Below are 144,179 nucleotides of genomic sequence, written 5' to 3'. Positions count from 1 at the left end.
CCTCCTTTCACCCTCCTGCATGTTCAGGCCCCGATCACACAAAATCTTTTTCACTCCATCTTTCCACCTCCAATTTGGTCTCCCACTTCTCCTCGTTCCCTCCACCTCCGACACATATATCCTCTTGGTCAATCTTTCCTCACTCATTTTCTCCATGTGCCCAAACCATTTCAAAACACCCTCTTCTGCTCTCTCAACCACGCTCTTTTCATTTCCACACATCTCTCATACCCTTACGTTACTTACTCGATCAAACCACCTCGCACCACACATTGTCCTCAAACATCTCATTTCCAGCACATCCATCCTCCTGAGCACAACTCTATCCATAGCCCACGCCTCGCAACCATACAACATTGTTGGAACCACTATTCCTTCAAACATACCCATTTTTGCTTTCCGAGATAATGTTCTCGACTTCCACACATTCTTCAAGGCTCCCAGGATTTTCGCCCCCTCCCCCACCCTATGATCCACTTCCGCTTCCATGGTTCCATCCGCTGCCAGATCCACTCCCAGATATCTAAAACACTTTACTTCATCCAGTTTTTCTCCATTCAAACTTACCTCCCAATTGACTTGACCCTCAACCCTACTGTACCTAATTACCTTGCTCTTATTCACATTTACTCTTAACTTTCTTCTTTCACACACTTTACCAAACTCAGTCACCAGCATCTGCAGTTTCTCACATTAATCAGCCACCAGCGCTGTATCATCAGCGAACAACAACTGACTCACTTCCCAAGCTCTCTTATCCCCAACAGACTTCATACTTGCCCCTCTTTCCAAAACTCTTGCATTCACCTCCCTAACAACCCCATCCATAAACAAATTAAACAACCATGGAGACATCACACACCCCTGCCGCAAACCTACATTCACTGAGAACCAATCACTTTCCTCTCTTCCTACACGTACACATGCCTTACATCCTCGATAAAAACTTTTCACTGCTTCTAACAACTTGCCTCCCACACCATATATTCTTAATACCTTCCACAGAGCATCTCTATCAACTCTATCATATGCCTTCTCCAGATCCATAAATGCTACATACAAATCCATTTGCTTTTCTAAGTATTTCTCATATATTCTTCAAAGCAAACACCTGATCCACACATCCTCTACCACTTCTGAAACCACACTGCTCTTCCCCAATCTGATGCTCTGTACATGCCTTCACCCTCTCAATCAATACCCTCCTATATAATTTACCAGGAATACTCAACAAACTTATACCTCTGTAATTTGAGCACTCACTCTTATCCCCTTTGCCTTTGTACAATGGCACTATGCATGCATTCCGCCAATCCTCAGGCACCTCACCATATATATATATATATATATATATATATATATATATATATATATATATATATATATATATATATATATATATATATATATGGTAAAGTGTGTGAAAGAAGAAAGTTAAGAGTAAATGTGAATAAGAGCAAGGTTATTAGGTGCGGTAGGGTTGAGGGTCAATTCAATTGGGAGGTGAGTCTGAATGGAGAAAAACTGGAGGAAGTGAAGTGTTTTAGATATCTGGGAGTGGATCTGGCAGCGGATGGAACCATGGAAGCGGAAGTGGATCATAGGGTGGGGGAGGGGGCGAGAATTCTGGGAGCCTTGAAGAATGTGTGGAAGTCGAGAACATTATCTCGGAAAGCAAAAATGGGTATGTTTGAAGGAATAGTGGTTCCAACAATGTTGTATGGTTGCGAGGCGTGGACTATGGATAGAGTTGTGCGCAGGAGGATGGATGTGCTGGAAATGAGATGTTTGAGGACAATGTGTGGTGTGAGGTGGTTTGATCGAGTAAGTAACGTAAGGGTAAGAGAGATGTGTGGAAATAAAAAGAGCGTGGTTGAGAGAGCAGAAGAGGGTGTTTTGAAATGGTTTGGTCACATGGAGAGAATGAGTGAGGAAAGATTGACCAGGAGGATATATGTGTCGGTGGTGGAGGGAACGAGGAGAAGAGGGAGACCAAATTGGAGGTGGAAAGATGGAGTGAAAAAGATTTTGTGTGATCGGGGCCTGAACATGCAGGAGGGTGAAAGGAGGGCAAAGAATAGAGTGAATTGGAGCGATGTGGTATACCGGGGTTGACGTGCTGTCAGTGGATTGAATCAAGGCATGTGTATGGGGGTGGGTTGTGCCATTTCTTTCGTCTGTTTCCTTGCGCTACCTCGCAAACGCGGGAGACAGCGACAAGAAAAAAAAAAAAAAAAAAAAAATATATATATATATATATATATATATATATATATATATATATATATGATATAACACGGCCATTTCGTGTATGCGTCATCTGCTGCCAAATGCATATGAAGCATGACAAATGATGGCGGTGTATACACAACAGTGCGACGTGTATCCAGTGGTTTGCCGAGTGTCGGAGTGTGACAGCGGCGCAGCGAGTTGACTCCATATTGTAGTGGTGCCGCATATTTGAAGAAAAGCGACGCGTCGGCTTGAGACAGAAGCCATTGTTGCTGTGGCACAAACGATAAGCCGCAGGAGAAGCGTGAGATGGTCTCTGGTGGAGGATGGGTCACACACCGTGCAGCAGCGCCTCATCTGGCGGGAACCGATAATGTACACACATCGCGTGTTGCATCATCGAGCACTGCGCGGAAGTAACGACAAAGCGCGACGGACGTTTGTAAGCTTCGTGCTCGAGCAAAGGGTGTTGGGCATTAATTCTTTTTTTTTTTTTTTTTTTTAAGGCGGCTGTTCACAGATAAGGCAACGTTCCACATCTGGTAGGATGAATGCCCATAACGCTATCATACAGAGAACTGAACACCCCCACGTCATCCACGAACTTGAAAGGGCTGGTTAGCGGCTGGGGTGGAGTGATCCACGCGCACGGCTGGTGTGGAGTGATCCACGCGCACGGCTGGTGTGGAGTGACCCACGCGCACGGCTGGTGTGGAGTGACCCACGTTAGGTATAATACCGTGACATTGTACAACAGTTCCTCATGACACAACTGTAACAGCAACACCCGAACATGGTCGTTTTCCAGCAAGATGCAGCACCGGCGGCACACTGGTCACTGGCAGTGTGTGCTCTCCTGACCGTCACGTTCAATATCTGGTGTGTCGGCGGTGCGCCTGGTGCTTGGGCCTACAAATTTACCGGACTCAACGCCGCCTGTTTGCTATGTCGGGGTTTGTGAAGAGCATTGTGCATGATCTGCGACCTAAAGACGTTGATGATCTGAAGAACATAATTCCCGCAGCTTTCACGCAAATCACGTCTGAGATGTTGAACAACACGCGGGAAGTATTGGCTGTTGATAATGCGCGTGACAAATACTCTGTTATACAATATAAATGGCTCCAATCCACAGCATGTTTCATATATCCATAGCCAAACGGATCGTCCTCTACTTGTATAGGATAATAGTGGTGTATGAATGAAATGAAATGTGGAGAGCTGTAGAAATCTAAAAAATTGTGTGAAAGTAAAGAACGTTCAAGAGATGAGGCCCCACAAGTGTAAAATTCCCTCCCCGTACAGTACAATTAGGTAATTACACACACACACACACACACACACACACACACCTTCCCACGTATTTCCTGCGTGTCGCAGAAGGCGACTAAAAGGGTTGGGAGCGGGATGCTGGGAATTCTCCCCTCCCATTTTTCACTTTTCCAAAAACAGGAACAGAGAAGGAGGCCAAGTGAAGATATTCCCTCTTAGGCTCGGTCCTCTGTGCTTAATGTTACCTCGCTAACGCGGGAAATAGCGAATATGTAAGAAATATATATTTTCTTTCTTTCAAACTATATATATATATATATATATATATATATATATATATATATATATATATATATATATATATATATATATCCCTAGGGATAGGGGAGAAAGAATACTTCCCACGTATTCCCTGCGTGTCGTAAAAGGCGACTAAAAGAGAAGGGAGCGGGGGGCTGGAAATCCTCCCCTCTCTTTTTTTTTTTTTAATTTTCCAGAAGGAACAGAGAAGGGGGCCAGGTGAGGATATTCCCTCAAAGGCCCAGTCCTCTGTTCTTAACGCTACCTCGCTAATGCGGGAAATGGCGAATAGTATAAATATATATATATATATATATATATATATATATATATATATATATATATATATATATATATATATATATATATATATATCCGCAGACACACAAACATCAATTTTGCCGTCACTGTTGAAGCATAAGTTGACATTATTTGTTGTGGCAGTGTGTGACAACGTGTGTGAGAATCTGGCCGAGTCTTGAGGCGCATCGTTCACCCTCCCAGTAGCATCCGCTGCAGTGTTGATGGTCCGGCAGGCGTCGCTCTCCGATTCTAGAGCTGTCTGGAGGCGCGTGTTTTCCTGGTACACGAAACCTCCTTCGTTCCTGTACTTGTAAACCTTCATTCTCTTCCAGATTTCTGTGTTTATCTGGCAGGCTTTGTGGTTATCGTTCATCATGGATATGTTTCGCCTGTAGGGCCTGCCACGTGCACGCACAGACCGTTCCCTTAGTTGTCTACGAGAAAGATCGTTTGAGGAGTCCAGCCCAGCACTGCAGAGCCTTCACAAGCAATACTGGATATCAGACAAGTCCTGACAGTTTTAAAGTTGGCAATCGTCCTGCCACTACAAGCTGTTTGATGTACCAGTGATATGCAGTATAGCTTTTACAGCTTGATAGATACGTTGTCGGTATGACGGCATGATATACCATGATCTGGCATCAATTCTCATACCACATTCCTGTGAAAGGTGATGAGTGACACTGCTGATGGTAAAATTGACTTTGGTAGTCCGTTGTTCAGTCTCATTGTCCAGCGGGCGGGCACTGGATCTTTCAAGATATCAAACTTTTTTGGCATCTGCACTGTTTCACTCATCTGGACGGGGTAAGCGTGCGTCTGTAGGAGTCAGTCAAAACAATGGCTGAGTTTTTATTGAGCTAATGAGTCCAAAACGATGCACAGTGGGTGCACAGCACTGTCTCCTGTCCCGCGAACCACCAGAACACACAGTCAGCCCTAATGAACTGTATGATGACCTTTGTCTGGGCTTAAGGACGCCACAGTTTGAACAGCTTCCCTGTCCATGCCCTACTGGCTACACAAGGTCGAGGAACACTTCTATCAGTACAAATGAGAACACAGTGGAGAGGAGTACTGAAGTCAATACACAACACTCGCGACTAGATAGAGGTTCGAGGTCCCTCCATGATTCTGGAAGCGCTTCTATATTGTCTACTTGAAAACCTTCGTTAGGAATACTAGATCCATCGGTCAACGCGTTATCCACGTTAGTTAAACGCTGTTGTGAGGTTGACGAAGACCATGGGTGGACCTTGGTTCTATCATCCTTATTTATCTTGTGGGATCCGTGCTGAGAGGACCCTAGTCTTCACTACCACGCCCAAGATCTCATTGCCTGAAGATCCAGCTTCTTTATCACCCTCTATGTGCTACTGTGTCAAACTGCTTCAGGCTCTCCAGGGCCACACTGTCCACCCATCTTATCTCTCTCGTCTAAAACAGTTCACTCCGCCACTGACATACAAGATTGTTATGGACAACCGCCGGTCCTTAACGCGTTGTTCTCATTTAGGCAATTTTTCCTTTGCATTTGATCGTCCATTTTGACTTTGGCTTATCTTTTCCAGTACTTTATAGATCACATATGTCAGAAATGCAGGTCTGTAGTTCAACGAAACTTCCCGATTTTTTATATATAGGTACGATATTTGCTTCTTCCACTCCTTTAGTCCTGCACCTTCTTCCATCGATTTCCAAATGCTATTTCAAGTGGCGTGTCATGTGTTTTAGCACACTCGTTCAGCACAAGTGGACAGACTCCATCCATCAAGACCATACTTATGTTGTTTATGATAACGTCAGCGTATTCTAAGACCTGAACCCACTTCAATCACGTTGGTGTTGAGGACACAGCGTCCATTGTATATAATCATTTTATACTAATCATGTGATTGTTCGACTATTCTCTCGTCTCTCACTACAACTAATCCATAATCTCTCAGTTTGATACGTTGTTATTTAAACGACAACTTACTGCTGATGAATTCATGGAATAGTCTTGGATTGACGCCACACCGTCCACGACGTTTTTCTTTTCAAAGTTTCTTTGTTTCCTTACCCTGTGTTTGTGTGTGATTACCTCTGTGTGCAGACAGGAGGAAGGTTTACTCGCATTTACTCTCAACCTTTCCTTTTTCTTTTCCTGTCACTTTAACTTTTTTGTTTTCTCTATCCTCTCGCTTGTTCTGGCTATTCCACTCGTGCACTATTCTCTATATTAGTATTTTCTCATACTTTTGTTTATCTTTTGCTCTGGTTCCAGTTCTGCTCTCTAGATGACCTAGCGATTCCCCCTCATCTCAGTCAACTCTTCCATATCGACGTCGTTAAATCTGTTAAGAATTTCAAAGTTACAATCATGTCTCTCTTCGTCTTTCTTTTGACTCTGGTAAGTTTATGACTGCTGACCTTCCCCTGGAGCTCATCCCTTTTATTTCAGCTGCACATTTTGTTTCCATTCTTTCCACCCTTTCCAGCATTTCTATATGGCCATATAAGTGTGATATATGATGTGATTCCACAAACATTTTTCTATTACGGCTCTCAGGTGGCGGCCATCTTACATCAACCATGGGGAAGATGCCTGTGATTGCTTCCCTACAGGAAGTGTGTCCCATCCTCGCCACTGTCTAGGCAGTTGATTTAACATTCGTCAGCCATACATCTGGTCAATGCTACTATTTCAAAGTCTCTATATAGGTTGACACCATCCTGGTCATAGCTTTTCTCATAATTTTAGCATTATCTATAAAGATATGTACGACTTGGATCCTTCCGAGGCGTTGAGCAGAATAATTAGTTATTTTCACCGTGAAGAAAAGTTCCTCTGATATATATCTTTTGTTCCCTTCCCCTCATAAACAAGACTCGGTACACGGGACGAGCCCTCCTCTTACGACGGTCAGACGCTTTCTAATATTCCAGAAACACAGTCTTCCCTTCCATGTTTGTGGTATCGCACGCTGATCACTGGATAATAAACCTCCTAAACTATAAAACGAGACGTCTCCCTCTAAAACACGCTGTATCTCTCTAATTCGTTGTTAGCCTACACACACAACACTCCCTCTCTCTAGATTTCTGAGGGCGTATCGAAAAGACTGAACTATCAAGTGATGAGTGTTTTGATCCTGAGAACTTTCACAAGAAATAGAAACCTGGTCACTATCCCTGGGGATAGGAGAGAAAGAATACTTCTCACGTAATCCCTGCGTGTCGTAGAAGGCGACTAAAAAGGAAGGGAGCGGGGGGGCTGGAAATCCTCCCCTCTTTTTTAATTTTCCAAAAGAAGGAACAAAGAAGGGGGCCAAGTTAGGATATTCCCTCAAAGGCTCAACCCTCTGTTCTTAATGCTACCTCACTAAAGCGGGAAATCGCGAATAGTATTATATATATATATATATATATATATATATATATATATATATATATATATATATATATATATATATATATATATATATATGAAAAGCAAAATTGAGTTTTGCCAAGTTGTATGGTCACCAACAAAACAATTAAAAAAATATTACAAAGAAATTAGAATCACTTCACAAACAAAATTGAGCGGATGATATATAGGGGCAACCACGAACGCCTGAATGAACTGCAACTGTATGGCGTAGAAAGCAGGGCAGGATGGATGTATGGTGACGCACACATGACTACAATGTGATGGTATGAAAGAAAATGTGTTAAACCTGAAAACTGGCTCTCGGCAGATGAACCAAGAATCGATGATGGGTGGGTGGCGGTGGACACTAGTCCTACATACACATCAAACCAGACGAGCGGTGAGAACTGACCAACCGATCGCTCTGATATTCAGGCTAAATCTCGTCGTAGGTACTTGTACAAAGGTACTCTCTCTCTCTCTCTCTCTCTCTCTCTCTCTCTCTCTCTCTCTCTCTCTTTATATATATATATATATATATATATATATATATATATATATATATATATATATATATAGATATGTGTGGTAATAAAAAAGAGTGGTTGAGAGAGCAGAAGTGGCTTTGTTGAAATAATTTGGACTCGTGAGGATGAGTAAGGAGGATTAACAAAGAGGATGTACGTGTCAAAGATGGAGGGAACGAGGAGAAGTGGGAGACCAAATTGGAGGGGGAAAGATGGAGTGAAAAAGATTTTGAGTTATCGGGGCCTGAACATGCAGGAGGGTGAAAGGCGTGAAAGGAATAGAGTGAATTGGAACGATGTGGTATACTGGGGTCGACATGGTGTCAATGGATTGAACCAGGGCATGTGAAGCGTTTGGGGTAAACCATGGAAAGTTCTGTGGGGCCTGGATGTGGAAAGGGAGCTGTGGTTTCGGTGCATTATTACATGACAGCTAGAGACTGAGTGTGAACGAATAGGGCCTTTGTTGTCTTTTCCTAGCACTACCTCACACACATGAGGGGGAAGGATGTTGTTATTCCATGTGTGGCGGGGTGGCGATGGGAATGAATAAAGGCAGACAGTATGAATTATGTACATGGGTATATATGTATATGTCTGTGTGTGTATATATACGTATACGTTGAGATGTATAGGTATGTATATGTGGTGTGTGTGGACGTGTATGTATATACATGTGTATGTGGGTGGGTTGGGCCATTCTTTCGTCTGTTTCCTTGCACTACCTCGCTGGCGCGGGAGACGGCGGCAGGGCAAAGTGAATAAATAGATAAATATATATAGGGGAGAAAGAATACTTCCCACGTATTCCCTGCATGTCGTAGAAGGCGACTAAAAGGGAAGGGAGCGGGGGGGCTGGAAATCCTCCCCTCTCATTTTTTTTTAAATTTTCCAAAAGAAGGAACAGAGAAGGGGGCCATATGAGGATATTTCCTCAAAGGCCCAGTCCTCTGTTCTTAACGCTACCTCGCTAATGCGGGAAATGGCGAATAGTATGAAAAAAAAAAAAAAAAAAAAATATATATATATATATATATATATATATATATATATAATCTTACTTATACGCCATTTCCCGAATTAGTGGGGTAACGGTAAGAACAGAGGACTGAGCCTTAGAGGGAATATCCTCGCTTGGCCACCTTCTCTGTTCCTTCTTTTGGAAAGGTAAAACTGGAGGGGAGGATTTCCATCCCCCTGCTCCCACCCTTTTGACATGTATATTTCCCCTGGGGATAGGGGAGAAGGAATACTGCCCACGTATTCCTCGCGTGTCGTAGAAAACGACTAAAGGGGGTGGGAGCAGGGGGCTGGATACCCTACCCTCCTTGTATTTCAATTTCTAAAAGGGAAAACAGGAGGAGGAGTATGGCGGAGAGTGCGCATCCTCCTTGAAGGCTCAGAATAGGGTGTCTAAATGTGTGTGGATATAACCAAGATAAGAAGAAAGGAGAGATAGGTAGTATGAAACCTGGATGTTATGGCTATGAGTGAAATGAAGTTCAAGGGTAAAGGGGAAGAATGGTTTGGAAAATTCTTGGGAGTAAAGTCAGGGGTTGGTGAGAGGACAAGAGCTAAGGAAGGAGTAGTACTACTCCTAAAGCAGGAGTTGTGGGAGTGTGTGATAAAGTGCAAGAAATCAAATTCTAGAATGATGTGGGTAAGACTGTAAGTGGATGGAGAGAGACGGGTGATTATTGATGCTTATGAAGCTGATCAAAAGAAAGATCATGAGAAGCAAGTGTTTTGGGAGCAGCTGAGTGAGTGTGTCAGTAGCTTTGGTGTACAAGACGGGGTTTTAGTGATGGGCGATTTAAATGCAGTGGGCAATGTGGCAATTGAGGGTATAATTGGTGTACATGTGGTATTCAGTGCTGTGAACGGAAATGGTGAACAGCTTGTAGATTTGTGCGCTGAAAAAAGACTGGAGATTGGGAATACCTGGATTAAAAACAGAGATATACATAAGGATACGTATGTGAATAGGAGAGATGCTCAAAGGGCATTATTGGATTACGTGTCAATTGATAGGCATGTAAAAAAGACTTTTGGATGTTAATGTGCTGAGAGAGGCAGCTGAGGGATGTCTGATTACGATCTTGTGGAGGTGGAGGTGAAAATTTGTAGTGGTTTTCAAAAAAGAAGAGAGAATGTTGGGGAGAAGAGAGAGGTGAGAGTAAGTGAGCTTGGAAAGGACACTTGTGTGAGGAAGTACCCGGAGAGATTGAGTGTAGAATGGCAAAAAGTAAGAGCAAATGACGTGAGGGGAGTGGGTGAGGAATGGGATGTATTTAGGGAAAAAGTGATGGCATATGCAAAAGATGCATTTGGCATGAGAAAGGTGGGAGGTGGGCAGATTAGAAAGGGTAGTGAGTGGTGAGATGAAGAAGTAAAGTTATTAGTGAAAGAGGAAAGAGAGGCGTTTGGAAGGTATTTACAAGGAAAGAGTGCAAATGACTGGGAGATGTATAAAAGAAAGTGGCAGAAGGCTAAGAGGAAGGTGCAAAGATTGAAAAAGAGGGCAAATGAGAGTTGGGGTGAGAGAGTATCATTAAACTTAGGGAAGAATAAAAAGATGTTTTGAAAGGAGGTAAATAAAATGTGTAAGACAAAAGAACAAATGGGAACGTCGGTGAAGGGGGCAAGGGGGGAGGTAATAACAGGTAGTGATGAAGTGAGAAGGAGATTGAATAAGTATTTTGAAGGTTTGTTCAATGTGTTTAATGACAGAGTGGCAGATGTAGGGTGTTTTGGTTGGAGTGGAGTGTGAAGCAAAAGGGGCAGGAGAATGGTTTGGTAAAGAGAGAAGAGGTAGTGAAAGCTTTGCAGAAGATCAAATCCAGCACGGCAGCATGTTTGGACGGTATTGTAGAAGAATTTATAAAGAAAGGGGGTGACTGTGTTGTTGATTGGTTGGTAAGGATATTCAGTGTATGTATGGTGAGGTGCCTGAGGATTGATGGAATGCTTGCATAGTGCCATTGTACAAAGGCAAAGGGGATGAAGGTGAGTGTTTGAACAACAGAGGCATAAATTTGTTGAGTATTCCTGGAAAATTATATAGGAGGGTATTGATTGAGAGAGTGAAGGCATGCACAGAGCATCAGATTGGGGAAGAGCAGTGTGGTTTCAGAAAAGGTGGAGGATGTGTGGTCAGGTATTTGCTTTGAAGAATGTGTGAGAAATACTTAGAAAAACTGATGGCTTTGTATGTAGCATTTATGGATCTGGAGAAAGCATATGATAGGGTCGATAGAGATGCTTTGTGGAAGGTATTAAAAGTATATGGTGTGGGAAGTAAACTGCTAGAAGTGGTGAAACATTTTTACCAAGAATGTAAGGCATGTGTACAAGTAGGAAGAGAGAGGAGTGATTGGTTCTAAGAGAAGGCTGGTTTGCGGCAGGGGTGTCTGATGTCTCCATGGTTGTTTAACTTGTTTATGGATGGGGTGGTTGGGGAAGTGAATGCAAGAGTTTAGGAGAGAGGGACAGGTATGCAGTCTGTTGGGGATGAGAGGGCCTGGGAAGAAAGTAAATTGTTGTTTGCTGATGATACAGCTCTGGTGGCTGATTCGAGTGAGAGACTGAGAAAATAATGACTGAGTTTGGAAAAGTGTGTGAAAGGAGGAAGTTGAGGGGTAAGGTTACTAGGTTCAGTAGGGTTGTGGGACAAGTTAATTGGGATGTAAGTTTAAATGGAGAAAAATTGGAGAAAGTGAAGTGTTTTAGATATCTGGGAGTGGACTTAGCAGCTCCCTTTCCACATCCAGGCCCCACTGAACTTTCCATGGTTTACCCCAGATGCTTCACATGCCCTGGTTCAATTAATTGACAGCACGTCGACCCTGGTATACCACATCGTTCCAATTCACTCTATTCCTTGCATGCCTTTCACCCTCCTGCATGTTCAGGCCCCGATCACTCAAAATCCTTTTCACTCCATCTTTCCACCTCCAATTTGGTCACCCACTTCTCGTTCCCTCCACCTCTGACACATATATCCTCTTGGTCAATCTTTCCTCTCTCATTCTCTCCATGTGACCAAGGGATTTCAAAACACCCTCTTCTGCTCTCTCAACCACACTCTTTTTATTACCACACATCTCTCATACCCTCTTATTACTTACTCGATGAAACCACCTCACACCACATATTGTCCTCAAACATCTCATTTCTAGCACATCCACCCTCCTCCGCACAACTCTATCTATAGCCCACGTCTCACAACCATATAACATTGTCAGAACCACTATTCCTTCAAACATACCCATTTTTGCTTTCTGAGATAATGTTCTCGCCTTCCACACATTTTTCAACGCTCCCAGAACTTTCATCCCCTCCCCCACCCTATGATCCACTTCTGCTTCCATGGTTCCATTCGCTGCCAAATCCGCTCCCAGATATCTAAAACACTTCACTTCCACTAGTTTTTCTCCATTCAAACGTACCTCCCAATTGACTTGTCCCTCAACCCTACTGTACCTACTAACCTTGCTCTTATTCACATTTACTCTCAACTTTCTTCTTTCACACACTTTACCAAACTCAGTCACCAGCTTCTGCAGTTTCTCACATGAATCAGCCGCCAGCGCTGTATCATCAGCAAACAACAACTGACTCACTTCCCAAGCTCTCATATCCACAACAGGCTGCATACTTGCCCCTCTTTCCAAAACTCTTGCATTCACCTCCCTAACAACCCCATCCATAAACAAATTAAACAACCGTGGAGACATCATGCACCCCTGCTGCAAACCGACATTCACTGAGAACCAATCACTCACCTGTCTTCCTACTCGTACAAATGCCTTACATCCTCGATAAAAACTTTTCACTACTTCTAACAACTTGCCTCCCACACCATATATTCTTAATACCTTCCACAGAGCATCTCTATCAACTCTATCATATGCCTTCTCCAGATTCATAAATGCTACATACAAATCCATTTATTTTCTAAGTATTTCTCACATACATTCTTCAGAGCAAACACCTGATCTACACATCCTCTATCACTTCTGAAACCACACTGCTCTTCCCCAATCTGATGCTCTGTATATGTATATACATGTGTATATGTTGATATGTGTGTATATGAGTGGATGGGCCATTCTTCGTCTGACTCCTGGCGCTACCTCGCTGACACAGGAAATGGCGATCAAGTATAATAAATGAGATATAAATGATAATAATACATTCCAGTCTGTTTTACATACATCACTTTAAAAGTTAACAAAGTACTAAAAAAATAAGTGACAAGGTATGTTTGCAAGACCCCAGGTGAATCTCGGACATAAATGGTTACACACAGTGATGTTGCTCTAATGGAAGCTAAACCCTGGAGACTGACAGGAGGATTATTGAACAGATCTCTTTTAGCTAAAAGTCAACTGCAGGCTTAACAATCCAACAGATATTCCATCATTACTCACCAAGGTCTCCGGGAAATAAGAATTTTACAGTGATAAGAGATGGGAAGACCTTCATGAATTGTTTGGAAAAGATGACAACAGAAGCCTACAATATTCTGAGATAAAATGTTCATTGATGCAAGCTTGACTGAAATTCCTGTCCTTAGTCAAATACATGGGACAGGCTTTACAAAAGTTTTAGTGGTCAGGACAGACACATTCATAATGATACCTTGAGGTACAATATATGGTGTACAGGTCATGTAGAGAACCTAAGAACAACACTACAAGAGATTGTACCATCATATCTGGACTAAATAAGTTAAAACTTACTCAAGTTGTAGATCCAGCTGGAGAATAAGCCTCCCCACCTTCACTTGACACTCTGCCAGTGGCCAGGTTTAGCACCCCTTTATTGGTGGTTTCAAGGGTGAAAACCTGTTGAATGGTGTCAGTCCCAGACTTTGATATTCTAAATCTTCTTTTCTGTGAGGTTGAGCAGCTGTCAGTAAATCTGACAAGAACAACTCAGCAAATAAGGAGGGTAAATAGGCAATGTATTCATCCTCGACTCTCCAGGGTTAACCTCAAAAAATGAAATGTCTTTGACATCAGATTGTTTTTTCAGCCTGATATGAAAAGGTTTTAATAACCCATTTAAATGACAAAATGGCCTATAAGATCAGACTAAACAAAAAATGCCCTGAACTGATGTTGTGGTTCATAAACATTGCAAGACTACCAACAGATGGTTATTCAGTCAGACAACAGATCATATGTCAAACATACAAAGTACAAAACTTGTATCTCCTAAGTTTTGTCTCTTGATTGGTTATTTGGGCTTTGTGCCTGTCAACTGCCATGGTCAGTAAAGCCACAAAGTCAAGTTTGTACGACCACTTGATAAAATTTCAACACCATCTTTAGGTGTTTAAGAGCATTTTAAGACCATATCATGAGACAGACTGCATAATTATGTCCTCTGATTCGGGACAAGCACCATACTATAAGCAAATGACTTCACCACAAAAAAAACTCTCTCTATCCCTTATCACCTTATCCATAAATGTATTGGGTATGACTGCCTAGTATTTGATTTGACTTTTAAGTCATTGTATCAAATGGTCAAACTTCATGCTTACAAGGTTATGCAAGAGGAGGAATTTCACAAGATGTAGATTAGATTAAGGTGTTGCACCAAGCACTATCACTACACAACCCCTTCACATTATATTCCTTGAGGCCAATCAAAATTTCACTCAGAATCTAGCAATATTGAGACTGCTGCTGTTTTTACTCACATTCCTTCTCTCTCTGTCTCATGTAATGCACAGAAACCACACACCCCATTCACAACTAAGCCCCTAAGTCCTTTCTGTGGCTTCCCTCAGCTGCTTCACATGCTCTGGTTCAGTCCACTGACAACATTTTGCCTCCTGTATGCCATTATCAATCCAATTCACTCTATGCCATGCATGCTCCCCTCACTCAAAGTCTTTTTCACTTCCTACTTCCATCTCCAATTTGGTCTCCCCCCTCTTGTCCCCTCTACTTCTGATACATATTCTCTTTGTCAACCTCTCCTCATTCATTTTCTCCATTTGGCCATACCATTTCAGGAAACCTTCAAATCTCTCAAACACACTAACATTATTACACACACCTCTCTTTTATCCTTTTATTACTTACTCAATCCAACCGCCTTGCACTGCATACTGTCCTAACATTTCATTTCTAACACATCCAACTTGCTCTGCACATCCTCATATATAGCTCGTGCTTCGCATCCATACATCATCACTGGGACTACTATACCTTCAAAGATAACCACCTCTCTTTCCACACATTTCTTAAAGGTACCGAACTTTCGCCCCTCATCCACCTCATGACTCACTTCCATTTTCATGATTCCATTTGCTGCCATGTCCACTCCAAAGTATCTGAAACACTTCACCTCCTTCAATTTTTCTCCATTCAAACTTACACCCCAACTAACTTGTCCCTCTTCCCTGAGAAAACTAAACCTTGCTTTTATTCACACTTTCCTTCAACTTCCCCCTTTCACATACTCTCCTGAAATCAGTCACCAACTTCTGCAGTTTTTCATTCTAATCTGCCACCAAGGCTGTGTAATGAGCAAGCAACTGACTCACTTTCAAGACCCCATCACCCCCTCCAGACAGCATACTAACCACTCTCTCCAGGATCCTTGTATCTACCTCTCTCTACCCCATTCACAAAAAAATTAAACAGCCATGGTGAGATGCAAAGGATTGATCTATCCTTGTATGGAGTACTGGTTTCACATCTGGGATGGTTCTAGCTCTGCATACTTATTTGACAAAGTTGAGTTGAAAGCAGGTCGACTTTTAACTCTCCCTAGCTAACTTCAAAACTTGACCCACCCACCTCAGGCTGCAATGTTGGTTCACTTTCCCTCTTCTTTAGGAATTACTTTGTTTTTGCTCCTGAGAACTGGCTACTTATGTGCTCATAGGACTATGTGGACCACAGAATACTCTGTAAGCTGCTGCATCAACTGTTACTGTGTGGCCATTGGCAACTCAAGGGTGGGCTGTTTTGTAACCTGTTTCTTTCCCTACACCTTAAAGCTTTGGAACTCTATCCTAGCATGTCTTTCCCAATAACTATGAACTGGCACATTATAAGAGGTTTTTCACTTCCTTCAAAATTCGTAAATACTTTCCCTTCTCTCCTCTTATCTTTCATTAACCTCTCTACAACTCAATTAAGGCTCAGCCTTGATCTGGAATTTTCTTTGTGACTGGAGCCTCCAACTGTGTGTGTGTGTGTGTGTGTGTGTGTGTTGGAGGGGGGGGGTTAAGCACTCACTCTTCTCTGTTCTTACTCATACATATGCCTTACATCCTTGATAATAATATCTCACTGCTTCAAATAGCTTTCCTCTTTCACCATGTTTTTGTATGACCTTCCACAAGGAATCTCTATCAATATTATTACATGCTTTCTCCTGATCTATAAATGCCACACACAAGTATGTCTCACACTCTTTTTTTTATATGAAACACCTGATCCACACATCCTCTACTGCTCCTGAGACCATTTGTTCCCCTCAATCTCATGCTCTCTCAATCACCACTCACCCATACAATTTACTGTGTACACTCAAGAAACTTATACCTTTGCACATCATCCATTCATACACTGAAAATCCTAAATTACCAATCAACAGCAAAGGCAACTCCTTTATTTAAAAACCAGTTGCAGTACAAAAGAAAACAAAGGAATTCAAACAACACCACTGAGTACCTTCAAGACTGTATGTGATTGTGGAAAAGATATGAAAATCATAAATCGGTGCGGTAACAGCAATAATACATACATATCAAAAGTGGAAAAATATTATAAACTTTTCATGTAGCTTGGGAGGCACAAATAATGTCAATCACAGATTTGAAGTGAAATATTTATCAAATCTGTTCTTAAACATCTATAGCACTACTTTCAACCACTTTAATTTGTAAATCACTCCATATATCAACAATCTTTCCTCACTCATTCTCTTAGAGGTGGAGGGAACAAGGAGAAGCGGAAGACCACAATGGAGGAGGAAGGATGGAGTGAAAAAGATTTTGAACAAATGGGGCCTGAACATGCAGGGGGGTGAAAGGCATGCAAGGAATAGATTGAACTGGAATGATGTGGTATACTGGGGTCCATATTTTGTCAATGGACTGAATCAGGCTCTGAGGTAAACCATGGAAACGTCTGTGGGGCCTGGATGTGGACAGGAAGCTGTGGTTTCAGTGCATTACAAATGACAGCTAGATACTGAGTGTGAATGAATATGGCTTTTTTTGTCTGTTAATGGCGCTACCTTGCTGGGGGGATGCTATTTTCTGTGTGGCGGGGTAGCAATTGGAATAGATGAAGGCCAGCAAGTAGGAATATGTATGTGTATATATATGTATATGTCTGTGTATGTATATGGGCGAGTGTGGGCGTCTATGTATATATATGTGTATATGAGTGGATGGTCCTTTCTTTGTCTGTTTCCTGGTGCTTCCACGCTGACACGGGGAACAGCGATTAAGTTAAATAAATAGATAATTATATTAGCAATCATTTTGAAGAAAAAGTATTTCACCTCATTCAAGATAAAAGGTTTGCCCATGATTATGTAACCATTAATATGAGTGACATTAGATGAATATATATACTTAATAAAATCATTAAATAGAGATTATTGAAGCCTTTGATAATTTTGAATCAGATCACCTTTTAATCTTCTTTTTTTCTAAATGAAATAGATCTGAGTTGTTTAGTTGGCTCTCATCTTAGTTGCTCTGTACTCTCTCCAATCTGTCAATGTATTTCCTCATATATGTTGACCAGGAGTTGTGGGAGTATGTGATAGAGTGTAAGAAAGTAAATTCTCGATTAATATGGGTAAAACTGAAAGTTGATGGAGAGAGGTGGGTGATTATTGGTGCATATGCACCTGGGCATGAGAAGAAAGATCATGAGAGGCAAGTGTTTTGGGAGCAGCTGAATGAGTGTGTTAGTGGTTTTGATGCACGAGACCGGGTTATAGTGATGGGTGATTTGAATGCAAAGGTGAGTAATGTGGCAGTTGAGGGAATAATTGGTATACATGGGGTGTTCAGTGTTGTAAATGGAAATGGTGAAGAGCTTGTAGATTTATGTGCTGAAAAAGGACTGATGATTGGGAATACCTGGTTTAAAAAGCGAGATATACATAAGTATACTTATGTAAGTAGGAGAGATGGCCAGAGAGCGTTATTGGATTACGTGTTAATTGACAGGCGTGCGAAAGAGAGACTTTTGGACGTTAATGTACTGAGAGGTGCAACTGGAGGGATGTCTGATCATTATCTTGTGGAGGCTAAGGTGAAGATTTGTATGGGTTTTCAGAAAAGAAGAGTGAATGTTGGGGTGAAGAGGGTGGTGAGAGTAAGTGAGCTTGGGAAGGAGACCTGTGTGAGGAAGTACCAGGAGAGACTGAGTACAGAATGGAAAAAGGTGAGAACAATGGAAGTAAGGGGAGTGGGGGAGGAATGGGATGTATTTAGGGAATCAGTGATGGATTGCGCAAAAGATGCTTGTGGCATGAGAAGAGTGGGAGGTGGGTTGATTAGAAAGGGTAGTGAGTGGCGGGATGAAGAAGTAAGAGTACTAGTGAAAGAGAAGAGAGAGGCATTTGGACGATTTTTGCAGGGAAAAAATGCAATTGAGTGGGAGATGTATAAAAGAAAGAGGCAGGAGGTCAAGAGAAAGGTGCAAGAGGTGAAAAAAAGGGCAAATGAGAGTTGGGGTGAGAGAGTATCATTAAATTTTAGGGAGAATAAAAAGATGTTCTCGAAGGAGGTAAATAAAGTGCGTAAGACAAGGGAGCAAATGGGAACTTCAGTGAAGGGCGCAAATGGGGAGGTGATAACAAGTAGTGGTGATGTGAGAAGGAGATGGAGTGAGTATTTTGAAGGTTTGTTGAATGTGTTTGATGATAGAGTGGCAGATATAGGGTGTTTTGGTCGAGGTGGTGTGCAGAGTGAGAGGGTTAGGGAAAATGATTTGGTAAACAGAGAAGAGGTAGTGAAAGCTTTGCGGAAGATGAAAGCCGGCAAGGCAGCAGGTTTGGATGGTATTGCAGTGGAATTTATTAAAAAAGGGGGTGACTGTATTGTTGACTGGTTGGTAAGGTTATTTAATGTATGTATGACTCATGGTGAGGTGCCTGAGGATTGGCGGAATGCGTGCATAGTGCCATTGTACAAAGGCAAAGGGGATAAGAGTGAGTGCTCAAATTACAGAGGTATAAGTTTGTTGAGTATTCCTGGTAAATCATATGGGAGGGTATTGATTGAGAGGGTGAAGGCATGTACAGAGCATCAGATTGGGGAAGAGCAGTGTGGTTTCAGAAGTGGTAGAGGATGTGTGGATCAGGTGTTTGCTTTGAAGAATGTATGTGAGAAATACTTAGAAAAGCAAATGGATTTGTATGTAGCATTTATGGATCTGGAGAAGGCATATGATAGAGTTGATAGAGATGCTCTGTGGAAGGTATTAAGAATATATGGTGTGGGAGGAAAGTTGTTAGAAGCAGTGAAAAGTTTTTATCGAGGATGTAAGGCATGTGTACGTGTAGGAAGAGAGGAAAGTGATTGGTTCTCAGTGAATGTAGGTTTGCGGCAGGGGTGTGTGATGTCTCCATGGTTGTTTAATTTGTTTCTGGATGGGGTTGTTAGGGAGGTGAATGCAAGAGTTTTGGAAAGAGGGGCAAGTATGAAGTCTGTTGGGGATGAGAGAGCTTGGGAAGTGAGTCAGTTGTTGTTCGCTGATGATACAGCGCTGGTGGCTGATTCATGTGAGAAACTGCAGAAGCTGGTGACTGAGTTTGGTAAAGTGTGTGGAAGAAGAAAGTTAAGAGTAAATGTGAATAAGAGCAAGGTTATTAGGTACAGTAGGGTTGAGGGTCAAGTCAATTGGGAGGTGAGTTTGAATGGAGAAAAACTGGAGGAAGTGAAGTGTTTTAGATATCTGGGAGTGGATCTGGCAGCGGATGGAACCATGGAAGCGGAAGTGGATCATAGGGTGGGGGAGGGGGCGAAAATTCTGGGGGCCTTGAAGAATGTGTGGAAGTCGAGAACATTATCTCGGAAAGCAAAAATGGGTATGTTTGAAGGAATAGTGGTTCCAACTATGTTGTATGGTTGCGAGGCGTGGGCTATGGATAGAGTTGTGCGCAGGAGGATGGATGTGCTGGAAATGAGATGTTTGAGGACAATGTGTGGTGTGAGGTGGTTTGATCAAGTGAGTAACGTAAGGGTAAGAGAGATGTGTGGAAATAAAAAGAGCGTGGTTGAGAGAGCAGAAGAGGGTGTTTTGAAGTGGTTTGGGCACATGGAGAGAATGAGTGAGGAAAGATTGACCAAGAGGATATATGTGTCGGAGGTGGAGGGAACGAGGAGAAGAGGGAGACCAAATTGGAGGTGGAAAGATGGAGTGAAAAAGATTTTGTGTGATCGGGGCCTGAACATGCAGGAGGGTGAAAGGAGGGCAAGGAATAGAGTGAATTGGAGCGATGTGGTATACCGGGGTTGACGTGCTGTCAGTGGAGTGAATCAAGGCATGTGAAGCGTCTGGGGTAAACCATGGAAAGCTGTGTAGGTATGTATATTTGCGTGTGTGGACGTATGTATGTACATGTGTATGGGGGGGGGGGCCATTTCTTTCGTCTGTTTCCTTGTGCTACCTCGCAAACGCGGGAGACAGCGACAAAGTATAATAAAAAATAAAAATAAAATAAAAATAATGTTGACCAAACCTGAGCACAATATTCAAGATGGGGATGCACGAATAACTTATAAAGAGTAAGTATAATTTTCCTGGACTTTAATTTGATAGATCTCTCTTTACCTATATTACTGGGGTTGACATACTGTCAATGGACTGAGCAAGAGCATGTTATGAAAGGTCTATAAGGCCTGTTTGTGGAAAAGGAGTTGTGGTTAAATGCATTACACATAACAGCTAGAGAATGGATGTGAGTGGATATGGTCTTTCTTCGTTTGTTCCTTGCAATACCTCACCAACATGGGAAACGGCTTTCAAATATGAAATAAGAATCTAATGTATATGTTTGTGTGTTCTTTGTGAGAAGGGATGTCACTGGAATGGGTTAGGAGTGCTTCAAGTGTTTAAGCTGGATTAGTTTGTGTGTTAAGTAAGGATCTTCTTTAGGATTCTCCAGAGTTGGATGCTGTATGTCCAGTGATTCATTATAATGAAAATGAAGGGTCAATTTGTAGTTTGTCTTTCAGTGATTAAGATGGTGATGGTGTCATTCAGTTTGGATTTGCACACTGTTTTCCACCAACAGTGAGTAGTTCTGTCTGAGCCATTCTTAGTTTTATGAGATAGGTAGCTTGTGGGGGAGACATTTGGGATATATTTCTTTCAATGTCCTTGTGATATGAGCTTTTTGCTGGCTTGGTTGGAAATGAGAGTGAAATGTAAGGCAGTATAATTCAAAGATGGGAAATCATCTATAACAAAGTTTTGAAGCTTTCTTTCCATCTGCTTTCCCGTAGTCTGTGTAAGTCTTATTGATGGTTGTATGGACTGCATGGGCCAAGTGGAAAGTTATCAGGATGGGCAGGTGGTTAGAGAAGAGTTCTGGGAGGTCTGTGTTTATAGGGCTGGTGAACAGAAAGTGATGTCTGATGAGGTCAGCTGCTGGGGTTGGTGAGCTGGGCTACGGGGCTGGTGAGCAGGTGATGTTTGATGAGGTCAGCTGCTGGGGTTGGTAAGATGGGAGTCTAGTTGGCTGGTTGCACAGGCTGAGCATACTGAAAGGCTGTAGTTAGCTTATGAATAGTTCACCATGAGGGTGTGAATGTTGAATGAGGTGGAACAGTGGGCATTGAAATCTCTACCAAGATAAGGGTCGAGTATGCTCGTCAGATTTTGCAGTTGGTGAGTTTATCTGAAAGGGCATGTGAAGGGGGAAGTTATGTAGGTGTTGATGATGTAATTAGTAATGCAAACTTTTAATCATAAGAACTGTGTTTCTTGAGTGTTGTTATTGTCTATGAGCTGTTTTGTAATGTTAGTGGTGTTGGAGAATGATATGTTTGGTGGACAAATGTTATGAGTCATCCTCCTTGTCCTTATTCTCTGTTTTAACAGTTGTGTAACATTAGAGAGGTGGGAGTGTGGTTTTGGGTGTGAGTCTGCTTACTTGGATGAGGGCTATGTGGATATGTGTTCTTGGAATAGGTTAATCATTTTTGTGTGTTTGTTTCTCATGCCATTAGCACTGAGTAGATGTTTAGTTTGTCACTGGGGTTGGTTTGGGTTAAGTTGGCGTATAAACCTAAGTATCCTAACAGTGCAGAAATACTTTGGGAGAGGGTAGGGCCAAATTCTCACATGATTCTTCTATTTGGTTAGGAAAGGTCAGGACAGGATACAAAGATAACCTATCTTAGCTCAACCTAACTTAACCTGGCACACAAAGATGTTTGTGTGGGTTGGGGGTTGGAGGTTGGGGGGGGGAATCTTAGGGTGATACATAATATTTTTTCTCATGAGGTATTTTGTTTGACAATTCATACTAAAGTTGTCTCTTAATTTATATTCTATAGTTAATATTAAAAGACATCATTATTGAAAACTTTTACTAAGATTTAGCAACTTTAAGGAACATAATCTTTACATATTCTAAAACAAAATGTAGAGTAATAAATTTAATCATTTACTTTCAGTGCTATGTAAACTTTTGAATTACACCAAATTCAAGGTTTAAAATACACTAATTATTCATTACAGAATTAAATGATTAACAACAATCTGACATACTATTTCTATAACAAGTACATTTGGCACATGCATATGAAAGATGTTAAAGAGGAAAATATCAAAAGTAAATGTCATGAATACATCAACACAACCATGGATTTTAAGGAAGCATGGAATAATCATATGACACAATAAGTACAAAACGTGCAAATATTAGTATTAGTAAATATTAGTACTCTGTTTTTTTGCATAAACATTTATGTCACTGATCAAAAGTTTCCCTCCATTCTTTTGTACATAATGCAATCTTCCCATGCTAATTATCTTTTCTTTTCAGAGATGAAATTCCTTCATGGCACATCCATAAACTTACTACATAGTTTAAACTTTTCCAATTCATCATATCAATAAATATCTTAAAAGTGTACTTCAGATCCTATATCATTGGCTTTCCAATAAGAAAATACACTAAACTGACACTTTTGGTAAACTCTGAGAGGTAATAGTGGAATAAGTATATATAATTGTATATATGTACAAAACACATAGAATAAAATAATGAAAGTGTGTTGCTATAAAAACATCTTCATATCATTAATTTCTTGCAAGTACGAATACTTGGTACATGGAATATAAACAAAATATACCCAAACTTTTATATTTAAGTACGATTCTCAACTGTGTTTAATCAACAGACTATACATTCATCATTCAGTAACTTACACCTTGATTGGCTTAAATGTCTGTCCTCAAATATTACTGATGATGTGCATATATTCTAAAAATTACCTACTACGAAAATGAGATTTTCACAAACTCAAATTCAATCATACCTCCATGAATATCTCTGCGACAGTCAACAGAGAATATATGTACAAATAATGTTAAATTGAGAATTTCTCTCATGCTATATCTGAACATGTATTGTAAGATTATAAGAAATATATAAATGGAATGACATTCATTATGTAGTCTTCAAAAAAGTAATCACCTTCATAAAACTCCATTTTGAGAAAAGTTGTTATGCTTAACAACAGTAAAAATGCTTTTATGATAAAGTACCACAAAAAAGTTAGCATATGCAAATATGTGCATTACCATAGCATAATCATTAGCAAAACTAGTGAATGTATGTGAATAAATACATAAGCTTGTATTAAATGGCCCCAGGTACTCAATGCACAACTGTAATGTAGAGAGAAGTGCAAAAATGTGGACTCAAGTATGAGAATTATTTTGAAATGTCTAGCAATGGAATGCAACCATTCTTCATACTTTGTAAGGTCTGAAATATTAAGGAACTTTGTTTCGAAATGCTCACACTAAGCTCTAGAAGAGTTTATTACCATTCAATAAACCGTGACCTAGCCATCTCAAAAAAAAAATGCCATTCTTAATATCTAATTCATATGAAGTAAGAAGCATTGAAAAACCATGACTCAATGGCAGAGAAGTTATAACAAAAGTAGTTTAATATACGACAAAAAGAAGATGGGTCATTTGCCCAAGTCTGAACTATTAAAAGAAAACTTAGAATTAATAACATTGATACAAACTCCTTAATACCATAACTATCCAATAGATGACTATGTAAAATACTACTGTAATAGAAGAATCTAGAATGACAATGAAAAAACTAGAAAAATGTAAGACAATGCCATGGTTGTCTTTGAGGATTAATTGTGTCACACAATGCTGAAGAATGAAAACTGAAAGATTACAAAATAAAATAATCTATCAAGACAAAAATGTTAGAGGGGAACATATGAAAAAATATCAAAAAAGATGTCTCAAAGATAAAAACAGTAAAATTGTACAGAAAATAAGTGATAAATAACAGAATAAAAGCAAGTTATATTATTCAATGTCAGTGTATGTACCACATTTTTTGTGTATGTGCAATCCATGATCTGGTAGAGAAATGACTTACAAGACTTTCAGCACAAATAAGCATAACCTCCTGAATGCAGTTAACAGAAAAAGGTTGGGTATTAACACATGTAAAATAGGGAGACAACCAAACAAAAGATGAAGAAGAAATAAGGACACAAATAAAATTAAAATGTTAAGATAAATGGGTAAGTGTGATTTGAAATGAAGACATTTGTGCTTGGATCTTTAAGGTAATAACATCACGTTTTAAAATTTAGAGCTAGTAGATAGCATGAAATAGTTTGATTTTTGTCTGAAATCTAGGCTTTCTTGACATTCACAATGAATTTTGTTCTACATCAAATGGATCTGAAGTGGATTTTAACTTAGAGGGCAGTTGACCTCATATGGGAATCTGATTTCGAGGCAAAATGTACTGTACAGCCATTAATACTGGTTTCCAGACACTACAGGCCTAAAAATCTGTTATATACTGGGGAGTATGGGTGGAGATGAGAAGAATGCCTGTATGAGATCTGTGCTTTCATATTACAGATTTTTGTAGCTGTGCCATCCTTACAAGATGTATTGGAATTTGGCTTCTAGTAGATCCAATGGATCCCACTGGACCCAACTGGATTAAGTTTGGGATTTATCATACATTTCTGCATAGTTGTCATTTCAATAGTTTAGTCCAATAAGATAATTTCTCACCAGAATCTGTCTGGAATGTCTCAGAATTGCCTGTTATTTCCTATCCTTGGTGCGGGATGCTAGGTGTTAGGGAAACTTGCCAGCTTGCTGCTCATCACCTCAGTGCATTTTTTCATTTTTACTAACATACAATGTTTTCTCAGTGCAAATGCACACAGTTTTTCACTATAACTTTGTGTTGCAATATCATATATTGTGCTTTTACACCAACAAAGGTAATACATGTAGAAATTTCAATACAAAATATGACAGCTTGATCACTGCCTACCGGTATGAGATTAACACCCACCTGGTCAACACATAAAAAACTCAGTGCCTAAATTCTCACTCCAATGCAATGACTTTTACAGTACATAAGCCAGTCTTTATTTCACCAAATCATGGCAGATAAGAGTTCTATCAAAGTTATGTCCCAAGAGATCCAGGAAACACCTTAGCATTACTGAAAACCTAAAAATTATCAACCATTGCAAACTCTGGGAGAGTGGCTTGTGCTTCATGCAAGCTCCATTTCTGAAAGGAGGTGATTCAAGTGAATCCAGGTGACCCTGGAACTACTGTGTCCAAAAAAGACCTTATCTGCCCTGATAAGTTTTCAAAAGAATTGTATGGCAAAGATTTATTATAAGTACAAGCATTTGATGCTCTCAGGGTGAAATTATCTTACATCCAGTCGCTAAGACTATTCTTTCTAATGGTGTAAGCACTAGCAACCCTGCTCAGTGGGCCTAAGGCTATCTTGAGAGAATGATGTTCTTTCTTTTCTCTTCCAGGCTGCCACTTCATTTTGGAAATTTCGCTTCTGGGAAAGATTGACAAAAACACTATTTGTGTCAGAAGTGGAGGGAATATGGACACCAAATTGGAAATGGAAGGATGGTGTGAAAAAGATTTTGAGCGATCAGGGCCTGAACATGTAGCATGAGTTTACATGTGAAAGACACACAAGAGGAGGCCTGACTGGCCCACAAATGGGTTGTCTGGAAAAAAAAACTATCATGCATAATGCACTTAAACCACAGCTCCCTATCCACATCCAGGCCCATAAACTTTTCCATGGTTTACTACAGACGTTTCACATGCCCTGGTTCAGTACACTGACAGCATGTCGATCCTGGTATACCACATCATTCCAATTCGCTCTATTCCTTGCACACCTCTCACCCTTCTATATGCTCAAGCCTCAATCACTCAAAATCTTCACTCTATCCTTCCACCTTGAATTTGGTCTCCCACTTCTCCTTGTTCCCTCCACCTCTGACACATATATCCTCTTTGTCAACCTTTCCTCACTCATTCTCTCCATATGTCCAAACTATATCAACACACCCTCTTCTGCTCTCTCAACCACACTTTTTATTACCAAACATCTCTCTTACCCTTTCATTACTTACTCAGTCAAACCACCCTCACACCACATATTGTCCTCGAACATTTCATTTCCACCCTCCTCCACACAACCCTATCTATAGCCCATGCCTAGCAACCATATAATATTGTTGGAACTATCATTCCTTCAAACATACCCATTTTTGCTCACTGAGAGAGCATTCACTCTTTCCACACATTCTTCATCATTCCCAGAACCATCGCCCCCTCCCCCATCCTGTGACTCACTTCCACTTCCATGGTTCCATTCGCTGCTAGGTCCACTCCTAGATATCTAAAACACTTCACTTCCTCCAATTCTTATCCATTCTAACTTACATTCCAATTAACTTGTCTCTCAACTTTGCTCTTATTCACATTTATGTTGTGAAGGAATGCAAGTACTGGAAGATGTACAAGAGGAAGCAGCAACAGACATGTGCAGGGGCTGGGAAAGGGAGATGAGTGTTGGGAAGAGAGTATCCACAAACTTCAGTAAGAATAAGAAAATACTTTGGAAGGAAACAAACAGTAAGAAGAAGAGAACAAATACAAGCATCAGTAAGCACAGCAGATGGGGAAGTGGTAACAAGCAAAGAGGAGATGATGAGGTGGAGTGAATGTTCTAAATGACTGCTGGATGCGTTAGATGATAAAGTGGCAGCAGATCTGGGCTGTTTGGGACACTGAAATATATGAAGTGAGTCATAAATGGCTTGGTGAAAGGTAATGAGTTGGGAGAAGCCTAGCCTAAGATAAAGTAAGGCAAAGTGACTGAACTGGATGGGACTGCAAAAATCATTTATTTATGGGATTGAACTTTGGAGGATAGGAAATTGGTTGACTGGCTATAAACAAAGAATTGTAATCAACTGTCAACCCTCGAAGTGGTTAGGAATAAAAAGTGGTGTCCTACAATTATCTGTCTTGGGACCAGTTCTCTTTCTCATACATATTAATGACATTGCTTATGGGCTGCACTGCAAGTTATCAAAATTCACAGATGATAGTATCAGCTGGGAAATAAATACATAAATGAACTTAAATGCCTGCAGCTTGAAATGGGCATAGACAAAGTGATGGACTGGGGTTATAGGTGGCAAATTGATATCAATATCGATAAAAGCAGTTTTAATTACTGGTGGTAAAACGAAAAGGTTATTCCTGGGGATAGGGGAGAAAGAACACTTCCCATGTATTCCCTGCATATCACAGAAGGTGGCTAAAAGTGGTGAGGGATGGGGGCTGGAAATCCTCCCCTTCAGTTTTTACTTTTCCAAAAGAAGGAACAGAGAAGGGGGCCAAGTGAGGATTTTTCCTCAAAGGCTCAGTACTCTGTTCTTGACACTACCTCACCAACATGGGAAATGGTGAAAGTTTAAAAAAAAAATGAAATGGTAAACTACAGTATGAATTCTGTCAAAGAGCAAAAGGTAAATGAGGAAAAAGACAGGTGAAATAATCTCTGGTGACTTAAAACCAGGTAAGCAGCGTACAGAAGCAGTGAAAAAGCAAAAAAAAAAAATCCCTGGATTCATAGGCAGGGTTTTTTAATCTAAATCTAGGAAAATCATCCTTACTCTTTACAGATCGTTGGCATGTCACCATCTTGAATCTTGTGTTCAGTTTTGGTCACCCTATATGAAAAAAGACAGACAGAATGGAGAGGGTACAGTGTTAACTTACCAAGATGACTAACAGACTAAGAAACAAAGTCTTATAAGCCAACAACTTGAATATATTTACACTAAAAAAAAAAGGTTAAGAGGTAACTTAATACAAGTATTGAAAATTATCAAAGGCTTTCATACTCTTGATCTAACAAGTTACATAAGACTTGATTCATCTGATTTCATTCCTGATAATAGATACAAACTCATGGGCAAATGTTTCAACTTGAATGAGACAACGTACTTTTTCTTCAAGTGGATTGTTAACATATGGAATGACTTACAAGAATGGTTAAAAGCGGTACTACAGATATGTTTATGATTAGAGTTCATAAACATTTTGCTTCATGTCAAAGACTAACAATATTTGTGCCTCCTTAGTCACATCAACAATTTGAAAGTTTTTCTCTTTCAATTATCTGTATACCTTTCAATTCTTAATCTGACTTTCTTTTATCTTCCACTATCACAAACAACCTGGAAGGGACCCAGTTCGTCTTTTGCAGTTTGAATTCCTTTGCATTCCTTTGACTAGCCTCCATATACAACTGCCAATAATTCATCCATTTCCTCGGCAAAATAGAAACTGCTGGCTACTGGAACGATATATATTCAGGGAAAATATGTTAGCACTGAGCAGGAAGTTTAGCTAGCACTATAGGAGGTCTGAAGAGGAAAAATTATGGGATGAATGATCATACCATTGAACAATGCTATTCCACTGTTCTCCAATGAATCAGAACAAAGGTTTGTTTCTGTTGGAGCATATGGTTTATGCAAGTCTCAAGTCTAAAGGCCAATGAACAGCTGGTCAGCAGCAACTCATCCCTCCACAAAAGTAAGCAGACAAGGACCTAGAAGGCTTGAATTTGCTAGTAAAATTAAGATGAAAATTCTAAAATATGTAACTTTTCATGTCCAACAAACATTCATAAGGAATAATTAGCTTAAAATGTTAACATGATTTGAGGTATTTATATTGCACTGGATGCATATAAGTATCTATTGATGAAATCATAATTAAAATCCAACATTAGTTTGTACTTAACATTCACTGAGCAGGGCTAATATTTTCTCTTAATCCATAGAGCTGCTTTCTTTATTTACATAAATCTCTATACACAACTTTTCTGTATACAAATGGATTGTGATATAGCATGATTTCAGGTATCAATTCCGGTATATTATAAGGCCCTAAATTACTCCCATTTTGTCAATATATCACAAGCAATCATGATACAATGTCAGCCCAGTTGGCCTTGTGGGACACCCAATCGACATTGCAGAAGCCAAACCGCACACTACCATGCAATCAATGCCATACTGTCTAGACCTATAATTGTCACCCACATAATTCTTCAACTGCACCTATGTGTACCAGTCACTACTTTGCTTAACCATCCAGCAAGTACTGCTACCATAAGTGGACCAGCCAGTATGGGAAGGAAGACCTATAACTTGGAGGAAAAGGTCCCTAATTCTCTATTCAACTAACTCCCAGAGGTGCAATTGCTCATATTAAAAATATTCACCTTGCACTTGAAAAATAATATTGTGAACTGTATTTGTATCTTTTCAGCACAATTCTCTTAATAGGATCTTGACTAACTCATGACCTAAAAATAAAATCATATACATATGAGAGAAGCAAAAAGGAAAAATGGGTGGTAGAATGCTAGTAATTGCTGGAAAGTGATGACTGATCATCTTTTGGTTCACAACTTTCATCTTTCACTCGGTGAATGATAAATTGCATCTTTTATTTACATTTTTTCTATTTCTTTTCAGGATGTTCAGAAGGTTCTTACCAAATGCAAGAACTAATAAATGAACGACATATTCAGAAAAATACAGGAAAAATCCCTACCTCCTGGGGACCAAAATGCTCTTCCACTCAAAGCATTCATTCAACCTTGGTGAATGATGGGGTAAATTGTATTCTTAAAATACTTTTTGCATACAGTTCTCAGCAGGGCCTTGATTAATAGGGAAGAAATAATACTGCCCCATATTTCCAGTGCTTTAGAGAAAATTACTATGAGAGGCATACCTGGGGGGCTGGAAATCTTTCCCTCCTGCATCACTTTCCAAAAGAGGGAACAGAGTAAAGATCCCAATGAGAATCTTTTATCCTCCAAGGATTAGTCACCTGTTCTGGATGCAACTTTGTTCACTTGGGAATTAGTGAACATATATGAAAGAAAAAGGTAGAAATATAATGGAAAAAGGGTGATAGAATGTTTGCAATTAAAGGGAGGTGAGTGACTGATTATATTTTAGTTCAAAATATTCACAATCTACTCAGTGAATCAAAAAGTAAATAGTACTTTCTATATTTTTTTTTCTAAACAGTTTTCTTAAAAGAGGTTCTACCCAAATGAACAAACTAACAATTATCTATATATTCATAAAAATATAAAAGATCTAGCATAACTCCAGCAGCGCAAATCACTTTGTTCAAAACATTTATCTTACACTGATGCATGATACAGTAAATTGTATTCTCACAAATTTTTGAACTCTTTGCATTTCTTCATTAATTCATGGACTAGAAATAAGTTACATGATACAAAATCAACAGCAAAATGTATTGCAGAATGCTTGCTGTTGCAGGGAGGCGAGTGATTAATTGTCTTTTGGTTAAAATCTTTTATCTTTTATTAGGTGAATAATGCTAAAATTCTTTTATAAATTCTTTTCTATATAATTCTCTTCAGCAGGTTCCTAATTAATGCATGAACAAATTATCATTGTTATTGATTTTTAGCTGAGATGGCACAGGCAGCCGAGGCCCTAATCAAGGCCTGCACCAGGTACCCATTCTACTGACCAACTCTTAAGGGTGGATGAACAGCTGGGATGACTGTGGACCAACTGCCTTAACCAGGATTCAAACCTATGAGCTTAACCCTGGGCGGTCCATGAATGCATCACAGTCAGGAATGCAAACCACTACACTATGGGAGTCCATATTCAAAATAACATATGGAAAATTCTTACCTAGCTCCTGAAGGCCCCATTGCTCTTCTATTCAAAATACTAATTCTACACCAGGTAAATGATAAAGTAAGTCTTATTTCTTATACATTTTTCTAAAGTGTTCTCTTTCGTAATTATATCTATATTATTCATTATATTTTGTCGCAGTCTCCTACGTTAGCGAGGTAGCGTAAGGAAACAGACAAAAGAATGGCCCAACCCACCCATACACACATGTATATACATACACGTCCACACACGCACATATCCATACCTATACAATTCAACGTATACATATATATACATACACAGACATATACATATATACACATGTACATACTTCATACTTGCTGCCTTTATTCATTCCCGTTGCCACCCTGCCACACACAAAATGACGCCCCCCCCCTCCCCCACACGTGCACGAGGTAGCACTAGGAAAGGACAACAAAGGCCACATTCATTCACACTCAGTCTCTACCTGTCATGTATAATGCACCGAATCCACAGCTCCCTTTCCACATCCAGGCCCCACAAAACTTTCCATGGTTTACCCCAGAAGCTTCACATGTCCTGGTTCAATCCATTGACATATATACACTTGTACATATTCATACTTACTGCCTTCATCCATTCCCATTAACACTCCGCCACACAAGAAATAGCATCCCCCCCTCCAGCAATGTAGTGCCAGGAACAGACAAAGAAAAGGCTACTTTCATTCACACTCAGCCTCTAGCTGTCATGTGTAATCACCAAAACCACAGCTCCCTTTCCACATCCACGCCCCGCAAGACCTTTCCATGGTTTACCCCAGACACTTCATATGCCCTGATTCAATCCATTGACAGCACGTCAACCCCAGTATACCACATCATTCCAATTCACTCTATTCCTTGCACGCCTTTCACCCCTTTCACCCTCCTGTATGTTCTGGCCCCGATCCCTCAAAATCTTTTTCACTCCATCCTTCCACCTCTAATTAGGTCTTCTTGTTCCCTCCACCTTTGACACATATATCCTCTTTATCAATCTTTCCTCACTCATTCTCTCCATATGTCCAAACCATTTCAACACACCCTCTTCTGCTCTCTCAACCACACTCTTTTTATTACCGCACATCTCTCTTACCCTTTCATTACTTACTTGATCAAACCACCTCACGCCACACATTGTTCTCAAACATTTAATTTCCAACACATCCACTCTCCTCTGCACAACCATATCTATAGCCAATGCCTTGCAACCATATAACATTGTTAGAATCACCATTCCTTCATACATACCCATTTTTGCTCTATGAGATAACATTCTTGCCTTCCACACATTCTTCAACACTCCCAAAACCTTTGTCCCCACCCCTACCCTTGACTTACTTCTGCTTCAATGGTTCCATCCACTGCTAAGTCCACTCCCAGGTATCTAAAACACATCACTTCCTCCAGTTTTTCTCCATTCCAACTTACCTCCCAATTAACTTGTCCCTCAACCCTACTGAACCTGATAACCTTGCTCTTATTCCCATTTACTCTCAACTTTCTTCTTGCACACACTTTACCAAACTCAGTCACCAACTTCTGCAGTTTCTCATCTGAATCAGCCACCAGCAATGTATCACCAGCGAACAACTGACTCACTTCCCATGCCCTCCCATCCAGAAAGGAGAAGCATACTTGACCCTCTCTCCAAAACTCTTGCATTCACCTCCCTAGCCACCCCATCCATAAGCAAATTAAACAACCATGGAGACATCACACACCCCTGCTGCAAACCGACATTCACTGGGAACCAATCACTTTCCACTCTTCCTACTCGTACGCATGCCTTACATCCTTGGCAAAAACTTTTCACTAATTCTAGCAACTTACCTACCACACCATATACTCTTAAAACCTCCCACAAAGCATCTCTATCCACCCTATCATATGCAAAAAATTCTTTTGTTGAATATTTTGAACATCATTTGGTACATCATTTTCTTTCTGCCTCATCTATATGTGGACTGCTAGCATTCTGTCCATAAACATACAGTCTCTCCTTGTCACACATAACACTTGACTACATAACTTACTCTTCATAACTAAATTTTCCTGTGGTGAGCATAATCTGCTACCCCTGCCTTTTGGCAAAATGGTAGGAACAATAAATAGAAGTAATTGGTAGGAACAGTAGGAAGAAGTAGGTAAGAGCATGAGGTAAAAGCAGTCGGTTCACTAAAGTTGCCCCCTGCAGGAGGCCTGTCGAGGGTGAGGCACTAAAAGGATAAGAAGTGGCACAGGATTTCACCAGTTATGGAGACTCTTTTGCTATGGCCACCCCCTTGAGGTAGTTCCCAAGAGGTACAGGTGTCAGAGCTATCTACTTCCCCTGTTTACTTAACGTTTTGAGTATTATTTGATGTATTTCTGGCATATGGTCACTAAATTCCCATTTACATTAAGACTAATATCACAATTTATTGTAAACATTCTTGGTACCCATCATGTGCTATATCACAACTCATCTGTATCAAATATTATCAGAAATTCTAAGCCTGATGGACACTATAGCTTCGCTGCCAGTCTGCTCACTGTTCGCTCTTACTCTGGTTAAATATCATTACATGATTAGAAAGGGTAGTGAGTGGTGGGATGAAGAAGTAAGAGTATTAGTGAAAGAGAAGAAAGAGGCATTCGGACGATTTTTGCAGGGAAAAAATGCAATTGAGTGGGAGATGTATAAAAGAAAGAGACAGGAGGTCAAGAGAAAGGTGCAAGAGGTGAAAAAAAGGGCAAATGAGAGTTGGGGTGAGAGAGTATCATTAAATTTTAGGGAGAATAAAAAGATGTTCTGGAAGGAGGTAAATGAAGTGCGTAAGACAAGGGAGCAAATGGGAACTTCAGTGAAGGGCGCAAATGGGGAGGTGATAACAAGTAGTGGTGATGTGAGAAGGAGATGGAGTGAGTATTTTGAAGGTTTGTTGAATGTGTTTGATGATAGAGTGGCAGATATAGGGTGTTTTGGTCGAGGTGGTGTGCAAAGTGAGAGGGTTAGGGAAAATGATTTGGTAAACAGAGAAGAGGTAGTGAAAGCTTTGCGGAAGATGAAAGCCGGCAAGGCAGCAGGTTTGGATGGTATTGCAGTGGAATTTATTAAAAAAGGGGGTGACTGTATTGTTGACTGGTTGGTAAGGTTATTTAATGTATGTATGACTCATGGTGAGGTGCCTGAGGATTGGTGGAATGCATGCATAGTGCCATTGTACAAAGGCAAAGGGGATAAGAGTGAGTGCTCAAATTACAGAGGTATAAGTTTGTTGAGTATTCCTGGTAAATTATATGGGAGGGTATTGATTGAGAGGGTGAAGGCATGTACAGAGCATCAGATTGGGGAAGAGCAGTGTGGTTTCAGAAGTGGTAGAGGATGTGTGGATCAGGTGTTTGCTTTGAAGAATGTATGTGAGAAATACTTAGAAAAGCAAATGGATTTGTATGTAGCATTTATGGATCTGGAGAAGGCATATGATAGAGTTGATAGAGATGCTCTGTGGAAGGTATTAAGAATATATGGTGTGGGAGGAAAGTTGTTAGAAGCAGTGAAAAGTTTTTATCGAGGATGTAAGGCATGTGTACGTGTAGGAAGAGAGGAAAGTGATTGGTTCTCAGTGAATGTAGGTTTGCGGCAGGGGTGTGTGATGTCTCCATGGTTGTTTAATTTGTTTATGGATGGGGTTGTTAGGGAGGTAAATGCAAGAGTTTTGGAAAGAGGGGCAAGTATGAAGTCTGTTGGGGATGAGAGAGCTTGGGAAGTGAGTCAGTTGTTGTTCGCTGATGATACAGCGCTGGTGGCTGATTCATGTGAGAAACTGCAGAAGCTGGTGACTGAGTTTGGTAAAGTGTGTGGAAGAAGAAAGTTAAGAGTAAATGTGAATAAGAGCAAGGTTATTAGGTACAGTAGGGTTGAGGGTCAAGTCAATTGGGAGGTGAGTTTGAATGGAGAAAAACTGGAGGAAGTGAAGTGTTTTAGATATCTGGGAGTGGATCTGGCAGCGGATGGAACCATGGAAGCGGAAGTGGATCATAGGGTGGGGGAGGGGGCGAAAATTCTGGGGGCCTTGAAGAATGTGTGGAAGTCAAGAACATTATCTCGGAAAGCAAAAATGGGTATGTTTGAAGGAATAGTGGTTCCAACAATGTTGTATGGTTGTGAGGCGTGGGCTATGGATAGAGTTGTGCGCAGGAGGATGGATGTGCTGGAAATGAGATGTTTGAGGACAATGTGTGGTGTGAGGTGGTTTGATCGAGTGAGTAACGTAAGGGTAAGAGAGATGTGTGGAAATAAAAAGAGCGTGGTTGAGAGAGCAGAAGAGGGTGTTTTGAAGTGGTTTGGGCACATGGAGAGGATGAGTGAGGAAAGATTGACCAAGAGGATATATGTGTCGGAGGTGGAGGGAGCAAGGAGAAGAGGGAGACCAAATTGGAGGTGGAAAGATGGAGTGAAAAAGATTTTGTGTGATCGGGGCCTGAACATGCAGGAGGGTGAAAGGAGGGCAAGGAATAGAGTGAATTGGAGCGATGTGGTATACCGGGGTTGACGTGCTGTCAGTGGATTGAATCAAGGCATGTAAAGCGTCTGGGGTAAACCATGGAAAGCTGTGTAGGTATGTATATTTGCGTGTGTGGACGTATGTATATACATGTGTATGGGGGGGGGGTTGGGCCATTTCTTTCGTCTGTTTCCTTGCGCTACCTCGCTAACGCGGGAGACAGCGACAAAGTATAAAGAAAAAAAAAAAAAATGTATTTCAATGGGAGCATAAACACTATTGCTCATGGTTTGTTCTCACTCCAATTACATGCAAGCAATGGTCATCCAAAAGATATTTTGAGCAGACTGTGACTGGAGCGAGAGTGACAGTGTGCATTACCCAATGGTCTCGCTCCAGTCTTGGCCCGGTCATCACTAAGGTGGGAAGCTGTCTCTCCATCCCTCTCTATGAGCCCCAAGAAATCAACTATGTGGGATTATGCAAGAATTAACTCGTTATTCATCAGATGATGATAAAGGGTGTCAAATTCCCCCTGAATCTTCCTCTCCTCCAACATTGTATGGAGGCAGTCAAGTTCTCCCTTTCCTATTTTGCTTGTTTGTTTCTTCTTCCTCTTTGTCCAGAGCTATTTCAGTCATAGATAACTCAGACGAAGAAGAATCCATCTTCTCCCACTGCCAAATGCACTGACACTAGACAACTTGCAACAACAGTGGACTGGGATGACTGTTGCTTGAGCATGAGCATAGCATTAAGTGTGCATCACCCATGCCTGTGAGCAGAGTGAGAGTGTCCTGTGAGCGAAGCTAGAGTGTGCATCAGGCCTTAAAATAATATCATTACTGTCATTATCATTGTTATTAACATTATTAATCTTAATCATTCTGCCCTTAGACCCCTTTCATGAAGCTCCTAGAGCTCTGAGGCTACACTTTATGTAGGAGCAAGGAAATACTGGACTCCTTTGAAGTGAAAAGGTACTCCTTTCACCCCATAATGTTGATACAGCCTTGGCAAAGATAACTTCTCACTCAAAGCGTAACCATCTGCAGGTGGAGTCCAGTAACACTAGATTTCCATATAAATCTCTAGACACATTAACACACTGATGAGCTCTTATGAAAATTTTCCAACAGAACTTAGATACCTTGTACTTTGCAAAGGCAGATAACATTAAGCTTTAAAAATAAATCTTTCTAATCAATAAGGCATTTCATGACTTAATATTAACACAGCCAGAGAAGTTTACTACAAATATTAGCAGCATTTGCACAGATCTCTATCTAACAGGATCTAAGTATATTTGACACATGTGAACACTTCTCCTTACTTCCTGTAATCACTGAATATCTTTAAATTCTTAACCTTTTTTAACATAAAAAAATACTAGTTACATATAGTGGGAAAGTTTACCTGATCCCATTCAAATAAGTGATAATCAAGATCTATAATACATCAAAAATGTCTCCAAATTTCTCAAAATAATACTTCAGCAAAATACTAATTAACTTGTGACTTCTACTACTTCTAACCAGTGCAGTGACCTTTCATATCCCATCCTGAAATTGGTTCATTGTATAAGGGAATCTGAACCATTAGTACATTTTGCCACCATTCTCTAATGAGAAAAAAAAACAATGTTTTTTAAAAATTAGCTGCCTCTTAAACTTCCATTCTGTAAGTCCACTACAAATCAGTTTCCTTAGAAAAAAAAAAAAAAAGATAAAAACTTCAGCAACAGATAGCTTCAAATAGACAACAACATTCATACTTTTATAACAATGTGTAAGTGTCCTAAACATGAAACTAAAATAATTCTAAACCTACTTTAAATATATAGATAATCTTGAGAAGTCCTTCATCAGTAAAAAACATTTGAACTTACATCTATTATGATTCTTGGGTCAATTATGATACAAAAAATAAATCCTAAAGGGATCTCTCAACATACAGTAAAACCTGTTATCTGTAATCTGAGACAATGAAATGTTGTCCAACTTTATGTTCTTCAATTTTGGTTGGCAACCTTCCAATAGCCCCCCAAAATTCAAAAAATTAAAAAGGATACATAAAAATATTTTCAATTGCATAAACATGGTACTGCAGTGATAAGGGTACTCACTATTTGGTGTTTTGTGGTGCTGGTGACTATTTACAGTCTTCCATGTCCTTTCTGTAGTGATGCTGTGAACTGGTCTTGCACATTTGTCTATTTTGTGCACCCTTGATTACTAGTGTGGACAATGTCCCCTTTCAAGCACTGCCAGCAATTTCCTGACAGCTCCTCGAAACCATTTCTGTCCTGCATGAAGCACGAGAGAGAGAGAGAGAGAGAGAGAGAGAGAGAGAGAGAGAGAGAGAGAGAGAGAGAGAGAGAGAGAGAGAGAGAGAGAGAGAGAGAGAGAGAGATCCAAGATGCTGACTAAGGGTGAGCACAAGGTGGCACTTGTAAAGAACTTCACCATCAGCATAATGACTATTTACAATATCACCAAACAGCAGACAAAGATCCAAGCATTTTGAAGTGCTTAATGCTTACATACATTAGTATTTCCTATATCAAAAATACTTACAAATAAGTAAAATATCTTAATCGTGTGTGGCAGAAAGTGTGTCGAAACATCGGTGAAGGTTGGTGTGGGAGGTAAGTGTGGGTCACAAGTGGAGTGCGCCACTTTCCTGCAAGTGAATCTGTCTCATAATTAGCATCACTGTGTGTGGATCTGTGCTACTTGTGCAACTTAGGTTTATCTGCTAATGTGATGTTCCTGAAACTCGCCAGGTTTGTGTTTGTAATATGGTATCCAAACATCTAACAATATCTTTTCATATCCCAGTTAAATGGAAGAGAACCTTTCTGACCTTTGAAACAAAGCTAGAAATCTTGCACAAACTGATGCTGATGAAGAGGCATCAGTGCTTAGGCATGATAACAATCACAGGGCATCTACAATCTGCAGCATACAGACAAATAGAGAGAAAATTCAAAGTGCGGTGATCCACTCCACTCTCCTATCTACCAAGGTAACCACAGGAGTTAGAAATCTTTTTATGAAGAGGATGGAGAAAATGTTTCAGTATACATAAAGCATGAGATGATGAACAAATACAGCCTTAGTAATCGTTAGCTCAGGTCCATAGCTCTGAACAATATTAACATTTATGTAAAGGAGATAATGTAGCTGAGCCAGAGCAATTTCAAGCAAGTAAAGAATGGCTCGATAAATTTATTCAACATCAGAAGCTACATGATGTGAGGTAATGAGAAAATCTGTCAATGCTATGTGTGATTTCTCTTTGTGCAAGGTTTTTGCAGAACATAACCCCACATCAAGAGAGAGATGGACGATTTCAGAATCATTTAACATATCAAAAAAATCTTAATTGCTGAAATTTGTGTTATATGGAAAGGCTAATTTTCCCAAGCATTTTGGATAACAGGTTTTAGTGTACATCGCTAGTCTTGGCTAACCCACATGAATAATAAGATAAACTATGAGGTGGGTTTGTTCCACCACTTCTAAGTCTACTAACAAAACAAAATACACTTGCCCTACAATGATTACCTAGTTTGATGGATTTTGGTTCTTATGAAGATGAATGACATATACTGCAATAAATTTCACTATACACACAATAATATCACACCAGTAATACTCTGAGACATATCATGGAAGAGAAAAAAAGAGAAGAAAAAATGCAACATGATTCCACATAACACTTAAGCTGAATACACTTTTATGTAATGCATGTTCTATAAATTTCTCTTTAAAATACAACAGATTCTTCATTTCACTTAGTGTGTATCACAATTCAAGAATGTGACCTAGTGAGCACAATTAATGAAGCATTAATTAGTTTTCCTTAAAAGAGTACAGATCTCATACAGCAAGTCTATCAATGCAATCCCATAAAACTCCAGATATGACTATCTTTCAAATTCTAACAATATCAAATCTACATACAAAAAATATATACCAGTTCATCTAACACATGAAATAACTCCAATGTTCATTTTACATATCAAATTTCTCCAAGATGAAGTCTGAGAGCTTCAGCAGCTTATATATGTTACTGAAGAAACATATGCATACATTAAAACATATATATATTCATACATATTTGCCATTTCCCACATCAGCGAGGTAGCATTAAGAACAGAGGACTGAGCCTTAGAGGGAACATCCTCACTTGGCTTCCTTCTCTGTTCCTCCTTTTGGAAAATTATACCTAATTGCCATCTCCTGCATTACGAGGTAGCGCAAGGAAACAGACGAAAGAATGGCCCAGTCCACCCACATACACACTATCTCACTAACACGAGAAATGGCGAATAGTATGAAAGAATATATAAATATATTTTTTCATACTATTCACCATTTCCCGCATTAGCAAGGTAGCGTTAAGAACAGAGGACTGGGCCTTTGAGGGAATATCCTTACCTGGCCCCCTTCTGTGTTCCTTCTTTTGGAAAATTAAAAAAAAAACGAGAGGGGAGGATTTCCAGCCACACGCTCCCTCCCCTTTTAGTCGCCTTCTATGACACACAGGAATATGTGGGAAGTATTCTTTCTCCCCTATCCCCAGGGGTAGTTGAGAGAAAAATGTGAATAAGAGCAAGAGTCTTAGGTACAGTAGGGTTGAGAGTCAAGTCAATTGGGAGGTAAGTTTAAATGGAGAAAAACTGGAGGAAGTGAAGTGTTTTAGATATCTGGGAGTGGATTTGGCAGCGGATGGTACCATGGAAGCGGAAGTGAATCATAGGGTGGGGGTGGGGGCGAAAATTCTAGAAGCCTTGAAGAATGTGTGGAAGTCGAGAACATTAACTCAGAAAGCAAAAATGGGTATGTTTGAAGGAATAGTGGTTCCAACAATGTTGTATGGTTGCGAGGCGTGGGCTATGGATAGAGTTGTGCGCAGGAGGGTGGATGTGCTGGAAATGAGATGTTTGACGACAATATGTGGTGTGAGGTGGTTTGATCGAGTAAGTAATATAAGGGTAAGAGAGATGTGTGGTAATAAAAAGAGTGTGGTTGAAAGAGCAGAGAAGGGTGTTTTGAAATGGTTTGGTCACATGGGGTGAATGAGTGAGGAAAGGTTGGCCAAGAGGATATATGTGTCAGAGGTGGAGTGAACGAGGAGAAGTGGGAGACCAAATTGGAGGTGGAAGGATGGAGTGAAAAAGATTTTGAGTGATCGGGGCCTAAACATGCAGGAGGGTGAAAGGCATGCAAGGAATAGAGTGAATTGGAACAATGTGGTATACCGGGGTCGATGTGCTATCAATGGATTGAAACAGGGCATGTGAAGCGTCTGGGGTAAACCATGGAAAGTTCTGTGGGGCCTGGATATGGAAAGGGTGCTGTGGTTTCTGTGCATTATTACATGACAGCTAGAGACTGAGTGTGAACGAATGGGGCCTTTGTTGTCTTTTCCTTGCACTACCTCGCACACATGAGGGGGGAGGGGGTTGTTATTCCATGTGTGGCTAGGTGGCGATGGGAATGACTAAAGGCAGACAGTATGAGTTATGTACATATGTATATATGTATATGTCTGTGTGTGTGGATATATATGTGTACATTGAGATGTATAGGTATGTATATTTGCGTGTGGGGACGTGTATGTATATACATGTGTATGGGGGTGGGTTGGGCCATTTCTTTCATCTGTTTCCTTGCGCTACCTCGCAAACACGGGAGACAGCGGCAAAAAAAAAAAAGAAAGAAAAAAAAAAGGCGTCCTAGGTTCGTCTCTTCGATGTATATCAGCTGACTGTTATATTCCTCTCTTGTGTCTCCCCTGATGATGTGATTATTACACGAAAGTGCACTTGGGAACTTTTCGTGTTTCATTTTCCCCGTGGACTTGTAGGAATATCTTGATCACGCGCAAAATTGTGATCCTTTCCAATATATATATATATATATATATATATATATATATATATATATATATATATATATATATATATATATATATATATATATATATATCCTTCCAAAACATCTTTTTATTCTCCCTAAAATTTAATGATACTCTCTCACCCCAACTTTCATTTATCCTCTTTTTCAACTCTTGCACCTTTCTCTTGACCTCCTGTCTCTTTCTTTTATACATCTCCCAGTCATTTGCATTACTTCCCTGCAAGAATCGTCCAAATGCCTCTCTCTTCTCTTTCACTAACAATCTTACTTCTTCATCACACCACTCACTACCCTTTCTAATCTGCCCACCTCTCGCCTTTCTCATGCCACAGGCATATTTTGCGCAAGCCATCACTGCTTCCCTAAATACATCCCATTCCTCCCCCACTCCTCTTACATCATTTGCTCTCACCTTTTTCTATTCTGCACTCAATCTCTCCTGGTACTTCCTTACACAAGTCTCCTTTACAAGCTCACTTACTCTCACCACTCTCTTCACCCCAACGTTCTTTCTTCTTTTCTGAAAACCGCTACAAATCTTCACGTTCACCTCCACAAGATAATGATCAGACATCCCTCCTATTGCCCCTCTCAGCACATTAACATCCAAAAGTCTCTCTTTCACATGCCAATCAATTAACACGTAATCCAGTAACGCTCTCTGGCCATCTCTCCTACTTACATACATATACTTATGTATATCTCTCTTTCCAAACCAGGCATTCCCATTAACCAGTGCTTTTTCAGCACACAAATCTACAAGCTCTTCACCATTTCCATTCACAAACCTGAACACTCCATGTACACCAATTATACCCTCAACTGCCTCATTACTCACCTATGCATTCAAATCACCCATCACTATAACCCATTCTTGTGCATCAAAGCTGCTAATACACTCCCTCAGCTTCCCCCAAAACACTTGCCTCTCATGATCTTTCTTCTCATGACCAGGTGCATAGGTACCAATAATCACCCATCTCTCTCCATCCACTTTCAGTTTTATCCATATCATTCTAGAGTTTACTTTCTTACACTCTATCAGATACTCCCACCATTCCTCCTTCAGGAGTAGTGCTACTCCTTCTTTTGCTCTTGTCCTCTCGCCAACCCCGGTTACTCCCAAGACATTCCCAAACCACTCTTCCCCTTTACCCTTGAGCTTCGTTTAACTCAGAGCCAAGACATCCAGGTTCCTTCCTCAAACATGCTACCTATCTCTCCTTTTTTCTCATCTTGGTTACATCCACACACATTTAGACATCCCAATCTCAGCCATTGAGGAGGATGAGTACTCCCTGCATGACTCCTTCTGTTTCCCCTTTTAGAAAGTTAAAATACAAAGAGGGGAGGGTTTCTAGCCTCCCGCTCCTGTCCCCTTTAGTTGCCTTCTACGACACGCGGGGAATGTGTAAGACAAGAACAAATGGGAACATCAGTAAAGGGAGCTAATGGGGAGGTAATAACAAGAAGTGGTTATGTGAGAAGGAGATGGAGTGAGTATTTTGAAGGTTTGTTAAATGTGTGTGATGATAGAGTGGCAGATATAGGGTGTTTTGGTCGAGTGAGTATTTTGAAGGTTTGTTAAATGTGTGTGATGATAGAGTGGCAGATATAGGGTGTTTCGATCATGGTGGTGTGCAAAGTGAGAGGGTCAGGGAGAATGGTTTGGTAAACAGAGAAGATCTTCGGTAGTGAAAGCTGTGCAGAAGATGAAACCTGGCAAGGCAGCGGGTTTGGATGATATTTCAGTGGAATTTATCAAAAAGGGGGGTGACTGTGATGTTGAATGGATGGTAAGGATATTTAATGTATGTATGGTTCATGGTGAAGTGCCTGAGGACTGGCAGAATGCATGCATAGTGCCACTGTACAAAGGCAAAGGGGATAAAGGTGAGCGTTCAAATTACAGAGGTATAGGTTTGTGCCTGAGGATTGGCAGAATGCATGCATAGTGCCACTGTACAAAGGCAAAGGGGATAAAGGTGAGTGTTCAAATTACAGAGGTATAGGTTTGTTGAGTATTCTTGGGAAATTATATGGGAGGGTATTGATTGAGAGGGTAAGGCATGCACAGAGCATCAGATTGGGGAAGAGCAGTTGGTTTCAGAAGTGGTAGAGGAAGTGTAGATCAGGTGTTTGCTTTGAAGAATGTATGTGAGAAATACTTAGAAAAGCAAATGGATTTGTATTTATGGATCTAGAGAAGGCATATGACAGAGTTGATAGAAATGCTCTGTAGAAGATATTAGGAGTATATGGTGTGGGAGGTAAGTTGCTAGAAGCAGTGAAAAGATTTTATCAAGGATGTAAGGCATGTGTACGAGTAGGAAGAGAAGAGAGTGAATGGTCCCCTGTGAATGTCGGTTTGCGGCAGGGGTGCGTGATGTATCCATGGTTGTTTAATTTGTTTATGGATGGTGTTGTTAGGGAGGTGAATGCAAGAGTTTTGGAGAGAGGGGCTAGTATGCAACCTGTTGTCGATGAGAAGGCTTGGGAAGTGAGTCAGTTGTTGTTCGCTGATGATACAGCGCTGGTGGCTGATTTGGGTGAAAAACTGCAGAAGCTGGTGACTGAGTTTGGTAAAGTGTGTGAAAGAAGAAAGCTGAGAGTAAATGTGAATAAGTGCAAGGTTATTAGGTTCAGTAGGGTTGAAGGACAAGTCAATTGGGAGGTAAGTTTGAATGGAGGAAAACTGGAGGAAGTGAATTTGTTTTAGATATCTGGGAGTGGATTTGGCAGTGGATGAAACCATGGAAGCAGAAGTGGGTCACAGGGTGGGGGAGGGGCGAAGGTTCTGGAAGCATTGAAGAATGTGTGGAAGGTGAGAATGTTATCCCAGAGAGCGAAAATGGTTGTTTGAAGGAATTTTGGTTCCAACAATGTTATATGGTTGCAAGGCGTGGGCTATAGATAGGGTTGTGCGGAGGAGGGTGGATGTATTGGAAATGTGATGTTTGAGGACAAAATATGGTGTGAGGTGGTTTGATCGAGTAAGTAATAAAAGGGTAAGAGAGATGTGTGGTAATAAAAAGAGTGTGGTTGAGAGAGTAGAAAAGGGTGTATTGAAATGGTTTGGTCACATGGAGAGAATGAGTAAGGAAAGATTGACAAAGAGGATATATGTGTCAGAAGTGGAGGGAATGAGGAGATGTGGGAGACCAAACTGGAGGTGGAAGGATATAGTGAAAAAGATTTTGATCGATCAGAGCCTGAACATACATGAGGGTGAAAGGCATGCAAGAAATAGAGTGAATTGGAAAAATGTGGTATACTGGGGTCGACGTGCTGTCAATGGACTGAACCAGGGCATGTGAAGTGTCTGAGGTAAACTATGGAAAGTTTTGTGGGGCCTGGATGTGGAAAGGGAACTGTGGCTTTGGTGCATTACACATGACAGCTAGAGACTGAGTGTGAAAGAATGTAGCCTTTGTTGTCTTTTCCTAGCACTACCTCACACGCGTGGGGGGCAGGGGGTGCTGTTTTTCATGTGTGGCAGGGTGGAGACGGGAATGGATGAAGGCAGCAAGTATGAATATGTACATGTGTATATATGTATATGTCTGTCTATATATATGCATGTATATGTTGAAATGTATAGGTATGTATATATGCATGTGTGGGCGTTTATATATATATATACAAGTGTTTTTGGGTAGGTTGGGCCATTCTTTCTTCTGTTTCCTTTCGCTACCTCACTAATGCAGGAGACAGCGATTAAATATAATAATAAAAAAAACATATATATGTGACCTGTTCTTCAAATGAATTACCTGCAATCCTGAAGTACTTAACTCGTTGAAAATTCAAGTGTGGTTCTTTAGAAAACTGTAAAAGTTAACTGTATCTCCTACAAAATATCAACAAGGTCCCAAGTAGCCAACTTAGGTGTGGAACACATGGCCATCACCACAGATGCCCCTGATCTTTCCTCTTCAGCTGATAAACACAATCCTACAGCCATGTTGTATAAAGCTACACCCATCTGAAAAATATATTTGTCAATGGTAGTTAAAAAGAACTGGAATTATCTTACTTCCAATATAATCACTTCAGACACATCAAATCTCTAAAACTATAATGAAAATATAAACTAACATTATAAAAGCATCATGAGCTGAAGACATGTCCAAGTTAAGCCTAATTATCACAGTGGAGAAATCAATAAGAATATGCAGGATAGAGGCTGCTCCCATTACAATCTTTGTTTACCATTTATATCATTCAGTTTTACGCACACAGTAATATGCACTGCTATGATGTGCTCCACATTATAATGACTGACTAAAAATTTCATGAGAAGTTGGCTGTGAGCAAGATAATCAACCAGAGCAAGGCTATGAAGATCATGGCCTAATGTGTGACATATAATGTATGATGTTATATCGGGAATTCATTTTTCAATCAGATAATGATCTTGGATTTTTTCTGGTGAAACCACTAGGAAAAGACAACAAAGGCCACATTCATCCACACTCAGTCTCTAGCTGTCATGTATAATGCATCAAAACCACAGCTATATTACTGGGTTACAATAAACTGGATTTCTTATGAAATCACTCATAAGAAATACATTGTGAAAAACTTTTACTGATAAATTCTGACATGCCCATTTTTTCCTCAACTAATACAAAACAACTAGACAAGTCAGTGGGAAAGACCTAAGAACAAGGGACATGATCAATTGCCACCATTTCTGTGCATGCTATTTTTTTTCAATGTCCATACAAAAGCAACTGTTTATTGGCGAGCCAGATGAAGAAAATACACTTTGGTGTTAGACATTCATTATGCTTAGCAAGACTACCATTACTATATCACTGACCTGGTTATTTATCTTCCATTCCTGAGAACCACCCATTTCATGGCACTTCCCTATCCGTGGTCGTTGTTCTGAGGCTTCAAGGCACAGCAGCTGCGCTAGTACAAGCTCATTACGGTCTGTCTGATAGAAACTCTGACGGTTCCATTCTATGCATTCAGACATTACCAGTTTGGATCCTTTCTTTGAAACATCTTCCTCTGATTCTATACAGAGGTTGCTTCCAGTCAAACGTATCTGGAATTGATGTATATATATTTTTGACCACTTAAATGTGACAGAATTTCCAATACATGAGATTTAGAGAAATGAACCTTCATTCCGAGTGTAGATGAGAGTGGAAAAATATTGTTAGACCCAGAAAATATGATAATGAAGGCTAAGATGGTGGCAGAGTGGAATGGATTGGAATAAGAATTACTGGCAGGGAGAGGGAGGAAGGGTACTATGTCACACTCAAAAATATTTGATACAACAATTGTTGACAAATCACAGGTAATGCAGAATTTACATAACCCTTCATAACCCAGGAATTTTCTAAAGACACCACTAGCAGTGGCCCAAGCTTAAAATCCCCCATGGTGTTATCTCCCAATGGAAACATCAAACAATCTCTGGCAGCCTTGAAACCTGGAGCAGTCTTTCCTTTCTTACTAATGAAGACTGATAGTCTTTTCCACATAAGTGGTCTCTCACACTGAACATTTGTCGAGGCATGTGATGAACTTCCTCAATATTTTTCTCTAAGCTTGAAATAATTGGTAAAAGCAAGACTTAAGTGTGGTGAGTGAGAGTTCTCTCACAATTGTTTTTTTTACAAGCTGTCAAGCTGACTGGCAGTAAGTGGAATATGAATCAACATGCTCCTTGCTAGAGGGTGAGATATGAATCAAAGGGTGTTTTGCTGTGACAGTATTGTGCGGTGCATTATTACTAAAAATCCATAACCCACCTTGAATATTTCAAGACAAAAGATTATGTTATATGTTAAATTAAGAACAGGAATGTTAGGAAGAGAAATCTTTTTCAAGTCTGTCACAACTCAAAAGGCTTCTGTGTTGTTACTGAAGCCTGTACCCTAATTCTCTAATGCCTTAGTTAAAAAAAGAAGTTGCAAATCAACCATTTGCAAAGCAAACATTCATGGTATTTAGAGTGAGGGCAGAGAAAAATGATATGGTAAAAATATATGTAATGAAGACCTCAAAATAATGAGAATTCAATCCTGACCTGCCATTTATGTGTGTAATTCCTTGAACGTTTATTCCAAGGCTGGAAAGGCTTGGCACCAATAAACGGCTGGTCTAGGCCCTTCCCTCCATTTTTTGTTTCTTCCCCAGGAAGATCAAGCTCAGGGTAGACCGTAGACAAGTACCATGAAAATGGTTTGCACTGGAGATTTTCTCGAAGCTTTATCCTTTCTGAAACATCACCATACTCCACTTTATCTGCCCCTGAGCGAGTTTTGAAGAAATGTTCCTGAAAATAAAAAGATAAATGAATCATGGCTTGGAAAGGTAAAGTTACTATAAAATTAGATTACAAATGACTGTACACAGTGAAAGTTTACTTTCGGCAGAAATCTACAATTCAAAGAGATTTTTCAGCATCTTAAATCATAGTGATTCTCTTTTTAATGCTGGAGGCTCCAATCACAAACAAAGTCCAAATCAAGGTCAGGCCTTAACTGAAATATAGAAAGGTTAATGGAGGGGAAAAGAGGAGACAAAGGAAAGTATTTATGAACTTTGGAGGAAGTGTAAAACCAATCCCTATAGTCAATGTTGAAATCCTCCAAGTAGAGGATTTCGACTTGCAGATGGGAGGGTGCCATAGTCTCATGGCGGTTCAGATAGTCAAAGAAAGATATAAAATTTGAAGAATTATGAGAGCAATTGGTGTACCAAAGGAAAAATGTGGTACATGGGAGACAGACCTTGTGCTAGATAACATATCAGTTTGGGAATTAAAATTCCTTGAGGCATGCATCAGTGTGATGTTAGAATATGCACAGACACCACCTTTGAACAGGAGTCATGAGTGGAGATTATAGTTGGATACGAAAAAGGGGCAAGTGAGAAGAACTTTAGACACTTGGGTCTCAGAGTGCAGTACAATATTAGGAGAGGTACACACCTATATACAGAATACCTAATATACTTTCCATCAAGCAAGAAAGTACAGCACCTATGGGAAAGTGGGGATGTTTTTGATGTTTTTTGTAATAAGTTTCATGAAAAATCAAGTACAAAAGGCAGTTTCATTTGCATTTATGGCATATGACAGTTACATCTCTTAGCAATTTTGTCTTCAGGTTTTAAAGTTCCATGAAAATATGTCTAGGAGGAACACATTTTTTCAAATGGCCTTAGATGTACTGTCTGAAATATCCTCACAAAGCAGTTGTTACAGACACAAGGGGTGGATGAAGCAGACAACAATAATTACCTTGCCTAAATTTAAGCATAAGCAAGTTAGAATAACTAATAAGCAAGTATTCACATATGCCAAACCATTTATTGCATGAACAAAATAAAATACTATACTTCCCTGGGGTAGGGTAGAAAGAATTGTTAAGGTATTCCCTGTGTCCTAGGAGACTCAAAAGGGTGGGAGTGGGAGGGGCTGAAAACTCCCTTCTTATATTTCAGTTCCTAAAAGGGGAAACTGAAGAAGGAGCCAGGCATGGAGTGCTCATTCTCCTCGAAGGTGTCTAAATGCATGTGGATGTAACCAAGATGAGAAGAAAGCAGAGATAGGTAGTATGTTTGAGAAAAGATTCCCAAATGTTTTGGCTCTGAGTGAGACAAAGCTCAAGGGTAAAGGGTAAGATTGGTTTGGAAACATTATAGAAGTAAAGTCAGGGGTTGGTGAGAGGAGAAGAGCTAAGGTAGGAGTAGCACTAATCCTGGAGCAGGAACTGTGGGAGTGTGTGTCAGAATTTATGTAAATTCTAGACTGATGTGGATAAAAGTGTAAGTGGATGGTGAAAGATGGGTAATTAGTGCTTATGCATCCTGGCCAAGAGAAGAAAGATCAAGAGAGGCAAATGTTATGGGAGGAGCCAAGTATGTCAGTGGTTTTGATGTAAGAGAACTGGTATCAGTAATGGGTGATTTAAAAAAAAGATTTTGAGTAATTGGGGCTTGAACATGCAGGAGAGTGAAAGGCATGCATGGGATAGAGAGAACTGGAATGATGTGGTATACTGGTGTCAACATGGTGTCAATGGACTGAACCAGGGAATGTGAAGTGTCCAGGGTAAACCATGGAAAGATTTGATGGGCCTGGATGTGGATAAAATGCTGTGGTTTCGGTGTATTACACAACATGATTGCTAGAGAATGGATGTGAGTGAACATGATTTTTTTTTCGTTTGTTCCTGGCATTACCTCACTAACACAGGAAATGGCAATCAAGTATGAAAAAATATACTTCCAAACATGAGAAATGTTACATCTGTAATTCAGAATCTGAGAAATGATAATTCTGTACTTCTAAAAAAAAAGTGAAATCAAACACTCAATCTTCCAACCATAAAAATTACAACACTTTCAAAAATTTATCATCTATTACCTCTTTTATCACATAATGTCACCAGGGAAACTAAAACTGTTTCTGTAACATGCCTACTTTCTCTTTACGATATGATTAATAGGACTTGGCAGCATTCCCATTCCATTGTTTCTTTTGAACAGACAAATCATCAGGTTATACTGGAGGAAATAATAAAAAAAACCTGCTTCTTTTCCCTTATGTTATTTTACAAAATACCAGAAAAAGTTGCATTCCTTAATATTAGTGTGGATAGTTGGAGTTCATGGAGGAGGATGCTAGCAGCAAGGATTCTCTACACTTGTGCATGTATAACGTGATACTGTTTTTTTTCTCGGTGATTTTTCTATTGACATACACCTGAATACATTACCATTTTCTGGTTTTCTTTACATCTGTGATTTTCCACGTCCCTTATATACCATTTAAACATTTCTACTTATTACATGTATTTCTATGGTATATACTCTATCTGTGTACATATTCATATAACAGAACATTTTCAATGCAAATAAATGAAAAACTTCATAATAAAAAAATAAACATTAATATATGAGAAACTGCTTTCCTTTACACTGTAATTTGATGACAACCGTTGCTGAAAAATTCTGGCTTCCTTCCCAAATGACAATGAAATACCTGATGTAAAATTCTGGCTTCCTTTCCCAACAACACAATTTACCTTTGATGATTTATGGTGGTGTGATAGTCATTTGTGTTGTTTGGTTGTTAATAAAACAAAAGGAAAGAAAAAAAAATATGGCATATCAATGCATAAAATGAGTATATACATCATTTAATTATTTATTCATTATACCTGATAGCCGTTTTCTGGATCAGCAAGGTACCACCAGAAAACAGAAGAAGAATGGCCCATCCACTCATATACACACATATATATGCATAAATGCCCATACATATACAGGAAACAGCATCGCTACCCCCTGCTTCAGCGAGGTAGCACCAGGAAAACAGACAAAAATGGCCACATTTCGTTCACACTCAGTTTCTAGCTGTCGTGTGTAACAGGAAACAGAAGAAGAATGGCCCATTCACTCATATACACACAAATATATACATAAATGCCCATACACGCACATATGCATGCACATAACATATACACATACACAGACATATATAAAAAAAAACCAAAAAACAGACATATATATTACATATATCCATAGCCCATGCCTCGCAACCATACAACATTGTTGGAACCACTATTCCTTCAAACATACCCATTTTTGCTTTCCGAGATAATGTTCTTGACTTCCAAACATTCTTCAAGGCTCCCAGGATTTTCACCCCCTCCCCCACCCTATGATTCACTTCCGCTTCCATGGTTCCATCCGCTGCCAGATCCACTCCCAGATATCTAAAACACTTTACTTCCTCCAGTTTTTCTCCATTCAAACTTACCTCCCAATTGACTTGACCCTCAACCCTACTGTACCTAATAACCTTGCTCTTATTCACATTTACTCTTAACTTTCTTCTTTCACACACTTTACCAAACTCAGTCACCACCTTCTGCAGTTTCTTACATGAATCAGCCACCAGCGCTGTATCATCAGCGAACAACAACTGACTCACTTCCCAAGCTCTCTCATCCACAACAGACTGCATGTTTGCCCCTCTTTCTAAAACTCTTGCATTCACCTCCCTAACAACCCCATCCATAAACAAATTAAACAACCATGGAGACATCACACACCCCTGCCGCAAACCTACATTCACTGAGAACCAATCACTTTCCTCTCTTCCTACACGTACAAATGCCTTACATCCTCAATAAAAACTTTTCACTGCTTCTAACAACTTTCCTCCCACACCATATATTCTTAATACCTTCCAAAGAGCATCTCTATCAACTCTATCATATGCCTTCTCTAGATCTATAAGTGCTACATACAAATCCATTTGTTTTTCTAAGTATTTCTCACATACATTCTTCAAAGCAAACACCTGATCCACACATCCTCGACCACTTCTGAAACCACACTGCTCTTCCCCAGTCTGATGCTCTGTACATGCCTTCACCCTCTCAATCAATACCCTCCTTTCGGGCATTATTGCATGACAGCTAGAGACTGAGTGTGAACGAATGGGGCCTTTGTTGTCTTTTCCTAGTGCTACCTCACACACATGAGGGGGGGAGGGGGATGTTATTCCATGTGTGGCGAGGTGGCGATGGGAATGAATAAAGGCAGACAGTGTGAATTGTGTGCATGTGTATATATGTATGTGTCTGTGTGTGTATATATATGTGTACATTGGGATGTATGGGTATGTATATTTGTGTGTGTGGACGTGTATGTATATACTTGTGTATGGGGGTGGGTTGGGACATTTCTTTCGTCTGTTTCCTTGCGCTACCTTGCAAACGCGGGAGACAGCGACAAAGCAAAACAATAATAATAATAATAATAATAATAATAATAATAATAATAATAATAATTTTTTTTTCTAATAATAATAATAATAATAATAATAATAATAATAATTTTTTTTTCTAATAATAATAATAATAATAATAATAATAATAATATGTATAGGTATGTATATATTGCGTGCGTGGATGTGTATGTATATACATGTGTATGTGGGTGGGTTGGGCCATTCTTTCATCTGTTTCCTTGCACTACCTCGCAAACACGGGAGACAGCGACAAAGCAAAATAATAATAATAATAATAATAACATACACAGACATATACATATATACACATGTACATAATTCATACTTGCTGCCTTTATTCATTCCCATCACCACCCTACCACACATGAAATGACACCCTAATCCCCCACACATGCACGAGGTAGCGCTAGGAAAAGACAACAAGGCCACATTCGTTCACACTCAGTCTCGAGCTGTCATGTATAATGCACCGAAACCACAGCTCCCTTTCCACATAAAGGCCCCATAAAATTTTCCATGGTTTACCCTAGACGATTCACATGCCCTGGTTCAATCCATTGACGGCATGTCGACCCCGATATACCACATTGTATGTATCTGTGTATAAGTATGTATATCTATGTATGTGTATATGTTGATATGTATATGTGTGTGTATGGGCATTTATGTATACCTATATGTATATGAGTGGATGGGCCATTCTTTGTCTCCTGGTGCTACCTTGCTGATGTGGGAAACTGAGATCAAGTATAATAAATAAAACTATTTACAAATAATGAAAATAACTTAAAACATTTGTGCCATAAAAAGAGCACTAACCCTTCCATGAAGGTTAGGTGGTGAAGTAAGCATGGGTCCAACTCTCGTGAGCAAAAACCAAAGTAATACCAACAGATGAGGGAAAAGGAACCAACACTGCAGCATAAGGCAAGAGGGTCAAGTTTGGAAGTTAGCCTGGGACAGTTTATAATTTGGACTGCTTCCGACTCAACTCTGTCAAGTGAAGATGAAGAGAAAGAATCACCACAGATGTGAGAGCAATACTCCATACAAGGATGAACCATCCTTTGTATAAATGAAGCAACTGTCCAGAATAATAGATGTTTTGACATCTAAACAGGACATCCGGTTTAGGCAGACTCAACTATCCCATAATGTGGGGTTTCTAAGAAAGTGTGGATATTACAGTGATACCAAGTATGTTTGTTGAGTAAAGAGTTGAAATTATACATTATGTTTGTCAACATGGCATCCAAACATCCAACAACATCTCCTACCCTAAAACCAGCAGTAAATTGGAAGAGAACCTTTTTGACCTTACAAACTAAGCTAAAAATCTTACATGCTGATGCTGATAAGGGAGCATCAGTGCTAGGGCTTGCTTACAACCTGGATGAATCTACAATCCAAAACATAAAGAAGACTGCAGAGAAAATTTGAAGAGCTGTGGTTCACTCTACTCCACTGTCTGCCAAGGTTAGAATTACACTTATAGAGAAGGTGGAGAAAATTTTCTCTTTATAAATACAACATGAGGCACAGCCTTCAGCTCACATCTAAAGCTCTAAAGATTTATGAGCAATGAAGTAAAGAAGACAATTCAGCTTAGCCAGACATTTCAAGCAAGTAAAGGATGGCTTGATAAGTTTACTTGACAAGAGAAAATAGATAACATGATGGTAAGCAGAGAACCTGCCACTGTAATATGCAATTTCTTTGTGTGAGGTCTTTGCAGAACAAAATCTTCCACATATAGCAAGGATAGGGCAATTTCCAAATTATTTAATACATTTTACTTGAATACCTGGAATCTTTATTATCTGAAATAGCCAGTATCCCCAAGTATTTAGGACAACAGAGGTTTTACTGTATATGCCTTTATTCTTATACTGGTTCCTTCAAATCTCAGCAGAATGCTAAGACTAAGCAGAAAGAGGTTACAACTCCACCAATCACCTTTAAAAGAAATTCACAAAGGCATAAAATGACAAACACCTGCTCATTTGCCAAGATTTTGCTGGAGTGGTGGTTGTTTGTCAATAAAAGAGAAGAGTATAAAAGAGAACAAATAATTGTCTTTTCGAACACCCTTACCTTATATTCATCCATCCATACATGTGCCACTCTTAATGAATTCCGCAAGAGAGAATCTTGTCCACCTGGTCCACCATAAGGACGTCGGCGACGAAAAATATGCCCCACACGAGAACATGGAATTATCTCCAGCACACCACCGCACATCCATATCTTTGAAAAATGAGGGAAAATAGTAAATGAAAACACATCGGTAAAGACAAAATATACTATTGTCATAAATATTAATCATCCTAATATGAAAATTAAATCCTGACTTCAAAATCCTCACCCTAAATGACATTTCCAGGTTTTCTCCACCCCAGACATCCATTCCTGTATCATACTCTCCAAGTTCCTTGAAATAGTTGTAATCAATAGCAAAAAGTCCTCCTGCCATTGTGGGGGATCTGCAACATTAAGAAAAATGCATTATGTAATATATTATTATCATTATACTTAATTGCTGTTTCCCGCATCAGAGGAAGTGCAAGGAAACAGACGAAGAATAGCCCAACCCCTCATATACACATATGTATACATAAACACCCATACATGCACATATACATTTTAACATATACATACATATACATTTTAACGTATATATACATATGCATACACAGACATATACCTATATACACATGTACATATTCATACTTGCTGCCTTCATCCATTCACATTGCCACCCCGCCACACAGGAAATAGCATTGCTAACCACCCCATTTCAGCAAGGTAGCACTAGGAAAACAGACAAAAAGGGCCACATTTGTTCAGAATCAGTCTCTGGCTGTCATGTGTAATGCACTGACACCACTGCTACCTATCCACATCCAGGGCCCAAAGACCTTTCCATGGTTTACCCCAGTTGCTTCCCATGCCCTAGTTTGGTCCATTCACAGCACGTTGACCCTGGTACATCACATCATTCCAATTCACTCTGTTCCTTGCACGCCTCTCACCCTCCTGTATGTTCAGGCCCCGATCGCTCAAAATCTTTTTCACTCCATCCTTCCACCTCCAATTTCATCTCCTGCTTCTCCTTGTTCCCTCCACCTCTGACACATATATCCTCTTTGTCAATCTTTCCTCACTCATTCTCTCTAAACCATTTCAACACACCCTCTTCTGTTCTATCAACCACACTCTTTTTATTTCCACACAACTCTCTCACCCTTTCATTACTTACTTGATCAAACCACCTCACACCACATATTGTCCTCAAACATTTCATTTCCAACACATCCATCCTCCTCTGTACAACCCTATATATAGACCATGCCGCACGACCATATAACGCTGTTAGAACTACTATTCCTTCAAACATACCCAATTTTGCTCTCCATGATAACGTTCTCTTTCCACATATTCTTCCTCACTCTCAGAATCTTCGCTTCCTTACAAGGTCTCCACTAAACTATCCTAAATCTAAAAAAATGTCATACCAATAAATTAGAAAGTAATTTTCCAAAGGTTCATAGGAATAGCATTACATGGCTTCATTCTCAAAACAACAATGTCAAAACCTTGAAAAAAAAAAGTTGACACTACAGCTACAGTGCAGTGAATATGATGGCAATCTTGCTGATGTTATCTAAACATTTGAGATACAAATTTTGGACTAACACATATACAAGCAATTATGGAATTAATACTCATTACAATTCCCCCCCCCCCCAAAAAAAAAAAAAATCTTGCCAAGGCACTGACCTAGACAATACAGTAACAGTAAGCCAAACTGTATAAAAACCGAACCTCTCCTAATATGGAAACTACAGTTCTTCATTCTTACATACAAATAAATCTACAAATAACAGCAAGAGCTCTCTTGCACTTCACTAGTATGGCCTGCTTCCTCTGACATAAACAATGCAAAATATCAAAGGGTGTTTGTATAAGACATCTGCTTATCACACAATCAGTACCTACCAAACCCTAAAACATAGCTAGAAACCTTTACTAGAATAATGAATCAGAGTTTGCAAAACCATCAATATTGTCTATTTTCTTCTTTTTCCTCTTCTTTCTAATATTTCCAATGATATCTTAACAACACTTCAATATATGAAGCTGGTTCTTTCACAAATCAGCAGCTTATACCACTGAGATGGCTTTTTCACAACTTAACAGTTATGTGTGGAGATTGAGCTTTTCTGTACTTGCAACTCGGTTTGTGAGTGCTCAGCTAAGGAAGGCATGGCTGTGGCTTCCACCTCTTAGTGTATATATTTTTCCTTCTTTCCTCCTATGGTGATGCCAGATTATTACCATATTTTACAACATGCAAGACACTTTTTCCTAACAAAATGCCCTCAGAGATCACCTAGCATCTCATATGCTGCTGGTTTGGCTTAGGGGGAAGCAGCCACCTACATCAGACTTCAACCCAAGCCCCCTATTGACCACTGGTTCCCTGATGACCCCAGAATGAAATATGTTTGTATATGGTTATAAATCATTATGTAAAGAAGTGAAATCAATGTAAATAGAAAATCCCATGGTTGATGAAATCATGGTGTGGGTTACTTTTCAATATATTCATTTCTTTTTTTCCCAATATTTACTATCAATAATGTTACTACCTACCTGTACAATTATCTGCTGTATCTGTTATATATTTCTTACTGACAAACAAAGCCTCAATGACTTATCAGTACTAAATTGCCAAAAAATTTATCAAAGTTAAATTACATGGTGTAGCACAGGAAGTGGGGCATATGATAATGAATTATCATATGAGGAAAGCAAGTGAAATCTTTTTTTTTTCTTTTTCATACTATTCGCCATTTCCCGCATTAGCGGACTGAGCCTTTGAGGGAATATCCTCACTTGGCCCCCTTCTCGGTTCCTTCTTTTGGAAAACTAAAAACGAGAGTGGAGGATTTCCAGCCCCCTGCTCCCTTCCCTTTTAATCGCCTTCTAAGACATGCAGGGAATACATGGAAAGTATTGTATTCTTTCTCCCCTATCCCCAGGGATAAAAGTGAAATAAAAAGCGAGATATACATAAGTATACATATGTAAGTAGGAGAGATGGCCAGAGAGCGTTATTGGATTACGTGTTAATTGACAGGCGCGCGAAAGAGAGACTTTTGGATGTTAATGTGCTGAGAGGTGCAACTGGAGGGATGTCTGATCATTATCTTGTGGAGGCTAAGGTGAAGATTTGTATGGGTTTTCAGAAAAGTAGAGTGAATGTTGGGGTGAAGAGGGTGGTGAGAGCAAATGAGCTTGGGAAGGAGACTTGTGTGAGGAAGTACCAGGAGAGACTGAGTACAGAATGGAAAAAGGTGAGAACAATGGAAGTAAGGGGAGTGGGGGAGGAATGGGATGTATTTAGGGAATCAGTGATGGATTGCGCAAAAGATGCTTGTGGCATGAGAAGAGTGGGAGGTGGGTTGATTAGAAAGGGTAGTGAGTGGTGGGATGAAGAAGTAAGATTATTAGTGAAAGAGAAGAGAGAGGCATTTGGACGATTTTTGCAGGGAAAAAATGCAATTGAGTGGGAGATGTATAAAAGAAAGAGACAGGAGGTCAAGAGAAAGGTGCAAGAGGTGAAAAAGAGGGCAAATGAGAGTTGGGGTGAGAGAGTATCATTAAATTTTAGGGAGAATAAAAAGATGTTCTGGAAGGAGGTAAATAAAGTGCGTAAAACAAGGGAACAAATGGGAACTTCAGTGAAGGGCGCTAATGGGGAGGTGATAACAAGTAGTGGTGATGTGAGAAGGAGATGGAGTGAGTATTTTGAAGGTTTGTTGAATGTGTTTGATGATAGAGAGGCAGATATAGGGTGTTTTGGTCGAGGTGGTGTGCAAAGTGAGGGGGTTAGGGAAAATGATTTGGTAAACAGAGAAGAGGTAGTAAAAGCTTTGCGGAAGATGAAAGCCGGCAAGGCAGCAGGTTTGGATGGTATTGCAGTGGAATTTATTAAAAAAGGGGGTGACTGTATTATTGACTGGTTGGTAAGGTTATTTAATGTATGTATGACTCATGGTGAGGTGCCTGAGGATTGGCGGAATGCGTGCATAGTGCCATTGTACAAAGGCAAAGGGGATAAGAGTGAGTGCTCAAATTACAGAGGTATAAGTTTGTTGAGTATTCCTGGTAAATTATATGGGAGGGTATTGATTGAGAGGGTGAAGGCATGTACAGAGCATCAGATTGGGGAAGAGCAGTGTGGTTTCAGAAGTGGTAGAGGATGTGTGGATCAGGTGTTTGCTTTGAAGAATGTATGTGAGAAATACTTAGAAAAGCAAATGGATTTGTATGTAGCATTTATGGATCTGGAGAAGGCATATCATAGAGCTGATAGAGATGCTCTGTGGAAGGTATTAAGAATATATGGTGTGGGAGGCAAGTTGTTAGAAGCAGTGAAAAGTTTTTATCGAGTATGTAAGGCATGTGTATGTGTAGGAAGAGAGGAAAGTGATTGGTTCTCAGTGAATGTAGGTTTGCGGCAGGGGTGTGTGATGTCTCCATGGTTGTTTAATTTGTTTATGGATGGGGTTGTTAGGGAGGTGAATGCAAGAGTTTTGGAAAGAGGGGCAAGTATGAAGTCTGTTGGGGATGAGAGAGCTTGGGAAGTGATTCAGTTGTTGTTCGCTGATGATACAGCACTGGTGGCTGATTCATGTGAGAAACTGCAGAAGCTGGTGACTGAGTTTGGTAAAGTGTGTGAAAGAAGAAAGTTAAGAGTAAATGTGAATAAGAGCAAGGTAATTAGGTACAGTAGGGTTGAGGGTCAAGTCAATTGGAAGGTAAGTTTGAATGGAGAAAAACTGGAGGAAGTAAAGTGTTTTAGATATCTGGGAGTGGATCTGGCAGCGGATGGAACCATGGAAGCGGAAGTGGATCATAGGGTGGGGTAGGGGGTGAAAATCCTGGGAGCCTTGAAGAATGTGTGGAAGTCGAGAACATTATCTCGGAAAGCAAAAATGGGTATGTTTGAAGGAATAGTGGTTCCAACAATGTTGTATGGTTGCGAGGCGTGGGCTATGGATAGAGTTGTGCGCAGAGGATGGATGTGCTGGAAATGAGATGTTTGAGGACAATGTGTGGTGTGAGGTGGTTTGATCGAGTAAGTAACGTAAGGGTAAGAGAGATGTGTGGAAATAAAAAGAGCATGGTTGAGAGAGCAGAAGAGGGTGTTTTGAAATGGTTTGGGCACATGGAGAGAATGAGTGAGGAAAGATTGACCAAGAGGATATATGTGTCGGAGGTGGAGGGAACGAGGAGAAGTGGGAGACCAAATTGGAGGTGGAAAGATGGAGTGAAAAAGATTTTGTGTGATTGGGGCCTGAACATGCAGGAGGGTGAAAGGAGGGCAAGGAATAGAGTGAATTGGATCGATGTGGTATACCGGGGTTGACGTGCTGTCAGTGGATTGAATCAGGGCATGTGAAGCGTCTGGAGTAAACCATGGAAAGCTGTGTAGGTATGTATATTTGCGTGTGTGGACGTATGTATATACATGTGTATGGGGGTGGGTTGGGCCATTTCTTTCGTCTGTTTCCTTGCGCTACCTCGCAAACGCAGGAGACAGCGACAAAGCAAAAAAAAAAAAAATATATATATTTTATTTTTTTTTTTTTATCATACTTTGTCGCTGTCTAAAAAGGAAACTGTTCCTATCATTACTGTGAGAGAGATTGAGAAAAAGAAGGAAAAACATTGGTCTGTGAGTAAAGTCAGATGTTTCTATGCAATAGCAAGGCACTGAGACAGCAGAAACCAGTCCTTTTTACCAATTATCTACTAGTCCATAAAATTTCAGCATTAAGAATCTTAAAAGACTTTTTAACATGATCAAAAAATGTTATGTTTAGGGGAATTTGTTCCATGTAATAAAAAAAGTATGGGAAAATGTTAGTCTGTAAATACAGTCAGATGTTTTGATTCTGAAGCCAAAGCCCGAAGGAATGGAAAAACATATGTTGTCATAGTCTGACCTACTTCAATGATATACTGAGTATTCACTGCTACAACTTCATGGAAATCAACTTAAAATCTGAAAAAAAAGAAAAAAAATTACATCACAATGACAACTGGTCCTTTGGGAACATGAAACCAGAGAAACTGTTATATTTCTTTATCATACTTGATTGCCGTTTCCCATGTTAGCGAGGTAGCACCAGGAAACAGACAAAGAAAGACCCATCCACTTGTATACATACATATACATATCAACATATATAAACATGTTCATATTCATACTTGCCCACCTTCATCCATTCCTGATCCTAACCCACCCCACATGAAACAGCATCGCCAGCCCCTGCATCAGCGAAGTAGCGCCAGGAAATGGATGTCGAGGAGATCACAGCCTAGGTAAAGACACAGATGGTGTTTATGATGAAGATTCTGACAGATTCAGGCAAGGAACCCAGCACCAGTGAGGGTAAAAATGACCAGGATAAGGATTTCTTTGGGGCTCTCTATGAAGGCAGGGCAAAAACAAAAAACCAAGACCAAGTTGGTAGACATATTTTTCAGTGAGACGCCTGTGAAACCCTTCATCATCAACAAATACCCGATCTTAAGCCAGGCAATGAAGGACTAGTTCATAAAGTTTAATACACCTATCCCTTCCAGTGTCGGCGTAGAGCAGCTCTTCTCTTTGGGAAAAGACCTCCTCAAGCCAAAAAGATCAGGGCTCAGTGACAGCTGTTTTGAAATACTGGTTTTCTTGAAGGAAAAATGATGTATTATTGTAGTTACTTGTATCAATTTCTCCATGGTCAAATGGAGAGAATGAGAGAGGAAAGATTGACCAAGAGGATATATGAGTCAGAGGTGGAACAAACAAGAAGAAGTAGGAGACCAAATTGGAGGTGGAAGGATGGAGTGAAAAAAATTTTGAGTGATCGGGGCCTGAGCATACAAGAGGGTGAAAGGCGTGCAAGGAATAGAGTTAATTGGAATGATGTGGTATACCGGGGTCGACGTGCTGTCAATGGATTGAACCAGGGCATGTGAAGTGTCTGGGGTAAACCATGGAAAGTCTTGTGGGGCCTGGATGTGGAAAGGGAGCTGTGGTTTCAGTGCATTACACATGACAGCTAGAGGCTGGGTGTGAATGAATGTGGCCTCTGTTGTCTCTTCCTAGTGCTACCTCAAGTGTGCTCGGGTGTGTGTGTGTGTGTGTGTGTGTGTGTGTGTGTGTGTGTGTGTGTGTGCACCATTTCATGTGTAGCACGGTGGTGATGGGAATGGATGAAGGCAGCAAGTATGAATATGAACATGTGTATATATGTATATGTCTGTGTATGTATATGTATGCATACGTTGAAATGTATTATCTATTCAATATACATAGTCGCTGTGTCCCGCATTAGTGAGGGAGCACAAGGAAAGAGATGAAAGAATGGCCAAACCCACCCACATACACAGGTATATACATAGATGCCCACACACTCACATATACATACCTATACATTTCTTCATCGCTCCCAGAGTCTTCACCCACTCCCCACCCTGTGACTCACTTCTGCTTCCATAATTCCATCTGCTGCTAAGTCCACTCCCAGATACCTAAAACACTTCATTTCCTCCAACTTTTCTCTGTTCAAATTTACATACCAATTGACTTGTCCCTTAACCCTACTGAACCTAATAACCTTGCTCATGTTCACATTTACTCTCAACTTTCTACTTTTGCACACTTTTCTAAACTCAGTCACCAACCTCTGCAGTTTCTCATACAAATCAGCCACTAGAGCTGTATCATTGGCAAACAAAAACTGACTCACTTCCCAGGTCCCCTCATCCACAACAGACAACATACTTGCCCCTCTCTCCAAAACTCTTGCATTTACCTCCCTAACCACCCCATCCATAAACAAATTAACCAACAATGGGGACATCATACACCCCTGCAGCAGAACAACATTCACTGGGAACCAATCACTCTCCTCTCTTCCTACTCGTACACATGCCTTACATCTTTGGTAAAAACTTTTCACTGCTTCTAGCAACTTACCTCCCATACCATGTACTCTTTTATATAAAGACAACCTTGCAACTTATCACATCTATATTACACCAGATGTGGCAGTATTGTACAGTAATTTCTTGTTCCCTTAAAGCATGCAGCATGGATTAATATATATTTATTTATTATTTATTATTATTTATTATTTATTTTTGCAGGGAAAAAATGCAATTGAGTGGGAGATGTATAAAAGAAAGAGACAGGAGGTCAAGAGAAAGGTGCAAGAGGTGAAAAAAAGGGCAAATGAGAGTTGGGGTGAGAGAGTATCATTAAATTTTAGGGAGAATAAAAAGATGTTCTGGAAGGAGGTAAATGAAGTGCGTAAGACAAGGGAACAAATGGGAACTTCAGTGAAGGGCGCAAATGGGGAGGTGATAACAAGTAGTGGTGATGTGAGAAGGAGATGGAGTGAGTATTTTGAAGGTTTGTTGAATGTGTTTGATGATAGAGTGGCAGATATAGGGTGTTTTGGTCGAGGTGGTGTGCAAAGTGAGAGGGTTAGGGAAAATGATTTGGTAAACAGAGAAGAGGTAGTGAAAGCTTTGCGGAAGATGAAAGCCGGCAAGGCAGCAGGTTTGGATGGTATTGCAGTGGAATTTATTAAAAAAGGGGGTGACTGTATTGTTGACTGGTTGGTAAGGTTATTTAATGTATGTATGACTCATGGTGAGGTGCCTGAGGATTGGCGGAATGCGTGCATAGTGCCATTGTACAAAGGCAAAGGGGATAAGAGTGAGTGCTCAAATTACAGAGGTATAAGTTTGTTGAGTATTCCTGGTAAATTATATGGGAGGGTATTGATTGAGAGGGTGAAGGCATGTACAGAGCATCAGATTGGGGAGGAGCAGTGTGGTTTCAGAAGTGGTAGAGGATGTGTGGATCAGGTGTTTGCTTTGAAGAATGTATGTGAGAAATACTTAGAAAAGCAAATGGATTTGTATGTAGCATTTATGGATCTGGAGAAGGCATATGATAGAGTTGATAGAGATGCTCTGTGGAAGGTATTAAGAATATATGGTGTGGGAGGAAAGTTGTTAGAAGCAGTGAAGAGTTTTTATCAAACACAGGAGACAGTGACAAAGCAAAATAGATAATATTTATATTATTTTATTATACTTTGTCGCTGTCTCCCGCGTTTGCGAGGTAGCGCAAGGAAACAGACGAAAGAAATGGCCCAACCCCCCCCATACACATGTATATACATACGTCCACACACGCAAATATACATACCTACACAGCTTTCCATGGTTTACCCCAGACGCTTCACATGCCCTGATTCAATCCACTGACAGCACATCAACCCCGGTATACCACATCGATCCAATTCACCCTGTTCCTTGCCTGCCTTTCACCCTCCTGCATGTTCAGGCCCCGATCACTCAAAATCTTTTTCACTCCATCTTTCCACCTCCAATTTGGTCTCCCACTTCTCCTCGTTCCCTCCACCTCCAACACATATATCCTCTTGGTCAATCTTTCCTCACTCATTCTCTCCATGTGCCCAAACCATTTCAAAACACCCTCTTCTGCTCTCTCAACCACGCTCTTTTTATTTCCACACATCTCTCTTACCCTTACATTACTTACTTGATCAAACCACCTCACACCACACATTGTCCTCAAACATCTCATTTCCAGCACATCCATCCTCCTGCGCACAACTCTATCCATAGCCCACGCCTCGCAACCATACAACATTGTTGGAACCACTATTCCTTCAAACATGCCCATTTTTGCTTTCCGAGATAATGTTCTCGACTTCCAAACATTCTTCAAGGCTCCCAGGATTTTCGCCCCCTCCCCCACCCTATGATTCACTTCTGCTTCCATGGTTCCATCCGCTGCTAGATCCACTCCCAGATATCTAAAACACTTTACTTCCTCCAGTTTTTCTCCATTCAAACTTACCTCCCAATTGACTTGACCCTCAACCCTACTGTACCTAATTACCTTGCTCTTATTCACATTTACTCTTAACTTTCTTCTTTCATACACTTTACCAAACTCAGTCACCAGCTTCTGCAGTTTCTCACATGCATCAGCCACCAGCGCTGTATCATCAGCGAACAAGAACTGATTCACTTCCCAAGCTCTCTCATCCACAACAGACTTCATACTTGCCCCTCTTTGTTTTAAAATTGAAATATGATATACAGCAAGGCTTCTATGCTAAAAATAATCACAGAAAATCTCAATATTTTTCCCAAGCAGACAGATACCCAATAAATACGAATTGAAGAATCACAGAATCTTCTTAAAAGACTAACAATTAATTACTTATTTATAGGCCTTAACAACCCCATCATATATTTCAATAAGAGATTCGAATTCAGCCAACTGAAGAATCACAGAATCTTCTATAAGACTATCAATTGATTACTTACAAGCCTTAACAGCCCCAACATATATCTCAATCAGAGATTCGAATTCAGCTCAAATAATAATTCTTACACTAAGGTTTCCAAGAATATCTATTACCTTCACAAAAATGCCAAAACTAGCAGGTAATAATTCAGGTAATTTCTAAACGAAAGACTTTTTTTTCTAAACTGAAATAAGACATAATGAAACACTTCTAAGCTTGAAAAGATAAAAAAAAAAAAAAATATCTTAAGTTCTTCCCCAGGCCAACAGGTAAGCAATATATATGAACAGAATTATCATAAATTCTTCTAAATATCGTTAAGGTCCACCTATATATACATTTCAACCCCAGAATCAAAATTATCAAGAAAAATAGTCCTTATACTAAGTTTTCAAGAAAATGTATTACCCTTACACAAATAACAAAAATTGTAGTTCAGGGAATTTTGTTAACCAAAAACAGTTTTGTGATAAAACTGAAATATAACATACGGAAACCCCTCTAAACTTGAAATAACCATAGATAATAATTCAAAATGTTTCCTTAAGAAGACAATACCTAATAAATACAAACCAAATAAATCACAGACTCTTATAAGTGATAATCAATTTATTATTTCAGACCGTAATATACCCCAATAGATATTTCAACCCCAAAGTCGAATTCAATAAGAAAAATAGCCCTTATACTACGATTTTACAGAAAATCTCTTACACTCGTAAAAAATACCGAACATTGCAGGTAACAGTTCAGGGAATTTTTTAGACCAAAAATCTTTTTGTTTTAAAACTGAAATATTATACACTGAAACACTTTTATAAATGAAATAATCAGAGGAAATATCTACATCATTTTTCACCCCAAGCTGACAGATACCCAGTAAATGCAAAATGAAGAATCACAAATTCTTCTAGAAGACTACCAATCAATTACTTATTTACAGGCCTTAAGAGCCCCAATATATATTTCAATAAGAGATTCGAATTCAGCACAAAACATAGTTGTTCCACTGAGGTTTCCAAGAAAATCTATTACCTTCACAAAAATTCCAATTTTTGAACCAAAAAAATTTGTTTTATATCAGATATATGACATAATCAAATGCTACTATGCTTGAAATGACCACAAAAAATATCTTATAAGGCTTTCCCAGGCCGACAAATACCCAAAGAATGTGATCCGAAAAAATCATAAAATCTTCTAAATATTAAAAATCAAATCCTTATTTATAGGCCTTAATGTCCCCAAATACATTTTTCAACCCCAAATTCGATTAATCAATGGTAATATGTTACTGCAACAAGGCAAAGGCAAGATCAGTGGTTGAGAAGGCAGCATAGTATACCACAACATTATAATGACAGTTGTAGCAGTTGAGGGTATAAATGGTGCACACAGGGTATTCCGTGTTATGAATGGAAATGGTGAAGAGCTTATGGAGTTTTATGCAAAAAAAAAAAAAGACTGGGTTTGGGAAAACCTGGTTTAAAAAAAGATATACACAAGAAAATGTATGAGTAGAAGAGATAGTCAATGGGCATTATTTGATTACGTATCAATTGATAGGTGTGTGAAAGAGAGACAGCTGGTGGGATGTCTGATCACTATCTTGTGGATGTGAGGGTGAAGATTTGTAGAGGTTTTCTAAAAAGAGGAAACAATGTTAGGGAGAACAGAGTGGTGAGAGTTAGTGAGGTTGGAAAGCAGACATGTATGAAGAAATACAAGAAGAGATGGGTGTAGAATGGCAAAAGGTGAGAGCAAATGAAGTCAGGGGAATGGGTGAGGAATGACAGGTATTAAGGAAAGTATCGATAGCATGTGCAAGAGATGCATGCGGTAGGAGGTGGGCAGATTTGAAAGGGTGCTAGTGAAAGAGATACATTGATGCATACCTAAGTTTGCAAAGAAATAATTTTACAAAGTTAAATCCAAACCTATCCTTGATCCCAAGAATCTTTTAGTTCTCCCATTTAGTGATCATTTTACATTACTTCCCAGGCTGCTTAAATCCTTTAATGTAAATGTAACCTTCAGCAATAACAATACCAATAAGAATATTCTAATCAGGAACTCACTAGAAAGTTCTGCTGGCTGTATTTATTGAGTGCCTTGTATAAGGTGTAATATGATTTATGTTGGACAGACTGGTAAGGATCTTTGTGTTAGACTTAAACAACATAAATACATTATAAGAACAGGACAAGAATCAAATGCCTTATTTAATCATCTTTAAAATTATGATTACTGTATTGACTACAGTAATACCTTCTCTAACTCCTTTACCACGAGAAATATCAATGAATCTGTGATTATCAAATACACAAAGAATTGTAATAGTAATATTAGTGAAGGCTTATACAAATTGGATAGATTCATTGTAAATAAAATTTGAAAACTGGTTCCCCTTCTTGTCAAAATAGTGAGATTTTATGACACGCATGTTGCCAGACTTGAGTGCACCAATCTGGACACCACCATCCAGTGGCACTTGTTTACCAATGGTGTCCTAGCTCATCACTTCCTTGTATATCAACTGACAGTTCTTTATCTCATTCTTGTATCTCCCTTGATTCCCTTGATGATGTAATCATTACAAAAAAGTGCACTTTGGAATTTATCGTGTTTCATTTGCCATGGATAACCTGAATACACTAGATCACATGCCCTTCTGTGACTTTTTGCAACATACTTACATTTATACACATGTACATGATCATACTTGCTTGCCTTCAGCCATTCCCAGCACCACTCCACCCCACAGGAAACAGCATTGCCACCCCCTGGAAGTGGACATGGCAGTAAATGAAGCAGAAGTGAGACATTGAGTGGAGAAGGGGATGAAGGCTCTGGGAGCACTAAAGAATGTGTGGAAAGAGAGAACATTATCTGGGAAGGCAAAACTGGATATGTTTGAAAGAATAGTAGCCCAATCAATATCATATGGATGGTAGGCATGGGCTATAAAATGCAGTGCAGAGTATGGACATGTTAGAAATGAAATGTTTGAGGAAGTTTCATCGAGAAAGTAATGAAAAGGCAAGAGAGACGTGTAGTAATAAAAAGAGTGTGGTTGAGAGAGCAGAAGAGGGTGTCCTGAAATGGTTTGGACAAATGGAAAGAATCAGTAAGTAATGGTTGACAGCAAGGATACATGTGTCAGGGGGAACAAGTAGAACAGGGAGACTATTGGAGATGGAAAGATGGAGTGAAAAATATTTTGAGCAACCAGAATATGAACAAGCAGGAGGGTGAAAGCCATGCACAAGATAGATTGAATTGGAATGTTGTGATACACTGGGGTTGACATGCTGTCAATAGACAGAACCAGAGAATGTGAGGAGTCTGGGGTAACCCATGTGGGGCCTGGTTGTGGAGCTGTGACCTGTGGTCTCAGTGCATTACACATGACAGACAGACAATGGATATGAGCAGATGTGGCCTTTCTGTATCTGTTCCTGGCACCAACTTGCTAAAGCAGGAATAAGCAATCAAGTATGAGAAAAAAAGTATATATGTAAAAAGAGTGAAAAAATTATGAGGCTTACCTAATGGGTGTTACAAAATTCCTTTTGTCAGCAAAATATGAAGAAGGAATTGTGTCCCATTTGAAATGGAGACCCCAGTTAAAACCACCACGGACAAGTGGAGATGCTGAGTACTGAAAATAAAAAAATCACATTAGATCAGTTCAAACAAGAATCATTTTATAAAGATAATTCCTATGCATCAATATGGTACAACTTTTCTAAAACGACTAAATAATACTTCTTAGTAAATTAATGAGACTTTAAGCAATAAGGTTCAAAGTACATTTCTTATTCATGAAAACATTTCAGTAATCTATTCTGGTAAAGGTTTACAGATGTCTACTTATATTCTTCTTATACATAACTGCTTCTCCAATAATACCATATCTAAGTTATGTATCATACTTGTTTGCTGTTTCCTGCTTTACTGAGGTGGCACCAAAAACAGATGACTGAACCTAACAGGGAAAAATCCTCACTTAGCTTTATAGCCTTTTCATCTCTTTTAGAAAGCAATGATGCAAAATGGAAGGATTTTTCAGTACCAAAGTCATGTCCCTCTGAGCTGCCCCCTAACAAACACAGATGTAAGTAGTATTCTTTTTTCCCTATACCTGTGGCTAACCTCAATAATACTGTATCTAATATAATCCAATTCCCAAAGCAAAACAATCTAATCTATGAAAAAGTATGAGTAATTCTCTCTGCTGATACTACACACACTTTCAGGCATCTACATTCACTATCATGGTGAAGTCTGAGAGCTTGGCTGTAGAAGGCTGTATGCAAATGAATCCACTATTCATTTGTCCCTAATACTTATATGCTTCAGTATGAGCAGTCACATATAAAAAATATTTGCTCTTCATTAAAATCAATCTTTTTCTTCCTTTCATCCTCTTTATACGACAAGAATATTTTATATCATATGAACACTTTATCTCCACCTAGTATGTAAATCATCCATATCTGTAGTTCTCCAAAGGCTTCACAAATTCTTATTCTTTTAGCTGTATGCCTGCATAATCTATGTTCCTCTTTGTAAACAATTACTTCAAAAAGATCCAGAGAAAAGAACACCTTAACTTGTGAAATTACATTCCCTTTAAACTACTACATGAGAGAGAGAGAGAGAGAGAGAGAGAGAGAGAGAGAGAGAGAGAGAGAGAGAGAGAGAGAGAGAGAGAGAGAGAGAGAGAGAGAGAGAGAGAGAGAGAGAGAGACTACCTACAAGTATCCAACAAGATTTTGGCATAATGACATGTCAAGTTTTCTTTTATATATTTTTTGGTGTTCCATGTTTTTTATGAACCCCTACACCCTCCTTTTGACCTACTGCTGCTTTCTCAAATTTATCTTTAATTCCATCAGGTTTACTTCTGCCCATTTGTAAATCAAATCCAAGTCTTTTTGCATCTCCTTTGGATCAGTTTTTGATCCAATCATTTTGCTTACACCAGTGTCATCTGCAAAACTGACATCTGATATTATTTTGGAAATATTTTTCTTTCATGCTTGAGCACTGTTTCCCACATTAGCAAGCTTACAGAAGGAAAGAGAAGAAGAAACATTCACTCATATAGCTATATGAACAAACATGTAAATATACATAAATATACATACATATAAATTCTGGATCTGGAGAAGGCATATGATAGAGTTGATAAAGATGCTCTGTGGAAGGTACTAAGAGTATATGGTGTGGGAGGCAAGTTGCTAGAAGCAGTGAAAAGTTTTTATCAAGGATGTGAGGCATGTGTATGAGTAGGAAGAGAGGAAAGTGATTGGTTCTCAGTTGAATGTCGGTTTGCGGCAGGGGTGCGTGGTGTCTCAATGATTGTTTAACTTGTTTATGGATAGGGTTGTTAGGAAGGTGAATGCAAGAGTTTTGAAGAAAGAGGCAAGTATGCAGTCTGTTGTGGATGAGAGAGCTTGGAATGTGAGTCAGTTGTTCGCTGGTGGCTGATTCGGGTGAAAAATTGCAGAAGCTGGTGACTGAGTTTGGTAAAGTGCGTGAAAGAAGAAAGCTGAGAGTAAATGTGAATAAGAGCAAGATTATTAGGTACAGTACGGTTGAGGGACAAGTCAACTGGGAGGTAAGTTTGAATGGAGAAAAACTGGAGGAAGTGAAGTGTTTTAGATATCAGGGAGTGGATTTGGCAGTGGATGGAACCATGGAAGCGGGTCGCAGGGTGGGGGAGGGGGTGAAAGTTCTGGGAGTGTTGAAAAATGTGTGGAAGGCAAGACCATTATCTTGGAAAGCAAAAATGGGTATGTTTCAGGGAATAGTGGTGCCAACAATGTTAAATGGTAACGAGGCGTGGGCTATAGATAGGGTTGCGCGGAGGAGGGTGGGTGTGCTGGAAATGAGATGTTTGAGGACAATATGTGATGTGAGGTGGTTTGATCGAGTAAGTAATGAAAGGGTAGAGAGATGTGTGGAAATAAAAAGAGCATGGTTGAGAGAGCAGAAGAGGGTGTTTTGAAATGGTTTGGGCACATGGAGAGAATGAGTGAGGAAAGATTGACCAAGAGGATATATGTGTCGGAGGTGGAGGGAACGAGGAGAAGTGGGAGACCAAATTGGAGGTGGAAAGATGGAGTGAAAAAGATTTTGTGTGATTGGGGCCTGAACATGCAGGAGGGTGAAAGGAGGGCAAGGAATAGAGTGAATTGGATCGATGTGGTATACCGGGGTTGACGTGCTGTCAGTGGATTGAATCAGGGCATGTGAAGCGTCTGGAGTAAACCATGGAAAGCTGTGTAGGTATGTATATTTGCGTGTGTGGACGTATGTATATACATGTGTATGGGGGTGGGTTGGCATTTCTTTCGTCTGTTTCCTTGCGCTACCTCGCAAACGCAGGAGACAGCGACAAAGCAAAAAAAAAAAAAAATATATATATATTTATTTTTTTTTTTTTTATCATAACTTTGTCGCTGTCTAAAAAGGAAACTGTTCCTATCATTACTGTGAGAGAGATTGAGAAAAAGAAGGAAAAACATTGGTCTGTGAGTAAAGTCAGATGTTTCTATGCAATTAGCAAGGCACTGAGACAGCAGAAACCAGTCCTTTTTACCAATTATCTACTAGTCCATAAAATTTCAGCATTAAGAATCTTAAAAGACTTTTTAACATGATCAAAAAATGTTATGTTTAGGGGAATTTGTTCCATGTAATAAAAAAAGTATGGGAAAATGTTAGTCTGTAAATACAGTCAGATGTTTTGATTCTGAAGCCAAAGCCCGAAGGAATGGAAAAACATATGTTGTCATAGTCTGACCTACTTCAATGATATACTGAGTATTCACTGCTACAACTTCATGGAAATCAACTTAAAATCTGAAAAAAAAGAAAAAAAATTACATCACAATGACAACTGGTCCTTTGGGAACATGAAACCAGAGAAACTGTTATATTTCTTTATCATACTTGATTGCCGTTTCCCATGTTAGCGAGGTAGCACCAGGAAACAGACAAAGAAAGACCCATCCACTTGTATACATACATATACTATTCAACATATATAAACATGTTCATATTCATACTTGCCCACCTTCATCCATTCCTGATCCTAACCCACCCCACATGAAACAGCATCGCCAGCCCCTGCATCAGCGAAGTAGCGCCAGGAAATGGATGTCGAGGAGATCACAGCCTAGGTAAAGACACAGATGGTGTTTATGATGAAGATTCTGACAGATTCAGGCAAGGAACCCAGCACCAGTGAGGGTAAAAATGACCAGGATAAGGATTTCTTTGGGGCTCTCTATGAAGGCAGGGCAAAAACAAAAAACCAAGACCAAGTTGGTAGACATATTTTTCAGTGAGACGCCTGTGAAACCCTTCATCATCAACAAATACCCGATCTTAAGCCAGGCAATGAAGACTAGTTCATAAAGTTTAATACACCTATCCCTTCCAGTGTCGGCGTAGAGCAGCTCTTCTCTTTGGGAAAAGACCTCCTCAAGCCAAAAAGATCAGGCTCAGTGACAGCTGTTTTGAAATACTGGTTTTCTTGAAGGAAAAATGATGTATTATTGTAGTTACTTGTATCAATTTCTCCATGGTCAAATGGAGAGAATGAGAGAGGAAAGATTGACCAAGAGGATATATGAGTCAGAGGTGGAACAAACAAGAAGGAGACCAAATTGGAGGTGGAAGGATGGAGTGAAAAAAATTTTGAGTGATCGGGGCCTGAGCATACAAGAGGGTGAAAGGCGTGCAAGGAATAGAGTTAATTGGAATGATGTGGTATACCGGGGTCGACGTGCTGTCAATGGATTGAACCAGGGCATGTGAAGTGTCTGGGTAAACCATGGAAAGTCTTGTGGGCCTGGATGTGGAAAGGGAGCTGTGGTTTCAGTGCATTACACATGACAGCTAGAGGCTGGGTGTGAATGAATGTGGCCTCTGTTGTCTCTTCCTAGTGCTACCTCAAGTGTGCTCGGGTGTGTGTGTGTGTGTGTGTGTGTGTGTGTGTGTGTGTGTGTGTGTGTGTGTGCACCATTTCATGTGTAGCACGGTGGTGATGGGAATGGATGAAGGCAGCAAGTATGAATATGAACATGTGTATATATGTATATGTCTGTGTATGTATATGTATGCATACGTTGAAATGTATTATCTATTCAATATACATAGTCGCTGTGTCCCGCATTAGTGAGGGAGCACAAGGAAAGAGATGAAAGAATGGCCAAACCCACCCACATACACAGGTATATACATAGATGCCCACACACTCACATATACATACCTATACATTTCTTCATCGCTCCCAGAGTCTTCACCCACTCCCCACCCTGTGACTCACTTCTGCTTCCATAATTCCATCTGCTGCTAAGTCCACTCCCAGATATCTAAAACACTTCATTTCCTCCAACTTTTCTCTGTTCAAATTTACATACCAATTGACTTGTCCCTTAACCCTACTGAACCTAATAACCTTGCTCATGTTCACATTTACTCTCAACTTTCTACTTTTGCACACTTTTCTAAACTCAGTCACCAACCTCTGCAGTTTCTCATACAAATCAGCCACTAGAGCTGTATCATTGGCAAACAAAAACTGACTCACTTCCCAGGTCCCCTCATCCACAACAGACAACATACTTGCCCCTCTCTCCAAAACTCTTGCATTTACCTCCCTAACCACCCCATCCATAAACAAATTAACCAACAATGGGGACATCATACACCCCTGCAGCAGAACAACATTCACTGGGAACCAATCACTCTCCTCTCTTCCTACTCGTACACATGCCTTACATCTTTGGTAAAAACTTTTCACTGCTTCTAGCAACTTACCTCCCATACCATGTACTCTTTTATATAAAGACAACCTAGCAACTTATCACATCTATATTACACCAGATGTGGCAGTATTGTACAGTAATTTCTTGTTCCCTTAAAGCATGCAGCATGGATTAATATATATTTATTTATTATTTATTATTATTTATTATTTATTTTTGCAGGGAAAAAATGCAATTGAGTGGGAGATGTATAAAAGAAAGAGACAGGAGGTCAAGAGAAAGGTGCAAGAGGTGAAAAAAAGGGCAAATGAGAGTTGGGGTGAGAGAGTATCATTAAATTTTAGGGAGAATAAAAAGATGTTCTGGAAGGAGGTAAATGAAGTGCGTAAGACAAGGGAACAAATGGGAACTTCAGTGAAGGGCGCAAATGGGGAGGTGATAACAAGTAGTGGTGATGTGAGAAGGAGATGGAGTGAGTATTTTGAAGGTTTGTTGAATGTGTTTGATGATAGAGTGGCAGATATAGGGTGTTTTGGTCGAGGTGGTGTGCAAAGTGAGAGGGTTAGGGAAAATGATTTGGTAAACAGAGAAGAGGTAGTGAAAGCTTTGCGGAAGATGAAAGCCGGCAAGGCAGCAGGTTTGGATGGTATTGCAGTGGAATTTATTAAAAAAGGGGGTGACTGTATTGTTGACTGGTTGGTAAGGTTATTTAATGTATGTATGACTCATGGTGAGGTGCCTGAGGATTGGCGGAATGCGTGCATAGTGCCATTGTACAAAGGCAAAGGGGATAAGAGTGAGTGCTCAAATTACAGAGGTATAAGTTTGTTGAGTATTCCTGGTAAATTATATGGGAGGGTATTGATTGAGAGGGTGAAGGCATGTACAGAGCATCAGATTGGGGAGGAGCAGTGTGGTTTCAGAAGTGGTAGAGGATGTGTGGATCAGGTGTTTGCTTTGAAGAATGTATGTGAGAAATACTTAGAAAAGCAAATGGATTTGTATGTAGCATTTATGGATCTGGAGAAGGCATATGATAGAGTTGATAGAGATGCTCTGTGGAAGGTATTAAGAATATATGGTGTGGGAGGAAAGTTGTTAGAAGCAGTGAAAAGTTTTTATCAAGCACGGGAGACAGTGACAAAGCAAAATAGATAATATTTATATTATTTTATTATACTTTGTCGCTGTCTCCCGCATTTGCGAGGTAGCGCAAGGAAACAGACGAAAGAAATGGCCCAACCCCCCCCCCATACACATGTATATACATACGTCCACACACGCAAATATACATACCTACACAGCTTTCCATGGTTTACCCCAGACGCTTCACATGCCCTGATTCAATCCACTGACAGCACATCAACCCCGGTATACCACATCGATCCAATTCACCCTGTTCCTTGCCTGCCTTTCACCCTCTTGCATGTTCAGGCCCCGATCACTCAAAATCTTTTTCACTCCATCTTTCCACCTCCAATTTGGTCTCCCACTTCTCCTCGTTCCCTCCACCTCCAACACATATATCCTCTTGGTCAATCTTTCCTCACTCATTCTCTCCATGTGCCCAAACCATTTCAAAACACCCTCTTCTGCTCTCTCAACCACGCTCTTTTTATTTCCACACATCTCTCTTACCCTTACATTACTTACTTGATCAAACCACCTCACACCACACATTGTCCTCAAACATCTCATTTCCAGCACATCCATCCTCCTGCGCACAACTCTATCCATAGCCCACGCCTCGCAACCATACAACATTGTTGGAACCACTATTCCTTCAAACATGCCCATTTTTGCTTTCCGAGATAATGTTCTCGACTTCCAAACATTCTTCAAGGCTCCCAGGATTTTCGCCCCCTCCCCCACCCTATGATTCACTTCTGCTTCCATGGTTCCATCCGCTGCTAGATCCACTCCCAGATATCTAAAACACTTTACTTCCTCCAGTTTTTCTCCATGCAAACTTACCTCCCAATTGACTTGACCCTCAACCCTACTGTACCTAATTACCTTGCTCTTATTCACATTTACTCTTAACTTTCTTCTTTCATACACTTTACCAAACTCAGTCACCAGCTTCTGCAGTTTCTCACATGCATCAGCCACCAGCGCTGTATCATCAGCGAACAACAACTGATTCACTTCCCAAGCTCTCTCATCCACAACAGACTTCATACTTGCCCCTCTTTGTTTTAAAATTGAAATATGATATACAGCAAGGCTTCTATGCTAAAAATAATCACAGAAAATCTCAATATTTTTCCCAAGCAGACAGATACCCAATAAATACGAATTGAAGAATCACAGAATCTTCTTAAAAGACTAACAATTAATTACTTATTTATAGGCCTTAACAACCCCATCATATATTTCAATAAGAGATTCGAATTCAGCCAACTGAAGAATCACAGAATCTTCTATAAGACTATCAATTGATTACTTACAAGCCTTAACAGCCCCAACATATATCTCAATCAGAGATTCGAATTCAGCTCAAATAATAATTCTTACACTAAGGTTTCCAAGAATATCTATTACCTTCACAAAAATGCCAAAACTAGCAGGTAATAATTCAGGTAATTTCTAAACCAAAGACTTTTTTTTCTAAACTGAAATAAGACATAATGAAACACTTCTAAGCTTGAAAAGATAAAAAAAAAAAAAAAAATATCTTAAGTTCTTCCCCAGGCCAACAGGTACGCAATATATATGAACAGAATTATCATAAATTCTTCTAAATATCGTTAAGGTCCACCTATATATACATTTCAACCCCAGAATCAAAATTATCAAGAAAAATAGTCCTTATACTAAGTTTTCAAGAAAATGTATTACCCTTACACAAATAACAAAAATTGTAGTTCAGGGAATTTTGTTAACCAAAAACAGTTTTGTGATAAAACTGAAATATAACATACGGAAACCCCTCTAAACTTGAAATAACCATAGATAATAATTCAAAATGTTTCCTTAAGAAGACAATACCTAATAAATACAAACCAAATAAATCACAGACTCTTATAAGTGATAATCAATTTATTATTTCAGACCGTAATATACCCCAATAGATATTTCAACCCCAAAGTCGAATTCAATAAGAAAAATAGCCCTTATACTACGATTTTACAGAAAATCTCTTACACTCGTAAAAAATACCGAACATTGCAGGTAACAGTTCAGGGAATTTTTTAGACCAAAAATCTTTTTGTTTTAAAACTGAAATATTATACACTGAAACACTTTTATAAATGAAATAATCAGAGGAAATATCTACATCATTTTTCACCCCAAGCTGACAGATACCCAGTAAATGCAAAATGAAGAATCACAAATTCTTCTAGAAGACTACCAATCAATTACTTATTTACAGGCCTTAAGAGCCCCAATATATATTTCAATAAGAGATTCGAATTCAGCACAAAACATAGTTGTTCCACTGAGGTTTCCAAGAAAATCTATTACCTTCACAAAAATTCCAATTTTTGAACCAAAAAATTTGTTTTATATCAGATATATGACATAATCAAATGCTACTATGCTTGAAATGACCACAAAAAATATCTTATAAGGCTTTCCCAGGCCGACAAATACCCAAAGAATGTGATCCGAAAAAATCATAAAATCTTCTAAATATTAAAAATCAAATCCTTATTTATAGGCCTTAATGTCCCCAAATACATTTTTCAACCCCAAATTCGATTAATCAATGGTAATATATTACTGCAACAAGGCAAAGGCAAGATCAGTGGTTGAGAAGGCAGCATAGTATACCACAACATTATAATGACAGTTGTAGCAGTTGGGGGTATAAATGGTGCACACAGGGTATTCCGTGTTATGAATGGAAATGGTGAAGAGCTTATGGAGTTTTATGCAAAAAAAAAAAAAGACTGGGTTTGGGAAAACCTGGTTTAAAAAAAGATATACACAAGAAAATGTATGAGTAGAAGAGATAGTCAATGGGCATTATTTGATTACGTATCAATTGATAGGTGTGTGAAAGAGAGACAGCTGGTGGGATGTCTGATCACTATCTTGTGGATGTGAGGGTGAAGATTTGTAGAGGTTTTCTAAAAAGAGGAAACAATGTTAGGGAGAACAGAGTGGTGAGAGTTAGTGAGGTTGGAAAGCAGACATGTATGAAGAAATACAAGAAGAGATGGGTGTAGAATGGCAAAAGGTGAGAGCAAATGAAGTCAGGGGAATGGGTGAGGAATGACAGGTATTAAGGAAAGTATCGATAGCATGTGCAAGAGATGCATGTGGTAGGAGGTGGGCAGATTTGAAAGGGTGCTAGTGAAAGAGATACATTGATGCATACCTAAGTTTGCAAAGAAATAATTTTACAAAGTTAAATCCAAACCTATCCTTGATCCCAAGAATCTTTTAGTTCTCCCATTTAGTGATCATTTTACATTACTTCCCAGGCTGCTTAAATCCTTTAATGTAAATGTAACCTTCAGCAATAACAATACCAATAAGAATATTCTAATCAGGAACTCACTAGAAAGTTCTGCTGGCTGTATTTATTGAGTGCCTTGTATAAGGTGTAATATGATTTATGTTGGACAGACTGGTAAGGATCTTTGTGTTAGACTTAAACAACATAAATACATTATAAGAACAGGACAAGAATCAAATGCCTTATTTAATCATCTTTAAAATTATGATTACTGTATTGACTACAGTAATACCTTCTCTAACTCCTTTACCACGAGAAATATCAATGAATCTGTGATTATCAAATACACAAAGAATTGTAATAGTAATATTAGTGAAGGCTTATACAAATTGGATAGATTCATTGTAAATAAAATTTGAAAACTGGTTCCCCTTCTTGTCAAAATAGTGAGATTTTATGACACGCATGTTGCCAGACTTGAGTGCACCAATCTGGACACCACCATCCAGTGGCACTTGTTTACCAATGGTGTCCTAGCTCATCACTTCCTTGTATATCAACTGACAGTTCTTTATCTCATTCTTGTATCTCCCTTGATTCCCTTGATGATGTAATCATTACAAAAAAGTGCACTTTGGAATTTATCGTGTTTCATTTGCCATGGATAACCTGAATACACTAGATCACATGCCCTTCTGTGACTTTTTGCAACATACTTACATTTATACACATGTACATGATCATACTTGCTTGCCTTCAGCCATTCCCAGCACCACTCCACCCCACAGGAAACAGCATTGCCACCCCCTGGAAGTGGACATGGCAGTAAATGAAGCAGAAGTGAGACATTGAGTGGAGAAGGGGATGAAGGCTCTGGGAGCACTAAAGAATGTGTGGAAAGAGAGAACATTATCTGGGAAGGCAAAACTGGATATGTTTGAAAGAATAGTAGCCCAATCAATATCATATGGATGGTAGGCATGGGCTATAAAATGCAGTGCAGAGTATGGACGTGTTAGAAATGAAATGTTTGAGGAAGTTTCATCGAGAAAGTAATGAAAAGGCAAGAGAGACGTGTAGTAATAAAAAGAGTGTGGTTGAGAGAGCAGAAGAGGGTGTCCTGAAATGGTTTGGACAAATGGAAAGAATCAGTAAGTAATGGTTGACAGCAAGGATACATGTGTCAGGGGGAACAAGTAGAACAGGGAGACTATTGGAGATGGAAAGATGGAGTGAAAAATATTTTGAGCAACCAGAATATGAACAAGCAGGAGGGTGAAAGCCATGCACAAGATAGATTGAATTGGAATGTTGTGATACACTGGGGTTGACATGCTGTCAATAGACAGAACCAGAGAATGTGAGGAGTCTGGGGTAACCCATGTGGGGCCTGGTTGTGGAGCTGTGACCTGTGGTCTCAGTGCATTACACATGACAGACAGACAATGGATATGAGCAGATGTGGCCTTTCTGTATCTGTTCCTGGCACCAACTTGCTAAAGCAGGAATAAGCAATCAAGTATGAGAAAAAAAGTATATATGTAAAAAGAGTGAAAAAATTATGAGGCTTACCTAATGGGTGTTACAAAATTCCTTTTGTCAGCAAAATATGAAGAAGGAATTGTGTCCCATTTGAAATGGAGACCCCAGTTAAAACCACCACGGACAAGTGGAGATGCTGAGTACTGAAAATAAAAAAATCACATTAGATCAGTTCAAACAAGAATCATTTTATAAAGATAATTCCTATGCATCAATATGGTACAACTTTTCTAAAACGACTAAATAATACTTCTTAGTAAATTAATGAGACTTTAAGCAATAAGGTTCAAAGTACATTTCTTATTCATGAAAACATTTCAGTAATCTATTCTGGTAAAGGTTTACAGATGTCTACTTATATTCTTCTTATACATAACTGCTTCTCCAATAATACCATATCTAAGTTATGTATCATACTTGTTTGCTGTTTCCTGCTTTACTGAGGTGGCACCAAAAACAGATGACTGAACCTAACAGGGAAAAATCCTCACTTAGCTTTATAGCCTTTTCATCTCTTTTAGAAAGTAATGATGCAAGATGGATGGATTTTTCAGTACCCAAGTCATGTCCCTCTGAGCTGCCCCCTAACAAACACAGATGTAAGTAGTATTCTTTTTTCCCTATACCTGTGGCTAACCTCAATAATACTGTATCTAATATAATCCAATTCCCAAAGCAAAACAATCTAATCTATGAAAAAGTATGAGTAATTCTCTCTGCTGATACTACACACACTTTCAGGCATCTACATTCACTATCATGGTGAAGTCTGAGAGCTTGGCTGTAGAAGGCTGTATGCAAATGAATCCACTATTCATTTGTCCCTAATACTTATATGCTTCAGTATGAGCAGTCACATATAAAAAATATTTGCTCTTCATTAAAATCAATCTTTTTCTTCCTTTCATCTTCTTTATATGACAAGAATATTTAATATCATATGAACACTTTATCTCCACCTAGTATGTAAATCATCCATATCTGTAGTTCTCCAAAGGCTTCACAAATTCTTATTCTTTTAGCTGTATGCCTGCATAATCTATGTTCCTCTTTGTAAACAATTACTTCAAAAAGATCAAGAGAAAAGAACACCTTAACTTGTGAAATTACATTCCCTTTAAACTACTACATGAGAGAGAGAGAGAGAGAGAGAGAGAGAGAGAGAGAGAGAGAGAGAGAGAGAGAGAGAGAGAGAGAGAGAGAGAGAGAGAGAGAGAGAGAGAGAGAGAGAGAGAGAGAGAGAGAGAGAGACTACCTACAAGTATCCAACAAGATTTTGGCATAATGACATGTCAAGTTTTCTTTTATATATTTTTTGGAGTTCCATGTTTTTTATGAACCCCTACACCCTCCTTTTGACCTACTGCTGCTTTCTCAAATTTATCTTTAATTCCATCAGGTTTACTTCTGCCCATTTGTAAATCAAATCCAAGTCTTTTTGCATCTCCTTTGGATCAGTTTTTGATCCAATCATTTTGCTTACACCAGTGTCATCTGCAAAACTGACATCTGATATTATTTTGGAAATATTTTTCTTTCATGCTTGAGCACTGTTTCCCACATTAGCAAGCTTACAGAAGGAAAGAGAAGAAGAAACATTCACTCATATACCTATATGAACAAACATGTAAATATACATAAATATACATACATATAAATTCTGGATCTGGAGAAGGCATATGATAGAGTTGATAAAGATGCTCTGTGGAAGGTACTAAGAGTATATGGTGTGGGAGGCAAGTTGCTAGAAGCAGTGAAAAGTTTTTATCAAGGATGTGAGGCATGTGTATGAGTAGGAAGAGAGGAAAGTGATTGGTTCTCAGTTGAATGTCGGTTTGCGGCAGGGGTGCGTGGTGTCTCAATGATTGTTTAACTTGTTTATGGATAGGGTTGTTAGGAAGGTGAATGCAAGAGTTTTGAAGAAAGGGGCAAGTATGCAGTCTGTTGTGGATGAGAGAGCTTGGAATGTGAGTCAGTTGTTCGCTGGTGGCTGATTCGGGTGAAAAATTGCAGAAGCTGGTGACTGAGTTTGGTAAAGTGCGTGAAAGAAGAAAGCTGAGAGTAAATGTGAATAAGAGCAAGATTATTAGGTACAGTACGGTTGAGGGACAAGTCAACTGGGAGGTAAGTTTGAATGGAGAAAAACTGGAGGAAGTGAAGTGTTTTAGATATCAGGGAGTGGATTTGGCAGTGGATGGAACCATGGAAGCGGGTCGCAGGGTGGGGGAGGGGGTGAAAGTTCTGGGAGTGTTGAAAAATGTGTGGAAGGCAAGACCATTATCTTGGAAAGCAAAAATGGGTATGTTTCAGGGAATAGTGGTGCCAACAATGTTAAATGGTAACGAGGCGTGGGCTATAGATAGGGTTGCGCGGAGGAGGGTGGGTGTGCTGGAAATGAGATGTTTGAGGACAATATGTGATGTGAGGTGGTTTGATCGAGTAAGTAATGAAAGGGTAAGAGAGATGTGTGGAAATAAAAAGGGTGCGGTTGAAAGAGCAGAAGAGGGTGTATCGAAATGGTATGGTCACACGGAGAGAATGAGAGGAAAGATTGACAAAGAGGATATATGTGTTACAGGTGGAGGGAATGAGGAGAAATGGGAGACCAAACTGGAGGTGGAAGGATGGAGTGAAAAAGATTTTGAGCAATTGGGGCCTGAACATGCAGGAGGGTGAAAGGCATGCAAGGAAAAGAGTGAATTGGAATGATATGGTATACTGGGGTCGACGAGCTGTCAATGGATTGAACCAGGGAATGTGAAGCACCTGGGGTAAACCATGGAAAGTTTTGTGGGCCTGGATGTGGAAAGGGAGCTGTGGTTTTGGTGCATTATACATGACAGCTAGAGGCTGAGTGTGAACAAATGTGGCCTTTGTTGTCATTTCCTAGCACTACCTTGTGCATATGCAGGGGCGAGGGGGTTGTCATTTCATGTGTGGCGGGGTGGCAACGGGAATGAATAAAGGAAACTAGTAAATAAAATACATAAAATAAATAAATAAATATATACTTTGTCGCTGTCTCCCACGTCAGCGAGGTAGTGCAAGGAAACAGATGAAAGAATGGCCTAACCCACCGACATACACATGTATACACATACATGTCCACACATGCACATATACATATCTATACATCTTAACGTATACATATATATACACACACAAAAATACACATACATGCATATGTACATAATTCATACTGTCTGCCCTTATTCATTCCCGTTGCCACGCTGCCACACATGAAATGACAACACCCTCCCCCTGCATGTGCGTGAGGTAGCACTAGGAAAAGACAACAAAGGCCACATTCATTCACACTCGGTCTCTAGCTGTCATGTATAATGCACCAAAACCACAGCTCCCTTTCCATATACAGGCCCCAAAGAACTTTCCATGGTTTACCCCAGACGCTTCACATGCCCTGGTTCAATCCACTGCCAGCACGTTGACCCCAGTATACCACATCATTCCAATTCACTCTATTCCTTGCATGCCTGTCACCCTCCTGCATGTTCAGGCCCCGATCACTCAGAATCCTTTTCACTTCATCTTTCTACCTCTAATTTGGTCTCCCACTTCTCCTCATTCCCTCCACCTCTGACACATATATCCTCTTTGTCAATCTTTCCTCACTTATTCTCTCCATGTGACCAAACCATTTCAAAACACCCTCTTCTGCTCTCTCAACCACATTCTTTTTATTACCACACATCTCTCTTACCCTTTCATTACTTACTCGATCAAACCACCTCACACCACATGTTGTCCTTAAACATCTCATTTCCAGCACATCCACCCTCCTCCGCACAACTCTATCTATAGCCCACGCCTCGCAACCATATAACATTGCTGGAACCACTATCCTTCAAACATACCCATTTTCGCTTTCCAAGATAATTTTCTCGACTTCCACATGAATTATGCACATGTGTATATATGTCTGTGTATGTATATATATGTATACATTGAAATGTATAGGTATGTATATGTGCGTGTGGACGTGTATGTATACACAAGTGTATGTGGGTGGGATGGGCCATTCTTTTGTCTGTTTCACTGTGCTACCTCACTAACGAGGAGACAGAGACAAAGTATGATAAAAAAAATAATTAATTCAGAGTCAGGAATGAAGGTGATCCCAAACAACCACAGATTGTCCAAATGGGCAGCTGACATTGTGACACCTTAGCTTTCTGATGATTCAGTGTTGCACAAACTTTGTTTCATGTGCAAAACAATTAAAAAATTGTATACATTACCTTCAGGCTGTGCGCACAAAACTTATCAAAAAATTGTATACATTACCTTCAGGCTATGTGTGCAAGTTGCATATGAAACATAAATGGATTTTGTGTTTAGACTTGGGTCCCATCCCCAAAATATCTCATTATCTACTATCCACCATGAAAAATGTGGAAAACAGGATGGTATGGAAACAAACAGGCTAGAGCGGAGACATACATCAACATTTTGACCTTCATCTGTCTTCCTCAGAAGATACTGATTCCAACATTCGGTGGGACTCCATCCCCCAGCAAGTGATGGTTACCCAGTCGGACACCTTGGCGTGTTGCTCTCTGATTAGATCCCCTGTCCTGCTACATTCACCCATTCACGTTGATCTCCACTGCCTGTGACCAGCAGATGAACCCAGACTATGCATTAACGTTGTTCTAATCCCTTCCTCTAAGTAAGCTCTCACACATTCACTAAACAGTTGATGCCATGGTGACTACAGGCATGTGAAAAACCATTTAGTGATAATGTGGGTTCATCTGCTGGTCATGTCAGGCAGCAGAGATTGCTGTGAATGGATGAAGGCAGCAGGACAAGCAATCCAATCAGAAAGCAACATGCCAAGGCATCCGACCGGGTGACCATCACTTACTGGAAACACAGTCCCGCTGAATGCTGGAATCCGTATCTCCTGAGGAAGACCGATGAAGGTCAAAACATTGAGGTACATCTCTGCTCTAACCTGTTTGTTTCCATACCATCCTGTTTTCCCAATATCTCATTACGTATTTTATTTTATTTATTATACTTTGCCGCCGTCTCCTGAGTTAGCGAGGTAGCACAAGGAAACAGACGAAAAGAATGGCCCAACCCACCCACATACACATGTATATACATACATGTCCACACACACACACATACATATAGCTCTCATAAGGTGACTCCTATCCATAACTGGAAGCTTTAACAGAAACAAGAGGAACTTTGTGGCAATATCTTTCATACTCCCATCATCACTTCCTTAAATCTTTAAATGTGAAAAAAAATTTCTGCAACTACCTGTATGTACTAAAAAAAATCTAGTTCCCTTAAATAAGTTTTCTTCTTAACAGTGAATTACCATGCAAATGTAAAGAATTAAATAATATTCAAAATCCATTCTGCTAATGTGGTAAGTTTTAGGAGATAGTGCTGTGGCCTTCAAGGAGTGTTAGATAAGATGGCAGGTGCAATGACAGTTGCTGGGTTGAACTCCTCCCCCACACCAAGCTCACTAATTCTCCTAACTACTCTGGTCTCTGAAACACCATTCTTCCTCATTGGAGCTCTATAGTGTTTTCTCCACAGTACCTCTTTAGGTGAGAACAATGGAAGTAAGGGGAGTGGGGGAGGAATGGGATGTATTTAGGGAATTAGTGATGGATTGCGCAAAAGATGCTTGTGGCATGAGAAGAGTGGGAGGTGGGTTGATTAGAAAGGGAAAGTGAGTGGTGGGATGAAGAAGTAAGAGTATTAGTGAAAGAGAAGAGAGAGGCATTTGGACGATTTTTGCAGGGAAAAAATGCAGTTGAGTGGGAGATGTATAAAAGAAAGAGACAGGAGGTCAAGAGAAAGGTGCAAGAGGTGAAAAAGAAGGCAAATGAGAGTTGGGGTGAGAGAGTATCATTAAATTTTAGGGAGAATAAAAAGATGTTCTGGAAGGAGGTAAATAAAGTGCGTAAGACAAGGGAGCAAATGAGAACTTCAGTGAAGGGCGCAAATGGGGAGGTGATAACAAGTAGTGGTGATGTGAGAAGGAGATGGAGTGAGTATTTTGAAGGTTTGTTGAATGTGTTTGATGATAGAGTGGCAGATATAGGGTGTTTTGGTCGAGGTGGTGTGCAAAGTGAGAGGGTTAGGGAAAATGATTTGGTAAACAGAGAAGAGGTAGTAAAAGCTTTGCGGAAGATGAAAGCCGGCAAGGCAGCAGGTTTGGATGGTATTGCAGTGGAATTTATTAAAAAAAGGGGGTGATGGTATTGTTGACTGGTTGGTAAGGTTATCTAATGTATGTATGATTCATGATGAGGTGCCTGAGGATTGGCGGAATGCTTGCACAGTGCCATTGTACAAAGGCAAAGGGGACAAAGGTGAGTGCTCAAATTACAGAGGTATAAGTTTGTTGAGTATTCCTGGTAAATTATTGATATTGATTGGTATTGATTGAGAGGGTGAAGGCATGTACAGAGCATCAGATTGGGGAAGAGCAGTGTGGTTTCAGAAGTGGTAGAGGATGTGTGGATCAGGTGTTTGCTTTGAAGAATGTATGTGAGAAATACTTAGAAAAGCAAATGGATTTGTATGTAGCATTTATGGATCTGGAGAAGGCATATGATAGAGTTGATAGAGATGCTCTGTGGAAGGTATTAAGAATATATGGTGTGGGAGGCAAGTTGTCAGAAGCAGTGAAAAGTTTTTATCGAGGATGTAAGGCATGTGTACCTGTAGGAAGAGAGGAAAGTGATTGGTTCTCAGTGAATGTAGGTTTGCGGCAGGGGTGTGTGATGTCTCCATAGTTGTTTAATTTGTTTATGGATGGGGTTGTTAGGGAGGTAAATGCAAGAGTTTTGGAAAGAGGGGCAAGTATGAAGTCTGTTGGGGATGAGAGAGCTTGGGAAGTGAGTCAGTTGTTGTTTGCTGATGATACAGCACTGGTGGCTGATTCATGTGAGAAACTGCAGAAGCTGGTGACTGAGTTTGGTAAAGTGTGTGAAAGAAGAAAGTTAAGAGTAAATGTGAATAAGAGCAAGGTTATTAGGTACAGTAGGGTTGAGGGTCAAGTCAATTGGGAGGTGAGTTTGAATGGAGAAAAACTGGAGGAAGTGAAGTGTTTTAGATATCTGGGAGTGGATCTGGCAGCGGATGGAACTATGGAAGCGGAAGTGGATCATAGGGTGGGGGAGGGGGCGAAAATTCTGGGAGCCTTGAAGAATGTGTGGAAGTCGAGAACATTATCTCGGAAAGCAAAAATGGGTATGTTTGAAGGAATAGTGGTTCCAACAATGTTGTATGGTTGCGAGGCGTGGGCTATGGATAGAGTTGTGCGCAGGAGGATGGATGTGCTGGAAATGAGATGTTTGAGGACAATGTGTGGTGTGAGGTGGTTTGATCGAGTAAGTAACGTAAGGGTAAGAGAGATGTGTGGAAATAAAAAGAGCGTGGTTGAGAGAGCAGAAGAGGGTGTTTTGAAATGGTTTGGGCACATGGAGAGAATGAGTGAGGAAAGATTGACCAAGAGGATATATGTGTCGGAGGTGGAGGGAACGAGGAGAAGAGGGAGACCAAATTGGAGGTGGAAAGATGGAGTGAAAAAGATTTTGTGTGATCGGGGCCTGAACATGCAGGAGGGTGAAAGGAGGGCAAGGAATAGAGTGAATTGGAGCGATGTGGTATACCGGGGTTGACGTGCTGGCAGTGGATTGAATCGGGGCATGTGAAGCGTCTGGGGTAAACCATGGAAAGCTGTGTAGGTATGTATATTTGCGTGTGTGGACGTATGTATATACATGTGTATGGGGGTGGGTTGGGCCATTTCTTTCGTCTGTTTCCTTGCGCTACCTCGCAAACGCGGGAGACAGCAAAAAAAAAAAAAAAAAAAAAAAAAAAAAAAAAAAAAAAAAAAACTCTTTAGGCATAAAATGCAAACATGCTCAAAAATGGTGCTGTATGCAGCATGAAAATTGGTGTGATCTTGCATTGTATCTCGGGGCCATACACGGTTCACTGCTGACATTTTTGGCCAAAGGGAGGAGTAATACATCAGTTGACATTTGAATCTATAGCAATACCCTAAAAACTTGATATGCAGTGTGGATCAATACATGCAAAAAATTTTGTGGACTGAATATGCAGTAGAGTGCAGTTAATGGGTTAAAAACCTTCCTTTTATCTGTTCCAATCATGTTCTTTTTTCCTATTATCAATCACATACATATACATACCCTTTAGCATATAGAAGGATGGGTCATGCACAAACATGGAGTGAGCCACAAATGATAAGATAGAATCAAAACTAAATAAATGCTGTAGTATTGTCATATGTAAAGGAATATCCAAATTCAAAATCTAAATGTAAGACCGAATTGGCTATGCAATAACTATAAACCAACACTGAATACATTCAAGTTGCTTCTACTAAAACCCTATCTGTTGCTGCCCTATTAAATGGGTAACATAACACAGAAGTAAACTATACCTGAAAAGTATCTGGGGAAATAACATCAATGATTGGTGTAACAACATGGGTGCGGTGCTCAGACACTCGTGCTAATAATGGTTCCATCCATCCTACGTTCACCTCGATATGGCTGTCCAAAAACACAAGCACCTGTAAAGTCAACAAATTAGTATTCTGATATTTATTAATAATTTGAACAACAATCATTTCTATTAGCATAATATACTAACATACAAAAAGGTAATCATATTAGAACAAATCATGAAGGCAGTATCTTAAAGAGAGACAGCATACATATCTCTTTCTCTGAAATACCTTCAATAGATTCTGATGTACACTGCAACTAGGGCTCCATATGTACATAATCACACTGTCAGGGGAGATACAAGAATGAGATAGAAGATGTGTATATATGTATACGTCAGTGTATGTATATGTATGTGTACGTTGAAATGTAAAGGTACATATTTGTGCGTGTGTGCGCAATTATGTGTATACGTGTATGTGGTTGGGTTGGGCCATTCTTTCGTCTGTTTCCTTGCACTACCTCGCCAATGCGGGAAATGACACTGAATAAAATAAATATGGGATAGGGGAGAAATAATATGAATAAAATAAATATGGGATAGGGGAGAAATAATATGAATAAAATAAATATGGGATAGGGGAGAAATAATACTTCCCATGTCTTCCCCACATGTCGCAGAAGGCGACTAAAGGGGGCAGAAATAGGGGGCTAGAAACCCTTCCCTCCTTGTATTTGAACTTTCTAAAAGGGGAAAGAGAAGGAGTCATGTGGGGAGTGCTCATCTTCCTCAAAGGATCAGACTGGGGTGTCTAAACGTGTGTGGATGAAACTAAGATGAAAAAAAAAAGGAGAGATAGGTAGTATGTTTGAGGAAAAGAACCTGGATGTTTTGGCTCTGAGTGAAACGAAGCTCAAGGGTAAAGGGGAAGGGCGGTTTGGAAATGTCTTGGGAGTAAAGTCAGGGGTAGGTGAGGGACAACTTAAGGGACAACTGATTTTGATATAAATCAGCTAGATATTCAAACTGCGGTGAGTAAAGTTAAAACATCACGTGTAATAACTGTTTTCTTACCTGACCAGTAGCATGTCTGGCACCAAAGACTCTTGCTCTGATAAGGCCCTCTCTCTGGGATGTTTGGAGAATATGTATCTTTTCACTGATACCTGTCATCTCATCCAATACCACAGCATGATACTTCTCTGAGGAAAATGTTTCATATGATGAATATAAAACCCTATGCACATGAAAAGCAAATAATGTGAATTCCAATACCATTTATAACTAAAATCATACATATATCAACATTATTCTATTTTATCATACTTAACCGCCATCACCCATAATAGTGAGGTAGTGCAAGGAAACAGATGAGGAATGGCCCAACCCACCCACATACCCATATAGATACATAAACGCCCACACATGCACATATACATACATGTACATTTCAATGTATACATACATACACATACACAGACATATACATATATACACATGTACATATCCATACTTGCTGCCTTCATCTATTCCCGTCGCCACCCCGCCACACACAAAGTACCCACTTTCTCTATCCAACGAGGCAGCACCAGGAACAGATAAAAAAAAAGGCCAAATCCGTTCACATTCAATCTCTATCCATTATGTGTAATGCACTGAAACCACAGCTCCCTTTCCACATGCAGGCCCCACAGCCCTTTCCATGGTTTACCCCAGATGCTTCACATGCCCTGGTTCAATAAACTGACAGCATACCCACCCCGGTATATCACATCGTTCCAACTCACTCTATTCCTTGCATGCCTTTCACCCTCCTGTATGTTCAGGCCCCGATCGCTCAAAATCCTTTTCACTCCATCCTTCCACCTCCAATATGGTCTCCCGCTTCTACTTCTTCCCTCCACCTCTGAAACATATATCCTCTTTGTCAATCTTTCCTCACTCATTCTCTCCATGTGACCAAACCATTTTACCACACACTCTTCTGCTCTCTCAACCACATTCTTTTATTTCCAAACATCTCTCTTACCCTTTCATTACTTACTCGATCAAACCACCTCACACCACATACTGTCCTCAAACATTTCATTTCTAACACATCCATCCTCCTCCGCACTACCCTACCTATATCCCATGCCTTGCAACCATATAACATTGTTGGAACCACTATTCCTTCAAACACACCCATTTTTGCTCTCCGAGATAACGTTCTCACCTTCCACACATTCTTCAATGCTCCCAGAACCTTCGCTCCCTCCCCCACCCTGTGACTCACTTCCGCTTCCATGGTTCTGTCAACTGCTAAGTCCACTTCCAGATACCTAAAACACTTCACATCCTCCAGTTTTTCTCCATTCAAACTTACCTCCCAATTAACTTGTACCTCAACCCTACTGTACCTAATAACCTTGTTCTTATTCACATTTACTCTCAGTTTTCTTCTTTCACACACTTTACCAAACTCAGTCACAAACTTCTTCAGTTTCTCACCCGAATCAGCCACCAGTGCTGTATCATCAGCGAACAACTGACTCGCTTCCCAAGCCCTCTCATCCACAACAGACTGCATACTTGCCCCTTTCTCCAAAACTCTTCCATTCACCTCCCTAACCACCCCATCCGTAAACAAATTAAACAACCATGGAGACATCACGCACCCCTGCCGCAAATTGACATTCACTGGGAACCAATCACTTTCCTCTCTTCATACTTACACATGCCTTACATCCTTAGTAAAAACTTTTCACTGCTTCTAACAACTTACCTCCCACACCACATACTCTTAAAATGTTCCACAAAGCATCTCTATTAATCCTATCATATGCCTTCTCCAGATCCATAAATGCTGCATACAAATCCATCTGTTTTTCTAAGTATTTCTCACATACATTCTTCAAAGCAAACACCTGATCCACACATCATCTACCACTTCTGAAACCACACTGCTCTTCCCCAATGTGATGCTCTGTACATACCTTTACCTTTTCAATCAATACCCTCCTACATAATTTCCCAGGAGTACTCAACAAACTTATGCCCCTGTAATTTGAACACTCAGCTTTATCCCCTTTGCCTATGTACAATGGCCATATGCATGCATTCTGCCAATCCTCAGGCACTTCACCATGATCCATACATACATTGAATATCTTTACCAACCAATGAACAACACAGTCACACCCTTTTTTAATGAATTCTACTGCAATACCAACCAAACTTGACGCCTTCCCAGATTTCATCTTCAGCAAAGCTTTCACAGCCTCTTTGTTCACCAAACCATTTTCAATGACCCCTCTCACTTCGCACACCACTCTGACCAAAACACCCTATATCTGCCACTCTATCATCAAACACATTCAGCAAGCCTTAAAAATATTCACTCCATCTTCTTACTTCATCACTACTTGTTATTATCTCCCCATTTGCCCTCTTCATCGATGCTCCCATTTGTACTCTTGTCTTACGCACTTTGTTTACCTCCTCCAAATGCCTCTCTCTTCTCTTTCACTAACAATCTTACTTCTTCATCCCACCAATCACTACCCTTTCTAATCTGCCCACCTCCCACCTTTCTCATGCCACATGCATATTTTGCCACAAACCATCACTGCTTCCCTAAATACATCCCATTCTTCCACCACTCCCCTTATGTCATTTGCTCTCACCTTTTTCCATTCTGCACTCAATCTCTTCAGGTACTTCCTCACACAAATCTCCCTTCCAAGCTAACTTACTCTCACCACTCTATTCTCCCCAACGTTCTCTCTTCTTTTCTGAAAACCTCTACAAATCTTCACCTTCACCTCCACAAGATAGTGATCTGACATCCCTCTAGCTGCCCCTCTCAGCACATTAATGTCCAAAAGTCTCTCTTTTACATGCCTACCAATTAACACACAATCCAATAATGCCCTCTGGCCATCTCTCCTACTTACATACGTATACTTATCAATATCTTTCTTTTTAAACCAGGTATTCCCAATCACCAGTCCTTTTTCAGCACACAAATCTACAAGCTCCATCTAATTAATTTGCTATTCACCTGAGTGCCAATTCATATGCTTTCTTCCATCTTTTCTTTTAATGGTAGTTGAGACAGCATGAGCAACTGAATGGCCTCATCAAGGACATCTCATTAATGAAAAAGATCTTATGTGATCGGGGCCTAACATGCAGGAGGGTGAAAGGCATGCACAGAATAGAGTGAATTGGAACAATGTGATATATTGGGCTCAATGTGCTCTCAATGGACTGAACCAGGGCAGGTGAAACATCTGGGGTAAATCATAGAGAGGTCTGTGGGGCCTGGATGTGAACAGGGAACTGAGTGTGAGCAGATGTGGCCTTTTCTGTTTGTTTTCCCGGTGCTACCTAGCTGAAGCATGGGGTAACAATGCTATTTCCTGCAGGATGGGGTAGCAACTAAAATGGATGAAGGCAAACAAATATGAATATGTGTACCTGTGTATACATGCATATGTATGTGTATGTATATATGTTGATGCATTCCTCACGTGTTGTATAGGGCGACTAAAGGGGACGGGAGCAGGGGCTAGAAACCCTCCCCTCCTTGTATTTTAACTTTCTAAAAGGGGAAACAGGAGTCACGCAGGGAGTGCTCATCCTCCTCGAAGGCTTAGATTGGGGTGTCTAAATATGTGTGGATGTAACAAAGATGAGAAAAAAGGAGAGATAGCTACTATGTTTGAGGAAAGGAACCTCGATGTTTTGGCTCTGAGTGAAACGAAGCTCAAGGGAAAAGGGGAAGAGTGGTTTGGGAATGTCTTGGGAGTAAAGTCAGGGGTTAGTGTGAGGACAAGAGCAAGGGAAGGAGTAGCACTACTCCTGAAACAGGAGTGGTGGGAGTATGTGATAGAGTGTAAGAAAGTAAATTCTAGATTGATATGGGTAAAACTGAAAGTTGACGGAGAGAGATGGGTGATTGATTATTGGTGCATATGCACCTGGGAATGAGAAGAAAGATCATGAGAGGCAAGTGTTTTGGGAGCAGCTGAGTGAGTGTGTTAGTAGTTTTGATGCACGAGACCGGGTTATAGTGATGGGTGATTTGAATGCAAAGGTGAGTAATGTGGCAGTTGAGGGAATAATTGGTGTAGGTGGGTGTCCAGTGCTGTAAATGGAAATGGTGAAGAGCTTGTAGATTTATGTGCTGAAAAAGGACTGGTGATTGGGAATACCTGGTTTAAAAAGAGAGATATACATAAGTATACATATGTAAGTAGGAGAGATGGCCAGAGAGCATTATTGGATTACGTGTTAATTGATAGGTGCGCGAAAGAGAGTCTTTTGGATGTTAATGTGCTTAGAGGTGCAACTGGAGGGATGTCTGATCATTATCTTGTGGAGGCGAAGGTGAAGATTTGTAGAGGTTTTCAGATAAAAAGAGAGAATGTTGGGGTGAAGAGAGTGGTGAGAGTAAGTGAGCTTGGGAAGGAGACTTGTGTGAGGAAGTACCAGGAGAGACTAAGTACAGAATGGAAAAAGGTGAGAACAAAGGACGTAAGGGGAGTGGGGGAGGAATGGGATGTATTTAGGGAAGCAGTGATGGCTTGCACAAAAGATGCTTGTGGCATGAGAAGCATGGGAGGTGGGCAGATTAGAAAGGGTAGTGAGTGGTGGGATGAAGAAGTAAAATTATTAGTGAAAGAGAAGAGAGAGGCATTTGGACGATTTTTGCAGGGAAATAATGCAAATGAGTGGGAGATGTATAAAAGAAAGAGGCAGAAGGTCAAGAAAAAAGTGCAAGAGGTGAAAAAGAGGGCAAATGAGAGTTGGGGTGAGAGGGTATCATTAAATTTTAGGGAGAATAAAAAGTTGATAGAGATGCTCTGTGGAAGGTATTACGAATATATGGTGTGGGAGGCAAGTTGTTAGAAGCAGTGAAAAGTTTTTATTTAGGATGTAAGACATGTGTACGTGTAGGAAGAGAGGAACGTGATTGGTTCTCAGTGAATGTAGGTTTGCGGCAGGTGTGTGTGATGTCTCCATGGTTGTCTAATTTTTTATGGATGGGGTTGTTAGGGAGGTGAATGCAAGAGTTTTGGAAAGAGGGGCAAGTATGCAGTCTGTTGTGGATGAGAGAGCTTGGGAATTGAGTCAGTTGTTGTTTGCTGATGATACAGTGATGGTGGCTGATTCCTGTGAGAAACTGCAGAAGCTGGTGACTGAGTTTGGTAAAGTATGTGAAAGAAGAAAGCTGAGAGTAAATGTGAATAAGAACAAGGCTATTAGGTACAGTAGGGTCAAGGGACAAGTCAATTGGGAGGTAAGTTTGAATGGAGAAAAACTGGAGGAAGTGAAGTGTTTTAGATATCTGGGAGCGGATTTGGCAGTGGATGGAACCATGGAAGCAGAAGTGAATCATAGGATGGGGGAAGGGGGCAAAAGTTCTGGGAGCGTTGAAGAATGTGTGGAAGTTGAGAACATTATCTCGGAAAGCAAAAATGGGTATGTTTGAAGGAATAGTGGTTCCAACAATGTTACATGGTTGCGAGGCGTGGGCTATGGATAGAGTTGTGCGCAGGAGGGTGGATGTGCTGGAAATGAGATGCTTGAGGACATTATGTGGTGTGAGGTGGTTTGATCGAGTAAGGAATATTAGGGTAAGAGAGATGTGTGGTAATAAAAAGAGTGTGGTTGAGAAACCAGAAGAGGGTGTTTTGAAATGGTTTGGTCACATGGAGAGAATGAGTGAGGAAAGATTGACCAAGAGAATATACGTGTCAGAGGTAGAGGGAACGAGGAGAAGTGGGAGACCAAATTGGAGGTGGGACGATGGAGTGAAAAAGATTTTGAGTGATCGGGGCCTGAACATACAGGAAGGTGAAAGGCATGAAAGGAATAGAGTGAATTGGAATGATGTGGTATACTGGGGCCGACGTGCTGTCAATGGATTGAACCAGGGCATGTGAAGCGTCTGGGGCAAACCATGGAAAGTTCTGTGGGACCTGGATGTAGAGAGGGAGCTGTGGTTTCGGTGCATTGTTACATGACAGCTAGAGACTGAGTGTGAACGAATGTGGCCTTTGTTGTCTTTTCCTTGCGCTACCTCACACACATGAGGGGGGAGGGGGTTGTTATTCCATGTGTGGCGAGGTGGTGATGGGAATGAATAAAGGCAGACAGTATGAATTATGTACATGTGTATATATGTATATGTCTGTGTGTGTAAATATATGTATACATTGAGATGTATAGGTATGTATATTTGCGTGTGTGGACGCGTATGTATATACATGTGTATGTGGGTGGGTTGGGCTGTTCTTTCATCTGTTTCCTTGAGCTACCTCACTAACGCGGGAGACAGCGACAAAGCAAAAAAGAAAAAAAGAAAAAGATGTTTTGGAAGGAGGTAAATAAAGTGCGTAAGACTAGGGAACAAATGGGAACTTCAGTGAAGGGGGCTAATGGGGAAGTGATAACAAGTAGTGGTGATGTGAGAAGATGGAGTGAGTATTTTGAAGGTTTGTTGAATGTGTTTGATGATAGAGTAGAAGATATAGGGTGTTTTGGTCGAGGTGGTGTGCAATGTGAGAGGGTTAGAGAAAATGATTTAGTAAACAGAGAAGAGGTAGTAAAAGCTTTGCGGAGGATGAAAGCCGGCAAGGCAGTGGGTTTGGATGGTATTGCAGTGGAATTTATTAAAAAAAGGGGGTGATGGTATTGTTGACTGGTTGGTAAGGTTATCTAATGTATGTATGATTCATGATGAGGTGCCTGAGGATTGGCGGAATGCTTGCACAGTGCCATTGTACAAAGGCAAAGGGGACAAAGGTGAGTGCTCAAATTACAGAGGTATAAGTTTGTTGAGTATTCCTGGGAAATCATATGGGAGGGTATTGATTGAGAGGGTGAAGGCATGTACAGAGCATCAGATTGGGGAAGAGCAGTGTGGTTTCAGAAGTGGTAGAGGATGTGTGGATCAGGTGTTTGCTTTGAAGAATGTATGTGAGAAATACTTAGAAAAGCAAATGGATTTGTATGTAGCATTTATGGATCTGAAGAAGGCAAATGACAGAGTTGATAGAGATACTCTGTGGAAGGTATTAAGAATATATGGTGTGGGAGGCAAGTTGTTAGAAGCAGTGAAAGGTTTTTATCGACGATGTAAGGCATGTGTACGTGTAGGAAGAGAGGAAAGTGATTGGTTCTCAGTGAATGTAGGTTTGCGGCAGGGGTGTGTGATGTCTCCATGGTTGTTTGATTTGTTTATGGATGGGGTTGTTAGGGAGGTAAATGCAAGAGTTTTGGAAAGACGGGCAAGTATGCAGTCTGTTGGGGATGAGAGAGCTTGGGAAGTGAGTCAGTTGTTATTCGCTGATGATACAGTGCTGGTGGCTGATTCATTTGAGAAACTGCAAAAGCTGGTGACTGAGTTTGGTAAAGTATGTGAAAGAAGAAAGTTGAGTAAATGTGAATAAAGTACAGTAGGGTTGAGGGTCAAGTCAATTGGGAGGTAAGTTTGAATGGAGAAAAACTGGAGGAAGTGAAGTGTTTTAGATATCTGGGAGTGGATTCGGCAGCGGATGGAACCACAGAAGCGGAAGTGAATCATAGGGTGGGGGAGGGGGCGAAAATTCTGGGAGCCTTGAAGAATGTTTGGAAGTCGAGAACATTATCTCGGAAAGCAAAAATGGGTATGTTTGAGGGAATAGTGGTTCCAACAATGTTGAATGGTTGCGAGGCGTGGGCTATGGATAGAGTTGTAAGGAGGAGGGTGGATGTGCTGGAAATGAGATAGTTGAGGACAATATGTGGTGTGAGGTGGTTTGATCGAGTAAGTGATGTAAGGGTAAGAGAGATGTGTGGAAATAAAAAGAGCGTGGTTGAGAGAGCAGAAGAGGGTGTTTTGAAATGGTTTGGTCACATGGAGAGAATGAGTGAGGAAAGACTGACCAAGAGGATATATGTGTCAGAGGTGGAGGGGACAAGGAGAAGTGGGAGACCAAATTGGAGGTGGAAAGATGGAGTGAAAAAAATTTTGAGTGATCGGGGCCTGAACATGCAGGAGGGTGAAAGGCGTGCAAGGAATAGAGTGAATTGGAACGATGTGGTATACCGGGGTTGATGTACTGTCAATGGATTGAACCAGGGCATGTGAAGTGTCTGGGGTAAACAATGGAAAGTTCTGTGGGGCCTGGATGTGGAAAGGGAGCTGTGGTTTTGGTGCATTATTACATGACAGCTAGAGACTGAGTGTGAACGAATGGGGACTTTGTTTTGTTCCTAGCACTACCTCGCACACATGAGGGAGGAGCGGGTTGTTATTTCATGTGTGGCGGGGTGGCGATGGAAATGAATAAAGGCAGACAGTATGAATTATGTACATGTGTATATATGTATATGTCTGTGTGTGTATATATATGTATACGCTCAGATGTATAGGTATGTAAGTTTGAGTGTGTGGACGTGTATGTATATACATGTGTATGTGGGTGGGTTGGGCCATTCTTTTGTCTGTTTCCTTGTGCTACCTCGCTGATGCGGGAGACAGTGACAAAGCAAAATAAATAAATAAATATGTGTGTTGTCTTCTGCAACACACAGGGAATAGTGAGGTAGAATACTTTCTCCCCTACCCCAGGAGAAGGTGAGAAATGCTAATCTCACCTAAGGAATTGACATGAATACAATGAGAAAAGTAATGAGAGGTACTGAATACAATTTGAAATGGAGCTAAACACTGGTGATGAAAAATAAAACAGACCATTTGTAAGACAATTAGCAGTGATTAGTTTAGCTGTAAATTAGTTTAAAACTGGAATATATCATATCATACATATCTGATAATCTTAAGTTCATAATTTTTCAGCATTTTCTGATTTAACAAAGTAGCACCACAAGCAGATGAAACTGCTTCCGTTGCACACATACACTATAATGCATTAAGCACCAAAACCATAGCATCCTATCCACAGATAAGCACAAAACCATAGCATCCTATCCACAGATAAGCACAAAGACCATTCCATGGTTTCACCAGACCACTTCATATGCCCTGGTTTAGCCCAGTGATAGCACACTGCCCTCTAATCCAAACGTGCCTCTCACCCTCCCGAATTTTCAGGCCCTAGTAACTCAAAAGCCTCTTCACTCAAACCTTCCAACTCCTTTACAGTCATTTCCTTCCCCTTGCTCCCTCCATTTCTAACATCTATATCCTCTTAGCCAGCTTCTCTTGGTTCCTCCTCTACATAAGTTTAAACCACTTAAGCATAAAAGAGTCATCCCTCTCAATCATACAGTTAAACACAGGCAGTCACCATAGTATGTGGAAAATGTTGACCAAGTCACCATGTTGCACAACAGAAAGATGTTATAAAATATACAAAATGAGTATTGTATGACATTAACACTACAACTTAAGCCAAACTATTCAGGTAATTGATAACTAGGTACTGGTGCTTACCTTCAGCAGTATCATCAATAAGTAAGATTTCATGAAGTAAGTGAGCAGGTGTCCGGTCAAGAATGGAGTGTACTGTCCGCAACAAGGCCGAGTGATCTTCACGATAGAAACAAATAACAACAGATGCAGTTGGGAGATCTGTAGGATACTTGATATCCTTACATCTGCAATTGGTAACATACAAACATTCAAAAATTTTCAAAGTAGTAATAATACTTGATGTACAATATAATTATCTGGCTACCTCTACTATGATGGCCTACACATAACAGTTGTCCAAAGTTTCTTTCAAGCATTATCTTTGTTCACAATGGTTTGGGGTTACCTTCTACTAGTGATGTTGTGTCCCTCTCCTGAGGTATTCCTATACAGTGATATGCCACATATTCTCAAACTGGACACTATCCTTCAGGAATGATTATCTTTTCCAAGCCTTTTGATACTTCACATTTCTACATTGCTCCATCTCTAACAGGGAATCATAATAAAAAAAAATGAAGTGCATCAGCTGAAATCATGTATAATCAAATCCTAAATAAACATACAAAAATAGGGATGCATTCCATAGGCAAAGCTGTATCAGCCTCTTGACCCATTTCTTCAATGTCTCTGACATTTACATAATTGTATGCTACTTAAGTAAAACAAAAGTCTTTCTTGCTTTCATACTTAATCACTATTTCCTTTGTTAGGGAACACACAAAGAGAGGTTGCATTTGCTCACATCTATTCCTGAGATGTCATGTGTAATGCACTGACATCACAGCATGGATGAAACGGATCAACAATAGTGTGGGTGAAAGGAAAGATTGGAATCAAGAAGCATGCATAAGTATGTGTATATGTACCTGTGAATATGAAGGCCTTGTGAAGCAAGGATAAAATGAAGTGTTTCAGGAGTCTGATGGACAATGTAAATGATTTTGAAATGGAGAGAAAGTGGGATTGTAATGGGTGGTATGAATGCGAAGGAGGGATGTGATTAAACTGGTGAGATAGGTGATAAATGGGGAGTGCCTGGAGTAAATGTGAAAGTAAGTTATCCTGTGGATGTCTGTGTTAAGAGAGGTTTATTCCTTACATACAGCTTTTTTCAGCACAAGATGATCCATTGATATACATGGATTACAAATGGTGGAAGAAAAGAGCAAAAGGGTTTGCCTAACAATGGAGCACAGAATGAAAGGTTAAGAAAGGCTAGGCTATGCTAGATGCTAAAGTTACGAGAGGATTCTCTGGAGATTCTGGACATTTTGCAGTTCTTATGTGGGCGAGGATCAGAAAGAAGTGGAGGTATGGTGTAAGAGAGAATGGAGAGGTAAGAGTTTTGGCAAATAAGAAGATACATCTCCTAAGACAGCTCCTTGGGTAAGTTTGGTGAAATGGAAGGAGAGATAAGGGAGACAGCAGTACAGGATAGAAGAGTCATTGGATCCCTTAATAGAATAATGAAGGGGAACTTCAGTGAAGGGCGCTAATGGGGAGGTGATAACAAGTAGTGGTGATGTGAGAAGGAGATGGAGTGAGTAATTTGAAGGTTTGTTGAATGTGTTTGATGATAGAGTGGCAGATATCGGGTGTCTTGGTCGAGGTGGTGTGCAAAGTGAGAGGGCTGGGGAAAATGATTTGGTAAACAGAGAAGAGGTAGTAAAAGCTTTGCGGAAGATGAAAGCCGGCAAGGCAGCAGGTTTGGATGGTATTGCAGTGGAATTTATTAAAAAAGGGGGTACCTGTATTGTTGACTGGTTGGTAAGGTTATTCAATGTATGTATGACTCATGGTGAGGTGCCTGAGGATTGGCGGAATGCGTGCATAGTGCCATTGTACAAAGGCAAAGGGGATAAGAGTGAGTGCTCAAATTACAGAGGTATAAGTTTGTTGAGTATTCCTGGTAAATTATATGGGAGGGTATTGATTGAGAGGGTGAAGGCATGTACAGAGCATCAGAATGGGGAAGAGCAGTGTGGTTTCAGAAGTGGTAGAGGATGTGTGGATCAGCTGTTTGCTTTGACGAATGTATGTGAGAAATACTTAGAAAAGCAAATGGATTTGTATGTAGCATTTATGGATCTGGAGAAGGCATATGATAGAGTTGATAGAGATGCTCTGTGGAAGGTATTAAGAATATATGGTGTGGGTGGCAAGTTGTTAGAAGCAGTGAAAGGTTTTTATCGAGGATGTAAGGCATGTGTACGTGTAGGAAGAGAGGAAAGTGATTGGTTCTCAGTGAATGTAGGTTTGCGGCAGGGGTGTGTGATGTCCCCATGGTTGTTTAATTTGTTCATGGATGGGGTTGTTAGGGAGGTGAATGCAAGAGTTTTGGAAAGACGGGCAAGAATGAAGTCTGTTGTGGATGAGAGAGCTTGGGAAGTGAGTCAGTTGTTGTTCGCTGATGATACAGCGCTGGTGGCTGATTCATGTGAGAAACTGCAGAAGCTGGTGACTGAGTTTGGTAAAGTGTGTGAAAGAAGAAAGTTAAGAGTAAATGTGAATAAGAGCAAGGTTATTAGGTACAGTAGGGTTGAGGGTCAAGTCAATTGGGAGGTAAGTTTGAATGGAGAAAAACTGGAGGAAGTAAAGTGTTTTAGATATCTGGGAGTGGATCTGGCAGCGGATGGAACCATGGAAGTGGAAGTGAATCATAGGGTGGGGGAGGGGGCGAAAATCCTGGGAGCCTTGAAGAATGTGTGGAAGTCGAGAACATTATCTCGGAAAGCAAAAATGGGTATGTTTGAAGGAATAGTGGTTCCAACAATGTTGTATGGTTGCGAGGCGTGGGCTATGGATAGAGTTGTGCGCAGGAGGATGGATGTGCTGGAAATGAGATGTTTGAGGACAATGTGTGGTGTGAGGTGGTTTGATCGAGTAAGTGACGTAAGGGTAAGAGAGATGTGTGGAAATAAAAAGAGCGTGGTTGAGAGAGCAGAAGAGGGTGTTTTGAAATGGTTTGGGCACATGGAGAGAATGAGTGAGGAAAGATTGACCAAGAGGATATATGTGTCAGAGGTGGAGGGAACGATGAGAAGTAGGAGACCAAATTGGAGGTGGAAAGATGGAGTGAAAAAGATTTTGAGTGATCGGGGCCTGAACATGCAGGAGGGTGAAAGGCAGGCAAGGAATAGAGTGAATTGGATCGATGTGGTATACCGGGGTTGACGTGCTGTCAGTGGATTGAATCAGGGCATGTGAAGCGTCTGGGGTAAACCATGGAAAGCTCTGTGGGGCCTGAATGTGGAAAGGGAGTTGTGGTTTCGGGCATTATTGCATGACAGCTAGAGACTGAGTGTGAACGAATGAGGCCTTTGTTGTCTTTTCCTAGCGCTACCCCGCACACATGAGGGGGGAGGGGGATGGTATTCCATGTGTGGTGAGGTGGCAATGGGAATGAATAAAGGCAGACAGTGTGAACTGTGTGCATGGGTATATATGTATGTGTCTGTGTGTGTATATATATGTGTACATTGAGATGTATAGGTATGTATATTTGCGTGTGTGGACGTGTGTGTATATACATGTGTATGGGGGTGGGTTGGGCCATTTCTTTCGTCTGTTTCCTTGTGCTACCTCGCAAACACGGGAGACAGCAACAAAGCAAAATAAAAAATAAAAAAATAATAAGAAGTTTAAGTATGAAAGTGAAGAGAAGATCAAGGGACAGCATAGTCCTCTTAACCTTGAACTATGCAGTCAAAACATGGACATGGAATGAGTCACAGAGGTTAAGAATCCAGGATGTGGAAAAGAGCTATTTGTGAGGAACATGTGGTGTGACTAAATGAAATTAAGAAAGAAATGAGGAGGTGTATGAGAGATATGGTATAGCAGGTAATAAATTGTGGAGTGGTAGAGTGAGTGAAATGTAATACTTTGAGGTGGTTAGGGCATGTGGAAAGAATGCAAGATGGGAACTTTACAAGAAGAGCATATGATATGAAAATTAAAGGAGTTGGTGTGAGAGGATAATTAGCTGTGCCATGGGGAAATAAGAGTGGACCAGAAGTGGAGGAAAAGTTGTAGAAGAATGCCACTTCAGAAACAACATTATTCTTCCTCAACTTGATAATCTGTATATGTCTTTACCTTCTCAAAAAACACTTAACAAACTTATACATCTGTAATTTGAACATTCACCTTTTCCCCCCTAGACTATATTTAGCGTCCACAAAAAACATTGTCCTTCCTCATACAATTTCAATGGCAACACTCGACTCAGGTTTATTGTGGGTACAAGCATATGACACTCTCAGGGTTAAATCAACATACGTCTGGTTGCTGGGATTAATGTTCCTAATGGTGTAAGAACTTGCAACCCATTACCTGTGCTTCAAGACTGTTGGCTCTTACCTTTTTCAAGGAGGAGAAACCCCCAATACTTGCCTGGAAGCAAGAAAATCTGGGTACACATGAGATTTCTAAGTGCACTGGGCACTCAGAATACACAATCAATTGACTGCTTCCTGCAACACCTCTTCAGTGCCTCACCTCATTAACATCAAGACCCTGTGGACCTAAAATACTACAGGAATCTTACCAATTCCATGCCCAGACATCTGTAAGTGATAATCAAGATGAAAGGAGAGAGAACAACATAATAACATGTATCACCTTTGAAACTGTTTGGGGAGGCAAACAAGGAGTTTGTGGACACTGTACAATTGCACTATACATGCATAGACAAAGCAACTATCTTTGGTTCCTGTTTCTCCACTAACTCCACCTTGGACGACCAATATTCCTTCACCCCCTGATGCTCCTCTTCCTAATCCTATGCCATTTCTCATAATCTCTTTTCAGACTGTCAGAAAAGAGCTTTTTTTCTCTGCACACAAGCAAGGGTTATGGTCCAGATGGCATCCATCCCTGTGTACTGAAAGAGTTTGCCTCTGAACTTGCACCTGTGCTTGTTTGTCTGTTACATTTGTTTAAAAACCCAAACTTTTCCTTTTCCTTGAAAGCATGCACTGATACATCCCATCCCTAAAAAAGGTGACAGTTCCGACCTCTCTATAGCTATCGTCCTACTACTTTGATATCTACGAATTTCAAAGTCTTTGAATCCATTCTCAACTCTCATATCCTTAAACACCTTGAAAATCATGGTCTTCTCTCTGATTACCAGTATGGCATCCATGCGGCAAGATCCACTGGTGACATTCTTTCCTATCTTACTTCTACAAATAAGAAATTACATACATGAACACACACAACAAAAAGACATGTGACAATTATATATGGTAAAATTCTATTATGAGAAATTCTATGCAATGAGAGCACACACAATAATAACATACCTCTTATTCCTAGTGTCTGGGATTGGGCGATGGTATGAGAGACGAGAAGATATGAGTGTGTTGAAAGCATGAAGACGGTAACCCTTCTCTTTTTCCTGAAAAATATTTCATATAAAATCAATTCTAACAGCTACCAACTGTTACATCTCTCCCTTAAAAACAAATAAGAATATTAACTATCTCTATTATTTGTCTTATATTCTACTTCTGAGTACACTACTCTCATATCCATTCATAAAGATTACTTTTCATTACTTCACATATCAATGATCTAATTAATAAATTCCTAGGCATTTGGACTGTTTTGCTAATAATGTATACTGGCGAATCCCTCAGAAACATAGACCACTTCCTGCAAAACTTCTGTGTTGACAATTCACAATGAAGTTGCTGCCTATCACCAAATAAAAATTGAGTGACAAGAAGAGCATACACAGCAAGTCAGGTAAAACTTGCTGCCTATCACCAAATAAAAATTGTGTGACAAGATCATACACAGCAAGTCAGGTAAAACTGGTAAAAAACAAAAATCAAAGTATCATAACTTTCAAGTGGGCACAGTTCAAGTTCCTGAAATAATATGACTGAATCAATCAGAGAAGAATGAAGGCCAAACAGAGGTATAGAGGTGAGATCTCTGGAACATAATGGGATCACTGTTTAGAAAGAAGTCGGGAGTGTAGTTTATCTTTAAAAGGCGATATTTGGCTCAGTTAACACCAATCCACATTGATTTTTTAGCAACTCACTCTTTTCCTGCCAATCATCCATTTGTATGTCCTCATCTGCTCTTAATGGATCAATTGAACATGTGCTGTTTGATTCTGGTCTTGCATGTGAATGAAAGTATAATTTCTTTTCAATCTCACTGATGGCTTCTCTTCTTTTTCATGAATCCTGACTTTTCCGAATTAATAGTCTACATCCACCATCCACTTTGATATTTTCTTTGCTGGGCAAGCTATGGCTTTCTCAGAACATCTGCAACTTCCTCTTGCATACTATATAAGGAGTTTCTTTCTCATTCTACTCTAAGAACCTTTGTACTTTTCTCATAAGTCTATGCATGTTGCATGTTTGGAAAGCATCTGTGGTTATAAACGTAACACACTCCTCTAGCATTCAATATTCAAAGACTTCCCACTGGATTGCAAACATCTAACTAAATACTTCTTTACATTTTTTGTTTCCAATTAAAAGAGAAATTATTATATTCAACTTCATGATGGCATATGTTCTGTCACAAGCATTCAGCATCCATGACTGTTTGTACTTCTATTAAGCTGTGATTCGAGTACAGCATATCTAAGATGATGTCACAAAATTAGTCTACTTTATCTATGAAGAGATGATCTAGCCTATTGTTTTACTGGTTAGTTCTGCTATTGGCAGACTAAGAGAAAACTTGTCACACACTCTATATTTCTTACTTTTTCTATAGTCTTGTGGTATTATATCTAGTGGCTTAAATACTGATGCACTGACCAGGTCACAGTTTTTTATCTTGATAACAAACACTAAAAATTACATACAAGAAATTCTGGGGCTCTGATGTTTCAAGAGAATCCTTAAAACACAATCAAACTCCTCAACATGTTGTTCTCTCATTGCATCAGCAAAAGTGTAATTTGGGACCCATATCTCACTGTTCATTTGATCTTTAACATTTACATAGCATGCATGGTCCAAAAGTCTCATTATAGAGAGAGCAAAAAATTAGAAATAATTTTCCCTTTTTCCTGAAAGAATTATGGATCATCATTTGAAAGTGACAACAATTTCGAAGAAAATATATATCATTATCTATTTGCTGGCCTTGTAACACACTCCTCTAGCATTTAATATTCAAAGACTTTCCACCTGATTACAAACATCTCACTAAATACTTCTTTACATTTTTTGTTTCCAATTAAAAGAGAAATTATTATATTCAACTTCATGATGGCATATGTTCTGTCACAAGCATTCAACATCCATGACTGTTTGTACTTCTCTTAAGCTGTGATTCGAGTACAGCGTATCTGAGATGACGTCACAAAATTAGTCTACTTTATCTATGAAGAGATGATCTAGCCTATTGTTTTACTGGTTAGTTCTGCTATTGGCAGACTAAGAGAAAACTTGTCACACTCTATACTTCTTACTTTTTCTATAAATTCTTGTGGTATGACATCTAATGGCTTAAATACTGATGCAATGACTAGGTCATAGTTTTTTATCTTGATAACAAACACTAAAAATTACATACAAGAAATTCTGGGGCTCTGATGTTTCAAGAGAATCCTTAACACAATAACTCCTCAACATGTTGTTCTTCTCTTATTGCATCAGCAAAAGTGTAATTTGGGACCCAAATCTCACTGTTCATTTGATCTTTAACACTTACATAGTATGCATGGTCCAAAAGTCTCATTATGGAGAGAGCAAAAAATTAGAAATAATTTTCCCTTTTTCCTTAAGGAATAATGGATCATCATTTGAAAGTGACAACAATTTCAAAGAGAATACATATCATTGTCTATTTGCTGGCCTTGTAACACACTCCTCTAGCATTTAATATTCAAAGACTTTCCACATGACTGCAAACGTCTCACTAAATACTTCTTTACATTTTTTGTTACCAATTAAAAGAGCAATTATTATATTCAACTTCATGATGGCATATGTTCTGTCACAAGCAGTCAGCATCCATGACTGTTTGTACTTCTATTAAGTTGTAATTGGAGTACAGCATATCTGAGATGATGTCACAAAATTAGTCTACTTTATCTATGAAGAGATGATCTAGCCTATTGTTTTACTGGTTAGTTCTGCTATTGGCAGACTAAGAGAAAACTTGTCACACACTCTATATTTTTTACTTTTCTATAAATTCTTGTTGTATTACATCTAGTGGCTTAAATAATGATGCAATGACTAGGTCATAGTTTTTTATCTTGATAACAAATACTAAAAATTACACACAAGAAATTCTCTTATTGCATTAGGAAAAGTGTAATTTGGGACCCAAATCTCACTGTTCATTTGATCTTTAACACTTACACAGTATGCATGGTCCAAAAGTCTCATTATGGAGAGAGCAAAAAAAGTAGAAATAATTTTCTCTTTTTCCTTAAGGAATAATGGATCATCATTTAAAAGTGACAACAATTTCAAAGGAAATAAATATCATTATCTATTTGCTGGCCTTGTCCTGAGCTAAGTGACCACCTGGTGGGGGCATAAATGAAGATTCTGACAGGTCCAGTTAACAGACGACGTGGAAATGGCATTTCTATCTAATAAGCTTGTTTTCTTATTATGCTCTTTTTTCATAAAGGACAATGAAGGTGATTAAAAACACAAACCTTTAATGCTTCCCATGTTAGCAAGGTAGCATCAGAAACACATGAAGAAAAGGCATCATTCATTCTCTAGCTGTCAAGGGTAATGCTATGAAACCACATCCCCAACCACAACCAAGAACTGCAGTTCATTTCTGTGGTTTCCCCTGGTTATTTCATATGCCCTGGTTCAGTCTACTGACAGCACATCAACCCCTGCATACCAAATCACTCCAATTCACTCTATCCCATGCACACCTTTCATCCTCCTGTCCACCTTTCACCCTCCTCCACTTTCAGGCCCTGAGCACTCAAAATCTTTTTCACTGCATCCTTCCATCTCCTATTTGGTCTCCCCATTCTCCCTCTTCCCTCCAATTAACACACTTATCCAGTCAAACTCTCCTCAATCATTCTTTCTTCAAGTCCAAAACATTTCAGCACATCCTTTTCAGCTCTTTCAGCTACACCTCTTTCTTATTACTTACTTACTAGACAGACAAACTTACTAAATCAATCCTCCTCACACCACATATTGTTTTCAAACATTCATTTCCAACACATCCTCCCTCCTCTTTACATTCTCATCCATAGCCTATGCCTAACATCCATACAGCACTGTTGGCATTACTATACCTTCAAACATACCCACTTTAACCCTCCCAGATAGCAATATCTCATCTCAAACACTTCTCAAAGCTCCTAAAACTTTCTCTCCATCAACCACCCGATGACACATCTCTGCTTCCATGATTCCACTTGTTGTCTCCTTCATTCCCAGGTATCTAAAACATTCCACTTCCTTCAAGTTTTATCTATTCAACCTCACATCCCACTTAACCTCACTCTCTGCAAAACTAAATTTTGCAAGGTTATTCCCTAGCTTTTATTTTACTCTTGTCTTCCTCCTTTTAAACACTCTCCCAAACTCAGACACCAACTTTTGCTGTTCCTACCTCGAATCCACCACCAGTATTAAGTCATTAAAAATCAACAACTGACTCACTTCCCAGGCTCCCTCATCCCCTATACTTTGCATACCTGCCCTTCTCTCCAAGACCATTGCACTAAATTCCCTCACCACCCTATCCATGAACAAATTACACAGCCATGGTGACATTACACATCTCTGCCACAGACCCAACTTCACCTGGAACCAATCACTCTCTTCTCTACCAACTCAAACACTTTTCTGATAAAAACACCTAACTGATTGTAACTGTTTTCCTCCCACACTATTATTTGTAACACCTTCCACGAAGCATCTCTATCAATCCTACCTGGAACCACTTACTCTCCTCTCCACCAACTCAAACACTTAATAAAAACTAACTGCCTTTAACAGCTTTGCCCCCACACTATTTATTTGTAACATAATCTCTAACAACCGTATCATATACTTTCTTCAGATTCATATATGCCATATACATATTGTTCTGTTTCTCTATGTGTTTCTTACACACATTCTTCAATTCAAAGATCTGTTCCACACATCCTCTACTACTCGTGAAACCACATTATTCCTTCCCAATCGGAGACTCTATGCATTAGCCACCACCTTCTCAATCACCATTCTCACAGACAACTTACCAAGTACCCTAAAAAAAACTCATACCTCTGGAATTTGAACACTCACCTTTGTCCCCCTCTCCTTTTATACAGTGGCATTATCAATGCATTCCACCATCGTCAGGCACCTTATCATGATCCATACATACACTGAAAATCCTGAATGACCAATCAACAAAACAGTCATCCATTTTCTTTAAGAAATTCAACTGCAATACCATCCACTCCAACCACTTTGCCACATTTCATCTTATTCAAGGCTTTCAACACCTCTCTCTTCACTAAACCACTTGCCAAGACTCTCTCACTTCGCCTATCTCCCCAACCCAAACACCCTCCACCTGCTATCCTATCATCAAACACATTCAACCATCCTTCAAAATAATCACTCCATCTTCTCTTCACCTCATAATTGCCTTTTACCATTTGCCCTTTTGCCCACTTCATCAATGTTTCTCTGTTCTCTTGTTTAACTCTCACTGTTAACCTCCTAAAACATTTTTCTATTCTACCTGAAATTTGATGATACTCTCCCAACCTAACATCATTTGCCCTCTTTTTCAAACCCTGCATCTTCCTCTTGACTTCTTGCCACTTTCTCTTGTACATCTCCCAATCATTTTCACTTCTTCCCTACAAGTTCAGCCCGTACACCTCTCTTTACTCTTTCCTTTACAATTTCATTAAGCCACTCCACCACTCACTACCCTTTCTCACCTGCCCACCTTCCACTTGCAACACACTTCTCTCACACATGCCAGCACTGCTTTTCTCAATACCTTCATTTCCTCACCCACTCCCCTAGCCTCATTTACTCTCACATTTTACCATAATACACTCAATTTCCCCAGGTATTTCTTCACACTTGTCTCTCTTCCAAGGTTACTTTCACCAACCTCTTCTCACTTATATATTTTTCTCTTTGCCAAAAACCTCAGGGTATCTTTACTTTTGCCTCCAGCAGGTAATGATCAGAAATCCCATCATCTGTTCCTCTTAGCACATTCACATCTAAGAGCCTCTTTTGTAAACCTATCAATCACTACATAATCCAGTAATGACCGCTTACTATCTCTCTACTTACCCACGTATAATCATGTCTGTCTCTCTTTTCGAACCAGGTACTTCCAATCACTAGTCCTTTTTCAGTGCACAACTCCACATGCTGTTCACCATTTCCATTCACCTTACTGAATACCTTCCATTTATACCTTCAACTGCCACATTACTTACTACTGCATTTAACTCATCCATCACTACAATTTGATTTCTTGCATCAAAAGTGCTGACACACTCACTAAGCTGATCCCAAAACATTAACTCACTTCCTAGGAACCCTCATCCCCTGCATACTTACCCCTCTCCAGGACTCTTGCACTTACCTCCCTCACCAACCCATCCATAAACAAATTTAAAAGCCATGATGATGTCAAACATACCTGCCACAGATCAACCACCACTTGAAACCATTCACTCTCCTCCCTTCCTACTCATACACACATCTTACACTCAACCTTATGCACCTAAAGTTAAGCATTTATTGTTTACAAAAAAAAATATACAATATCTATAGGGTTGGCTAATCCCAAACAAATACAGCGTATCTGCAGTGGAGGTACATGGTAGGAGCCACAAATGCATAGAGTCCCTGGGATAATGAAACCTCCAGATAGTTCCTATGACTAATCCTTTGTTTGGGTTGCCATGTATGACCAGTCAAGATAACAAGCTGAACTGAGCCTGTGGCAAGATAATGCAAGCCTTGATAGAAGACAATAGCACCCTACCATACTTCAATCAAAAACAATAGCAATGAAAGGGTTCTAAAAGTCTTAAAGACTTTAATATTCTATTTCTAGAAGCACTAATGCATTACTTATACTATACAAATAAGCACTCACTGCAACATTTCCTAAGATTAATTCCCATAGCCACAAGTACATAGTCTCACTTTTAACCATGTTTAACTCATCATCCCATCATCAGCAGTAATGATACAAGTTCAAATTTTTTCAATACATTCAGACAAGTACAACATACTTGCTCATTCTTTTCAAGTGTTAGTTATGCCTAACCATGTAGGGGTAAGCCCTACCAGTATTGTTTCACATGTATTTAGCTAAAATTAAATTTCATTGGCCTGTACCAATTACATATGATACATATCTATTTCTCTTAGGGTTGTGTCCACAGGGTTGCAGGTAAATATTTTCATATTCTAAGTGATACATAATCTTTAAATATCAAACTTTCAAAAAACTAAGTTGATAATGTGATTACTGTATTCATGACTCATCAAATACCCAATTGGAATGGTGATATGGAAACTTTTCTGAAAGATCAGTGATAGAAAGGGGAACACTGCGAGGTAAATCCAAATCTTCTTTCCTAGACCAGTGATAGAAAGGGGAACACTGCGAGGTAAATCCAAATTGTCTTATCTCAGGAAAAACAATAAAAACAATGTAAATATTTTCCACAGAACCCCAGCTAGTAACATGACTTTCTTAATACGGTGAACTTTTATCTTCATAAGAAAACAAGAAATCACCTACTCCCTGCAAAAGAAAGTTTAGCATAAGTAAGAAACTATCTCTAACCTCTTGGTCTTCACGTGTCTTCACCAAACCAAGCTCTGCTAACACAGCCTGGTAGATGGGAACTTCTGCTTTATCCTTTGTTTTCATACTGTCCTTATTTTCTCCTGCTTTCTTAATTTCACTTTTGCGAAAATTATCGCTGTTTTCATATTTCCTCTTGCTGGCTTCAAATGCATTTTTCTTTTTATTGATTTTCTTATAATAATCATGATCCAATCTATTTTTTGATGGCTGTTTGATGAGCTTTTCTTTAACAGGCCTCAACTCAGAGCGTCCCTCTATTTCCCTTATTTCACTAGGTCTTTCAAGTGGTTTAAAAGCTGCACTATATGGCCCTTGAGGACCATGAGGTATAACTTTATGATGAAACTGAGGAAAGGCAGCTGATTCCTGCAAAAACAAATCCAAACTAATTACTATATATACAAACCAGATAGTATCTAACAACAATTTATATGTCAGTGATTAACTACAAGATTCAACATGGATGAGTTCCCATAAGAAATATTATCTCATAAGAAGGTCTAGCATAAAGTGGCAAACTTATTATTTTTCATTCTACATCACTGTTTCCCATGTAAGTAAGGTAGTAACAGAAAAAATAAAGAAAGGTCACATTTACTCACATCTACTCTCTGATTAACAAGTCTAATGCCCCCAAAACTGAGCCCCCAACCAAAGCCAAGCCCTACAGACCATTCCATAATACTCCCTGACTTCATTAGCTTTGGTTCAACCTACTGACAAAATATCACCCCCTGTACACATCACTACTCGAGTTTGCTCTATCTTGTGCAAACCTTACACCCTCTTGAAAACTTATGCCTCTTTCACTCCATCCTCCCTCCATTCTGATACATATATTGTTTTTGTCTCAATTCACTTACCCTCTCCATATGACCATACAATCTTATATCAAAATGGTTGGCTCTCTCAATCATATTCCCCTTACTATCATATATCTCTTCCCCTATTGTTCCTTACATGATCAACCCTCCCCTATCCACCTCTTGTCCTCTGGCATTTCCTTTCCAGGCCATCCACCTTCACTTCTTTTGCAATCACGATACAACATTCAAACCCATACATGAGAAGACTACTGCACCATCAAAACACCCATCTTTTCCTTCCAAACATACATCAATGCACTTGATCTTTGCCCCACCCTTCACTTGAGCTCCCATAGCTCCATCTGCTGCCATGTCCAATCCCAGGTATCTAAAACACTCCACTTCCTTCAGGTACTCCCCATTCAAACTCACACTTAAACCAACCTGTCTTGCTCTCCTGCTAAACCTCATTACCTTATTTCTACTCTCACTAAAATTCAACTTACTCATTTTACACACAATCCCAAACACAGACATCAGCTTTTGTGGTTTCTCTCATAAGTCTGCCACCAGAACTATATCATCAGCAAACAGCAACTGACTCACCTCCTAAGCCCAACAAACCCTAACATACTGTAGACTTGCCCCACTCTATATGACCCTTGGATTTAACCATTTCATTCATAAACAGATTAAACAGCCATAATGATATCTCACATCCTTGATCCAGATCTACCATCACTTTGAACCATTCAACCTTCTCCCTTCCTAATCGCACACATGCCCTCCTTTCCAGATAAAAACTCCTCACTGCCTCTCATAGCTTTTCTTCCAAGCAAAATATCCATAATACCTTCAATAAAGCAACTTTATTACCCCTATCATACCCTTTCTCGAGGTCAATAACTACCACATACTAATCTGTCTCTTTCTCCAAGAATTTCTGACACAAAAATCCTCAAAACAAACACCTGGTCCAGATATCTTCTACCACTTACCAATCTGATGTTTAGTGCATACCATTATCCTCTTAATCAACACTATTATACAGCTTACCAAGAATACTCAACAGATTTATAACTATGTAACTAATGCAATCACTTTTATTCCCTTGCCTTTATATAAAAGTACCACATAGGCCTTCTGCCAGTCCTCAGGCTAATCAATCAAAAACAGTCTTCCCCTTTCTTGAGAAATTCAATGCACTCCAACCACTTTGTACAACTTTCATGACCTCTCTTTTCACCTATCCATTCACCAAGACTCTTTTGTTCTGCATACCATCTTGTAACAAACACCCCACATCCACCATCCTATCCTCTGACATATTCAACAGCCCTTCTTTACCTGCTAACTCTTGTGCATCAGCTCCCCTCACTAATGTTCCTATCTTTTGTCTGTTCTCCTCATACTCTTTGCCTTTCAAAACACTCATTCTCCCTGACATCTGACAAAACTCTCCCACCCTATCTCTCACTTACCTTCTTTTTCAGCCCAAGACCCTTCTAACTTGACCTCTTGCTTCTTTTTATTGTACACCTCCCAATTAGTTACACTAATTTCTTGAAGGTAGCAACCATATACCTCCCATTTCTCTTTCACAAGCAACTTGACTTTGTCATCCTGCTACTCACTACTCTTTCTCATATGCCTTCCTCCAACATGCCATGCACTTCACCTGCACATATAAGCAGTTTCCCTAAATACCTTCCACTTTACACCCAATCCCCTTCTTCTATTTTCTCTATCCTTATGCCATTCTTCACTCAATCTCTCTTGGAATCTCTGCACAAAAGCCTCTCTTCCAAGCTCATGCACTTTCACCACCACCTTCCCCACACACATGCAATTTCCACTTTTCTTAAAACCATTACAAAGTTTCATACCCATTTACATCAAAAATAATAAAACAAACCACCAGCTGCCCTTCTCAGCACATTCACATATCACAGTCTCTCCTTTACATGACTGTCAATTTATACAAGCCCTAATAATGCTCAATGATTCCCAACCCCAATCAACCATCTATATTTACAAATGCACCCTTCTGAAAACCAAATATTCTCTATCACACATCTTTTATGGTACACAGCTCAACAAGTTTGCATGTTCAGGAACTATATTTTTTTTTTCTATTATACTTTGTCGCTGTCTCCCGCGTTTGCGAGGTAGTGCAAGGAAACAGACGAAAGAAATGGCCCAACCCCCCCCATACACATGTATATACATACGTCCACACACGCAAATATACATACCTACACAGCTTTCCATGGTTTACCCCAGACGCTTCACATGCCTTGCTTCAATCCACTGACAGCACGTCAACCCCGGTATACCACATCGCTCCAATTCACTCTATTCCTTGCCCTCCTTTCACCCTCCTGCATGTTCAGGCCCCGATCACACAAAATCTTTTTCACTCCATCTAAACTAAACTAAAAATCTTTTCACTCCATCCTTCCATCTCCAATTTGGTCTCCCCATTCTCCTTGTTCTTTCTACTTCTACCACAATATATCCTCTTTGTCAATCTTTCATCACTCATTCTCTTAAAAAAGGAAACAAAGAAAACATATCTACTTATGATCTACATTTTACATGCTTTTAGTAAAATTGCTGAATAAATACAATGCATTTTAGTGAAAATCACTTTTCACATATTCTAGATGATTTTTTACCTGAATTTAAGGACAGAAAATTTGCAGACATCTTGAATTCTACAACAAAATTTCCTAATATTTCTAGTTCTTCAGGAAAATATGCAAACATTTTAAACTTGACCCCAATTTATGGTTTATCATGCATTATTCATACTTCTGGATTAGTTCTGCACTCTCATTAAAGTAGCTAGGCAAATACTATGCATCTGACTGAAAATAACTGTCTTGACACCATTTTAGAAGAATATATTTTTAACTATGTACTTGAATTTCCCAGGAATTCAGAAGCAAGGTATGAAAACCTCATGGTATTCTCATGAGGACGAAGCAAGAAAAAAATTCAAAAGAATAATTTTGTTTTGATGGAGATATCACAATCTTAGAAAATGTTCCTATAATTCTGTGATGCACTCAGATCTGGAGCAAAAATACTTCACCAAAATAAGTTTAGACTTATCTGTATTTACTTATCGGCACAATTCATATTACAGAACAGGAATTTTAGAGCATTTCATTAGTTTTTAGTAACTTTACTCCAAAACTGGGTATCAGTAACCAGAAAGGCCACGTATAAGGAATTTCTCTACGCTAATAGTGTGTTCACCAGAATGCAGTAGCCAGTTCCAGTTAAATTCCAGCTTTCAGGTCATCAGCTGGATATGGACTGTGCATCAACAGCTTTTTTTAAAGACCTGTTTTGATAAAACCTTCAAAGTAACATGCATTTCACTTACATATTTATAGAGTAATTTGGCTTGCTATCTAATCATTTTTCATGATTTAAGCTGGGGTAAAGGAAAATATTTGATAAATCAATTTTCTTTTCCACCAATACGCTGGAAATATAGTTTACTCTTTAAGATTTTTCGCAAAATTCTCTAAGCACATTGCATTTACACTTTTGTTGAATATTTCAGGCTTGATGATTTATCCTTCTTACTTGTTAAAAGATAATGGATAATGATATTCAGACAAATTTGTAATCCTTTTTAAAAATTGCAATAATCAAGCTGTATGTGATTTCAAGGTTTCTTATGTCATATCTGCAAACTTCAAGGTAAAGGTGAGTTAAAAAATAATATAAAGAAGTACCAAAATAGAATTTCATTCCTCAGTAGATAACTGGTTATTTTGAGGTAATACCCATGAAATTAAAATATACAGCAAGAGAGTTGTTGTAACTCTCTTTCATATATAAGTCAGCTAATTTAACAAAATGATTTTGACAATTATTACCAATTACAATTCACATACAAACCTCTAAAAGAGAGAAATATAAGTATATGATAACAGCCCAAGTGATGGATGCCACTATCATACCAAAGACAAAAGATCTTGTTCGTAGAGATAATCCCATCATAGATAATCCCCCAATCTGAAAAACAAAAATATGTAGGTGAGAACAAAATACATCAGTAGCAGAAACATGTATAATAATGATTAACAATGCATTCATATCTTTAGAACTTTCGGAAAAACTGGCAACAAAAACTGCCAACTAGAAAAGACCTTTGTATAGGAAAAAATAAACACCACAAACTAAAACATTCAAATATCGTCAATAAAACAAGTTAAACTCCTTGATAACATACCTTAAATCCTTGCAGAGAATCATAAATGAAGGTTTTGAAAATTGAAAAACCTTTTCTCTCCATGGCAATGTCCCAAAGTGAGTAATTCTCTAGGCCATTTCTTGGAATATTTTGCGCATCTGGTGAGGAAGCGCTGGCCTTCTTCACCCTTCACTAACTACTCAACCATGGTTGCAGAGGTTCACTTGTTTTGATTCTACCTTGGGCCAATCAAACACTACCACAGAGATGTTACTGACCCACTCAGTTCATCCAACAGTAGCTCAGAATTCGCAGATCATGCTTTTTTTTTTTTTTTTTTTTTTTGCTTTGTCGCTGTCTCCCGCGTTTGCGAGGTAGCGCAAGGAAACAGACGAAAGAAATGGCCCAACCCACCCCCATACACATGTATATACATACATCCACACACGCAAATATACATACCTACACAGCTTTCCATGGTTTACCCCAGTCGCTTCACATGCCTTGATTCAATCCACTGCCAGCACGTCAACCCCGGTATACCACATCGCTCCAATTCACTCTATTCCTTGCCCTCCTTTCACCCTCCTGCATGTTCAGGCCCCGATCACACAAAATCTTTTTCACTCCATCTTTCCACCTCCAATTTGGTCTCCCTCTTCTCCTCGTTCCCTCCACCTCCGACACATGTATTCTCTTGGTCAATCTTTCCTCACTCATTCTCTCCATATGCCCAAACCATTTCAAAACACCCTCTTCTGCTCTCTCAACCACGCTCTTTTTATTTCCACACATCTCTCTTACCCTTACGTTACTTACTCGATCAAACCACCTCACACCACACATTGTCCTCAAACATCTCATTTCCAGCACATCCATCCTCCTGCGCACATCTCTATCCATAGCCCACGCCTCGCAACCATACAACATTGTTGGAACCACTATTCCTTCAAACATACCCATTTTTGCTTTCCGAGAGAATGTTCTCGACTTCCACACATTCTTCAAGGCTCCCAGAATTTTCGCCCCCTCCCCACCCTATGATCCACTTCCGCTTCCATGGTTCCATCCGCTGCCAGATCCACTCCCAGATATCTAAAACACTTCACTTCCTCCAGTTTTTCTCCATTCAAACTCACCTCCCAATTGACTTGACCCTCAACCCTACTGTACCTAATAACCTTGCTCTTATTCACATTTACTCTTAACTTTCTTCTTTCACACACTTTACCAAACTCAGTCACCAGCTTCTGCAGTTTCTCACATGAATCAGCCACCAGCGCTGTATCATCAGCGAACAACAACTGACTCACTTCCCAAGCTCTCTCATCCCCAACAGACTTCATACTTGCCCCTCTTTCCAAAACTCTTGCATTCACCTCCCTAACAACCCCATCCATAAACAAATTAAACAACCATGGAGACATCACACACCCCTGCCGCAAACCTACATTCACTGAGAACCAATCACTTTCCTCTCTTCCTACACGTACACATGCCTTACATCCTCGATAAAAACCTTTCACTGCTTCTAACAACTTGCCTCCCACACCATATATTCTTAATACCTTCCACAGAGCATCTCTATCAACTCTATCATATGCCTTCTCCAGATCCATAAATGCTACATACAAATCCATTTGCTTTTCTAAGTATTTCTCACATACATTCTTCAAAGCAAACACCTGATCCACACATCCTCTACCACTTCTGAAACCACACTGCTCTTCCCCAATCTGATGCTCTGTACATGCCTTCACTCTCTCAATCAATATCCTCCCATATAATTTACCCTCGCAGATCATGCATGTTAACACAAAAGAGGTAACAATTGGTACAGATTAAGTTTTTATTTTACAGGAGCATTGGGGTGGAGAAAGTCAGAAAACCAGGAAAAATATACTCATGGGATACTGCCTGGACAGTAAAGTGTTCAGTTTTAAAAACCTACAATTTCCTCTTTAGTCAGTCCAACAAGTATGAAAGCATACCCACATAAAGGATTTCTTTATTTCATTCACAGTTGTTAACAGTTTCTGGAATGAGTGAGGTAGCACCACGAATAGATGAAGAAAAGGCCTCATTCACTCACATATATGTTCTGTCATGTGTCATACACCAAGCCCCACAGAACTTTCTGGAGTCCCCCCCCCCACCTGCTTCATATTTCCCAGTTTAGTCCACTGACAGCAGTTCGGCCCCTGTAAGCTATACCACTCTGATTCACTATCCAACAGATGTCCTTCACCCTCCTGCATGTTCAGACACTGAGCACTCAGTCTCCCACTCCATCTTTCCATCTACAACTTGTCCCCTCCACTTCAGAAATATACATTCTCTATGTCAACCTCCCTTAACTCACTTTCTCCATACGTCTGAACCATTCCAGCAATTCTCTCTTCAGCTCTCTCAACCATACTTTTTTCAAATCACATCTCTCTCTTACCCTATTATTATTTACTTGACCAACCCTTTTCACACCACATAATGCTCTCAAACATTTCATCACCAACACATCCACCTCCTCTGTACACACTCATCTATAGCCAACGCCATGCATTCATACAAAATCACATCTCTCTCTTACCCTATCATTATTTACTTGACCAACCCTTTTGACACCACATAATACTCTCAAACATTTCATCACCAACACATCCACCTCCTCTGTACACACTAATCATTCATACAACATCACTGGGACTGCTATACTATTAAACATACCCACTTTAGCCCTCCCAGATAGCAATCTCTCCTTCCACACATTCCTCAATGCTCCCAGAACATTTGTCCCCCTCACCCATTCTCTGCTTCCATGGTTCCATTCACTACCCCATCAACTTCCAGGTATTTTCAAGACCTCACTTCCTCCAATTCTGTCTCTTTGCATCACTAAACATAATAACCTTGCTCTCAGTCAAAACTACTCTCAACTTCCTCCTTTTACATACTCTCTCAAATTCGAACCCTAAACTTTTGCAGTTTTTCACTATAATGTGTCACCAGTGCAGAGTCATCAACAAACAACAACTGACTCACTTCCCAGGACCCATCACCCACAAACTGCATACCTGTCCCTCTCTCCAAGACCTTTACAATTACTTTCCTCACCATCCTGCGCATAAACATATTAAAGAGCCATTTGTGACATTGAACAACTCTGCTGCAGACCGACCTTCACCTAGAACCATTCACCCTCCTCTATATCTACTCATGCACATGCCTTGCTCTCTTAGTAATTACTCATGACTGCCTCTAAAAGTTTTCCTCCTACAGCACACATTCATAACACCTTCCACAAAGCATCTTTATCAACCCCATCACATGCTTTTTCCAGTCCTTAAATGTCATATGCAAATCCTTCTGTTTATGTATTTCTCACAAACATTCTTCTACACAAAGACCTGTTCCACACATCCTTTACCATTCCTCACTCATTCTCTCCATATGTCCAAACCATTTCAGCTCACCCTTTTCAACTCTATCAACCACACACTTTTATTACTGCACCACTCTTACCCTTTAATTACTTCCTCAATCAAATCACCTCACACCACACATTGTCCTCAAACATTTCATTTCTAACACCTCCACCCTCCTCCACACATGCCTTACATTCATATAACACTGTTGGGACTATTATACCTTCAAATCTATCTATCTATATCTCTGATGCCCTTTTCCTTCAAGACTCCAGTCAAGAAGGTGGCCCAGACAAGAGAGTTTCCATTCATTCCTGTCCTGACATGCCTCACTCATATACATCATTCCATGTACTCTTCCACCATTTCTCTCCCTCCAGTACTCTTCCACTCTATTTCCTCATGTCGCAGGTCATCTTACTCTCTCATCAACCCCTTTAACAATTCTGTCATACACCCTCCTTGTAAACTCTGTCTTGAATTCTTTCCACTTACCCATACCACCTCCAAGTATTACATTTCACCTACTTTACCACTCCGCAATCCATTCCTTTTGCTTTCACTGCCATACCAAATCTCTCATAACCCCTACCCCCTCATTTCTTTCTTCTTTCCATCTAGTCATACTACATGCTCCTCTCAAATAGCTCATTTTCACAGCCTAGATTCTTGACATGTGTGACTCATTCCATGTTCATGTTTTGGCTGCATAAATCAGGGTCGGGAGGACTATGCTGTCCCTTAATCCTTTTTACACTTCGATACTTACACCTCTACCCTTCATTATTTTATTACGGCACCCAATAATTCTTATACCCTGTACTGCTATCTCCCTCATCTCTCCTTCCATATCACCAAACTTGCCCAAGAGAGCTCTTAAATACTTAAATTCTCTCACCTCTTCCTGTCTCTCTCCTTCCATATCTATAGCACACTTAAGTATACTTTCTTCTCTCACTCTGTAGGGGTTCGCAAAATCTACACTTTCACTCTGCTTCCTTTTAAACCCCATCAGTTTATATTTACTCCTATTACCTTCAACTGCCTACACTTACGCACATCATAAAACACATTTACAGCTTCTGTGACTCCTGTTCACTCTCTGCAAACAACACAGTATCATCCACAAACAGGATTATCACATGCTACCAGACCTCAACACCAAACTCCACCTCTGCACCCCATTTCCCTAGTTAGGCTTTCATATCTATTATCATGCCATTCATATATATGTTAACAAGCAACAGTAACATACACTGCCCTGCCTCGCACCCACATGTATACCAAAAGTTTTCCTCAACTCTCCATCCACTCTTACACATGCATTTGTTCCTTTATGAAAGGCTTTCACACCATACAAGAGTTTTCCTCCTACCCCATATGTCCTCAACACATCCCATAAAGCATTCCATTCGACTCTGTTAAACGCTTTCTCCAGATCCCAAAAAGCTGCAGACAGCTTCTTACTTTTTGCTCGACAATTTTCCATGATCATTCTCACAGCAGAAATCTGATCTACAAATCCCATACCTTTCCTAAAACCCCCTTGCTCCTCACCTCATCTATTCTCCATTTAGTCACTTCCATCATTCTATCAATCAACACTCTTGCTTCCTGATATGCTTAACAGACTTATTCCCCTATTATTACTACATACATCTTTAGCACCTTTTACTTTGAATAAAAGGAACAATAATGGCATTCATTTAATCCTCAGGTTTCTGTGCTAAATAACATATCAAATTCATTCATATCATTATACTTTCTCCTCCATACTTCAACATTTATGATAAGCCATCCTCCATATCCATGCATGTAACAACTGCTGCCTCACCTTCTCTGATATTGATCAGTTTTCAAAATGATTTTTCCATCTTCCTTTTATTTCCTCCCTTTGATTCAACAACTCCCTTTCCTTATGTCTTACATTCACATTTCCACTCTTATATCCACCTCTTTCCTTTTTCAACTTTTACCTCCTTCCAGTACAATTTCTTATTTCTACTAAAATTCTAATTCAACTTTCCTTCAAAAATTTCATCTCCCCTTTCTTTGTGCTCCTCTATCAGCTTCTTAACATTACAATTACACATATTATATTCTTCCCTTCTCTTTCGCTGAACTTCCCTTGGTATATTCCTTTTGAGCAATCTACCATGTGCCTTTTTCTTTGCTTCCACAGAATTTCTAATCCCATCTGTCAACCACACATTTTCTTTTATTCTTATATCTCACAACCTACTATCCAACCACTAATTTGACAACCTTTAACAGTCTCTCTCTAAACATTTTAAACATCTCATTCACATATGACTGCATCCCTAGATTTACTGCACTTTCACAAACTTTACGTCATCCTTCTTCTATACTCCTCCCTGGCATTCTTTCTGATTCATTTTCTCACTTGCCAACCCTGTTACACCTTCATTCTTCCTTTCACCATACCTCCACTTCTCCCTGACCCTCACCTCCAAAAGATCTGCAACAGAGTTTCCAAAGAATCCTTTACAAACTCTAGCATCCAGCACAACCTTCTCCTCCTTTCACCCACTGTCACATAATCAAACCCTTATGTTCTCTTCCACTGTTTCACATACATTTGTGGATCATCTTGTGTTAAAAAGAAGTGTTTGTAAGGAATAAATTCCTCTCAGCACAGACATCCACAAGATAACTTCCGTTCTCATTTAGTCCAGACACTCCCCATTTACTAACTACCTCACCAAATTCATCTTACCTTCACATTCATATCACCCATTACAACTATCTTTATCTCCTTCTCAAAACTATTTATACAGTCATTCAAGTTTCTCCAGAAATGCTTCATTTCATCCTTACCCTGCACAGTCTTAATATTCACAGATGCATATACAAATACCCATGCATACTTCACAATGCCAGTCTTTCCTTTCACCCACACTATTCTTAATCCATTCCATCTATACTCTGTAACACACTCCCACACTCATAGTGATAACACAATTGCATATCCTCCTTTCCCTCTTCCTGATAATTTTCATTTATACCCATATACACCACCACTCTTTCCACATCCTCCGACAACTTATACAATTTCTCATTTGAATCTGCTACCAGTGTTATCACCAAAAAACGTACTTCTCAGGCTCCCTCATCCCCTACAGACTGCATAATCACCCCTCTGTCCAAGACTCTTGCATTTACCTCCCACACCATCTCATCCATAAACAAGTTCAACAGCCATGATGACATCACACACCCCTGCTGCTGTCCAACTTCATTTGGAACCACTCACTCTCCTTTCTTTCTACTCGCACACATGCCTTTCACCCTTAATGAAAACTTCCGAAAGTTTCTAGCAGTCTTCTTCCCATACCATATATTCTTAACACCTTCTCAAAGCATATCTATCATTTCTATCATATGCTTTCTTCAGATCCATAAAAGCCACACACAAATCCTTCTATTACTCTATGTATTTCTTACACACATTCTTACACATCTGGAGAATAAAAAGATGTTCTGGAAGGAGGTAAATAGGGTGCGTAAGACAAGGGAGCAAATGGGAACTTCAGTGAAGGGCGTAAATGGGGAGGTGATAACAAGTAGTGGTGATGTGAGAAGGAGATGGAATGAGTATTTTGAAGGTTTGTTGAATGTGTCTGATGACAGAGTGGCAGATATAGGGTGTTTTGGTCGAGGTGGTGTGCAAAGTGAGAGGGTTAGGGAAAATGATTTGGTAAACAGAGAAGAGGTAGTAAAAGCTTTGCGGAAGATGAAAGCCGGCAAGGCAGCAGGTTTGGATGGTATTGCAGTGGAATTTATTAAAAAAGGGGGTGACTGTATTGTTGACTGGTTGGTAAGGTTATTTAATGTATGTATGACTCATGGTGAGGTGCCTGAGGATTGGCGGAATGCGTGCATAGTGCCATTGTACAAAGGCAAAGGGGATAAGAGTGAGTGCTCAAATTACAGAGGTATAAGTTTGTTGAGTATTCCTGGTAAATTATATGGGAGGGTATTGATTGAGAGGGTGAAGGCATGTACAGAGCATCAGATTGGGGAAGAGCAGTGCGGTTTCAGAAGTGGTAGAGGATGTGTGGATCAGGTGTTTGCTTTGAAGAATGTATGTGAGAAATACTTAGAAAAGCAAATGGATTTGTATGTAGCATTTATGGATCTGGAGAAGGCATATGATAGAGTTGATAGAGATGCTCTGTGGAAGGTATTAAGAATATATGGTGTGGGAGGCAAGTTGTTAGAAGCAGTGAAAAGTTTTTATCGGGGATGTAAGGCATGTGTACGTGTAGGAAGAGAGGAAAGTGATTGGTTCTCAGTGAATGTAGGTTTGCGGCAGGGGTGTGTGATGTCTCCATGGTTGTTTAATTTGTTTATGGATGGGGTTGTTAGGGAGGTAAATGCAAGAGTCCTGGAAAGAGGGGCAAGTATGAAGTCTGTTGGGGATGAGAGAGCTTGGGAAGTGAGTCAGTTGTTGTTCGCTGATGATACAGCGCTGGTGGCTGATTCATGTGAGAAACTGCAGAAGCTGGTGACTGAGTTTGGTAAAGTGTGTGAAAGAAGAAAGTTAAGAGTAAATGTGAATAAGAGCAAGGTTATTAGGTACAGTAGGGTTGAGGGTCAAGTCAATTGGGAGGTGAGTTTGAATGGAGAAAAACTGGAGGAAGTGAAGTGTTTTAGATATCTGGGAGTGGATCTGTCAGCGGATGGAACCATGGAAGCGGAAGTGGATCATAGGGTGGGGGAGGGGGCGAAAATTTTGGGAGCCTTGAAAAATGTGTGGAAGTCGAGAACATTATCTCGGAAAGCAAAAATGGGTATGTTTGAAGGAATAGTGGTTCCAACAATGTTGTATGGTTGCGAGGCGTGGGCTATGGATAGAGTTGTGCGCAGGAGGATGGATGTGCTGGAAATGAGATGTTTGAGGACAATGTGTGGTGTGAGGTGGTTTGATCGAGTAACGTAAGGGTAAGAGAGATGTGTGGAAATAAAAAGAGCGTGGTTGAGAGAGCAGAAGAGGGTGTTTTGAAGTGGTTTGGGCACATGGAGAGAATGAGTGAGGAAAGATTGACCAAGAGGATATATGTGTCGGAGGTGGAGGGAACGAGGAGAAGAGGGAGACCAAATTGGAGGTGGAAAGATGGAGTGAAAAAGATTTTGTGTGATCGGGGCCTGAACATGCAGGAGGGTGAAAGGAGGGCAAGGAATAGAGTGAATTGGAGCGATGTGGTATACAGGGGTTGACGTGCTGTCAGTGGAGTGAATCAAGGCATGTGAAGCATCTGGGGTAAACCATGGAAAGCTGTGTAGGTATGTATATTTGCGTGTGTGGACGTGTGTATGTACATGTGTATGGGGGGGGGGGGTTGGGCCATTTCTTTCGTCTGTTTCCTTGCGCTACCTCGCAAACGCGGGAGACAGCGACAAAGTATAAAAAAAAAAAAAAAAATTCTTTAAAGCAAACATCTGATCCACATATCCTCTTCCCCTTCTGAAATCAAATTGTTCATCCCCAATTTGATGTTCTGTACATGCATTCACCCTTTCAATCACCACTTTCTCATACAACTTAAGGAGTACACTTGAATTTACATGGCTGTAGTTTGAACATTCACCTTTATTCTCCTTCCCTTCAGACAGTGGCACTATACAAGCATTCCACCAATCCTCAGGAACTTCACCATGATCTATACATGCACAGAAAATCCTAAGTGATCAATCATACCCTCAACTACCATTTTAATCACCTTTACATTTAAATCACCCACCACTAATATCCAGTATCTTGCATCAGAACTGCCGACACACTCACTCAGTTGCTCTCAAAACACTTACCTTTCATGATCTTCCTTCTCATGGCCAAGTGCATAAGCCCTAGTAATCATCCATCCCTCAATCCACTTTCATTTACAGCCACATTAGTATCTACCCCACAGTTTCCCTCAACTTCAAAGTCCTACTCATTTCACGAAAAATTACATTCGATGGAGTTACAGATGTTACACGCAAAATCCCACGCCGTATGTCATCACTACATACTGTTACGATGTATTCCTAACAGTTCAATTGATTTCTATCATCTGGAACGGCAGCGTCCATAAACGATAAAATTAACCAAATCCATTCGGGTCCATAACTCTAAAATCTTGCACATGCAAGTTATACTCGTAAATATTCGGGTTAACATTTACCATTCTGTTATTCAAAACATTCTATCCTAACGCCCGCTGTTACACTTTTATACTATTTCAGTGTTCACTATCTCCAAATTTTCATTAGTACATGGAAGAGCACTTCTATGCTTAGCAATATCACCGTTTCCTCAGTGTCAGTGTCAGTTAAGCAAAAAAACAGTACTAACATAAACATGTCTATTCACAAGTCTGGAAACCTTGGACCAGCTATTCCTTGACAAACATTCTTGATTCATGACATTGCCAATTAACTATTAGATAAATGTCTAACCTTCACCTGAAGATGTTGATTTCACTGAATAACTAGGATGATCATGTCTTCGGACACAAGCCAACGTGACAAGTACAAGCCCTCACACACCAGGCAGCCAACAATCAAAACATTTGCCCGAACACATTAGGAAAAGAGAAACATTTGAATTAGAACTTTACATTTTGTATCATATCATCAAAATTACTGCATCGATATCAAAAGTCTTAAGATTTCGAGATATGTCGCCAGTAACGACCAAAATTGGAAAAAATAAAAGGGAGTGAAGCCAGAAACTTGCCTGCGATCGGATGCGTGCTCAGTAAGTGGCTCTCAAGTGCCTGTCTTTGTAATACGGGTTGTAAACAACCTCGTGCACAACCACATTATGTCTAACTCGTACATTTCATGTGATTAGCTGCTTTATTTGTTGACTTAAACCATTCACCTTCTTGCCATCCCATTATATGCTTATGTTTTATTTGTTGACTTAAACCACTCGCATTCTTGCCATCCCATTATATGCTTATGTTTTATTTGTAGACTAAATCACTCGTATTCATGCCATCCCATTATATGCTTATGTTTTATTTGTTGACTTAAACCACTCGCATTCTTGCCATCCCATTATATGCTTATGTTTTATTTGTTCACTAAATCACTCGTATTCATGCCATCCCATAAAATGCTTAAAAAATGATTCCATCAAAATGTCACTATTTTCATATGTATCGGGATGTCACAGTTTACAATGATTCTTAACATCTGAAAAACTGTAGATAAGTTTAGGTTATTTAAGGAGGAAATTCCAAAGAAGATGATAGTGGGATAAGCTGAAGATAAAACTAGAATCTTGCAAAAAGGTACATGGTATTTGGAAAAAAAAAAAAAAAGAACTATGGAGTGTCTCCATAGATTACTTGTCCAAATGCTGATGTATGCCAAAAATTGAAAGATAAGATATTCAAACACCGGTATACTTCAAATGATCATGGAAAATATATCATAATGCTCTCAATTTCTGATGCATACCCAGTAAATATGATGCAAAGGATCAGGCTATTTTTTTTTTAAACTGACTTCATTTAACAGCTTAACTGAATGTCACGTAGGAAAATAGACGATATTTTAACGCTAGATTTGTATCATCAAATATACTTCTCATGGTGAGTTTTTAAAGGAAATCTATAGTTCGGGGTATCTTATAAGTCAAAAAATTTTGTTTTAAAACTGTAAAATAAGATATCAAAAAATCTCTATACTTCAAATAATTCTTTCTTTCTTTTTCTTTCATACTATTCGCCATTTCCCGCATTAGCGAGGTAGCGTTAAGAACAGAGGACTGGGCCTTTTAGGGAATATCCTCACCAGGCCCCCTTCTCTGTTCCTTCTTTTGGAAAATAAAAAAGAAAAAAAAATTGAGAGGGGAGGATTTCCAGCCCCCCGCTCCCTTCCCTTTTAGTCGCCTTCTACGACACGCAGGGAATACGTGGGAAGTATTCTTTCTCCCCTATCCCCAGGGATATATTCAAATAATTATGTAGAATATATCATAATGCTCTCAGTTACCGATACATACCCAGGAAATATGATGCAAAGGGGCAGAAATATTTTGAAATTGACTTAATTTAACAGCTTATTTGAATGTTATATAGACAAATATACGATATTTAACAACAGATTTATATTCTGCATGAAAAATACTTCTTATAATGAATTTTTAAAGGAAATCTATTATTGAGAAAAATGAAAATTGAAGTATTTTTTGTGCTCAAAAACCTATTATTTCAAAATTGAAAGATAAGGTATTCAAACAATTCTATACTTGAAATAATCATAGAAAATATGTCATAATGCTCTTATTCACCGATACATACCCAGCAAATATGATACAAAGGATCAGAAAAATTTTGATATTCAATTCATTCGACAACTTAATTGAATGTCATAAAGACTACTAAACCATATTCTAACACCAGATTTGTATTCAGCATAAAATGTACGTCTCATAATGAGTTTTTAAAGGAAATCTTTTTTCTAAGAAAAGTTTTTTAGCTCAAAAAACTTTTTGTTTTAGAATGAAAAGATAAGATATTCAAACACCTCTATACTTCAAATAATCCTGCATGTTCGGGCCCCGATCGCTCAAAATCTTTTTCACTATTCTTCCACCTCCAATCTGGTTTCCCGCATGTCCTTGTTCCCTTCCCCTCTGACTCATATATCCTCTTTGACAACATTTCCTCACTAATTATGTCCATATGTCCAAACCATTTCAGCACACCCTGTTTATCTTTATCATTATTATTATTATCATTACCTTCATAGAGATTTGTCTAAGTTTCTTTTATGAAGCTAGTGATACCACGGTCACAGATGGAAGTTACAGTTTCCATGGGTTTTCAAGTAATGCTAGTCCATGCCCTAGCGTCCGTTTGGTAGAGGCAGGTGTGTAGTGTATAGTGTACGGTCTACCCTCAGGCATTGTGGGCGTAATGTAGCGTTCTGCCCTACCCTAATATTTTTCTCTATCCACTCTTAAAAGAAGACAGAAGAGAGAAGTCATGGCAACTCCTCTAACCAATAAAACAGAACATTAAAATCCACTCAAGCAAAACATTTACTAAGGGCTAGCTCATGTGTCAGAATATATCATGGTTAGAAACTGAGAAAGGTTTCACCAAATAATTATCGTTGGAGATGGCGGGTGACTTAAGACGTTAATTTGGATTCTTATAAAAATTTTCGCTTGGTTAAGTTAATTTTGGATCAGTTCACAAGAGCCATCGCCTTCGCCCTCGGCGACGACAAGTGTTGTGTGTACCCATGAACAAAAGGTAACAGACCAACTGATAGTGGGCAGCAGTTGCGTCCTGAAATCATACTAGTACTAAGTACAGGAGAATGCACTTCTCCACCCACCATTCCCTGCGGCACAACCACCAACAGGAAAATAGATGAGGAGCAATACCCCGCAACAGGGAAGGGATATAATATCACTGAACTAATATCCACAGAGAATCGTGACCGGTAAAATTTCCTTACTCTAACTGCAGCAGTGATCTTTAGCTCCAGCTTGTTTAAAAGACGAAGAAGAAGAAGAAGAAGGAGGATGAGGAGAAGAAGAAAAGGAAGAAGATTAAACACCTTGTTTAAAAGAAAAAAAAGAATTATATCTCCATCTCCTGGTAATAGCTATCAGCTAAACATAATAATTTCTGAAGCTTATCACACATCACTGGTCCGCAACGCGCCACTGCCCCATAACACGCGTCATGGCCCGTAACACGCGTCACTGACCTGTAACACGCGTCACTCAGCAACGAGCTAATCAAGTCGATCTTTTTCTTGATTTAGATATCTTCAGGAAAGGTTTATCAAAGTCTTTTGCTTTTACCTGAACGTTGCTTCCCATACGTCGCTATAAAACTTAATATTGTAGCCACCAATAGCTAGGAGAGCAGTGTGGCCACCAATAGCCAAGGAAACAGTATGGCCACCAACAGCCAGGAAAGAAGCATACTCACCATTCTCCAACAGCAAAGGAGACAGTATGACCGCCAGCAGCCAGGGAGATATTATGGCCGCAAACAGCCACAGAGACAGTATGGTCCACAAAATGCAGGAAGGCAATATGGCCACCAACAGCCAGGGAGACAGTGTGCCACCAACAGCCAGGTGGGCAGTACGGTCAGCAATAGCCTGGAATGGGGGTAGTATGGCCAGCAACAGCCGAGGAGGGGGGTAGAGTATGGCCGCAAACAGCCAGGAAAACATTATGGCCACCAACAGCTAAGGAGACCAGCATGGCCATCGACAGCACAGAAGAGAGTATGGCCACCAGGAGGCAGTATGGCTACAAACAACTTTGGAATATATTGCCGCCTAGTCAATTAAGCAGTAGGACTGCCAACAGCCTTTGATCGGTTAAGCTTACGTGACAATTCCGTTCCCCAGTCCCATTAAAACTTGGAGGCTGTCAGGGTTGGGATGAAGTAATAGATACAGCTATATGGCAACCACCAGCGAGGAAATCCCGTCACGCCTGTGCTGGCGCGAGGAAATGCTCGGGTGCGTTTCGTTTGTAATTTAAGTCCGTGAATTATAGCAAGCATTTGAGCAAAAATTTCTAAAACGTATTTTCTCGGTCATTCTCAGGAAACAATTACATTTTTCCTCTTTCGTTGGAAATGATTACATTTTCCCTTTCTTTCACTTGAAATAGATAATCCTCACTCAAATTTTGTTTTCCGGGTTAATGATACCATGAACTAGATATCTTTTTTCTTATTCCACAGTTGGTGATGGTGTGTTAGCTGCCATGTGACAGGCGTTGTAGCTCATGACCCGTATCTACCGTGGTCTTGGCGGCCACACAGTGTTAACTCTTATTACAGTGGTTTTAGGTAATGTTTACGTGGGTGGCGCGCGTGCGTAACGGAAGTCAGGTTGGTCAACAACTTCTCCCATGAATCGGCCGTCTCCATTGTCTACTCTACAGCCCCCTACGCTGCTGTCTCTGTTTGTGTATATTCATTACATATTTGTCTTTTTGCTTCGGTGCATCGTGACAGCTGCTGCTTTATATATATATATATATATATATATATATATATATATATATATATATATATATATATATATATATATATATATATATATATGAAAATATTTGGTTGATATATAGGATAATATTGATTTACCTTTCATATTCTGTATTTAGTGAATTGATAACCGTGTATTTTAAAAGATTATTACAATCTAATGAAGAATATTATGCTCAGAAATTTGGTATGGCGATGGGTAACCCTTTATCTCTAGTATTAAGTAATCTTCTCATGGAATTCTCTGAAACAGGGTTACTAAGAGATATCATACCCTCTAACGCAATTTGGTATAGGTATGTAGATGATGTTCGTGTTTGGCCAACAAACGAAAGTTTACAAACATTTCTCCCTTTACTGAACAATTTAGTATCTTCTATCAAATTTACGGTGGAATTGGAAAATAATTGTATTACCATTTTAGATTGCATGATCTATGGGGATAGAAACATGTTTGAATTTACCATATACAGAAAGTCCATCAATGTTTGCTCTCTTATTATCACTCAGCTCAACACGAGAGTTAAACTATCATCATTCTAGTTCATGTTTCTTAGAACATTACGTTCATGTAGTCCGGAATTTATTGATGATGAGTTTGAGATATATTCTATTGGATCCATGTTAAAGTATCCTAGATCTTTCATTGATTAATGAAACATGTGAAAGTGATATGATTCAAAATGATATTTAACAAAGAAAGTGCAAATGTGATTCCTCCATCACTCCACCAAAATCGCTCTTGTAAGAATGAAAAGGTTCACAGTGAGGACAAACGTATCTCATACTGCCGCTCTAAAATTCTAGATGCTTGTATGCATCAAAGGATCCAGCAATGAATCCAGTAATGAATGGGTGAAATTGTGTGAAGATGTCACGGCCTCAATGTATGTATTTTGCTTATCAGCAACCATGTAACGTGCTTGTGACCAGCCGTTAAAATGAGGTAATGTCCCAAAGGAAATTAAAAGTTTCAGTGATACTGGAAGGTTTACACCTGCTGTTGGCAGGCACCGTGATCACACACAAGTACTTGCGATTATCACACTCACCACATCACTTATCATTAGGTCGCATCTCCGTCAGCGTTGCAGTAGGACAAAGGAAGGTCTTGGTGTTAGTGTGAGTTGGACCCACCTCCTATTGTGTAGCTGTTCCTTCTATGTTTCCCCAGTGCTGATCAATCAACACCTAACTTGACCATGTGATGCAGGAGGAAGGTCACTAAGGATTCGGAGGTTGACCTCCATATAGTAAGATCACACTTGTTATTGCACTAATTACTTTTCCTCATTCTTCACCATTTAGCACCAAACAATTCAGTCATACATAATAATCTTAGGGGAGTCATGAATGGGGAGGATGATGAGAAGTCAACTACAGTTTTCAGTGAACATTCTACAATGTTATACAAAGAGCAACAGACCACTGAGTTCCTTCGAGACGGTTTGTGATAGTGGAAGAATTATGAAAATTAAAGATCTATGAGGTAAGGGAAGAAAGAAGTACACGTATTTGCGACATGATTAAGAAAGTTTAATATATTGTATGTTTTCATTTATCCCTGTCCTCACCCACCACAATTCAGTACCCATCACAGGAGTTAGTTGATATATGGGAATACTTTATCAGTCATGTATGTGATTGCCGTCTCACACTACAGGGGGAAGTTGTTACCGCTCCTGATATATATAACTAACGTAGTAATGTAGCATACGTGGGCTATGGTCGCTGTGTACGATTCGTGTTGGCGCTTTCTCGCCATCTAATAACCGAAACATGAGACCGAGTTTGTTGATTATGAACCTGGTTCACGAGACGCTTCATTGCCGGTTATGAACTATATCAAAGCGAACATGTGACGATTTTGTCTCAAATTCTCGTGACATTTGTCGTGCAAACCTTACTGGAAACGCGGAGAGCCATTGTCGCCCTTTACAATAAGGGTCTCAGCATTTCTGAAATTGCTCGGCGGAGGCGGGTCGGTGTCCACCGGAACACCGTCTCTCTATGTATCAGGCAATATAGCGAGACTGGGACCAAAGCTGATCGGCAACACAACAGCCGACCATGCAACACCACCTCGGAGGAGGACCAGGTGGATCGGTTTTATTTGTAATCATGTCGTAATGTAGGGGTAAGTGATTATGTGGCAAACAGGTATAAAGCAAGAAAATTCAGTCCATGACTAGTATCTGCTGGTTGGTACTACTATTCTTCGTGGTGTTTCACTCAATCAGGCCGCCATTGTGGCTGCAACTGATGACGACCCGTGCACAACAGCTGCCAGCTTATGGGATGACCTGGGACTGCAATGCAGCACAATGAGCCCGACACTGGCATCATCACTGCACTGGGCGTCACGATCGCATAGCGGCAACAAGCAAATGTTGAGTGAACGCCACCTGGAGACCAGAATGGAATAAGCACTTGAGTATGCTGACAAGGGAGACAGCTTTTGTGACGATAGTATCTTGTGAGGGAAGGAAAGAACCATCTGCACCGACGGTCGCACGTCTGCACGTTATGCTTGGCAGATAGTCAATAGTTGCCGTGGCTCTCTTTTGCACTGCGTCAGTGAGTGTCCAAGTGTGTCTGTTTGTTCCTTTGATTATCTTTAAATATAATGTGTTATATATTATATGCTATTTCACCGTTATACTATTGGTATATTCTAATATGTTATAGTATTATTTCCCCAAAATATCAAATTAAATGCTATGAGATTTGAGGCATGTGGAACGGGCAAAAGAAGTGACAGGGTAAGTGCTGACCTGTGTGGATGGATGCGCACAGGAGGTGTGAGTCAGCTGGTTGATGCTGGTGAGAGCTGGTTCATCGGTCAGAAGTATATTGACGTATTAGAGGAGGCTCTTCTAACTCTCCGCTGAGGCGATGCTTCTTCCTGCGGGAATATCCCCATCCATACGTGTCAAGCAGTTAGGAAGAGGTTTGCCCGACATCCCCACCCAGCCATATCCGCGGATCTCAGCCCCACCGAGCATGTTTAGGCAACCATGATGAAATACGAGACGCCACCTGACCCGCGACGTATTAGAAAAGGGATGAGTTTGGAGAGGTGACTGACGCCTGCTGCATGCATCCGTCCAAACAGACAAGCACAGACCCTGCCACTCCTCTTGCCTTCCACCACATGCCTTGCCTCGAATGTGGTAGCATTTTAAGGGTATATCATAAATGATATTGTAAAATAATATATTAGAATATACCAATACTATAACCGAGAACTAAACATAACATTACAGGCGTGGGGGAATCTAAAAAGCCGTGAGTGATGATAATATCTGTGTCGTGCATCCACAATGCCTCGCAGGTTTAATGCCGTCATAGCGGCAAGGAGGCGCTTACACCAAATAAAAAAGATAACCAATTCATGTGTTCATTACCTATATCTGGGTATTCATAAAATACGACACAATAGACACACACACTTCCGACGCCATATCAGATGCTTATCTGTACGAGGGGAGATAATACACCTTTACAGAACAATACTATTCAGTGGGGAGGTAACAACTTGTTGGAACATTATAGACCTTTACCAAAATGGAAGGTCAAACTTTCACGAGTTCTGAAAATTAGTAAACTACAAATTTTCGTTGTTTGTGAAGGTATAATACATCAGTGTGAGTGACTTCATAAAGCTATTTACAATATTACATACATGATTAACGAATACGAAAGAAAATATCACAGTAAATTGACATATGGCACCATTTTAACACGACTGCCAACTTCCGGACCGAACAGCCCTCATATATCAATATTTATCGACCCTGGTCTCATATTGTATCCTACAAAGTACTGCACAGATAGTGGTTTTAGCCAATGCACATATACAAGGGTGAGAAAATGAGCCTCGCGCATGTAACATCTTCCTAATACAAAACTAGCGGCCACATGCATCATTTTTACATTGAGGTGGGGGGAGGGGGGAAGAAGACACCAATTTTTTTTTCCTTCGTGTTCTTGACGAGAGAGAGAGAGAGAGAGAGAGAGAGAGAGAGAGAGAGAGAGAGAGAGAGAGAGAGAGAGAGACTACCCATGTTTTTTTTTCCTGTGTTCTTGGCTGGTGCCTGACTGCTAAACGTCAAAGGAAATTTCAACTACCATTAGAATGTCTTGCTAAATTATTTTTAGTATAACCTTCATGTATGACACTATAGTACTGCCTGACACTCATACTATTCATTTACAGAAAATTGGCATCCTCAGCTCTTCCTTTACTATGTAACAGTCATAATAATTCTGGGAACTGGGAAAGTGTTGTACAAGGGTTGAGCGTTTGAGAAAGTGCGACGGGGTGGAACACATATGCTCGTCCCCTGTTGACACCGCCCGTCGCGTCTCCCGCACAAATCAGTCACTGTATCAGTTCATCTTCCCGTTCAGTAAGCGGCTCGTGGCCAGTGTGTAGATCTACGAGTTCCCTATGTTTGGAATAGGTTTCCGCAAGTGGTCTAGATCCTGTGAGAGTTTTATCTTCCTTCAAAGTCAACAGAAACGGTAAAAAAAAAAAAAAAAAATACTCATTTCTGCTACAACCTGCAGAAACTTCACTAAATAAGACCGTTTTGTCAAGTATGGATTCTGCTAATGTGTAATATTAAGTTTCGGTGGTCACGTGCCAAAAGCCCCTACCTGGTCATGTCATTTGTCAACTGCCAAGACCCCCTAACTAGATGGGTCATTCGCATCCCAAGACGGCGGCTTGGTCAAAATTTAGACTCTGCTGAATTTCAAATCAAAAGATAATTTGACACAGAGGGAAGCTTGAACACAAACAATGATCTCAGTCATTAACATCGTAACTATTGCTATTTGACTCGAAATCAATGACGGTCAGACTTTCTCACCTGTACTACATACCAACTACAACTCCCACCAACACTGCCTCACACTTGCAATTTCATTTGAATAATTCCTCATACCACAGCAACAAAGCATAATGACAACACCTATCAGCAACACCAGCACAGTAACGCTAATTCACACACAAAACTCACACCACTTATACACAAAAATAGTATCTAGTACCACCAGTACCCCATACCAATACTACCTCACACCAGCGCCTCACGACAAGCAAATGCTACATACTTTCCTCACAGCAATATCATCTCACATTACTACTTCATAGAACACGACCTTATACCAGAAGTGCTTCACCCCAGCTCTACCTTATGGAAACTGTACATCACAACCACTGTGGCTCACACCAACAGAACCTGACGACACGTTGCCTCACCTGAGGCCATCATCATGTAGTACCTACCAGAACAGTTGAACACGACTGGAAATCATCAAAGGTGATCGACTTCCGGAAGATATGTCATCGTCACAGAAACACTGTTTACAGCGTTATCCGCGAACAGTGTCACAGGTGTTGCCTGCAGTAACCACCCTGCACAATGACAGCACAAGCGAACTCACTTCCTCACACCATGAAAGCCAGCTGCACACTGACTGACGTGACAGGTTAGTCGCTCGTCTCGTTACCAGCAGTCGCTGGTGCTTTGGAACTTTTCCTACGTGGTGGCGTTTTCTACTGTACCATGAAAAAGAATTAGGTTATTTGGGTATGTTTACCTTATGTTAGGGTAATGTTAGATTATTAGGTTGGGTGTACTGAGGTAAGAATGTCGATCAATCATGGAAATTAGAGCATTTTCAGAAAATCAAGGAAAAAAAAATTCCCCTTGATGGTTCAAACGTTACTTAAACGGTACCTTCATCCGTGATTTCAAGTGAACATTTTCAGTGATTATGAGAAACAACTATTATAGCGAATGAGAAGCTGCACCAGTACTTGTCCTAAGCAACTGCTTATCAAATGAACTAACCATCAGCGACTTCGACTGTATTATATGACGATTCGATGAAGCCATATTTTTGTCTGAATATACCTGTATAACATTCATCTAATCATAGTTTCTCCAGATTATCGTAACTCTCTAGGCACGTCCAAAATCACCGGTCAGCAAGGGGGAGGGACTGGTGTGAGCAGAACTATTTGAAGAATGATAATGTCGTCGCAAGGTTGGTAAAACGTGAAGAAAAGGTGAGAGTGGGAAATAATGCAAGTAATGGTGTGGTCAGAGAATGAAGGTTAGAAACTAGAGAGACCGGGTGGGCGTGGTGTGTGTTAGGTTTTAGTCCTGAAAGATGAAGCTATGTGGAAAATAGGTTATAGATGCCATGAGGTTATGGCCATGTGCAGCTTAGAAAGGGCAGGAGGATGTCTTCTGTGAATTAGAGGTAGCCCAAATGGTCCAGGGAATGTTACAAACTAACTATAGGTAGTCCAGACGATCCAGAGAATGGTACAAACTAACTACAAGCCGAAATGGTCTAGGGAAAGGTACGAACTAACCAGAGGTAGTCCAAACGGTCCAGAAAATGGTATAAACAAATTACAGGTAGCCCAAATGATCCATGAAATAGTACAAACTACTTAAAGGTAGTTCAAACGATCCAGAGAATGATATAAACAAACTACATGTAGACCAAACGGTCCTGGGAATGGTATAAACTAAACCTGCCGAATATTATCCTGGATTATACATAGGAACTGTATGGCCCTTGTTAGTTATGCATCCATAGACGAATAGAAAAGAACATAAGAGGTTTTCGGAGTCAACAAGAAAGGATGACATGTCTAGGGCAATGAGCGACATTAATGCCAAGGTTACAACATGTAACACCGATGAAATGGGTAGCCGGGTATATGGTGAGGTGTGGGAAGGAGTGAAGTCTAATGGTCATGTATAATGAACATGTATACATAACTAGTCTTTTTACGCATGACACACACATGTTCTTAGTGTAGTTGTGATAGTGGATATCACGCACTTTGTGTTTATTGACAAATCATACAAGTATTGATATCTAATAAGAAATACAGTAGGCCATTGTTGTTACAAGGCTGCCCCATGGAGTGCCTCGGGGTGACGATGACTCAAAGGAACCTCATGATGTTATCAGGGAAATCAGTAATGTTTAGGGGGAGGATATTCACCACGAATGTTAACATCAGCGAGGTGCATAATGCATTAGGAAATTACGGGGGAAATCTTACTCTTTATATCGATATGACGTTACTCACGGAACTTTTATCATTATTTTCAAGTGAATATTCTAATGACAATGAGAAACAATTGTTATACCGAGTGAAAAGTTGCGCCAGGATGTGTCCAGTACTTGTCTTAAGCTATTGCTTATCAAATGAACAAACCAAGAGAAACTACTGTCGTATTATATGACGATTCAACGAGCCATATTATTGTCTGGATATACTTGTGTAACCGCCTGAGACGAGAAAGTCTGTGCACCATCCATGTCTGTGCAACAACCGTCAAATCAGTTTCTGTAGGCACGTCCAAATGAAAGAGAAATATGACTGGACTGTCAGGCGTGTAAGGGTGTTCCATTTTACAAATATATGGCGTGTAGTCATACTACGGGTGGAGAGGAATCAGTATCCAGCAGACTGCTGGCGGTCTATGGTCACCAATGAGGAAGAACAACAGATTCTCTTGGTGCGGCCAGAGCGAGTGGAGGATGACTGATTCTAAGCATTCTAATGGATTTATGGTAACCAATGATGCCATCAATATGAGAATAAGTAATAGATGGAGATTTTCTTCCTAAATGAATGTGAAAAATAAAACGGGGGAAGACAGCGATAAATAAATTATAGATAAATACAGGCCTGGAAAACAAGGAAAGGTTAACAAGTTAAGGATTAAAGCTCACAATCAGTATATAAACATAAACAGGACAGACCCAGGAAGAATGATCAAGAAAGTTCATATGGGTGAAGTGAAACATCAATGTTCACAGTGTGACGAGCAAGTATGAGGCGAAGAAGTATGTGCGTGAGACATATGTCATACAGTGTAATGGAAGGTGGAGGAACTGGAAATGGTAGAAATCTCTGCCTGAATTCTCTTCTGGGCAGAGCAGGCAGACTTACCTGGTGGCGGGGAGGGGCTGGGTGGGAGGATTAACTTTGTGTGGAGAAGGTAAACCACGCGAGGCATGAGCGAGGAGTCCTAGCGGATGTAGTAGTTGAGATAATGAAGTAATTTTGCTCGGAAATTACGGGAGTGCCGAACTTAACGGAAGATTTTGTGTCTTCACCGCCTCCCTCGGAGCCCTCTAACACAGCACCCTAAACCTCACCTGTACTTAAGTCGGGGTTGCGGGCGGAACCGTACCACCGGGATAATCAACATCATCCATCATGTCGGACAACACTCCAAAAGAATTCGGAGATCGTTGCGTCCCACACGGAAGCGTAAACAAAGGAACCGTCAGGGCAGAAACTCTCGACCCCACAACAGTCTTCCACGTACTCATTCCTCGCATGGGAGACGCACTCATGACGAGACGTGTGTGAGGAAACACCAGGAGAGATTTAGTGCGGCACGGCAAAAGGCGAGAGCAAACGAAGGTAGGAAAAAGGGTAAAGAATGGGAGGTATTTAGGGAAGCAGCGCTGGCATGTGCGAGAGTTGTGTGTGACACGCTGAAGGATGGCAGATGAGGAAGTGTCGTGAGTGGTGGGATGGCGAGTTTGCTTGTGGAAAAGGAAAGAGGCGTATTGGCGGTACTTACACGGAAGAAGTGCGAATAACTGGGAGATATACAAGAAAAATCGATTTTTCTCGGTAGCGTTGGTGAGGGTAAATATGAGACAAAGTTCCTAATGATTATGGTAGTCCATTTTATAGTTATTTCCATCGAGATATGAAATCAATATACGTTCCATTATTACTGATAAAAAGTAGTATATTCTAATATCGTTGGTAATCGATACATTTACAATATCATGAAAGCAGGGTTACCTGTGTGAGGCCAAATCCGCCTCATTAGGTGACAACTCAAGGTTTTTTAAATCCCACCACCAGCACAAAAATTTCGTCACCTCGGCCATTCTAGACGACACACACACACACACACGCAGATTATATATATATATATATATATATATATATATATATATATATATATTTTTTTTTTTTTTTTTCATACTATTCGCTATTTCCCGCGATAGCGAGGTAGCGTTAAGAACAGAGGACTGGGCCTTTGAGGGAATACATCACCTGGCCCCCCTCTATGTTCCTTCTTTTGGAAAATTAAAAAAAAAATGAGAGGGGGAGGATTTCCAGCCCACCTGTCCCTCCCCTTTCAGTCGCCTTCTACGACACGCGGGGAATACGAGGGAAGTATTCTTCTTTCCCCTATCCCTAGGGATGATATATATATATATAATTATATATATATATATATATTATATATCACGGGAAAATGAAACCGATAATTCCCAATGCATTTGGTATTATATACATCATCTGGGAGACACGATATATATATATATATATATATATATATATATAATTTCTATATAATATTTATATATATTAATAATAATATAGAGAGATAATATATCATTATATATCTATTCATATATATATATATTTATATATATATATTGTTTCATAAAATATAACCTGGTCATTTATTAAATGTAACTAACCACTTCCTACGGACATGACCATCAATGTGGCAAGGAACCCCATCACCGCCAACCATCTACCCTCCATCTGTCCGTCGCCTCGAGAACACTGATCTTCATTATGGTCTATACGAAAAAGAATGATCTTTTTTCTCTCATAATTTCAGCGGCTGATGACGTACAATTTCGTCTACTTTGTTCCTAACATGACTGCACACCCTGGTTACAAATGGTGGCAGGTTTTCACAAGTGAGGGAGGAATCAACGGTCATTGACGTTGTAGTTATTTTGGTTTGGTTTACAGCGGTGCGTTGTAGTAATGTGGGCCATTCTTCTTTTTGTGTTCACTGTTTCCCGCTTTAATAGGTACCGCCAGAACAGAAGCAACATCAGCCTCATTTTCTCTCGTCAACTCTAGTTTCCATGTAACATGTGCACAGGTAAACGATTAGTTTACTCTGACTTTGTAACAGAGGAGCAGCGAGGCCAATTGAATACAACTGCTGCGTGACTAGTACGTAATTACTTATGCCAGTCATGCAGCAGTTGTGTGCTACAGGCTGCACTACGCTCTCAACCACCACGCAACCCTCATAGATCCTCCTTATCTTTCCAGTATCTCCCACTGTGCAATCTTTCTTTATCCTATTTTCTTCGTAGTACATACCGGCCCCCTTCCAATGCTCACTATGCTCTACCCGCCCCCACATCCTCCCTAACCGTCATTCATTTAGCCCACAAACGTAACATCTTTCCATTTCACACACTATAGTTATAAAAAGAGAAGCACATGACTCGTTTTTCGTAACTCTAGATTTTCTAGAGCTACGCTTTAGCCCCACCTTTTGGCAAAATGTCATCGTAAGCAAATTCTCTTTCGTAGCCTTGGCATAATTCCTGCTGTCACTGTGTTGTGTAACCTTTAATACTCTTAGTCACTTGCTGCATGCTACTCGTTTTGGTTTTTTTTGTGCAACTCAGCAGCAGTCCTTCCTTTTTAATACTACGTGTTTTTTCACGTTCTTATTCAGTTACGAGGCAGTTAAAGCCATCCCCAGCGTCAGTTTAACCTGAGTAACAAACTGTCAGCTGGCTCGGTCTGTCACAACCTGTGGAGCTTTACCTAGGCTAGCAGAAGTTGGTACTCAATTTTCTACCAACCAGAGCGCCTTCTGCCCGCGGCGGGGATCGAACCTGTGTCAGTAGATTAGCGATCAACAACGCTAACAACCATTTAAGCTACGTTGACAGAAACGAATAAAATATAACCTTCCCTAAAAGACTATCATTTCACATTTCAGCGTCGTTAAAGCCTGATCTGCAACTCTCAGGTTCCAAATTTATACCACTTCCGGAGTCCTAGTGGAAGACGTTCACTGTATCAAGGTTAAATAATAAAGGAAATGGGGTTGAGATCCGTTGTTGTTCTTTGTACGCCGCGTCACGCAATGTGGCGCGCACGTTATGCTTTCCGCTAGCAAAGCTTTATGGCCAGGTTCCACTGTACTGGAGGGAACCCCTTCTACTGTGACTTTTTTTTTTTTTTTAGAGTATCGTCGACTCTGAAATGTTGAAAAAAAATCGAACTAGTGTCGTGAACAGTAGAAATAAACCAGATGATGTAGCGAACGATGGGTGGTAAGTCGAGAATAATGAAAATTAGTCATGACACTGGTCGGCAAGATTAAATGGATCACGGTTTTTCCCTGAAGCTCAAGATTAGTGAAGTTATGAATAGATTCATTCATTTGATATTCAAACATATAAACAAAGCAGTTTTTTCTATGCGTTTCCAGTTATTGTTCTACTTTATCCAGTTATTGTTTTCCTTTATCGCTTTGACAGTGCACTAACACGATCACGAGATTATCATTTTTTTCTATAAGATAGCAATCACTGGCACATACTAACTTGCACATTTTTTAAGTGTGAGATTATGTCCAATGTCTAAAAATTGGCAAAAACATGTTAACATTATGACTTTAAGCTGCACCAATTCCGTTGTTCATGAAATGTACCAATCGTTATTATGCTAGTAATATCTAACACGCGATATCTTACTACTACAACACATGCTTTTTAAAGTGAGCGATCATGTCCAACGTTGGAAGATAAGCAAAGATAATCAGTTTGCTGGTAACAGCAAATATATGTGCTAAATTCAGTACACCAAACTTACCGTTTTATTTGGCTTGCATTCACTTCCACTTCTGCAGTTACTCCCATGAGAAATTCTAACTTTACTACAGCTGTGAAGAATTTCTCCAAAACACAAATAAACCTCCTAGAAAACAAGAATAAGTAGGAAGGGATAACTCACAATGATGTACCAATAATTCTCATAATCAGTCAAACTGAAGCATCATAATGCCTGTAAGCCAATTTCAGTTCACTTTTTCCTCGTTTACTTATTTCCACATTTATTTAACAACATGCTGTGTTGTTCCATGTTTGAAACAATCATGGCAAGATCAAAAAATATGTTCCCATGAAAATGAAACAAACGGTGGGGGTTATATGCCCTATTTACCGCATCTTAAACCATTCAGTGTTCAAAAACAAATTATGCGTTGGAATTCTGTCGAAAATATACCTCTATTTTGTATCACCTGAAGTGTATTTGATTAAGTGATGTATGTTATTCACTACATTTTATTATTCATACGGAAACTAATCACTCATACAATTTTACACCAACAAAAGCGGAATTCGTGCACTGTATCTACATGTTTGCCCCTGCCTCAAAGACTCTCGCATTTACCTCCCTGACAACACTATCAAATTTACAAGGGGGCGTATCTAAAGGAAATAGCGCCTACGGCAAGCACTGAAATTGCGCCTCTGGCTTGATCAAAAATGTACATACAGGGGATGTTTATAAGAATATATACAGTGTAATTATAAACTGTTGAAGAGTTAGGCCAAAGTTAAATCCATATGACTCTTAAAGACATATGATCCAAATTCTAACGTAAAAGCGGTAATGCAACTGATAGTAGCAAAATATTATTATAGTTGAAAAGTAGGCGAGTTTCTTTTTTATCTCACAAAACCAAAACGTTGAAAATGTACAATCGGGTAGCGTATGTCAAAAAACAAACCCGTCGAGTGGCGCCCAGGGCACCTGCCCTACCTGCTATACCCTAGATACGCCACTGCATCTAGAACACACTCAACAACCATGCTGACATCACACACCCATCCCGCAAACCAACCTTTGCTTGGAGCCATTTACTCTCCTTTTTCCCTACTCGCACACAGGCCTTATACATTTTGATAACTACTTCTCACTGATTCTAGCAGCCTTCCTCCCGCACCGTACATTCTTAAGACTTCCACAAGACATATCTATCAACACTATTATATGTTTTCTCCAAGTTCATGAATGCCACAAACAAATAATTCATCTGCTTCTCTAAGTATTTCTCACTTTCCATAAAGCAAACACATGATCCATCATACATCCTCCACCACTTCTGAAACGATGCTCGGTACATGCCTTCACCCTCAATACCCTCCCATACAACAGGTACACTCGACAAACTTATGCCTCTGTAGTTTGAACACTCACCTTTCTCTCCCTTGTGGATGAGGGTGAAATTATTCTCCCCTATTTCTCCCCTATTCGCCATTTCTCGCGTTAGCGAGGTAGCGTTAAGAATAAAGGACTTAGCCCTTGAGGGAAT

The 144,179-nt window shown here is 39.9% G+C and overlaps 1 protein-coding gene across 1 annotated transcript; it reads right to left on the bottom strand.

The window, feature by feature from the left end:
* Window positions 1–35,381: 35,381 nt before the first annotated feature.
* Window positions 35,382–136,709, bottom strand: Pgant35A (polypeptide N-acetylgalactosaminyltransferase 35A). The gene is made up of 14 exons (XM_071691782.1): window positions 136,704–136,709; window positions 136,250–136,291; window positions 116,192–116,308; window positions 111,444–111,833; window positions 103,952–104,046; window positions 98,661–98,824; window positions 89,306–89,433; window positions 88,224–88,355; window positions 79,784–79,896; window positions 54,958–55,075; window positions 54,687–54,839; window positions 47,850–48,098; window positions 46,623–46,856; window positions 35,382–45,782 (listed from the first exon to the last, which is right to left on the bottom strand). The coding sequence occupies exons 1-14, from the start codon at window positions 136,707–136,709 to the stop codon at window positions 45,648–45,650; spliced, it is 2,076 nt and encodes a 691-aa protein (XP_071547883.1). The 3' UTR covers window positions 35,382–45,647.
* Window positions 136,710–144,179: the final 7,470 nt, after the last annotated feature.

Source organism: Panulirus ornatus, chromosome 4, assembly GCF_036320965.1.
Source record: "Panulirus ornatus isolate Po-2019 chromosome 4, ASM3632096v1, whole genome shotgun sequence".
Lineage (NCBI taxonomy): Eukaryota > Metazoa > Arthropoda > Malacostraca > Decapoda > Palinuridae > Panulirus > Panulirus ornatus.
The sequence above is the reverse complement of the archived record's forward strand: the minus strand, read 5'-3'. Positions and strand labels throughout refer to the sequence as shown.

Coding starts and splice junctions, on each gene's coding strand:
- Pgant35A (XM_071691782.1), bottom strand. Junction 104,047..111,443: donor AGACACGTGAAGACCAAGAG/GTTAGAGATAGT, acceptor AATATTTTTCAG/GAAAAAGAGAAGGGTTACCG. Junction 54,840..54,957: donor ACCTGGAAATGTCATTTAGG/GTGAGGATTTTG, acceptor CATTTTTCAAAG/ATATGGATGTGCGGTGGTGT.